The sequence below is a fragment of the Nycticebus coucang genome, chromosome 20, assembly GCF_027406575.1.
Source record: "Nycticebus coucang isolate mNycCou1 chromosome 20, mNycCou1.pri, whole genome shotgun sequence".
NCBI lineage: Eukaryota > Metazoa > Chordata > Mammalia > Primates > Lorisidae > Nycticebus > Nycticebus coucang.
The window spans coordinates 31,927,908-32,072,086 of record NC_069799.1 but is presented as its reverse complement, the minus strand read 5'-3'; the positions used below and the strand labels follow the sequence as shown (position 1 = coordinate 32,072,086).

At 40.7% G+C, this 144,179-nt stretch overlaps 2 protein-coding genes and 1 non-coding gene across 3 annotated transcripts; 2 read left to right on the top strand and 1 right to left on the bottom strand.

Moving 5' to 3' along the window:
• Window positions 1–37,548: 37,548 nt before the first annotated feature.
• On the bottom strand, window positions 37,549–100,213 carry LOC128572352 (zinc finger protein 724-like). The gene is made up of 6 exons (XM_053572208.1): window positions 99,984–100,213; window positions 78,643–78,788; window positions 75,272–75,324; window positions 68,423–68,549; window positions 66,783–66,878; window positions 37,549–40,881 (listed from the first exon to the last, which is right to left on the bottom strand). The coding sequence occupies exons 2-6, from the start codon at window positions 78,749–78,751 to the stop codon at window positions 39,122–39,124; spliced, it is 2,145 nt and encodes a 714-aa protein (XP_053428183.1). The 5' UTR covers window positions 78,752–78,788; window positions 99,984–100,213; the 3' UTR covers window positions 37,549–39,121.
• LOC128573256 (U1 spliceosomal RNA) lies at window positions 78,635–78,791 on the top strand. The gene has a single exon (XR_008376406.1). It is a non-coding gene; the product is annotated as a U1 spliceosomal RNA (small nuclear RNA).
• A 15,267-nt stretch (window positions 100,214–115,480) lies between the features above and the next one.
• LOC128572348 (zinc finger protein 724-like) lies at window positions 115,481–139,173 on the top strand. The gene is made up of 4 exons (XM_053572202.1): window positions 115,481–115,603; window positions 123,360–123,486; window positions 124,809–124,904; window positions 135,304–139,173. Exons 1-4 carry the CDS (start codon window positions 115,601–115,603, stop codon window positions 137,523–137,525), a joined length of 2,448 nt encoding a protein of 815 aa, XP_053428177.1. The 5' UTR covers window positions 115,481–115,600; the 3' UTR covers window positions 137,526–139,173.
• Window positions 139,174–144,179: the final 5,006 nt, after the last annotated feature.

Below are 144,179 nucleotides of genomic sequence, written 5' to 3'. Positions count from 1 at the left end.
TCTGTTAATCAATTAATTGGATCAGGTGAAGTAGAAGCAGTGCGGGCTCAATTAGGACTGCCACAAGATATATTAATCCAAGTTAAAGATGTATGAACTGGGGCAAGGCAAAGATTAGAAGATAACGAGGGAGTTCACCAGTTTTACAAAAAAATAATGCAGAGCAATAATGAGCCTTATGCAGAATTTGTAACTTGCTTACAAACTGCCATAGAACACTCAGTCCCAGGAGCAGAGGCTTACCAAATGCTTTTACTACCATTGGCATTTGAAAACACCAACATTGACTGTAAGCAGGCATTGGTGGGACTTAAAAATCAGGAGAATGTAACTATTGAAACAGTAGTTGGGAGCTTGTAGAGAAGTTGGCTCAGGGACATTTCAAGCCAACTTACAGGCTACAGCCATTTCTTCTGCTCTGCAAATGAGCAGAGACAAACTCAAATCTTTTAATTGCGGAAAACCTGGCCACACAAGAAAAAATGTAGAAAAGGAAAGAAGAAAGAAAGTAAACCTTCAGGCTTATCTCACCGGTCCAGTAAATGAAGGCAATGGACTAATGAATGTCGGTCAGTTAGAGACAAATATGGTAATCTTTTAAAACCAAATTAAACTACAGAGTCTGAACAGAACCAGGGAAATTTCCATCTGGGCTCAGCTCAGGGCTCAGAATCAAACAACACGAGCTCCCCCTCCAACTCAGTTCCCTGTGAGCAATGGACTTGCTCATGCTCAGATGAACCAACAGCAAACTCAATTAAAAAAATGCGGGTACAGGATTTATTTCATGCAACACAGAAAAGTGCTGCTTTAGATTTATCTACTTTATCAGAGGTTAACATCAGTCCTGCAGACTCTCCTAAGAAACTGCCTACAGGCATTTATAGCCCTATTCCATTAGGTACTGTAGGTCTAATTTTAGGAAGAAGTAGCCTTACTATGGAAGGACTCAGTGTTCATTTAGGAGTAATTGATGCAGATTATACAGGAGAAATTTCAATTATGGCTTCAGGTAACAAGCCTATCCAGCTGTCTGCAGCATGGCTCAAATTCTCATAATACCATATTATAAAGGAAAAGCCACTCCCATAACCAGGGAAGGAGGCTTTGGTAGTACAGGAAAACAGGTCTTTTGGCATACTTTCTTAAATGATTCACGTCCTCTATGCACTGTGTACTTTAAGGATAATGTGCAAATAAAAGATCTTGTAGATACTGGAGCAGACATCTCAATCATTGCCTCTTACATGTGGCCAGAAAATTGGGCAAAAACCAAGGTAAAAGCAACTTTTATTGGCTTAGGAACAATGACAGACATAGAACAACGTTCTGTTCAATTAAAATGCAAAGGCCCTGATGGTGAGGCATACAGTTTGCATCCATACATAGCCCCACTTGCTATCTCCTTATGGGAAAGAGACTTGTTACAACAGTGGGGTACTGTGTTAACTATTCCTACCATTTCAAATGTAGCTAAGAATATTATGCTTAATATGGGTTATAACCCCACACTCCCTACCCCCGTAAGAGAGCCAGAAGTTATCAGACTAGGAAAAGACAAAACTGTACTTGGTTTACCTATACCTCCAGAGGATTTTCCCTAGGGGTTTCTGTGCAGCACTTCACCCTGCCACTACAGTGGAAGTCGGATAAACCCATCTGGGTTGAACAGTGGCTCCTTCCTTTGGGAATATTAGAGGTGCTACATCAATTAGTTGAAGAACAAATCCAAGCAGGCATATACAATCAACCACAATTGCTTGGAATAATCCTGTTTTTGTCATTAAAAAAAAGTCTGAAAAATGGAGAATGTTAACTGATTATAGAAAAGTCAATGCAATTATCCAGCCCATGGGTACTCTTCAGCCAGGTATTCCCAACCCCACCTTAATCCCAAAACATTATTCTATTATTATTGTTGATCTACAAGACTGTTTCTTCACAATTCTGTTGCAACCTCAGGATGCTGAGTGGTTCTCTTTTACTGTCCCAGCTTTAAAGTCAGAAAAGCCAGCCAAGAGATTTAATTGGAAAGTTCTCCCACAAGGGATAATTAATAGCTTCACCTTGTGTCAATTATATGTAGACCAACCTTTAGAAGTCAACAGAAAAAATTTTCCAAAAGGAATATGCTTACATTATATGGATGATACTTTATTTGCTCACTCTGATTCACAAATATTACAAAAAATGTTTCAAATTGCTTTAAAGAAATTTAAGGAATATGATTTACAAATATCAAAGGATAAAATTCAAACTCAGGAACCATGGGACTATCTAGGATATAGAATTACAGCCCAAAATATAATTCCTTAGAGAGTTCAAATTTGGGGCAGTGCCTGTGGCTCAGTCGGTAAGGCGCCGGCCCCATATACCGAGGGTGGCGGGTTCAAACCCGGCCCCGGCCAAACTACAACCAAAAAATAGCCGGGCGTTGTGGCGGGCGCCTGTAGTCCCAGCTACTCGGGAGGCTGAGGCAAGGGAATTGCTTAAGCCCAGGAGTTGGAGGTTGCTGTGAGCTGTGTGAGGCCACAGCACTCTACTGAGGGCCATAGAGTGAGACTCTGTCTCTACAAAAAAAAAAAAAAAAAAAGAGAGTTCAAATTTGTAGAGACTCTTTAAAGTCTCTATATTTTTGTGTTTCCAATTACAAGGAAGAGACCCAGATAAAATAGTGGTACCACTAACCAACAATCAAATTAATGATTTATTAATGCTTAATACTGAATGGCAGATTGCTTTGTCAAATTATGTAGGTATGATTGATAATCATTATCCCCAAGATAAGAGAATTCAATTTCTTAAAAATACTTCTTGGATTTCGCCAAAAATTGTTAAATTAGAACCCATACCAGATGCACAAACTTTTTATACCTATGCTAACAAATTAGGAATTTCTGGATATATAGGACCTAGCACTCAAAAGGTATAGCAATCTCCTTATATATCTGTACAAAAGGCAGAGTTATATACCATTATTATGTTATTAACTGATTATGCTGATCAGCCTTTAAAATTGATAAGTGACTCCGTATATTCTGTCCAAGTTGTTCAAAAAAATTGAAACAGATACTTTGCCTACTTATTCAGAGGAGCTTCATATGTTGTTCCTTTCATTACAACAATTAATTAGAGATCACAAATTTCCTTTATATATTATGCATGTTTGAGCTCATTCTAATTTACCAGGACCCAAAGCGGAAGGAAATCAAGCAGTAGATCAATTAATTAAATCTATAATTACATCTCAAGAAGAACATGATTTATATCATAGTAATGCTAAGGCATTAAAAAGAAGACATGCTATTTCATGGCAATCATCAAGGGCGATTATTCGATCATGTCCTACTTGTCAACCTTTAACCGCTCTTCACTCGACAATAGGAGTAAATCCTACAGGCTTACAATCTAACCAATTATGGCAAATGGATGTAACTCAGTTTCAGAATTTGGAAAAATGAAATATATTCATCATTCTGTAGAAACTTATTCTCATTTATCTTGAGTGTCTGCATTAACATCAGAAAAAGCTGATGCCACTATAACTCATCTCCTAGAAGCATTTGCAGTTATGAGAATGCCATCAACAATAAAAACAGATAATGGATCTGCTTACATATCTAAAAAATGTCAGAGCTTTTTTTAAATTACAGAACATAAAACGTATTACTGGCATTTCTGGTAACAGCGCAGGTCAAGCTATTATTGAAAGACAAAATAGAACATTAAAAGAAATGTTACTTAAGCAAAAGAAAGGGGGAGAGGGTTGTACTATATCCCCCCAAAATAGAATATCCTCAGCTCTTTTTACTTTAAATTTTTTAAATTTAAATGAAGAAGATGAAACACCTGCTTTTAAGCATTGGATAACTGTAACATCACCACCCCTAAATCAACCAGTTTACTCTAAGGACCTGTTAAAAAATGCATGACTCCCAGCTAATGTCATGTGACAGGGGAGAGGTTATGCTTATATTTCTACAGGAAATACTATACTCTGGGTTCCAGATAGGAATTTGAAGCTACATCAAGCTCCAGTCAATAATGGGGAAAGACAAGAATTGCCGGAGGGAGACAATGTCCCGGTTTCAAAGAATGTCTCTGACCAAGAAAATCAAAAGTTAGAGATGATGAGGAATCAACCACAGGAAGAATCCGAAACTGGCAACAATGGAGCAACTACAACATCTGGGTAATGAAGCTAAATGGGTAGTTATGCAAACCCAGCAAGAATTTACACCTGCCAATCTCTTTTTGGCCATGTTAGCCATTATCTTTGCTCTGGCTTCCGGACAAAAGTTCGAATATTGGACTTATGTCCCCAATCTTCCATTATTAAGAGGAGTTAGTTGCCTGGAACCTACTGTGCCTGTGTATGTTAATGACTCAGCATGGCTTCCCAGACCTTATGACACCAGGGGTCCATTTAAACCTGAGGAAGAGGGCACCATAATAGCTAATTATATCACTGGTGTGACTGGCCCTCCTATTTGTTTGGAAATCAGCCACATTGTTTAACTATGACTGTACAACCTTGGGTTAGTGTGCCTCAAGAACATCTCAAAGAGCCTAATGTTTTAAAAGAAGTGTATATGTTGAGCATTAATTTTTTAGCTAAATTTCAACATCATGATGTTTTATCTAATCTTGAACTTCCACCTTGTGGAATGCATTATTTCTTAGATGTAAAAGATTGGATACATTGGACAAAGTGTAACGGACAAATTCCTTATACATTGGTTAATACTAGTTAAGGTGAAGTTATTGATTAGCCACCAATTGCCAAACTTATATCATCTCACAGTGCTACCTTGACTGTAAATTTAACTGGTAATAATAATACAGTTGTGCTATTAAGTAATTATCCTATGGATTGAAATTCAGGAGGGTTTTCACCTTCCTCCCCAGGAATTGCTGCATATCTTAAACAAATGCATCTTTGGAAAGCTGCTGCAGCTTTACAGCCTTTAAAAGCTTGGATAGGAAGTTTGTCTAAAAATAAAATAATATATGAAATGAAATTTGAACTAAAGGATATAAAATATGTTCAGGCTTGTTTACCTTTACCTTATGTTTGGTTAAAAGGAAATGTCACGTGGAATAAAGCCACAGGAGAAATATTTTGTCCCAAATGTCAACTGTTTACTTGCTTAAATAATTCTATCAGTTTTAAGTTTTCCAAAGAGCACTTGTTTTCACTCCATGCCCGTACAGGCGTATGGTTGCCCATCAATTTAGCAAGGCTGTGGCAGGAATCGCCAGCCCTATCAGTTCTGCAACTGCTGGCCAGTTGAATCCTGAAAAGAAGTAGGCCTTTTATTTGTCTTCTCATTGCTGACATCTTGGGGATTATCGCAGTAACTGCAACAGCTGCCACAGAGGGTATTTCCCTAATGCAAGAAATAAAAACTCAGAACCTAGGGCGGCACCTGTGGCTCAGTGAGTAGGGCGCCAGCCCCATATGCCGAGGGTGGCGGGTTCAAACCCAGCCCCAGCCAAACTGCAACAAAAAGAAAAAAAAAAATAGCCGGTCATTGTGGCGGGCACCTGTAGTCCCAGCTGCTCGGGAGGCTGAGTCAAGAGAATCATGCAAGCCCAAGAGTTAGAGGTTGCTGTGAGCCGTGTGATGCCATGGCACTCTACCCGAGGGCGGTACAGTGAGACTCTGTCTCTACAAAAAAAAAAAAAAAAAAAAAACTCAGAACTTTGTGGCCGATTGGCATAAGAACTCTGAACAATTATTGACTGCTCAAAAACAGATAGACACAGAATTGTATAATGAGATACCAGATCTTGAACAAACTGTTGTAATGCTTAGAGATGAATTGGTTAGTTTAAAGAAACAAGTCAGACTTAAATGTGATTGGAATAAGACAACATTTTGTAAAACTCCTGTCATGTATAACACAACTAAGTTTCCTTGGGAGAAAGTTAAAAAGCATTTGTTAAATCATTAGAATTTGACTGATGAAATTGTAGAATTGCAACATGCAGTGTATTCTACTTTCCAAAATAAGTTACAAAAGATAGATGGTGATCAAATTTTACAGGGTATTGCTGATGGTATTGAACAAATGAATCCCATGCCTAAAATACATGGGCTTCTTGGGAGTTCTATAGGTTTATTTGCTTTATTATTAATTTTAGGTTTCATTTTATATATTATTTGTAGAAGAGTTAATGAGAATAGGAAAGATAATGAAAGACATGAAGCTATTTTTGCTTTGATGAAGACCGATTTAAATGCCACTCATCAAAAGAAGAAAGGGGAGATATAGGCTAAAAGCCTATTTGCTCTGTGCCCAAGCGGTTTGAGAAAAGCAGTTTCGAATTCTCACTGACCAAGGTTTTCATTGCAGGCCTGGCTGCCTCGGTAAACAGAGTTGCTAGCTTGAAGCTTGGAGGTAGAAGCCCAACCTCAGTGACACAACTATGTGGCTGTTAAGCCTGGGGGCATTGGAGCACAAAACTCCACTCCCAGAGATTCAGCCCAGAGGCTGATGCATGCAAGTCATGTAATCAATGGGCTGAATGGCCTCCAAACCATGGTTAAGCGAGATACTAAGTTTCTGCTCCTCAGGTTGTTATGGGTTTCCAGAGATTTTAAGGAACAATCTACTCTTTCTTTATCGTGGTCTTGTGACTTATAGGCTCATGAGCAAAACAGCTAACGTATGACTCATGTGATAGTTGTTTTGGGTTAGAAAAGTTTATATCAGTTTATCAGCAGGCACCAAGAAAAAGTTAATCGGATTTTACTATATGTTTTGTAAAGCTATTGTGTGATTATAGATCAACAGTGTATACGTGACTAGCTGGCTATTTAAGCTGGCTGGAAATAAAGAATATCGCTACTTGCCATCATGGACTTGTAGCCGTTTCTTACTTTCATACCATTTCAGGAGTTTGCTTTACACCTGTGACGTAAGCCACTCCATGATCCCTCATGAAACAGTTGTCACTTTAATGGACACTAAAGGACAGGTTTGGCTCTCTAATGTAAGAACACTCTGAACCAAGCCACGTTCCTTCCAGTCAGTGTAAGAGAGACTGAGCATGAACGTACAGAAGTTACAGATAATGTGTATTCTAGCAGACCTGATTTGTGTGACCAGCCTTTTACAGTTGCAAACTGGGACTTGTATGTAGACTGAAGCAGTTACATGATGGTGCAAGGTGAGTGGCAGGCTGGGTATGCAGTGGTTACCTTAACAGATACTGTAGAGGCTAAGCCCCTACCCCAAGGAACATTGGCTCAGAAGGCTGAGTTAATTGCCTTGACTGGAGCCTTAGAACTAAATCAAGGGAAAAATTTGAATGCTTTTCTGACTCTCGAAGTACACAAGGCATTGTACAAGGAGAAAGAACTATTAAATTCTGGGGAAAAGATCATTAAGCATCAGCAGGAGACACTTTGGTTGCTAGAGGCAGTATGAAAACCCCAGAAGGTGGCAGTGATGCACTGTCGTGGACATCAAGGAAATGCTTCCACCATCACTAAAGGGAACACTAGGGTCGGTACTGAGGTAAAAAGGGCTGCATCCAAACCATACCAGGTGTCACGAGTGGCTCCCCACATCCTGTGGGTTCTGGAGCTCTCACCTATTTTCTCCCAGGAAAAGAAGTAACAGTTGGCCGTGGAGAGGAGCCAGGAAATGGAGGGAGGATGGATAAAGATGCCAGACAGAGGAATAGCAGTCCCCCAGGTTCTGGGAGCCACTGTGGTGATAGGAGTATTTGATGAAGTTGCTGGGCCAGTACCTCTACATCTCCCACCTGGCAGCCCTGGCCAAAACTGTCAGTCTACAGTGTGTCTCACCTGCAGCCAGTTCAATTCACACCAAGGACTGACAGTACCCCCAGGAATCCAGTCATATAGAGCACTCCCCTTCAAGGACTTCCAGGTAGACTTTACTGAAATGCCCAGGTTTACCAGGAACAAGTAGTTGCTGGTGATGGTCTATCAGACTTGGAATAGGTAAAAGCCTTCCGCACTGGGATAAAAAGGACTCTGGAAGTAGTAAAAGTATTGCCCAGAGACATAGTCCCCTGGTTTAGATTGCCACTCTGGTTTAAATTTGACAATGGGCTAGCCTTCATAACAGAACTAGTGCAAATAATAAGCTAAAGCTTTGAATAACTCATAAGCCTCAAAGATTAAACAGGGTACAGGGCATGAACAGGACCATAAGAACAGAAATTAGTCAACCCCGCCAGGAAGCAAAGCTTAATTGAATACGAGCCCTGCCACTGGTGTTGTTCAAAAAAGCCTCTGTCGATCCTCTGCAATTTAGCAGGAACTCCTGAAGGAACTGGGAAAGACTGAACTGAATAGACAAAAACCCTAGAAAGAGTAGCAAGGAAAATCTCCACTGGGGTAATTAAATGTGTTCTGTTTAGTCTTTTGTGTCTATACATCCTTTCTCTCTGGAGGATCAAGGGGACCAAATCTAGGTCTAGAATCAGAAACTGGTCTCCATGAAACCAAGGTAGAAAGGAATTTACACCATCATCCTGACTACACGCACAGCAGTGAAGGTAAAAGGAATTCTCACCTGGAGTCATCACAGCTGGCTGAATAGGACTTCATTGCCCCTTGGAAAGTAAAGGTAACTTTTAAGACAGTCAACTTGCCCTGCTCCAGGCACATACTGGGAGCTGGCTGGTCAACTTACGGCTGAAGCCTGAGGAAACTCCTCGAGGGACTTGTCTTAATTGGACTTTGGACTTTGGGGAAAAGGGGTGGGGAATGTCACAGGGAAAAGTAAAGATTCATCTGTATATTAGCCCACCACCACGGTACTATTAAGACCTGAGTAGAGAATCCAAGAAAAGTAACAGTCCCTAAGACCTCCGTGCTAAAAAAGTAATTAATATCGGCACCTGCAGAAACAAGCTGAAATTGAGACCCCAAATTAAAATTTATTGGAGTCTCAAAAGGGGGAATGAGAGAGGATATCAAGAATGTTGAGGTCTAGGAGAACAGGTCTTCTCAAGGAGACCACAAGCATACACCTGCAGGGTCCTCTCCATGGTGACTCAGCTCTTGGGAATTTGTAAACTTAACTTCCTGGAAATTGCAAATTTCCAAGTTATGTGAAATCCTGTGGTTCTGTATGGGCTGAAATAGCATCTCCACTTAATTCAAACTGGCCACTGAGAAGGGTACCTGTGGAGTATAACTTTTTGACTGTCAATAAAAAGGGAAAGACCAAACCAGTCGGAGAGTGTGGCCATTTGGAATTCTTCTATGCCCTAAGCTGCCGACTGGTGAATAAAGCCTTTCCTCTTATAAATGTGGTGTTTGAGTGTTCTTTCTCTTTGTTGGGCCTCATCTTCCTGCAACATTATAAATGGCTCTGGATACCTGGGCCTGGGATCTGCATGATAGGCTGGGGCTAGGAAAGGGACAGCCACATTGAAGATGGGGATATTATGGTACAGGTTTCTGGGTGTCCAGGAAGTGAGAAGGCTAGGGCTGGCCTGTAGAATCTTTAGCGTTAGGCCCTAGTTGATATGACCACCACAGGTGAATACAACAGTGCACAGGGGCCCAGGGGGCTACCCCTGGGCAGATGAACTGAGGGTTGATGGTTGTCTCTCAGGAGACAGCCACAGTCCAGTCAAAGGAGTGGTGGCTTTGGGACTATAAAGTGGGAGCTGGCAGCTTCTTTGGAGTTGGATGGACTGTGGGTGTGAGACAGCAGTTGGGGACAATGCATAGGGGTTTGGCCTGGGACAATGACGGGTGAACTTTGCCTAGTCATGAAGGGCCCTCTCAGGAAGGTAGGGGTAATGGTTTTAGAGGAGCTGAGGGGTATGCACATCCACATGAAGGAACATCAAGAAATATATAGGGGTACAGTTAGAACTTTGGAGAATGATGTGCAGACTGAGCCCTTGTGCCCTCTGGGGTGAGCAGGCAAGGAGATGGGAGGAACCAGCCAGGAAGATTGAGCAGAGGTGGGGGGCAACCCAGGGTAGCAGATCCCAGGACAGAATGAGAACGTTCTGCTCAGCTGCCTCCTTTGTCCCTGCCTCCCATCACACTCAGGTCTTTCCCCACTAAGTCCCTGATTGTCTCTGCCTTCCTGGCTATCTCCCACAAGTGTTGGATGCTCCTCAGCTGTGTGGATTCAGGGTGTGAGGGTCACTGGAGGAACCACCTTTTAGAAGATACCATCTGGCAGTGGGCAGTGGTGAGTCCTTGAGTCCTGTGGGTAAGTAGTCCCTGTAACAGCCTGATAAGTTCCCTTTTTCTGTGTATATCATGAATTCTAAACAATTCCTCAAACCTGAAAGCAGCTGTTGAAGTTAGAAACCCATTCTGTTCCATGAGACTTCCACTCAGTTGCCATATTGTACTTATTAATTATAGATCTCAATTGTGTTTTACTCATTCCCATGTTTCTCTTGCACCTTCTTCCTCTAGTGATAAAATGTCATTATACTCAGGTCTTAGTTTGAAGAAACAGTTTCTGAAAGAGCCCTTCCTTATATCTGTAGCTACGTGTCTCTCAATAGTTACCCTCTTTGATAGACACCTGTACCAATCTTTAGTTGTTCAACTTTTACTGCCAACTTTTTTCATGCTCGTGGAATGTGTATACTTTTTTACTACTGTGTCTTCATTATATAGGACAGAACTTGTCACTTCTTAAGTGTTCAATAAATATTTGTACTGAATAAAGGATCATTATGTTATTCCCAGAATTTTCTCAAAGATTACACCACCAGACAAGTCAAATTTAAAGAGGAGTCCTTTTATTGAACAGCCAGCCAGTGACTGCCTCAGTTTCCGAACATGGGGTTTCTGAGAGCAGCCCCGAGTTCTCAGTGGCTCTGGATTTTATAGGGCAAAACTTTTCCAGGGACTGAGGAGGCCAAGCAAGTGTTATTACAGAAGTGAAAATGGCAGTTATAGGGGTCTGCGAGTCATTTTACACAATGCTATGATCATGAGAGAGATTAGTGATTTTTCTTCCTTACAAAATAGGTACAAACCACAATGTCCTTGGGGGGAATGCAGGGAGGAGAACTTACAGGTAAAGGTCATAAAGGACATGATTATAGAAAGCTGTAATTGGGCGGTGCCTGTGGCTCAGTGAGTAGGGTGCCAGCCCCATATACCGAGGGTGGCAGGTTCAAACTCAGCCCTGGCCAAACTTCAACAAAAAAATAGCCAGGCCTTGTGGTGGGCGCCTGTAGTCCCAGCTACTCCGGAGGCTGAGGCAAGATAATCACCTAAGCCCAGGAGTTGGAGGTTGCTGTGAGCTGTGTGATGCCACAGCACTCTACTGAGGGCAGTAAGGTGAGAATGGGAGGTCAAAGAAGAAGAACTAGTTTTGAAAGTAAAAGGGAATAAACAGTAAAATGGAGTCAAGCTTGTTCTTTTAACATTTCAATATCATATATGGATGGTAGGAAGACCACCTTAACAGAATCGCCAGGGTTGTTGTCACGAGGGTAGTTAGTGACTTTCCACACAATACTAATAATTCTAACAGTTCTAACCAGGTCCACTTAAAATACCATGCAATGGGTGGGGAGGCAAGTGGAACTGTTTTTTGTTTGTTTGTTTGTTTTAAGCAATAAAATGTAACCAAACAACAGAATGGAGTCAGGCCTGCTTTGCCTCCCCCACTGATTCTTAGGAATAAGAGGTAGAACAAAATGGTGTTAGGCCTGCTTTTGTTTCACCCTAACAATTAAACACTGAATCACAACTTGAATCAGAGTCAAACCAGGAATAAGAATTTTCTTTTTTTATTTGAGACAGAGTCCCACTATGTTGCCATTGGTAGAGTGCTGTTGACATCACAGCTCACAGCAACCTCAAACTCTTGGGCTACAGGCACCCACCACAATGCCTGTTTTTGTTGTTGTTGTTGTTGCAGTTGTTTAGCTGGCCTGCACCAGGTTTGAACCTGCCAGCCTCAGTGTATGTGGCCAGTGCCTTACCTACTGACTCTTTTCCTTAGATGTTAGAATTAATGCAGAATATTTTGGTTTTTGGAATAATTAATTTTAGTTTTTAAAATTTTTTTATTGAGACAGAGTCTCGCTTTGTCACCCTCAGTAGAGTGCTGTGTTGTCACAGCTCACAGCAACCTCAAACAGTTGGGCTCAGGCAATTCTTTTGCCTCAGCCTCCAAAGTAGCTGATACTACAGGCACTTGCCATAATGCCCAGCTGTTTTTTTTTTTTATTTTTTAGCAGGCCTGGGCCAGGTTTGAACCCACCAGCCCTGGAACCTGTGGCCAGCACCCTAAGCACTGGGCTATGGGCACCCCTATCTTTTTATTAATAATGGAGATTGTACACACAGTGAATGCATCCACATGTTTTCCTACCTTTTTTATTGTGATACAATTAACATACAAACAATTGTACACATTGGAAATACATAAATTGATAAGTTAGAAGCAATTTGTTATGTAGATATGTGTGAAAACATAATCATAATCCATCACTACCCAAAGTCTATTTTTTTTTTTTGAGACAGAGTCTCATTTTGATGCCCTGACTACAGTCCCTGGGGATCAGCCTGGCTCACAGCAACCTCATAATTCTGGGTTCAAGTGATCCTCCCATCTCACGTATCTGGGATATCAGGTGCCCACCACAATGCCTGGCTGATTATTTTCTATGCTTTTATTAGGTCTCTTGCTCAGGCTGGTCTTAAACATGTGAGCTCAAGTGATCCTATGCCTTAGACTCCCAGAGTGTTAGGATTACAGGCATGAGCCACCATGTTTGACCATTTTCTCATTGCCTCTATCTGCACATGCCCATGTATGTGTATCTTAGTCTTCTGAATTTTCTTTGTATGTGTTTTCTTCCTCTTCTTTTTTTTGGGGGGGAGGGGCACAGTCTCAATCTGTCACCCTGTATAAATTTCCATGGTGTCATTGTAGCTCACAGTAACCTCAGATTCACTGGGTAAAGCAATAATCTTGCCTCAGGTTCCCAAACACCTGGGATTATAGACACTTGCTACCATGCCCAGCTACTTGTTATATTTTTAGTAAAGACAGAGTCTCACTCTTCTTTATATTGACCTAGAATTGCCATGTTCAAGCAATCCTCCTACCTTGGCCTCCTGGAGGACTCAGATTACAGGCGTGAGCCACCATATCACACCAAGCTCTCCTTCTTACAACCACTGATCCTATTGGACTAAGGTATTATTATTATAATAAACCCATTTAACTTGAATTACATCTTCTAAATATTGGAACTTCCAACTCAACTTTCTTTTCTTTTATCATGTACAATCTGATAAGAAAAGTTTTTTTAGGCTTGGTGCCTGTAGCACAGTGGTTATGGCACCAGCCACATACACCAAGGCTGGTGAGTTCAAACCTGGCCCGGGCCAGCCAAACAATAACAAATGCAACAAAAAATAGCTGGGCGTTGTGGTGGATGCCTGTAGTCCCAGCAACTTGAAAGACTGAGCCAAGAGAATCCTTTAAGCCCAAGAGTTGGATGTTGCTATGAGCTGTGACACCTTGGCACTCTACCCAGGGCAACATAGTGAAACTCTATCCCCCCAAAAAGAAAACTGGAAATCTTCCAATCTCTCTAATAAAGACAAATCTTAACATTATGGTAAATGAAAAAAATGCAGTTTCTCCAAAAGACTGATACCTTTGAATCCCCTTATATAATCTAAAATAGTTACATTTGTAGAAAATAAAGAAAAATAGAGTAGTGTTAATAAAGGGAATTTGAGAGTAGTTTCATGTATATTGAGATTCGGTTTTGCAAGATGAAAACATTCTAGAGATATTTATTGCATAAAAATGTCAGTATACTTAACAGAACTAATCTGTATAATTAAATATTAAAAACTCACTTTTACATGTATTTTTTTACAGAAAAACAACAGTACAAAAAATACAGTTACCTAGAATTACATGGCTTTTCAATCAACATCTTCATTACACAAATATTTAACACAAAATAATATATATTCACGAATACACATACACAGAGGCTGGTAGGTTTGAGCCTGGCCAAGGCCTGCTGAAGAACAATGACAACTGCAATCAAAAATTAATTCAATAAATAAATAGCCAGGCATTGTAGCAGGCTCCTATAGTCCCAGATACTTGGAAGGCTAAGGCAAGAGAATAGCTTAAGCCCAAGAGTTTGAGGTTGCTGTGAGCTGTGATGCCATGGCACTTTACCGAGGGTGGCATAGTGAGAGTCTGTAGCAAAAAAAATTTTAAAGTGTCCTAAAAGTACACATACATAGGAAACACACATTTGTATTGTAATGTCTTGATATCAACACATAGAGAAATATTTTATAAAATTATGTAATGAATGTTTTGTAAATAATGGTACATTTAGGTGTTCAGAAAGAAAATGTCTAAACAATTTATGTAAAAGAAACTAAGTAGTCAAAGCAATTAGCTACAACAATTCATAAAACTGACATGAAAGCAGCAAGAGAAGAAATGAGAGATAACATACCTGGAAGAAATAAGATAATATTAGTAACTTAATTACATTAAATATAAATGAGTTAAATTTCCCAATCAAAAAAGATAATATGGCTGAATAGAATTAGAACAAGTTTTTTTTTTTTTCAACAATATTAGGTCTACAGAAAACTCCTTATAGCTTTGAGGGCTTAAATAGGCTAAGAGTAAAAAGACAAAAAATCTATATGCCATGCGAAAAGTAACTAAAAGTGAGTACACTAGCTATAATATTACACAAAATACACATTTTGTGTATTATTACACAAATAACAGGTCAAAATAGTCAGAACAAAAAGATTGAAATCATATAATGATAAAATGGGTGCATCTACCCAGGAACTACAATATCTACATATACTCACAAACACAGGATATATGTATTTTATATACTGAAAATTATATAGGTTATATACAGAATCATATATTACATACCAATATATGTTGAAAACAGAGTATAAATGGCCAATGAACTTTTTTTTTTTTTTATTGAGACAGAGTCTCACTATGTTACCCTTGATAGAGTGTCACAGCTCACAAACTCAAACGATTGGGCTTAAGCGATTCTCTTGCCTCAGCCTCTCAAGTAGCTGGGACTACAGGCACCTGTGACAATAACTGGCGATTTTTTGTTACAGTTGTCATTGTTTTTCAGCTGGCCCTTTGTGTATGTGGCTGGCACTATAACCACAGTGCTATGGGCACCAAGCTGGCCAATGAACTCTTGAAGAACAATTAAGAAATAAACAGCAGCACCTATGGCTTGGTGGATAGGGATCCAGTGGCGGGTACAAAATGGGCCCTGACCAAACTGCAACAAAAAATGGCCACACATTGTGGTGGGCGCCTGTAGTCCCAGCTACTCAGGAGGCTGAGGCAAGAGAATTGCCTAAGCCCAGGAGTTGGAGGTTGCTATAAGCTGTGATTCCACAGCACTCTACTGAGGGAGACAAAGTGAGACTCTGCCTCAGAAAAAAAAAAAAGAAATATGCAGCAAGACTTGCATGTTTTTGTGGATAGGATTCTACCTTTTATTTTTTTTTTTATTTTTATTTTTTGAATTTTCTTTTTTTTTTTTATTAAATCATAACTGTATACATTGATATAATCATGGGGCATCATACACTCGCTTCATAAACCATTTGACACATTTTTATCACAGTGGTTAACATAGCTTTTCTGGCCTTATCTCAGTTACTGTGCCAAAACATTTACATTCTACATTTACCAAGTTTCGCAAATACCCCTGTAAGATGCACCACAGGTGTGATCCCACCAATCCCCCTCCCTCTACCCACCCCCCCTTCCCCCTTCCCCCTATTGTTAAGTTGTAGCTGGGTTATAGCTTTCATGTGAGAGTCCCAAATTAGTTTCATAGTAGGGCTGTGTACATTGGGTGCTTTTTCTTCCATTCTTGGGATACTTTACTAAGAAGAATATGTTCCAGCTCCATCCATGTAAACATGAAAGAGGTAAAGTCTCCATCTTTCCTTAAGGCTGCATAGTATTCCATGGTATACATATACCACAATTTATTAATCCATTCGTGGATCGATGGGCACTTGGGCTTTTTCCATGACTTAGCTATTATGAATTGGGCTGCAATAAACATTCTGGTACAAATATCTTTGTTATGTTGTGATTTTTGGTCTTCTGGGTATGTGCCCAGCAGAGGAATTACAGGATTGAATGGCAGATCTATTTTTAGATCTCTGAGTATTCTCCATATATCTTTCCAAAAGGAATGTATTAATTTGCATTCCCACCAGCAGTGCAGAAGTGTTCCCTTTTCTCCACATCCACGCCAACATCTCTGGTCTTGAGATTTTGTGATATAGGCTAGTCTCATTGGAGTTAGATGATATCTCAAAGTAGTTTTGATTTGCATTTCTCTGATGATTAAAGATGATGAGCATTTTTTCATATGTCTGAAGGCCTTGCGCCTGTCTTCTTCAGAGAAGTTTCTCTTCAAATCCCTTGCCCAGCCTGCGATGGGATCCCTTGTTTTTTTCTTGCTGATGCGTTTGAGTTCTCTGTGGATTCTTGTTATTAAACCTTTGTCAGAGATATACCCTGCAAATATCTTCTCCCATTCTGAGGGCTGTCTGCTTGCTCTGCTTACTGTGTTCTTAGCTGTGCAGAAGCTTTTTAGTTTGATCAAGTCCCAGTAGTGTATTTTTGAAGCTGCTTCAATTGCCCGGGGGGTTCTCCTCATGAAATACTCACCCAGACCAATTTCTTCAGGGGTTTTCCCTGCATTCTCCTCTAGTATTTTTATAGTTTCATGTTTTAAGTTTAAATCTTTGATCCAATGAGAGTCTATCTTAGTTAATGGTGAAAGGTGTGGGTACAAGTTCAGTCTTCTGCAGGTTGCCAGCCAGTTCACCCAGCACCATTTGTTAAATAGGGAATCTTTTCCCCACTGAATGTTTTTAATTGGCTTGTCAAAAATCAAATAGCGGTAAGTAGCTGGATTCATCTCTTGGTTCTCTATTCTGTTCCAGATATCTACTTCTCTGTTTTTGTGCCAATACCATGCTGTTTTGATCACTATCGATTTGTAGTAAAGTCTGAGGTCTGGTAGTGTGATTCCTCCTGTTTTGTTTTTATTTCTGAGTAAGGTCTTGGCTATTCGAGGTTTTTTCTGATTCCATATAAAACGAAGTAATGTTTTTTCAAGATCTTTAAAATATGACAGTGGAGCTTTAATAGGGAGTGCGTTGAAATTATATATTGCTTTGGGTAGTATGGACATTTTGATAATGTTAATTCTTCCCAGCCATGAGCATGGTATGTTTTTCCATTTGTTAACATTTTCAGCTATTTCTTTTCTTAGAGTTTCATAGTTCTCTTTACAGAGATCTTTCACGTCTTTTGTTAGGTAAATTCCCAAATATTTCATCTTCTTTGGCACTACTGTGAATGGGATAGAGTCCTTAACTGCTTTTTCAATTTGACTGTTGTTGGTGTATATAAATGCTACCGATTTATGAATGTTGATTTTGTAACCTGAGACGCTGCTGTATTCCTTGATCACTTCTAGGAGTTTTGTAGTAGAGTCCCTAGTGTTTTCTAGATACACAATCATATCATCTGCGAAGAGCAAGAGTTTGATTTCTTCTGACCCTATATGGATACCCTTGATCGCCTTTTCTTCCCTAATTGCGGTGGCTAAAACTTCCATTACAATGTTGAAAAGCAATGGAGACAATGGGCAGCCTTGTCTGGTTCCTGATCTGAGTGGAAATGATTCCAATTTAACTCCATTCAATATGATATTGGCTGTGGGTTTGCTGTAGATGGCCTCTATCAGTTTAAGAAAAGTCCCTTCTAGACCAATTTTCTTGAGTGTTCTGATCATGAAGGGATGCTGGATATTATCAAAAGCTTTTTCTGCATCAATTGAGAGAATCACATGGTCTTTGTTTTTTAATTTGTTTATATGCTGAATTACATTCATAGATTTACATATATTGAACCAGCCTTGAGACCCTGATATAAAACCAACTTGGTCATGATGTATAATTTGTTTGATGTGTTGCTGGATTCTGTTTGTTAGGATCTTGTTGAATATTTCTGCATCTATATTCATTAGTGATATTGGTCTATAATTTTCTTTTCTTGTTGGGTCTTTTCCTGGTTTGGGGATCAGGGTGATGTTTGCTTCATAGAACGTGTTGGGTAGTCTTCCTTCTTTTTCTACCTTTTGGTACAGGTTGAGTAATATAGGTACTAATTCCTCTTTAAAGGTTTGGTAGAATTCTGACGTGAAACCATCTGGTCCCGGGCTTTTCTTTTTGGGGAGGTTTTGTATAGTTGATGCTATTTCTGAACTTGATATGGGTCTGTTCAACATTTCCACTTGATTCTGGTTAAGTCTTGGAAGGTGGCGTGCTTCCAAGTATAAGTCTATTTCCTTCAGATTTTCATATTTCTGAGAATAAAGTTTCTTGTAATATTCATTAAGGATTTTTTGGATTTCTGATGAGTCTGTGGTTATTTCGCCTTTGTTGTTTATGATTGATGATATTAGAGATTTTACTCTTTTTTCCTGATTAGGTTGGCCAGAGGTTTATCTATTTTATTGACCTTTTCAAAAAACCAGCTTTTTGATTTATTGATCTGTTGTATTATTCTTTTGTTTTCAATTTCATTTAATTCTGCTCTAATTTTGGTTATTTCTTTTCTTCTACTGGGTTTGGGGTTGGAATGTTCTTCCTTTTCCAGTTGCGTGAGATGTTCCATTAAGTCGTTAACTTCCTCTCTTTCCGTTCTCTTGAGGAAGTCTTGCAGTGCTATACATTTCCCTCTTAGAACTGCTTTTCCAGTGTCCCAGAGTTCTGATAGTTTGTGTGTTCATTGTCGTTTTGTTCCAAAAAATTGGCGATTTCTTTCTTAATCTCATCTCTGACCCAGCTATCATTCAGCATAAGGTTATTTAACTTCCATGTTTCTGTATGGGTATGCAGATTCCTGTTGTTACTCAATCCAAGTTTTATTCCATGATGGTCCGAGAAGATGCATGGAATAATTTCTATTCCTTTAAATTTACTGAGGTTAGACTTGTTACCTAAAATGTGGTCAATTTTGGAGTAAGTTCCGTGGGCTGATGAGAAGTATGTGTATTCAGTTTTGTTGGGATGAAATGTTCTGTAGATGTCTGCTAAATCTAAATATTGGATGGTTAGGTTTAAATCTAAGATTTCTTTGCTCAGCTTCTTTCTGGAGGATCGATCCAACACTGCCAAGGGAGTGTTGAAATCTCCGACGATTATGGAGCTGGAGGAAATCAAGTTACTCATGTCTGTTAGAGTTTCTCTTATAAATTGAGGTGCATTCTAGTTGGGTGCATAGATATTAATAATTGAGATCTCATCATATTGAGTATTACCCTTAACAAATATGAAGTGACCATTCTTCTCCTTCCTTACTTTTGATGGTTTAAAGCCTACTGTATCTGCAAATAAAATTGCAACACCTGCTTTTTTCTGATTACCATTTGCCTGAAATATGGATGACCATCATTTCACCCTGAGTCTGTATTTGTCTTTGAAGTTGAGATGTGACTCTTGTATGCAACAAATATCTGGCTTGAGTTTTTGTATCCAGTCAGCTAACCTATGTCTCTTTAGAGGACAGTTTAAGCCATTCATATTGAAGGAGAGTATTGATAAGTCTGGTGGAATTTTGGGTATCGAGTTTTTCAAAGGTCCAGTGGACATTTTTAATCCTTTCGCCAGTGTGGAAGTTGGAGTTTGATCCGAAGTTTCTGAGTGAGTTTACTTTTGTGGTATAGGATTGGGTTGGTCATTGTGGAGGATAGGTCTGAGAATATCCTGAAGAGCTGGTTTACTTATGGCAAATTTTTTCAACATATGAATGTCATTGAAGTATTTAATTTCTCCATCATAGATGAAACTCAGTTTAGCTGGATACAAGATCCTGGGTTGAAAGTTTTTTTGCTTTAGGAGATTAAAAATTGATGACCAGCCTCTTCTGGCTTGAAAAGTTTCAGCAGAGAGATCTGCAGTTATTCTAATATTCTTACCTTTGTACTTTATGGTTTTCTTTCGCCGGGCTGCTTTGAGAATCTTCTCTTTCATGTTAACTTTAGTGAAGCTAATTATGATATGTCTGGGGGATGACTTATTGGGGTTGAATCGTGCTGGGGTTCTGAAGCTGTCTGCTATCTGAATTTCAGATTCTCTAGGCACGTCTGGAAAATTTTCTTTCATAATTTCATGCAGAAGGGCCTCTGTGCCCTCGGAAGCGACTTCATCGTTCTCAGAAATTCCTATAATTCTTATGTTGCTTTTTTTCGAATTATCTGAGAGTTCTCTGAGTGAGTGATCCGTTTTTGCTCTCTATTTCTCTTCCTCTTTGAGAGATTGGGAGCGTTCGAAGACTTTATCTTCAATGTCAGAAATCCTTTCTTCTGCTTGCTCCATTCTGTTACTGAGGGATTCTACTGCATTTTTCATATCTTTGAGGGCTGTAAGTTCTTGCTTCAGTGTGTCTAAGTCTTTGGTGGTTTTGTCTTTAAATTCGTTAAATTCTTGAGACAATTTTTGAATTTCTCCTCGAATTCCTAATTCCATTTTATTAATCTTGTCTGCAATCCAAATTCTGAATTCGATTTCTGACATCTCAGCCAGTTGTTTATGAATGGGATCTTCAATCACATCTGCCGTATCTTTTCTTGGGGGGGTTTATCTATTCTGGTTATTCATGTTACCAGAGTTTTTCCGCTGATTCCGCCCCATGGTTATTTTACTCCCTTTGGTTTTTCCCCTGGGGTTTTATCGAGGGCCCGTACAGTGTTGTGGCCTGAGAAACTGGGGCCCTGTCTGGTGTGGTGGAGCAAAGTGGTTCTGTCTTGCTTTCAGCTGGTTTCTGTTCGATCCTATTGCAACTTCTACTCTGGCTTGAAGTCTCAGCTGTGTGGAAAAATCAGCAGTTAAGTCACCCCGCCTGCCCACCTCTGGCCCCAGTTGGAAAAGGAGAATCAAACCTTCCTACAATCGCACACCCAGGGCACCGCCTGAAAAGTCCTCAGTCTATTAGCCCAGTTCAAAAGGTCCAAATCAGCTGTCTCGATTGGCACTTGTCTTGGGTGGGATAGTTCAAGAGGTCTCTGGGAACTGGATCACAGGGGCCTGGTGACTCCTCTGACACGGCTCACCCCAGTGCAGCGTGGAGTCAGGAGGAGCCACCCAGCAAACAGAGCAGTCTAGGAAGGTTGACGTCTCCTTCCCCACTTTGCCCCTCTGTCGGACCCAGTCACTGGTATCTCTGCAGATGGCTAACCCAGTTGCCTGCAGTGAACAGACACTCCAGCTGTTTTGCACCTGCCTGACTCACAAGGAAGTCTGCCAGGCCCCCGCAGACTGCTGCTATCTAGCAGGAGGAGATGGGGCCTGACATCTTTGAGTGTTTGATGCAGGTGATGGGGAGGAGGTGTTCACTCAGGCTTAGCCCCGTCCCTGATGGATGCTGCTAACAGAACAGAACAGACAACTTTGCGGAGTTCTGTCTCTGTTCCTGTCGAAATCGCCTACAGAAGACGGGCTGTTTTGAGTTCAAACGTCTTTGCTGCTGGAGGAGATTTGCGTTCGAACACCTCACTGGGTTGGCCCCTCCCTGGAAGCTTCCCGGGTTTGTGAGCCGTGTCAGGAAATCCCCGGTTGCCCAGGGAGACAGGGGGTGTGGCCTCAGAATATCCAGAAGTGAGTGTTCTGCCGTTAAAGAAAAAACGGCTGTTGATCTACCTCCAGGGAACTGCTGCTCTGGTGTGGGCACTCAGGCGACCCTTTTCTCCTCTGTCCCGCACCCCAGATTCAGCACTGAGCAGCCGCAGTTTATGCTGGGTCCACACCCCTCATGAGATCCCCCAAGAATCAGAACTCTTGGGGGATGGGCCCCCTGACCCCGATTGGGAGTGGGGGGGGAAGCTAGAGTTTCATTCAGTTTTACGCAACACTACGGCCCGGGGAGGGCTCCTGCACTGCACCGCAGGGAAGTGCCACCAAGGCTTGATTTCCCCTCAGCAGAGTGCCCTCTCTTCGCTCATGTGTCCCAGAGTCAGCGCTGACCTGACGCAGCTCAGGCACTGTGCACTCCCCTTGAGAAATCACCCAAGGATCCGAACTCCTGGGGGATAGGCCCTCAGACCCCGAGTGAGAGTAGGGGCTCTCAGCTCTCAGCGGGAAAGCTAGAGTCTTATTCAGTCTTGTGCCTGCCCCGTAATGTTGCCCGGGGAGGGTTGCTGCACTGCACCGCAGGGAAGTGCCGCCAAGGCGTGACTCCCCTTCAGCCCGGTACCCTCTCCTCACTCGCGCGCCTCAGAGTCAATGCTGACCAGTCGCAACTCGGGGACTGTCCACTCCCCTTGAGAAATCACCCAAGGATCCGAATTCCTGGGGGACAGGCCTCCAGACCTCAGTGGGAGGGAGGGGAGCGCCGGGGATTCAGGGTTGCTGGCAAAGGATTCCCAAAGTTTTATTCAGTTTTATGCCTGGCAGGAGAACGCCACGGCACCCCAGTAGGGGAGGTAGGTCCAGTTTTTAGAAGGTCTCTCCCTGGAGTGTAGTGGGAGGGCCTTTAATTTCTGCCCGCTTGTTCAATTGTGGGGCTCTTGAGCCGGTCTCATGGGGGAGGGGGACTCCCGTCCGCTTGGTGGTGGAGTTTGTACCTTTTGTTTGCGTCCTTGTGATCACAGCTTGCCTCAGCGGTGTTGATGTGCGTTCTTCAACCTTCTCTCTTGGTGAGGCTCAAGTCCACCAGGATACTTACTAAATTCCTCCCTTAACTCTCCTTCTGGACGAGAGCCTCTGTTGAAAGCTGGCTTCAGTCCGCCATCTTGTCTCTGTCCAGGATTCTACCTTTTAAAAGGCATGTGATAAGGATGCTTGAACCCCAATGCCACACTGGCATGCTTTTGGTAGATATGTAAATAGCAGTAAAGAAGGATAAGGAGGTGAAGAAGACAGAGGGGAAGGGAAAATGGAAGGAGGGGAGGAGGGAGAAGGAGGAGGAAAAGGAAAATAAGCAGAGGAAGAGAAAGAGGCAGAAGGAAAAGGAGGAGGAGGAGAAAAAAATACATGTATGTATATGTGAAAAATCATATGGTCATCTTGAGCTTTTAAGATAATCCCACTTAAGAAGTTCTCAGAAATAAAACAAACCAGGGAATGCATAAAGATTAAATGAGTAAAGAACCAAGGGAAGAAGAGACATCCCTAGGGTCCATTTTTCTTCTGTTTTCTGATGCCACAATTGGGGTATCCTGGGAATCTTCTCCAGTAGGCTTTTTCTCTGCAGCTCTTTCAAAGTTCTATTTAATAAAGAACAATCTAGGCTAAATACTTAGAGTTCTCTCAACTTGCTGTTTCACTTGGGGTATGGCAAACAAGGACACAGACATTGTTTATATTTTATTTTATTTTACTTTATTTTATTTTATTTTATTTCATTTTATTTTAGACAGAGACTCAAGCTTTTCCCCTGGGTAGAGCATCATGGCATCATAGCTTACAGCAACCTCAAACTCTTAGGCTTAAGCAAGTCTCTTGCCTCAGCCTCCCAAGTAACTGGGACTACAGGCACCCACCACAATGTCTGCTGTTTTTTGGTTGTAGTTGTCATTGTTGTTTGGCAGACCTGGGCTGGATTCAAACCCTCCAGCTTTGGTGTATATGGCAAAATTCTACTTCTGTACAATGCTTGCTTGCTACCCTACCCAGATGCACCTGGGCAGTCTGTGCATCAACCAGGATGCAGACCAAGTCTTAAAATCCTGATCCCTTAAGCACTCAGGACTCCTCTCAGAAACCCTTTATTGGGACACTGAGACAGTCCCTGGCTAGCTCTTCAATAAAGGACTCCTTTGCAAATTCAGCTTGTCTAGCTGTATGGTCTCTGAGGAACTACTGGGCATAACATTTGGAGGCCCCATTAAGATCCTCTAGACTCCAGCCTCACTGATCCTCAGACGGCCTCCAAGTGAGGGAGAGCCCAGGGCTCCTCTGATGAGAGGTGCCACCTGAGATGGTCCAGGGCCCCCAGAGGATCTGGAGCCCTGAGAAGACTGACCCCCGACCAACCTAAATTAGAAAGGTGAGTCCATCTGGTCACCTCCAGAGGTAAGCCATTGTATGGTTTCTGCTTCTGTTCAGGGTCCATGGACATGGAGTGGCTCTAAGAGAAAGTTGGAGGTGACATAATTCCCTGGTCCTGGGACCCCCATAGGTCTGGTGGTCCCTGTGCTCTGAGTCCCTGGTCTGGGTCCCTGTGGTCTGGGTCCCTGGTCTGGATCTTTCTGGTTTGAGTCCCTCTGGTCTGGGTTACTGGACTGGATCCCTCTGGCCTGGGTCCCTCTGGTCTGGATCCCTCTGGTCTGAGTCTCTGGTCTGGGTCTTTCTAGTCTGGATCCCTCTGGTGTGGGTCCCTCTGGTCTGGATCCCTGGTCTAGATCCCTCTGGTCTGCGTACCTGGTCTGGGTCCTTCTGGTCTGGGTCCCTCTGGTCCGAGTCTTTCTGGTCTGGGTCCCTGGTCTGGATCCCTCTGGTCTGGGTGCCTGGTCTGGATCCCTGTGGTCTGAGTCCTTCTGGTCTGGGTCCCTGGACTGGATTCCTCTGGTCTTGATCCTTCTGGTGTGGGTCCCTCTAGTCTGGGTCCCTCTGGTTAATCTGGTTAATTTCTCTGGTTGTCAGTTTGGTTTTTGTTAGTGCACTGTAATGTTATCAGGGTGCCTTTTTGTGCCTCTCTATGCTTCACAGATGCTTTTGTCCTTTTAAAATGGGTTCCTCCTCTTCTAAGGCAGATATCCCACTAGGTTGTTTATTAATGTACTTTAAAGATGTTTTCTCTACAGATAAGAGTGATGAATATGGAATCAAGTTTTCTGGGAGACGTCTCCAGACCCTCTGTGAGCCCAAATGGCCAACCTTCAGTGTGGAATGACCCCCCTAATTGCTCCTTTGATGCCTTCCATTGTCATCAGGTCTGGCGAGTAGTGACAGGAAAACCAGGTCACCTGGATCAGTTCTCCTGTATTAATGTTTGTACTGAATAAGTTAATAATCCCCCAACCTGACTCCATACTTGCTCCATCCACCTAGGGACCACGGTCCTTATAACAAAAGCAAGTCTGAGGACCTGCCCGGTTCTTCCAGATCCAGAGGGAGCAGAGGACCCCTTACTTGGCCATCCACCCTACCTCTCTCCCACCCAGGTCCCTCACCCCCACCTACAACTTCTCCCCCCACACAAACACACACACTCAAGCAGGCTCCTCTTAATGGCAGAGGGCACCCTCTCCTGACTCCACCATATCTCCACCTATAATTCTTCAGTTGCCAGACTCCAGGAAGAAGGGGAGTTGTTTATGTCCCTTTTACCATGAGTGACCTATGTAACTAAAGACTACAAAACTCTCCATTTTCAGAGAAACCTCAGGCCCTTATTTCCCTTCTAGAATCTGTCCTTTTCACTCATCATCCCACTTGAGATGATTGCCAGCGACTGTTGCAGACTCTCTTCACTTCAGAAGACAGAGAGCACATCCTCACTGACGCCCAAAAACCTATCCTGGGCCCGGGAGGGATGAACTCCCCCACCAACAGGAATGACTTGCACTTATTTTCCCTTCCAACTGCCCTGACTGGGATCCAAATACTGACTAAGGTAAGCAGTTAGCTAACTAACTGCAAAATTCTACTTCTGTAGAATGCTTGCTTGCTACCCTACCTGGATGCACCTGGGCAGTCTGCGCACCAACCAGGATGCAGACCAAGCCTTAAAAATCTGACCACTTAACCACTCAGGGCTGCTCTCCGAAACCCCTCATTGAAACAGGGAGGCGGTCACTGACCGGCTCTTTGATAAAGAACTCCTTTGCAAATTCAGCTTGTCTGGTTGTGTGGTATCTGGGGAACTACTGAACATAACATATTGGTCTTTTCTAAGCATTTGAAAATTATAACATTAATATAGATAATTTTAACACTAAATACTGTCTTCACGCGCAACGTAATACACGTGTCAATCAGCTGCTTCATTCTGAATCTTGAAATTTGGGCAAGGTCTTAAATATTTCTATCAGAGAATTGAGTCAGGAATCCCATGGGAAGGAAATCATTGCATTTTTTCCCTTTTGTTGCATGTCTTTCATGCCCTGCTTCATAACACAGTAACAAGACTCAGTTTGTAGGTCCCCAGGGCAATCACCACCTTAGCCTTTCTTACTTAAGTCATGATGAGTAGCAGAAAGGAAAAATGTCTTCAGTATACCTGCTTATAAAAGACCACTCCAGCAGGGCCACACACACTCTGAATCTGGACGTGTAAGGGAGGGGACTTTTCTCCTGAGCTTCAACATGAAATTGGGGGCGGCGCCTGTGGCTCAAAAGAGTAGGGAGCCTGCCTCATATACCAGAGGTGGCGAGTTCAACCAAGCCCTGCCCCCCCCAAAAAAAATGAAATTGGGAGGTGAAGACCCAGATATCTTCTGCCTCTGTATGCAATTCCCCACTGACCTGCCCCCTTTACGACAGACCTCAGTGGGTAGGGCACCAGTCCCATATGCCAAGGGTGATAAAGTGAGACTCTGTCTCTACAAAAAAAAAAAAAAAAAAACAGACCTGCTTTACAGAAAAAGGCCAGATAAACACAATTGACCATATGAAGGAATCAGTAAGACACTATTATTATCCCAGGAAGAACCACATCCAAAGGAAGGTGCGGCCTTGGACTCTTCATATGGAGGTTGAAAGGAGGGTGAGAGTCAGGATCCTGAGTGTGTGTCTTTGGTAGTCTTTCATTCTGAGATTGGAAATAGGAAATGGCTTATAGGAGCTTTGAGAAATGCAGCAGTGATCCCCTGGATGAGACTTTTTCCTATTTACTTTGATACAACTGAACAGATTCAGTTGAAAAACTAACCCACAAACATCCTCCAGAGATAGACTATGAGCGCTGGGCTTCATGACAAAGGAGTCTTCTAATCTTTTTTTTTTTTTCTTTTGAGACAGAGTCTCAAAAAGTCTCACATCCTTGGCAGTGTGCCATGGCATCACGGTTCACAACCTTAAATTCCTGGGCTTAAGCGATTCTCTTGCCTCAGCCTCCCAAATGAGGAGTGGACTACAGGTGCTGCCACAAGAACTGGCTGGATTTTTTTGTTTGTTTGTTTTTGTTTTCTGCAGCTGTCATTGTATTTACCTGGTCAGAGCTGGGTACAAACCCGCCACCTTCAGTGTATGTGACTAGTGCTGCAACCACTGTGCTACGGGCACTGAGCATTCTTTTTTTTTTAGATAGAGTCTCACTTTGTTACACTTGGTAGAGTGCTGTGGCATCACAGCCCACAGCAACCTCCAGCTCTTGGGCTTAGGCAATTCTCTTGCCTCAGCCTACTGAGTAGCTGGGGCTACAGGTGCCCACCACAATGCCTGGCTATTTTTGTTGTTGTTGTTGTTGTTGTTGTAGCAGTTTGGCTGGGGCTGGATTCAAACCTGCCACCCTTGGTATATGGGGCCAGTGCCCTACTCACTGAGCCACAGGCACCGCCTGGCTGCTGAGCATTCTAATCTTACTTTTTTTTTTTTTGCAGTTTTTGGCCGGGGCTGGGTTTGAACCAGCCACCTCCAGCATATGGGGCTGGTGCCCTACTCCTTTGAGCCACAGGCGCTGCCCTCTAATCTTACTTTTGCACCAGAAATAGAGCTCACTAAAGAGAATTCCAAATATCAAAGCTCAAAGCCAAAAACAATTCTGCTAGACCAGATAAGATTTGATTCTTCCATGTGAGAGGTGACAGGGGAAGGATTGACACAGTATTCCCTGGCAAGGAAACTGGGAGCTCTTTGACACACAGGACTCTGGAAAAGGAAGAATCAATTTTGGGCGACATCTTCAGCTCCTGATTATCCAGCAGAGACTAGGGCTTCTAAGGTGTTCACTTGCAGGGGTTCACTCAAACACTCATTTCATTCACAGAATCTGATTTTAGCTCAGACGGGGGAATTCCTGGAAAAAGGAAAATTATTTCCACGAGCAGCTTCCAAGATAAAGCTGCAGGTAGAATTTTGCTTGTTTGGTGAAAGAAACAGACTAACAGGTAACTTACACAGGGCTTTAGCAGCAAGTGGGTGTCTCACTGGTAAGAAGGTTATAGCATCCTGCATTCAGAGAACATTGGGGGCTCAGCCTTGGGGAGGAGGAGGAGGAGAGACAAGTGAGGTTCACCTGGAATTCATGGGAAGGTTCCAGAATGAGCATACTTGGATTCACTGTTTTGATGAATCTCTCACTCACATGATTCCTGCACAGAGTACTGTCTACGAGAGGAGCACAGCTTGACTTTGGAAAAGAAACCAATAGTGTCTGACATTGTATAGAGTTGACATGAAGAAGGACTGTGATGTCTGTGGCAGGGGTCCCCTAAGGGCACACTGGGTATAGCAAGTGGACCTGATTATAGTTCCAAATCATCCAGATTGAAGTTCCCAAAAAATCACCTGCTGTGTTGCCAAAAGAATGGTGACCTCCTTCAATACTGTCTGAGGCTGTTTATCAAGACATAGCCTGTGTGAGGTCATTAGCAGATACATTTTCTGCTAATCTGGGAGCAGCTCTCTTAGCTCACCTGGTGCAGGAGCCCGTGATCTCAGCAGTGCAGAGCTATGCCATGGCCACCCAGGTGGGCTTTGTCTTTTCTGCTGAGGGCTGTTTCCCTACACTCCCTGCTCCTAAGGATCCAGCCCTGGGTGAAGAAACACACAGCTCCTCCTAGGAAAGACATGGGCACACCCCATCCCTGGACAGGAGGTCACAGGCTGTCAGTTGATCACATGAGACTTGAGCTGCAGGATTCCTGACCCTCTTCAGCACAGGATAAAGCTCTGTGTGCAAGGACAAAGTCATCTTCTTCTCATATTTTTCCAGATGATGAGCTTCACAATTTTGTACACACACTAAAAAAAAAAGACAGGAGTAGTCGAGGTCTTAATATAAGAATTTAAACAATATAATCAGAAACTTGAACTGTGAGTTTCCTTGAGGGCTATGATGATTGACAAATTTTATAATCATGTAACACGGTTTATATTTTTGGATGTTTTATGACAGTCATGCCATTCTTTACAATTAAAAACATATGAGGGTTTCATTATTCATTTGTCTCTGTATATTAGAAGCAGCAAAGTGAATATATATTGTTATCCTCTTTTTTTGATTCAGAAAATGGATCACTCCATTCAGAAAATGGTTCACTCTTCTAGTCTCAGTACATGGAGGACTGCAATCCACTAAACTTTTATAGCACTTTGTAGTGAGAAATCTTTTATTTTTTTCTATCTTGAGAGATCATCTTGTTATTGTCATTTACTTTAGATTTGCTTTAAATAAAATTGCAGAAAAGGTATATTAAATGCTTATTGATAATACATATTCCCGCTATACATTTTTTATTTTTTTGAGACAGAGTCTCACTTTCTTGCCATCGGTAGAGTGTTATGGCATCACAGCTCACAGCAATCTCAAACTCTTGGGCTAAGTGATTCCCTTGCCTTAGCCTCCCATATAGCTGGGACGACAGGTGCCTGCCATAATGCCCAGCTACTCTGGGGTTGTAATTGTCATTGTTCTTTGACAGGACTGGGCTGGGTTCAAAATCACCAGCTGCGGTGTAGGTGGCTGGCACCCTAGCAGCTGAGCTATAGGCCCCGATCCTCCTCTATACTTTTAATATTGGTCACTCAAAAAAAGAAAAAAAATTCTCTATCTGGTTAATATTATTTGCCTAAATTTCAACTTCTGTTTATTTTGATGGATCTTATTTTATTATACAATGTTAAATCTAACATACATATTGACCTTTGTGTGACATTTGTTGCATTTTTGTTTTTAGATAGACTCTCACTCTGTCACCCTGGCTAGAGTGCCATGGCATCATAGTTCAGCCTCAAATAGTTGACATAGAGCAATCCTCTTTCCTCAGCCTCCTGAGGAGCTGGGACTACAGGTGTGTACCACCACCCTTGGTAGTTTTTCTATTTTTTGGAGACAGTGTCTCACTATGTCACCCTTGGTAGAGTGCTTTGCCATCACAGCTCACAGCCACCTCCAACTCTCTTGGGCTTCAGCAATTCTCCTGCCTCAGCGTCCCATGTACCTGGGATTACAGGTGCCCACCACAGTACCCAGCTATTTTCTTTTCTTTTTTTATTTTTGAGACAGAGCCTCAAGCTGTCACCCTGGATAGAGTGCGGTGGCATCACAGTTCACAACAACCTCCAACTCATAGGCTCAAGCAATTCTCCTGCCTCCACCTCCCAAGTAGCTGGGATTACAGGCATCCACCACAATGCCTGGCTATTTTTTGGTTGCTGCTGTCATTGTTGTTTGGCGGACCTGGGCTGGATTCGAACCCACCAGCTCAGGTGTATGTGGCTGGTGCCTTAGCCGCTTTAGCCACAGGTACTGAACTCCAGCTGTTTTCTTCTTGCAGTTGCAAATGTTGTTTAGCTGGCCTTGGTCAGGGCTCGAACCCACCAGCCTCAGTGCATGTGGCTGATGCCATAACCACTGTGCTATGGGCAATGAGGCTAGTTTTTCTATTTATAATAGAGACTGGGTCTCATTCTTGCTCTGAGTGGTCTGGAACTCCTGAGCTCAAGAAATCTTTCTGCCATAGCCTCCTAAAGAACTGGGATTACAGATGAGAGCTACCTGCCTGGCCACTTTTGCTGTATTTCATTGGCATTTTACACTGAGATGATGAAATATTTTATCATATAAATGTACTAAACTTCCATATTATACAGCATAAGAAAACGTTAATGGTTTTGAGTATTTTTAATTTTAGATAATTTTGCATTTTATCCAATAAAACTCATTTTAACTGCATGTGTGAATCGCAGGTCAGATTTGTCTTTAATTTTTCATCCCAACCTTGAGCTTCCCAAACCCAGTTCTCATTGTAGTTGTAAAATAGCATTTTATTATTCCAGTAAATGAAACCAATTTAATCATGATAAACTAGACTTTAAAACCAGAACATGTCTTCAAAGACAAGTACCTACATGTGCACTAAAATTTTTAGTTTACATATTTCAGTTGTGTTGGGACCTGAATTTTAACAGTAAGAGTTTTTGACCTACAATAGACACTAGTCCTGAGAATTTATGAAATAGGCCTCAGAACTGATCTCAGACTGATATAAACACATGTCACTTAACCATAGCTAGGAAAACAGTAAATAAAAGAACAATGAAGAATGATATAATTTATTCTTTAAAAAGTGTGTATTTATAAACTCATAGGAAATATCCAGAAGAATAAACACTGTTAATAGTTTCTTCTATGACTCACTGGAGGAAAGTAAAGATTTTCTCCTCATGTACTTCGATATAACTTGACATTTTTATTGTATCAGGACTCTGCTGCATACCTCATTCCTGAATATCATTATTGTGACATTCAAAGTAATCAACTTGGAAAGCTATGTACTGAAGCCGGTGCCTAATCTACCCTTCAAAGTAATTTTGTAAGTCTTTAGTTTTCTCTGAATGTCCATCATGGCTGCTTTTGAATTACTCTTGACATTCAGCATGTAAGTAAAATATCTTTTTAAAAAAATATTTCTGGTCAGGTGGTGCCACCAGCTCAGTGGGTAGGGTACCAGTCACATACACCAAGGCTAGCAAGTTGGAACCTGGCCCGGGCCAGCTAAAACAATGACAACTGCAACAACAACAGCAGAAAATAGCAGGGCATTGTGACTAGAGCCTGTAGTCTCAGCTACATGGGAAGCTGAGGCAATAGAATCGCTTGAACCCAAGAGTTTGAGGTTGCTGTGAGCTGTGATACCAGGCACTGTACCCAAGGTGACAGCTTGCGCCTCTGTCTCAAAAAAAAAAAAAAAAAAAAATATATATATATATATATAGTCTGGCTCATGCCTGTAATCCCAGGACTCTGGGAGGGTGAGGCAGGTGGATTGCCTGAGTTCCCGGGTTCGAGACCAACCTAAGCAACAGCAAAACTCTGACTTGAAAAATAGCCAGGCATTGATGTGGGGGCCAGTAGTCCCAGCTACTTGGGGCTGAGGCAAGAGAATCGCTAGACAGCCCCAAGATATTGATGTTGCTGTGAGCTGTGAGGCCATAGCACCCTACTGAGGGTGACATAGTAAGACACTATCTCACAACAAAAAAAAAAAAGAAGAAGAAAATTCCAAAAGTTTGTTCATTGCTCTGAGTCAAGCTCTGACATTCTCCCAAGAACACACAAAAATCAAAATAAACTAAACGCAGCAAGATACCAACACAAGTCAATGAGAACACAACTGTGAGACCCTGATATACCAAGATTATGAAACCTTGCTGAGTGGTTTGTACAGGGTTGCCACTGTAAGCGCACAGTGGCAAGTTCACAAACGTAATTCTCAGATCTCAAATAAATTTCCTTATAATTAGAAAAAGATTACAAATTAAGGAAATCACATTTTGAAGACACACCCTCGCCAACATGGCAGTGCCCAGTTGGGGTTGGTTCATCCACTGCGTGTTCTGGCTGGGGCTGGCCTTAGCCAGGTATTTAGTTGTACAATGTTTGGGGATCTATTTGGAGAGGATTATTGTAGTGTGAAAAATAATCAGTATGGATAAGGGAAAATATTAAGGATTAACGTTTTGGAACCACCTGCTCCTAGGGAATTCACTAATTTAAGCAGAATCAGAAATCAGGGTGGATCCTGTCATCTCCATTCCCTTCTTCGGACACTTCATTTCACACCTGAATTCAGAAAAGCATTATTTTCTCTTGGTCCAGAAGAGCTTGGTTTTTTCAAAGATAAGGATAATCCTGATACAAAGGTTTGAGTCATACCTTTGCAGTGACAGTGCTTCTTTGCTCAGCTTCTGGTCCTGGACCAGGAAGCTGCGTCCACACATCTCACTGATGGCTGCGGGGAGTCCAGCAGTGATGTGAGGCAACATGAGGGTCTGGCCACGACCTCATCAATCGTCTGCAGCATGGAACCATCATTAAACATGACAGGGAGAAGCAGGTGAATATGCCAGAGTCTTTTAGTCATAAGTTATATACTAAATTACAATTCCTGTAATTAAACCTGTGTGCTATACCACATGAGAGTAAAGCGTTTATTACTAGAAATATTTTATTGCATCTTTACTCTTACTGTACACCTAAGTCATGAAGTGTATAATCCAGAGTTCTCCTGAACTGAAGGAAGCAAATATCTTGAAACTTAATCTTTGTTTCAGTATTTCCATACTTAGAAAATGGATTTGGAGGATTTTACAAATAGAAGACTGTAACCTCAGGAGAGAAGCCAACGTCTTCATAGTTGGAATATTGTCATGAAAGATAATTAGGGAACTAATAAAAATAAAAAATATTGAGGACTCTTCAAATTAACACAGATATATAACTAAATTTTAGATTCAGTTGATTACTTTCATTTAGAAAGGTCATTCATATGGGTATGCTTAGGTATATTCATTATATCTAAATCGTATATATTATACACAAAGTTATTATAAACGTATTTTAATTAGTATCACCTTCAGTTTTTCCTAATGACTACCCATTTAATTTAACTAGAAATTAGAAATTGGAATCAGATATTAGAAATTTGCTCATGTAAATATAATAATCTCTGCTTGCTCTACAAATTTTATACAGTCAGTGGTTTCATCAGTGAACAGTAATTCCTTAGTAAAAATTGTCTATTCTGACAATAGTTAAAGAATGTTTCTGTATTTGACTCTGAGAGTAGAAAATTAAATGGTATTTTCTGAACATGTTAATTGATGTTTTAGAATTATGTATTTTTGCTTTTTTTATTTTCCAAGAAAGCATTGGGGACAAAAAAGACTTTTGTCCCCATAGGCTTTGCAAATAGAATCTTTTTTGGTCATCTCAGTTTGGAAATATATAGTAATTAAGACGTTGTGTCTGTCTTTGAGTTACTGTATGACTGACTTAGCTATAATATAATAATTCACAAAATGATTTCAAAACGATGTATATAAGGCACATTATAAATTAAAGAAATAAACTTTAAACAAAAACAGATGGAAAAGTGTTACCATTTGCTATTTGGGTAACAGATTGACTTGCGTCTGTATTTGTAGCATGTTATTCCACAGCACAAACTTGTGAAATCCGTATCTCATTAATTTGTCATTCAAAGGGACTATGTCTACTAATGCTTCCCGTTTCAGAGGGTGTGAACATTTTTGGCATTAAGTGAACCTCTACTGTGGTTGGCCTGAGGTTTCCCCGGGGGAAGCTCTTCCCAGATAGAGAAATTTACCAGATGTTGATTTCTTCTGGCCATTTCTCATCCTCCAGACACTAGAGTAACACCTACCAGGTGTGTTCATGGAGTATCTCCACGGGAAGGCTATTGTTTCCTAGAGAATCAGTAATCTTGAGTATTTCATTCATACAATAATTCTCTCTGCTACAACAGAACAAGGAAATCAGGCATAGAAAGGAACTGATGAGTCAACTCTTTTTCTCCAATCTAGAATGTAGGAGGTTGAAGAAAGAATTTGTGTTCCAGCTATCCTGTCACTCCTGCTACAGAACCAGATGGTTTAGTCAGAGAGGAGTGTGAAGTATTAGGCAATGAATATGTAGCCCCAGTATTTATTAGAAAGCCTTGGTCCATGTCTTTCCATAGGTAAAGAGAGGGTAGACTACCCTTTGGGATGGGCATCCCTAGAGACACTGCACCAAATAGTTGAATGCCCATGAGGGCATCATTGTCATGGACCAAGTATTACCTGCGAACAATGTTGTGCCCATCTCAGGTTGCCAGAGTGGACTGACATCTGCATTTTCTCACCCGGAGTCCCAAGGTCCAATCCAACCCGGGCCAGCCTAACGATGACAACTATAACCAAAAAAAATCTGGTGTTGTGGTGGGCACCTTAGTCCCAGCTACTTGGGAGGCTGAGGCAAGAGGATTGCTTAAGGCCAAGAGTTTGAGGTTACTGTAATGACCTTAACAAGCATGCACCCACTTTCTACCCTCAATTCCTGAGTTTCAGACTTACCTCTGCCTGGTACCTCCTTTTAGACTTTGCCTAAGTCCTCTTGGTCACATGACCTCCCTGTCTGCCTGGAGTTTTACTACTGACCACAGTGAAAGAGCTGCCCATTGATTCAGCCTGAGAGAAATCTGGGGTGTCTTCCTGGATCTTTTCAGGGAGTCTGTGAGGAGATTTAACACAATCCATTTGCCTCCACTTGAGGGGTGGCAAACTAGAGTTTTCAGCCAAGAGCAGAGAAAGGCCACAGGTTTATAAAAGAGACACCATTTTTGCAGGAGGGGAAAAATCCATTTGAAACACCTTACTTAATTGAGAAAGTCACAACTCAAAAAGGGCAGCAAGGAGAGCATGTAGTCCCCAGTTTGTACCACAACCAGAAATGGTCTAGTTTGGCCATTTCTTGTCAAAGAAAAAATGTGTTGTTCAAGGGTGGCAGCAGTCACACATACATAGTCTGTCATCTTATCTTAGCAACAAAAAGCCAAGAGGTGTGCGGAGTGAATTAAAGACACAGAGGAACGAGTGAATATGTCAGGCAGTAAGAAAAAGAGGCTAGTGTTTTAAGGATAAAGTTGGCTTCTGTTTTTCTTTGCTTCATTTTCAAAGGAGTAACTCATAACCTTTAGTAGTGATCTCAAAACCCATAACTAAGGAAATACAGCTCAGGCAGGCAGAAGAAAATACAGAGCAGCAGATTTAACACTATTGTGGCAGACTGATGCTGAATAATTGATGTTTGTCACTTTCAGCAAATACACAGCAATCTGATGAGGCTTTAAACAAATTCTCAAAACAAAGCTAACACTTACTTGGAGATTCCCTTTTCAGTTAGGCCAACCTTGTTCACACACAAAATTATTCACAAATTTACCTTTGCAAATGTTGTTCCTTACAAGATCATTTTTGACATGCTGAAGCCCTGTTTGTCAGAAAATTTTCTTCTTGGATCAGCATGTATAGCTCAAGTGGCTAAGGTGCCAGCCACATACACCAGAGCTCGTGGATTCCAATCCAACCTGGGCCAGCCTAACGATGACAACTATAACCAAAAAAAATCTGGTGTTGTGGTGGGCACCTTAGTCCCAGCTACTTGGGAGGCTGAGGCAAGAGGATTGCTTAAGGCCAAGAGTTTGAGGTTGCTATAATCAGTGACATCACAGCATTCTACCCAGGGCCAAAGCTAGATTCTGTCTCCAAAAAATATATATATGTATTTTCTTCTTAAATCATCACTTATTTTAGGAGAAATGTTATTGGGTTTTGTTATTAGTGATTAATAACACTTTCCTTTTAGTATTCCTTGCCACCCATGTTTCCTCATATTCATGAGTTTCTTCTTGCTTTAAGTTTTTTTCCTATTTTGAATGGAAATGAGATCCCAGTTAAGTCTCTTCTATTTAAAGGCCTGGGAAGGCAGTTTTACAAGATTTCAGTCTCTAGCTTAAAGTTCAGACTTCATGAAACAATGGGGTAGGCCAGCTGGAAAGCACTAAAAAAAAAATAAACAAGGCATCATCAACCAGGGAGCAGAGGAACTTTAGAGTACACTGTAGGTTTGTATTTTACCATCCGTTTTTAAGAAAGACATAAGGAAACAAAGGCCCTGAATATTCGGGGAGAGCAGAGGGGTGGCTCTCATGTTATGAACATCAGTTTGTTTACTGTGACACAGAGAGACAGCTACCCAACAGCCAGCCTTCCCAGCATCTGAAAGTGGACCTTCTTCTGAAGCTGGAGTGTATCCACCAAACTAAAAGAGTTCCAGAGTCAGAGCTGGTTCAGAGATTTCACAGGGTCTGGAAGGCAAGTTTGATTCTCCATCTCCAGGAGAGGGAAATGTCACTTCCAGGACATCTCTCTAGTACTGAGGGGGTGGTCCCAGCACAGGCTGCTTCCTGAGCCATTCCTAAACCCATAGTCATGGTGCGGGAAGGGCTCTGGCCCTGGTGATTTCTTGCCTGACCCTAGAGTAACTCCCTGACAACCTTCTTCCCTAGTGGTAGCAAACATTTCAAAAGCTTCCTTCTGCTCTTGGGGACTGATGCTGGCTTGGCTTTCTCTTGCTGTCTCTTCATCACAATTCTCCTTATCAAGACCTTAAAAATCTGGCTTAATGTTCTGCTTGTATGCTTTTGAATATTAGGCCCAACTGGGGAATGATGTGCATGTGCAAAACAAAAAAAAGGAAATGGTGCAGGGGTAGTAAGGATCTACATTACCTGGAAAGCAAAGAGAGTGAGAGCTGTAAGTGTAATAACATGCATCAGGCAGCGGGAATCCAGATGTCTAATGTTCCATTACCTTATCTTGCTGAAAATGTACACTTTCTTCCCAGATTTTGGCACTAAAATGTCACATACGGGGAACAGATGTCAAGTGTGTGATCCCTGGTTTTTGGTTCCAGGTGACAAAGAATAGTTACTGGTATCAACACAGTGGAATAAATGAGCAGAACAAGTAGGTACAAGTGAGCAAAAGGTCAAAGTTTATTAAAGCACAGTACACTCCAAAGAAGGAAAACATTTACCTTATCAAGTGGAGAACACCCTGGGTTAGTGAGATTTTTTTCCCCTTCATTATAATTTTCCAAATCTATGTTAAGTGGTGGTGGGGGTAATATATTTACTATTTTTGTGAAAAAGGGGGAAAATTCCCGAATGGAGAGTCCTCCCATTTCTATCCCTGTAAAGCAATTTCCAGACTTTGTCATAGTATTTGTAAACTGTGATAAAAGTGGTGAAAATTTTACTGTTTATGAAAATAGGTCCCTTGAGGCTACTGTCACCTTACTTGTATGCATGCTGCAAAGACTCCTTTTTGTGGCCTTGGCCATATCTCCACACTGGGGCCTCTTTACCTCTGAGAGTCATTTTTGTAAAGCATACATCAGTTCAGTTTTTGAAAGCCTTCCTGAAATGCTTTTCTTTCTTGGCAGCCCACTCTGGTAATTTTGTTCCTTCTCATTATGGACAAGGATGCCCTAGAATCATCTGCCCCTGTCTCTCCCTAGCCCTACCAAACAGGAAAAACACAACTTTAAGAAATCATTGACATTTGTAGAGCATTTCTTCCGTATGAATTATGATTAGAAAAGTATGAGAAATATTTAAAGACACTGTCATATTCTTCACATATGTAGAATATCTCTATGAATACTGTTCTGCACTGAAATGTGTGAAACCTGGTTATAGGATTCGACACTGTCTTCATAGTTGTAGGGGTTTTCTCTGTCATAAATTTTATAGAGAAAGGTTTGAAGAGGAGTTAAACACTTGTCACCTTCTTCACGTTTATAGCCTTCCTGTTCAACATGAATACTACTGTGTACAGAAAACTGTGATTTGTGGCATAAAGCTTCCACACACCTTCATATTGTGATTTTTCTCTGACATTTTTCTTATGTTTACTAAGGGCCAAGAATCAGTTAAAACATTTGTCATATTATTCTCACTTGTAAGATTTCTCTCCAATATGAATTTTCTTTTTTTTTTTTCTGTAGAGACAGTCTCTCACTTTACTGCCCTCAGTAGAGTGCCGTGGCGTCACACGGCTCACAGCAACCTCCAGCTTTTGGGCTTACATGATTCTCTTGCCTCAGCCTCCGGAGTAGCTGGGACTACAGGTGCCCACCACAACACCTGGCTATTTTTTTGTTGCAGTTTGGCCGGGGCTGGGTTTGAACCCGCCACACTCGTCATATGGGGCTGGCGCCCTACTCACTGAGCCACAGGCGCCGCCCCAATATGAATTTTCTTACATGTAGTAAAGTTTGAGCTCTGGTTAAGTGCATTGCCACACTGTTCACAGTTGTAGGATTTCTCTCCAGTGTAAATTCCTATAAGCTTTGTAAGTTATGAACACCAAGTAAGGTACTGACACATTCTTCATATATCTAGGGTTTCAATGTTATCTCATTTTTTTTTTAATGTATAGGCTGGCTTGATTCTGAGTTAAAGGGTTAGCCCCACTATTCATATTTCTAACATTTCACTCCAGAATGAATTTTTTTATGTACAGAAAGGTGTGAGTACTGGTTAAAGAATTTCAGTAATGATAAAAGGCTTTTCCACATTCTAGATATTTATACGGTTTTTCCTCAGAATGAATTCTTTGGTGTGCAGAGAGGGTTGAGTAATGCCTAAAGGCTTTTCCACATTCTTCACATTTGTAGGGTTTCTCCCCAGAATGAATTCTTTTATGTACAGAAAAGTTTGAGTAACGGTTAAAGGCTTTTCCACATTCTTCACATTTGTAGGGTTTCTCTCCAGAATGAATTCTTTTATGCCTAGAAAGACATGAATATAGTTTAAAGGCTTTTCCACATTCTTCACATTTGTATAGTTTCTCCCCAGAATGAATTCTTTTATGTACAGAAAGGTGTGAGCGCTGGTTAAAGGCTTTGCCACATTCTTCACATTTGTAGGGTTTCTCCCCAGAATGAATCCTTTTATGTGCAGAAAGGTGTGAGTACCGGTTAAAGGCTTTTCCACATTCTTCACATTTGTAGGGTTTCTCTCCAGAATGAATTCTTTTATGTACAGAAAGGGTTGAGGACCAGTTAAAGGCTTTGCCACATTCTTCACATTTGTAAGGTTTCTCCCCAGAATGAATTCTTTTATGTCTAGAAAGACATGAATATAGCTTAAAGGCTTTTCCACATTTATCACATTTGTACAGTTTCTCCCCAGAATGAATTCTTTTATGTACAGAAAGGTGTGAGTACTGGTTAAAGGCTTTGCCACATTCTTCACATTTGTAGGGTTTCTCCCCAGAATGAATTCTTTTATGTACAGACAGGGTTGAGGAATGGTTAAAGACTTTTCCACATTCTTCACATTTGTAGGGTTTCTCTCCAGAATGAATTCTTTTATGTACAGAAAGGGTAAAGGAACGGTTAAAGGCTTTACCACATTGTTCACATTTGTAGGGTTTCTCCCCAGAATGAATTCTTTTATGTGCAGAAAGGTGTGCGCACTTGTTAAAAGCTTTTCCACATTCTTCACATTTGTAGGGTTTCTCTCCAGAATGAATTCTTTTATGTACAGAAAGGGTTGAGTACTGGTAAAAGGATTTGCCATATCCGTCACCTTTGTAGGGTTTCTCCCCGGAATGAATTATTTTATGTCTAGAAAGGGTTGAGTAATGGTTAAAGGCTTTACCACATTCTTCACATTTGTAGGGTTTCTCTCCAAAATGATTTTTTTTATGTAGAGAAAGGGTTGAGTAATGGTTAAAGGTTTTGTTACATTCTTTACATTTGTAGGGTTTCTCTCCATTATAAATTGTCTTATGGTTAGAATATTTTGAGCTGTGGCTAAGACACTTGTCATCATTTTCACAACAGTAGATTTTCTGTCCAGTATGAAGTCCCCTGTGCTTAAACAAGCTTGAGCAAGATTTAAAGACTTTGCAAAATTCTTTGCATTTGTACTGCTTTTCCACAAAATGAGTTTTCTTATGTTTTCCAAAGTTTGAGCATAGGTTTAAGGCTTTCCCATGTTTTTTACAGTCAAAAGTTTCCTCCCCAGTATATATTATCTTATGTCTATTTATACTTGATAATTTTCTCAAAACCTTGAAACCTTTACTGCATTGGTAGATTTTACCATGCAGAGCTGTCAAACATTCATCCAGACCATCATAACATACTTTCTGCTGCTTACACTCAGACACCCGATCCCAGTATTTTATTGAGTTTAAATTCTCAGGGCCATCATTTTGATATCTTCTCAGGATTATCCTTGGTAATAAAATGTTTGCGCCCAGCACTTGTGAACTGTCCCGGGTAGAATCATTAGACGTAACTGAAAGAAATGTAAAAAATATGAAGTTATGTCACTGAGTTTTCATCACAATTGAATAAATATATATTACAAGTTGTTTCTGTAAAATTATGCCAAGCACAGTAGCAAGAAGTCATAGTACAGCGCACATGTCCTAATAATTTTTGACATACATATATGCAAGAAATATATAGTGCATTTTGGGAATTATAAAATCCAACTACGAATTTTCAGCCCACAAGGTGAGCACAATGTGAAGAAGGCCGGGTATAGTGGTTCGTGTTTGTAAACCTAGCACTCTGGGAGTTTGAGTGGGTGGATCGCTCAAACATAGGCCTTGGACTACATTCTGAGGCACAGTGAAACTATGTCTGTACCAAAAATAGAAAACATTACTTGGGAATGTGGCAGACACCTGCAGTCCCAATAACTTGGGAAGGTGAGGCAACAGTATCTCTTGAACACAGGTAATTGAGCTGTAAACTATGATACCACAGCATTGTATCCAGGGTGACAGACTCTGTGTCTCAGAAATATATAACTATATAAAATAAAATAAGGAAAAAAATAATAAGGAGAGTTGGTTCTACATAAGGACCACAGACATTCCCCCATCTGAAAACAGCATGGTGCATATGAAAGTAAACTCTTTCCTCAAAAGAAAAATACCTCAAAAGTGACACCTGCATTAATTCTACTGGCTTTTCAGGGCTTTTCTAAAGATAGGTTATGTCTCCCATAGTGAGAGTGCTGAAGGGAATGGTACTATAGTTTATAAAACAGACTGTGGGTGCTGAAACAAAAAGTAAAATATAGTTATAGCACCAGAGACTTCAATACAACAGACAGATCCAGGTCTCGCAAGCGATTGCAAGCTCTTAAGGGGAAATGTGGGGAAAATACTTCAGCTAGAAAATATCCACACAATTCCACAGGTAAAACACTTCTAGAATGTATATGAAGTTCCTCAAGTCTTCAGTACAATTTGTGTCAGAATCCTGTAAGATAAAGCCATATCGTGGACTTTCTGAAAGATACCTTTTATGTTCCTTGAAAATCAGTGAAATATTACAACTTGTACAAAATATTAAGGTAACATAACCCAAAGAAACAAAATAAATAATATGGAATTAACCCTAAAAAACAGAGATGTCTAAATTACCTAAGAATTTTATCTTAAGGATGTCAAATGTGTGAAATGGGAAGAATACAAACAACTAAGTAAAATCACAAAAATGGAGATATCAACAAGAAATAAAAGTTTTAGGCTGGGTGTGGTGGCTCACTGTCTATAATCCTAGCACTCTGGGAGGCCAAGGCAGGTGTATTGTCCTGAGGCCAGAGGTTCAAGACTAATCTGAACCAGAGTGAGCCTCTTGTCTCTACAAAAAAAAAGCCAGGCATTGTGATGAGCACCTGTAGTCCCAGATACTTGGGAGGCTGAGACAAAAGAATAGCTTAAACCTAAGAGTTACATGTTGCTGTGAGCTATGATGACACAGCTCTCTACCCAGGGCCACAAAGTGAAACTCTGTCTCAATAAAAACACTAACAAATAAATAAATATATATATAAATAGAAAAAAAAGGAAAATTTAACAAAACTTCAAACTAAGAAAAATTAAAGAAAAAATAAAAATCAGTGAAATACTACAACATGCACAAAATATTAAGGTAACATAACCCAAAGAAACAAAATAAATAAGATGGAATCAACCCTAAAAAACAGAGATGTCTAAATTACCTCAGAATTTTATCTTAAGGATGGTAAATGTGTGAAATGGGAAGGAGAGAAACAACTAAGTAAAATCATGAAAATGGAGATATCAACAAGAAATAAAAGCTTTAGGCTGGGCGTGGTGATTCACCGCCTATAATCCTAACATTCTGGGAGACCAAAGCAGGTGAATTGCCCTGAGGTCAGGGGTTCAAGACCAGCCTGAACCAGAGTGAGCCTCTCGTCTCTACAAAAAAAAGCCGGGCATTGTGATGAGCACCTGTAGTCCCAGCTACTTGAGAGGCTGAGACAAAAGAATCGCTTAAACCTAAGAGTTGGATGTTGCTGTGAGCTATGATGACACAGCTTTCTACCCAGGGCCACAAAGTGAGACTCTGTCTCAATAAAAAAAATAACAAATAAATAAATAAATAAATATATAAATAAGGAAAATTTAGCAAAACTTCAAACTAAGACAACTGAAAGAAAAATTAAAGAAAAAATAAATAAAATCTTTAAAGAAACAAAAAATCTGAAATTGAAGAACAAAAAGACTGAGAAATTTTCAAAGTGAAGAAAAAGATACACACTATCAAGAACCTCACCACACTTCAGTTAGGAGAAACACAAAGAGACCCAGAAAAAGACACATGCAGATCAAAGATTCAAAGGACACACAAGAGAATTTTGAAAACTACAAAATAGATGTGTCATCTCTAAGCACGCTCTTCTGAGATTACTAGTGGATTTATTGACAAACACCTTCTGGATCAAAAAAGAGTTGGATGATATAGTCAAAGTGCTGAAAGAACAAAACTTTCAAAACACATATACTATATCCAGCCAAACTTTCCTTGAAAACGAAGAGAAAATAAACATTTATCAAGATAAATGAATAAAAACTGCCAAACAAGAAATGTCAAAGGAAGCCCCATTCATTGAAAATTTAATTATGCTAGAGAACAATGCTAAATTAGCTAAAAGTAAGTAAATCTGAACACAATAACTAAGTACACTGAAGTAAAATTCTGTCTTTTCATAATAATAGTGCAGTAAACATTTTTAACCGTGCTTTAAAATTTAAAGACAAGGGGGGCGGAGGCAAGATGGCCAACAGGAGCCAGCTTTTCACAGAGGCTCCCATGCAGAAGGAAAATTAAAGGATAGAAGTTTAGCAAAAAAGCTGATGGTTTGGATCTGAGCCAAGAGAGAAGGCTGAAGAACGCACATCAACCCTGCTGAGGCGAGCTGCAACCCCAAGGATACAAACAAAAGGTACAGAATCCATCGCCAAGCGGACGGGAGTCCCCTCCCCCATGAGAACGGCTCACAGTATACTCCATACAAACAAGCAAGCAGAGTTCAAACATCCTCCCATTTTATCCCACGGGAGAGACCCTCTAAAAACCAGACCCCCTTCCCCTACTAGGGTGCCATGGCACTCTTCTGCCAGACATAAAAGTATAAAACTGTATATATTCTCTACCTGCAATTCTGAACTCCCAGCACTCATCTCCACTCTCACCCTGAGGTCTGGAAGCCTATCGCCCATGGAGTCCATATTCTTGGGCATTTTCTCGAGGGGTGTGGACAGGGCATGGGCTATTGCTGATCTGTGCTGATTCTCCAGCATGGGAGAAAGGAGAGGACGGTCAACTGAAAGGGAGCTGTATAAGAGAGGCAATGTCCTGAGGCACAGAGCAGCAGCTGCAGCAGTGGGAACAATAGGGCTCACACCCCTGGGGATATTTTGAAAGGACACTCCCAGTCTCACTGGGCAACCAGAAGAAGCCGGGGATCTTCTCTGGTGGGAGCCACTGACAGAACAGATCTGGGACAGAAACACAGGCCCCATGAGTAAAGGGTATCTCTGAGGCTGTACAGGCACAGGCAGAGTGCAGGGACTAAAATATGCGTTTTCAGAGACAGCAGACTCCCAGGGCGGGGCTGACTCAGAGGACTGCTTCACTGAGCCTCAGATCCACCTGGCCCTCAGGGGATCATAGCTGAGACAAAGGCGGGCAGGCAGAGGCTAGAACTGACAGCTAAGGGTGAGTCCTGATGGTATCCGCCCTAGCACAAACTGTATTAGAGACTGGGCAGCAGCACAGACAGGGCTGAGGTGCTCAAACAGTGTCTGATCTGCAAGGGAATGTAGCTGGGACAGAAACAAATTCTGCAAAGTTGTTCTGTTCTGTTAGCGACAATCAAGGGCAGGGCTGGAACTGAGTGAACCATCCCAGCCCGCATTAAGCACCTGAGGTTGTCAGGCCTCACCTCCCCCTGCCAGATAGTGGCAGAGAGTGGCGGCCTGGCTGAGGAGACATAGATCTCCCTGTGCCTCAGGCAGGCAGAATCCCCTGGAGCATCTGCTCATTGGAGGGAACTGGGTCACAGCCCGGCGGGGTTACTAGTGACTGGGTGTGACAGAGGTGCAAGGTGGGGAAGGAGGCATCAACCTTCCCAGACTAGTTTATTTGCTGGGTGAGTCCTTCTGACCTCACGAAGCACTGGAGTGAGTCATACTTGAGCTGCCAGCACACTCTGCTATCTAGTTGCCAGAGACATTTTGAACTCTCCCACCTGAGATCAGTGCTGACTGGGACAATTGATTTGGACCTCTTGAGCTGGGCCAATTACCCGAATACTATCCAAAGTGGTACCCTGGGTGTGTGGTGGTGGGGAAGTTTGATTTTCCTTTTCCATTTGTTGTCTGTCGGGGGCAGGGTAACTTAATTGCTGGTATTTCTCCACAGCTGAGACTTCAACCCTGAGTAATTGATTCACTAGGGTAAGACAGAGACCAGCTGAAAATAAAACAGCACCACTTAGCCCCACCACACCAAGCAAGTCCCCAGTTTCTCATGCTGTAGTACTGTACAGGTAGGTCCCTGGCAAAGCTCTAGGAAAAAAAGGTACAGACACCAGTCCCAGCTTTTGGGCAAAGGACTGGCCAATCACTACTCCTGGAGCCCCCAACTCAACTTTTCCTTATCTGCTCATCTAGCCAAATGTGTAAAATAATCATGGGGCAGAATTAGCGGAAAAACTCCAGTAACATGAATACCTAGAGTAGATCAATCCCCCCCAAGGAACAATTTGGTGGACACAACTGAAGATCCCATTCATAAATAGATGGCTGAGATGTCAGAAACCGAATTCAGAATTTGGATTACAAATAAGATCAATAGAATAGAGGTATATTTGGAATTAGAAATTCAAAGAGCATTTCAAAAGTTGTCTCAAGAATTCAACAAATTCAAAGACAAAAATCACCAAAGATTTTGACACAGTGAGACAAGAATTTGCAGTCCTTAAAGATGTGAGAAACACAGTACAATCCCTCAGTAAAAGAATGGAGCAAGCAGAAGAAAGGATTTCTGACACTGAAGACAAAGCTTTCAAATGCTCCCAAACTCTCAAAGAGGAAGGAAATAGAGAGTAAAAACAGATCATTCTCTCAGAGAACTCTGGGATAATTCAAAGAAAACCATATTCGCCTCATAGGGATACCTGAAGGCAACAAAGTGGCTTCGAAAGGCACAGAGGCTCTTCTTCATGAGATTATGAAAGAGAACTTTCCAGACATGCCAAGAGTTTCTGAAATACAGATACCAGACAGTTTCACAACCCCAGTATGACTCAACCCGAATAAGATATCCCCCAGGCACATCATAATTAACTTCACTAAAGTTAATATGAAGAAGAAAATTCTGAAAGCAGCCAGACGTAAGAAAACCATAACCTACAAGAGGAAAAATATTAGAATAACTTCAGATCTCTGCTGAAAACTTTCAAGCTAGAAGAGGAGGGTCATCGACTTTTAACCTCCTAAAACAAAATAACTTTCAACCTGGGATCCTGTATCCAGCTAAACTGAGTTTCATTTATGCTGGAGAAATTAAATATTTTAATGACATTCACATGTTGAAGAAATTTGCCATAACTAAACCAGCTTTCCAGGATATTCTTAGACTTATCCTGCTTAATGACCAGCGCAATCCTCTACCATAAAAGTAAACTCACTCAGGAACTTTGATCAAATTCCAACTTCCACAGTGGCGAAAGGATTAAAAACATCCATAGGATTTTCAAAAAACTGGAGACCCAAAATTCTACCAGGCTTATGAATACTCTCAATTAATATGAATGACTTCAATTGTCCTCTAAAGAGGCACAGATTGGCTGACTGGATACAATAACCCAGGCCAGATATCTGCTGCATACAAGAATCTCATCTTACCTTTAAAGATAAATATAGACTCAAGGTGAAGGGATGGTCATCTATATTCCAGGCAAATGGAAAGCAGAAAAAAGCAGGCATTGCAATCCTATTCACTGATACAATAGGCTTTAAAACAACCAAAATAAGGAAGGACAAAGATGGACACTTCATATTTGTTAAAGGTAATACTCAATATGATGAGATTTCTATTATTAGTATTTATGCACCCAACCAGAATGCGCCTCAATTTTTTTTTTTTTTTTTGTAGAGACAGAGTCTCACTGTACCGCCCTTGGGTAGAGTGCCGTGGCGTCACACGGCTCACAGCAACCTCTAACTCTTGGGCTTATGCGATTCTCTTGCCTCAGCCTCCTGAGCAGCTGGGACTACAGGCGCCCGCCACAACGCCCGGCTATTTTTTTGTTGCAGTTTGGCCGGGGCTGGGGTTTGAACCCGCCACCCTCGGCATATGGGGCCGGCGCCCTACTCACTGAGCCACAGGCGCCGCCCAAAATGCGCCTCAATTTATAAGAGAAACTCTAACAGACATGAACAACTTGATTTCCTCTAGCCCCATAGTAGTTGGAGATTTTAACACTCCATTAGCAGTGTTGGATAGATCCTCCAATAAGAAGCTAAGCAAAGAAAATTTAGATTTAAACTTAACCATTCAACTTTTGGATTTAACAGACATCTATACAACATTTCATCCTAAAAATTCTGAATACACATTCTTGTCATTGTTGTACTCATTTGCCACCTGGAAGAAAAACTCGGACCCCACTTCAGGTATAAATTAAATGGTGATTTATTATACCTGCACAGGCAGGTTGCCGCCCTGAAGGGCAAACGACCCCTAAGTGAGGGGCAGGCGGACTTTCATACCACTTTTGTTGCCATGCAAGCAAGCAGAAACAAAAGCAGAATGTAGCCGGTTAGCTAAAGGCGGAGTTACAGTCAGGAGGGCTATAGCATGGTGACTGCGTGGAGTACATCGTGACAGTTGGCATGGAGACAGCTTGGGAGATACAGTAGCCTGGGAACTTTGTGTAGGTAATTTTTTCCACCACTGTTTACCCATTGCTAGGGGGTTGGGGTAAGTTTTCCCATTGTCACCTGTTGCTAGGAGTTCTTGGGAATTCAGAGAACTTCCTTGTTCTATTCTGAAACCTGTTAGAGAAATTAACCCGGGGAGGGGCGGGGGTTGAGACATGCGGGAACTCAGGCTGAGACAGTTAGGTGCCTTTTAGGGGTCCTTTTGCTGGGTACGACATTCCCCACTAGTCTTATGGGGAATCAAATCCTTGATTCATTTGCATTGCTGGAAGGGGCTGATAATACATCAGATTCTCATCTTTAGGCATAAACTTTCTGAGCCTCAGTAAGGTTATGAACAAGGCAGTTTTAAACATTTTGGATGGCTCTACGCTAAGAAGTACAAACCCTAATCCCTTCCCTAGATAAAAATTGCAGCAAAGACTTAATAGCCAGGGGACAAAGTTGGAGCAGGGAAGAAGGGCACACTTACACATTTGTTTCACAACGTGAATGGGGTGGGAGGCGAAGCACATGTAATCAGGGCGGCCTCGATTTTTTATTTTTAGAGTTTTTTTAATTACACTATACCTATATACTCTTATACACTTTTTAACAGACCTGCCGGTGATCTAATGTCTAAGGAGTTGATTTAGGGTCTTAATATTGGAGGTCTTAGGGACTGTGACTCTTCTCGGGTTCTCTACTCAGGCCTTAATAGTATCATGGTGGTGGGCTAATATACTTTCCCCTGTGACATTTCCCCCTTTTTCCCAAAGTCCAAAAGTCGAATTAAGATAAGTCCCTCGAGGAGTTTCCTCAGGCTTCAGCCATGCATTGATCAGCCAGCTCTCAGTATGTGGCCAGAGCAGGGCATGTTGACTGTCTCTAGATGTCATCTTTTAAGTCCAGGCAAGTGGGCCACTTGGCTTCTGCTAGTAGTAAACTCAGCAGAGCATATGGATTAGGCACAGTAGGATACAATATTACAGTTATACCATTTACTGGGAAATTAATATTGGAAACTGCACAAATGCTCTAGTGTAGCTAACAGGTGATCTTAGTTGAGTCTTAAGGTCTTAGAGTAAATATAACTACTGTGTAAAATTCTATACTCTTTGACTAGTCTCTTAGTTCTATTTAATAGATTGGTTTAGGAAACAGTTATGTCTCATTTTATGAGTTGACATTTTAGACAAGGCTGGGATTTAATACAGGTGGGTACAGCCTTTTTTCTTTGAATCACTTTTTTTCCTTTATTTATTTTTTTTTTTTAACTAAAGACAAAATATAAAAATTAACTTAGTTGCCAAAATAAATCGTACTTTCAGTATACTGGGTTTGATTATTTGCATAGAGTGCAGTAAGAATAATTATTAGTCATTTAGGCTCTGTTTTAAAGTTGGCTTTGTTGGAATCTTTTATAAGGCATTTCAGGCTGGACTTTCTTGAAAGCTTTTCATGAGCCCAGGTTTCATCTGTGCCATTTGATACCTGTATGCATTGGGTACATTTCTCCTTCCTTGGGGTCCCAAAGCATATTTTGATTCCCAGACCCGTCAGCAAGTGACCTTCATTACTCATTACAGATCAGGAAATGTTACTGACGAGTATTTGGCCAGTCTTTTTTTGTGTGTGTGTGGTTTTTGGCCGGGGTTAGGTTTGAACCTGCCACCTCTGGCATATGGGACCAGCGCCCTACTCCTTGAGCCACAGGCGCTGCCCTGGCCAGTCTTTTAAAGGGCTTTTTATTGGCTTTATAAAGTCAATCTTAATTCTTCAGTGCAGTCTGGACACTTCTGGAAATGTTATTCGGACAAAGCCTTGATAAATTAACCAGTGTTTTCATTATTCTACAGAATAAAACAGATTCTTATTGAACTTATGCAAATAACTGTACTGTCAGGAATTAAAAATGAGAGGCAAGGAAGTTGTGGAATACACAGGGGGTTGTATTTTACTTCTTACTTCAGAGACAGAGTTAACAAAAGTAAGTTCATTGTCAGAGCCTGCTCTTCCCCTGCATGTTTATTCCTCTATTGGTGGGCTGCTATCACAGAAGACTACCATGAGACCTTCCTGGTGGGGCCCTCCTCTCCGTGTAATTAGTACAAGAGGGCTCCTAGGGAATGGCGTCAGTCTGGGTGCTGGGGAACACTCTCATAAGGGAACCAGAATGTTGCAAGAAAATAGTGAATTAAAACAGATAAACATTTATACTAATAATATAGAGGGAAAAAAAGACTCCAATTGCTGGCAAGAATTAGAACTCAGGTGTCTCGATGCATAGAATGCTAAGTTCTGGGAATCTTTTTAAACATTTTTATACTTGTTTTCTTTTTCTATTTAGTTTAATACAAGACTGTTTCAGGCCGAGACTAATCTTTTAATAAACACTGAACAAATGACATAAAATGATTTAGCAGACATGGGCCTGACATGAACAATGTTTAAAAGTTTACATTTACTCTTACACTTTCATATTTTCAAAACCAGAATCAGAATATTTTCTCATATAGTTTTTAACTGGCCTGTGGGTGATCTAACACCCCGGGGGCTGACTGGATGGCCACTTTTATTTTAATGGTGTTTTTGGTGACGGTGTAAACACACATTTCTGGGAGCCTCTGACTGACCAGTAGGGTTGAGGCTTCTCATGCTTCTAAAAACTTCTGACAGGCTAATAGCCCGGTAACCTGAGGTCCTGGTTTCTTTGGCCTTCCCTCAGAGGTTCTACACAAATTACAACTGAATTTAACAAACAGTTACATATTTTTTTGACAATCACAACAAATAAGCACAGCAAAAATATCATGAATAATTATGTTAATGTCTGCTGACATTAGCCAAAATTAGATGTTAAAGTGGCTTACCTCCGGAAGAGGACTTACAGGTGAATTTAGGAGTGATCGTCAGCCAGTCTCCTGAGGGGCTCCAGGTTCTCTGGGGACCCTGGGATGTTTCCAGGAGGAGGCGCCTCCCCTCAGAGGACACAGCCTGCCCCCTCCTGGAGGTTGCCTGAGGATCAGGAGAATAATGCCAAGCGGCTGCTGCTTTTTTTTTTTTTTAAATAAAGAGGACCATGTTTTTCCTTTAGTTTCAAATGAGTAATTGACCTTGGGTCTTTTGCTCAATGCCAGCACCTTATCTTAAGACTATTTGTAACATAAGCCCAGGAGTCGGAGGTTGCTGTGAGCTGTGTGTGAGCTGTGTGATGCCATGGCACTCTACCGAGGGCCATAAAGTGAGACTCTGTCTCTACAAAAAAAAAAAAAAAGACTATTTGTAACATAGCAACCACAGGTTTTAGCAGTCAAAGGGAGGAAGAGTTTTACTAAATCTTGTAGTAACTCTTTAATTGCCAGAAAGAGAGGGTTTTAACGGCAAGTGGACTATTTTCAACTCCCACCCGGAAAGCGATGTCAAGGGCAGTGGGAGACACAGGGGATATAAGAGAGAGAGAAGGCGAACAGGATAGTTGGCAGGGTGAGGCAGAAGGACAGAGTCGGTTTTTCACCACAGGCTGAGAAATTCTCAGCAGCTGCCCCCTGGGTGAAAATCGGCTCTTGTGCCCCAGCCACAACCATTAAGCCGTAACCTGGCTTAAAACAAATTGTACATTGACACGTTGACAGACAACAAGAAAACAGAGATGTTGACACTCAAACTCAGAATTGACCAATCTTTGAAAGGAATTCTGACAAACCATTGGAAACAGCAAACACAAATTTGACAAACAACTCACACACACCAGTGCTGACATAAACTTGGATTTTACTAGTGACTTTACCTCTGAGACCCTAAAGAAGAAAACCTGACATTTTACCAGGAACTCACCCTCTGTGAGCCCAAAGAAGAGAAAAACCAGACAACATGAAGACCCACTTTCTGTGAGTCCAAAAGGAAAAGCTGACAGATCAACAGACCCACACTCTGTGAGTCCAAAAAGAGAAACCAACGGACTGGGCATGAAAAGACTAACAAATTTCACACAATTTGACTGACATGAGAGGGAACTACTGAGAGACAGAAAGGCAGAAATAAAGACACACCCAGGACTCCCGTTGAGTCTGACCTAATACCCAGGACTCCCCTTGAGTCCGACCTGACACCTAGGACTCCCCTTGAGTCCAACCTGACACCCAGGACTCACCCCTTGAGTCCGAACTGATACCCAGGACTCGCCTTGAGGCTAACCTGACACCCAGGACTCCCCTTGAGTCCGACCTGACACCCAGGACTCACCCCTTGAGTCCAACCTGACACCCAGGAATCCCCTTGACTCCAACCTGACACCTAGGATTCACCCCTTGAGTACAACCTGGCAGACCAGAGACCCACCACAGCTTCCTGTAAGGGCCTGGGAGAGGAAGTTAATGTCACATCTGACCTTCCCTCATCCCCCAGATACCAGATGACTGCAGTCCCCAGAGAGAAGAATAGAGCTGGCATCTTCTTACCTCCGGAGATCAAAAGACTTAACAGGGCTGATGGTCCCTCCCCCAAATCTCTAGAGAACAGACAGATTGAACAAACTCACACAGGGGTTACTGATTAATCACCAATTCAGAAGTTTTGGAACGCTATGCCCTGGCTCCACACTCTGAGGACTCCAGGGCGGAGGAATGTCTCTCTGAGGCCCTCCCCTGGAGCTGTCGGGCGGCGGTGGGCCTAGGTGGGGGTCCAGGGGTGGCATCTCGCTGGGGCCTCCAAAAATGTTGTACTCATTTGCCACCTGGAAGAAAAACTCGGACCCCATTTCAGGTATAAATTAGATGGTGATTTATTACACCTGTGCAGGGAGGTCACCGCCCCGAAGGGCAAACGGCCCAGAAGTGAGGGGCAGGTGGACTTTTATACCATTTTTGTTGCCATGCAAGCAAGCAGAAACAAAAGCAGAACATAACGGTTAGCTAAAGGTGGAGTTACAGTCATGGGGCTACAGCATGGTGACTGCATGGTGTACATCGTGACGGTTGGCAGGGAGACAACTTGGGAGATACAGTAACCAGGCAACTTTGTGTAGGTAATTTTTTCCACCATTGTTTACCCATTGCTAGGGAATTGGAATAAATTTTCCCATTATCACCTGTTGGTAGGAGTTCTTGGGAACTCAGGGAACTTCTTTGTTCTATTCTAAAACCTGTTTGAGGAATTAACCCAAGGGGGGGAGGGGTTTAAGACATGCGGGGACTCAGGCTAAGACAGTTAGGGGCCTTTTGGGGGTCCTTTTGCTGGGTACGACAGTCATCAGCCCACGGAACATACTCCAAAATCGATCACATCTTAGGTCATAAGTCTACCCTCAGCAAATTTAAAAGAATATAAATTATTTGTTGCATCTTCTCTGACCATCATGGGATAAAAGTTGAACTTGGTAACAACAGGAATCTGCATACTCATATAAAAACATGGAAGCTAAATAACCTTATGCTGCATAATAGCTGGGTCATAGATGAGAGTAAGAAATAAATTACCAAAGTTTTGGAATAAAATGACAATGAAGACACAAATTATCAGAACCTCTGGGATAAGGCAGTCCTAAGAGGGAAACTTTTAGCACTGCAAGCCTTCCTCAAAAGAACAGAAAGAGAGAACATGAACAACTTAATGAGACATCTCTAGCAACTGGAAAAAGAATATTCCAATCCCAAACTCAGCAGAAGAAAAGAAATAACCAAAATTGGAGCAGAATTAAATGAAATTGAAAACAAAAGAATTATACAACAGACAAATAAATCAAAAAGTTGTTTTTTTGAAAAGATCAATAAAATAGATAAACCTCTGGCTAACCTAACCAGGAAAAAAAGAGTAAAATCTCTAATTTCATCAATCAGAAATGGCAAAGATGAAATAACAACAGACTCCTCAGAAATTAAAAAAATCTTTAATGAATATTACAAGAAACTTTAATCTCAGAAATATGAAAATCTGAAGGAAGTTGACCAATGCTTGAAAGCACTCACCTTCCAAGAATTAGCCAGAATCAAGTGGAAATGTTGAATAGGTCTATATACCTGGAAAACACCAAGGATTCTAGTACAAAACTCTTAGAAGTGATCAATATATGTAAATCTATAAATGTAATTCAGCACATAAACAAATTAAAAAACAATGACCATATGATTCTCTCACATGATGCAGAAAAAGCTTTTGATAATATCCTGCATTCCTTCATGATCAGAACACTTAAGAAAACTGGTACAAAAGCAAACCCACAGACAATATCATATTGAATGGAGTTAAATTGAAATCATTTCCATTCAGATCAGGAACCAGGGAAGGTTGCCCATTGTCTCCACTGCTCTTTAACGTTGTAATGGAAGTTTTAGCCACTGCAATTAAGGAAGAAAAGGTGATCAAGGGTATCCATACAGAGTCAGAAGAGATCAAACTTTCACTCCTTGCAGATGATATGATTGTATACCTGGAAAACACCAAGGATTCTAGTACAAAACTCTTAGAAGTGATCAAGGAATACATCACTGTCTCAGGTTGTAGCCTTTATATATACCAACAACAGCCAAGCTGAAAAACCAGTAGTGACAAAGAAGATGAAATATTTGGGAGTTTACCTAACAAAGCACATGAAAGATCTCTATAAAGAGAACTATGAAACTCTAAGAAAAGAAATAGCTGAATATGTTAACAAATGGAAAAACATACCATGCTCATGGCTGGGAAGAATCAACATTGTTAAAATGTCCATACTACCCAAAACAATATACAATTTTAATGCAATCCCTATTAAAGCTCCACTGTCATAATTTAAAGATCTCAAAAAAACAACTTCGTTTTATATGTAATCTAAAAAACCCTCAAATAGCCAAGACATTACTCAGAAATAAAAACAAAGCAGGAGGAATCACACTACCAGACCTCAGCCTATACTATAAATTGATAGTGATCAAAACAGCATGGTACTGGCACAAAAACAGAGAGGTAGATGTAAGGAACAGAATAGAGAACCAAGAGATGAACCCCCCCCACCTACGATTATTTGATCTTTGATAAGCCAATTAAAAACATTCAGTGGAGAAAAGATTCCCTGTTTAACAAATGGTGCTGGGTGAACTGGCTGGTGACCTGCAGAAGACTGAAACTGGACCCATACCTTTCACCATTAACTAAGATAGACTCTCACTGGATTAAAGATTTAAACTTAAGACATGAAACTATAAAAAATACTAGAAGAAAATGAAGGGAAAACTCTTGAAGGAATTGGCCTGGGCAAATATTTTATGAGGAGGACTCCCCAGGCAATTGAAGCAGCATCAAAAATACACTACTGGGACCTGATCAAACTAAAAAGGTTCTGCACAGCCAAGAACACAGGAAGTAAAGCAAGCAGACAGCCCTCAGAATGGGAGAAGATATTTGCAGGTTATGCCTCCAACAAAGGTTTAATAACTAGAATCCACAGAGAACTCAAATGTATTAGTAAGAAAAGAACAAGTGATCCCATCTCAGGGTGGGCAAGGGATTTGAAGAGAAACTTCTCTGAAGAAGACAGGTGCACAGCCTACAGACATATGAAAAAATGCTCATCATCCTTAAGCATCAGAGAAATGCAAATCAAAACTACTTTGAGATATCATCTAACTCCAGTTAGATTAGCCCACATCACAAAATCCCCAAACCAGAAATGTTGGCGTGGATGTGGAGAAAAGGGAACACTTCTACATTGCTGGTGGGAATGCACACTAATATGTACCTTTTGGAAAGAAGTTTGGAGAATACTTAGAGATCTAAAAATAGACCTGCCGTTCGATCCTATAATTCCTCTACTAGGTATATACCCAGAAGACCAAAAATCACATTATAACAAAGATATTTGTACCAGAATGTTTACTGCAGCCCAATTCATAATTGCTAAGTCATGGAAGAAGCCCAAATGCCCATCGACCCACAAATGGATTAATAAATTTGGTACATGTACACCACAGAATATTATGCAGCCTTAAAGAAAGATGAAGACTTTACCTCTTTCATGTTTACATGGATGGAGCTGGAACATATTCTTAGTAAGGTATCTCAAGAATGGAAGAAAAAGTATCCAATGTACTCAGCCCTACTATGAAACTAATTTATAGCTTTCATATGAAGGCTATAACCCAATTATAGCATGAGAATATGGGGAAAGGAGGAGAAGAGGTGGGGAGGTAGGTAATTGGTGGGACCACACCTACAGTGCTTCTTAGAAGGGTACAGGTGAAACTTACTAAATGCAGAATATAAAGATCTTAACACAATAACTAAGAAAATGCCATGAAGGCTATGTTAACCAGTTTGATGAAAATATTTCAGATTGGGCAGCGCCTGTGGCTCAGTCGGTAAGGCGCCGGCCCCATATACCGAGGGTGATGGGTTCAAACCCAGCCCCGGCCAAACTGCAACCAAAAAATAGCCGGGCGTTGTGGCGGGCGCCTATAGTCCCAGCTACTCGGGAGGCTGAGGCAAGAGAATCGCTTAAGCCCAGGAGTTGGAGGTTGCTGTGAGCTGTGTGAGGCCACGGCACTCTACCGAGGGCCATGAAGTGAGACCCTGTCTCTACAAAAAAAAAAAAAAAAAAAGAAAATATTTCAGATTATACTATGGAATACTATTCAGCCACTAAAAAAAAAGGGGAGACTTTACAGCCTTTGTATTAACCTGGATGGAAGTGGAACACACTCTTAATAAAGCATCACAAGAATGGAGAAGCATGAATATTTTCTGAAAGAAAATATTTCAGATTGTATATGAAACCAGCACAGCGTACCCCATGATTGCATTAATGCACAGAGCTATGATTTAATAAAAAAAAAATTTTTTTAAAGACAAAAACAGAATCTTTGTTATTTTTTTGGAGAGTTTCACTATGTCACCCTGGGTAGAGTGCAGTGGCATTAAAGCTCATAGCAACCTCCAAAACTCTTGGGCTTAAGTGATTCTCTTTCCTCAGCCTCCCAAGTAGCTGGGACTATAGGCGCCTGCCACAACGCCCTTTTTCAGTTGTAGTTGTCATTGTTGTTTTTAGCAAGCGCAGGCTGGGTTAGAACTTGCCAGCTCCAATGTATCTGGCCAGTACCCAAACCACTGAGCTATGGGCGCCGAAACCAAAGACAGAATCTTTTTTTTTTTTTTGAGACAGAGTCTCAAGCTGTCGCACTGGGTAGAGTGCCCTGGTGTCAGAGCTCACAGCAACCTCCAACTCTTGGGCTTAAGCGATTCTCTTGCCAAAGTCTCCCAAGTAGCTGGAACCACAGGTGCCCTCCACAAGACCCCACTATTTTTTGGTTGTAGTTGTCATTGTTGTTGGCAGGCCCGGCTGGATTCGAACCTGCCAGCTCCAGTGTATGTGGCTGGCACCGTAGCTGCTTGAGCTATAGGAGCCAAGCCCCCAAACAGAATCTTAACAGGAAACCTCTGTTAATGGGTACAGGTGTTCAATGTAACCATATGAAATTGGTGACATCAATAAGTTGAAAGAAGAATTTTGAAAAAAAAAAATTAGTTGTTGCCAGTTTGCAATATATTAAAAAATGTGTAATTGCCTTGTTAACTACCATAAAAATAGCTATAGACACACACTCAAATAATAAGAATCACAGCATGTTACTACATAAAACAATGAGACATAAAAAAGTCAGATGGGCTCAGGGCCCATAGCATAGTGGTCGCAGCACTAGCCCATGTACACTGAGTCTGGTGGGTTCAAATCGGGTCCGGGCCAGTTAACAAAAATGACAACTAAAACAAAAAACAGCCGACTGGTGTGGCAGGAACCTGTAGTCCCAACTACTGGGAGGCTGAGGCAAGAAAATCACTTAATCCCAGGAGTTTGATGTGTCTGTGAGCTGTGACACCATGGTACTCTACCAAGGGTGATATACTGAGACTCTGTCTTTCGAAAAAAAAAAAAAAAGTCAAATGGCTCAGCCCAGCCCAGCAACCAAGAGAAAATATACTATTTATAAACCAAATATGAGTAACGTATAGGGAAACAAACACAAAGAAAACGTAATTACCAATAGGCATAGAGTTGAGTTACATTTAATTTTTCTTCTCAATGTTTTCAAGTATACAGAGCTGAATATCGTCATACAACATGTAGAAAGTGTCCCAAAAGGACACAGATAAGAAACTCATATATTAAACTTTTAATACTTGTATATAAACACTTAGAGAAATATTTTGTAAAATTATGTAATGAATATTTTGTAAATAATGGTACATTTCATTACAATTTCCCATTTTCCCTACATGCCTATATATGGCAAATTTTGAAACATGCTGTATAGCTAAAACCTAAAAGAAGTTGACTGAGGTGAGGTGATGTATTTTAAAAAAGTAAAAAGAACTATATAAAATACAAAACAAAATTAAAAGAAAATTTAACCCACTAAATTCTAAAAACGCATTCTATATTACTAGAGTAATGTAAATAGCAGTAATTTTTTCTTCTGAGACAGTCTCATTCTGTTGCCCAAGGCTAGAGTGCTATACTATCACAGTTCACAGTAACTTCAAACTCCTGAGCCTAAGAGATCCTTTTGCCCCAGAATCCCCATTAACTCAGACTACTGGCACCCACCCCATTTTTCTATTCTGTTAGCAGGGATGAGGTCTCACTCTTGTTTAGGCTGGTCTAGAATTTCTGAACTCATGTGATCCACACACCTCCACTCCCAGAGTGTTAGGATTACAGTCACAAGCCACCACATCCAGCCCATAACTGCCATTTACAAGAATAACTGTACATCCATGAGAAGCATAAATTCTGAACCTTTAGTATACGGTTAGGGTAATAACATTTTAAACACGTGAAAATCATTGATAAAAAGCTTTGATAAGAAAATATTAAGTATTGGGGCTTAACACTAGAAAAACATCATTTTAATGTAATTGATATATTGGTGCTCTCCTTACACAAAAGAGAAAGGCTGTAATTCAGCTTTCAGAAGCAAAGAAAAGCCTTACATTCTGCAAAGTTTGGCAAATAAAGCAAAATGTGTTGGGCTGTGCCTGTGGCTCAGCGAGTAAGGTGCCTGACCCATATACCGAACGTAGCGAACTACAAAACAAAAAAATAGTAGGGCATTGTGGTGGGCACGGGTAGTCCCAGCTACTCAGGAGGCTGAGGCAAGAGAATCGCCTAAGCCAAGGAGTTGGAGGTTGCTGTGAGCTGTGTGACTGCACAGCACTCTACTGAGGGCGATAAAGTGAGACTCTGTCTCTACAAAAAAATAAAAAAATAAAAATAAAGCAAGACATGGATATTGTAATAAATGGTGTGAAATTGGTGTATTAAATGAATAATTAGGTATAAATGGTAATGTTATTCAGTTAAAAGTTGGTAACAGAAGATGAAAAAGCTACTATTTGATGCAATAAACTAAATCATAAAAAACCAATTGTTATAAAAAATATGGGCTGCATACAAATTATCTAATTAAGCTTTTATAAATCATGTACCTTCAAGCATGTTATTTCAGAACTACTGAAATGTCCCTATTAACACATGAACAATATAAAATGATATAATTTGTTACATCTATAACAAAGTAAAGGCTGGATATGGCGGATAATGCCTGTAGTCAAAGCACTCTGGGAGGCTGAAGAGGGTAGAATGCTTGAACTCAGAAGTTCAAGACCAGCCTGAGAAAAGTGACACCCCCATCTCTGCTAAAAACAGGGCTGGGCGAGGTGGCTCATGCCTGTAATCCTAGCAATCTTAAAGGCTGAAGCTTGTGGATGGCCTGAGCTCAGAAGCTGGAGACCAGCCTGAGCCAGACGGACACCCTGTCTCTAAAAATAGCTGGGCATTGTGGCAGGCGCTTATAGTCCTAGCTACCTGGGAGGCTGAGGCAAGAGAATCGCTTGAGCCCAAGAGTTGGAAGTGGCTGTGAGTTATGATGCCATCACACTGTACCAAGGGTGACAAAAGTGAGACTCTGCCTCAAAAAAAATGAAACAAAAGTTCAGGAGCTAGGGCACCAGCCACATACACCGAAGCTGGTGGGTTCAAACCCAGCCCAGGCCTGCCAAACAACAATGACAACTACAACCAAAAAATAGCCAGGTGTTGTGACAGGCTCCTGTGGTCCCAGGTACTTGGGAGGCTGAAGCAAGAGAATCGCTTAAGCCTAAGAGTAGGAGGTTGCTGTGAGCTTTGATGCCACAGCACTCTACTGAAGGTGATATACTGAGACTCTGTCTCAATAAACAAAACAAAACAAACATAAAAACGAGGCAGGCATTGTGGTGGGTGGGTGGGTGCTTGTACTTCCATCTATTTGAGAGGCTGAAGCAGGAGGATCTCTTGAGTGCAATACTTTGAGGTTCCTGAGAGCTATGATGATGCCACAGCACTCAAGGACACAGAGTGAGACTCTGTGACAGAAAATAAATAAATAAATATATATATATGTACATAGAATAATAAACTAAAGAATATAAAGAGAGGGTGGTGCCTGTGGCTCAAGGAGTAGGGCACCTGTCCCATAAGCCAGAGGTGGCGGGTTCAAACCCAGCCCCGGCCAAAACACACACACACACACACAAAAAAAAAAGAATATAAAGAGTTATAATTTTTGTATTCAATTGAAGTTAGCTTGATATGAGACAGAATTATATTCTTATGTCTTTAAGAACTTTTTATAATTTCCATTCTTCAAGGTGTTCAGAAAGAAAATATCTATAGAATTCATGCAAAGTAAACTAAGAAGGAAATCAGACTAATTACAAAAATAAAACAGAAATGAAGGTAGCAAGAAAAGAAATGAGGATAACATATCTAGAAGAAATAAAGTAATAGTAACTTTAACTCATTTATATTTAATGTAATTAACTCATTAATCTAAAAAAGACGATTATGGCAGAATAGACTTACATAAAGGAGTTTCTATTAGTTCTGGGGAAGACTCCTTATAGATTTCAGGACTAAAATAGGCAAAAAGTAAAAAGACAAAAAACCCATACGCCAGTAAACAGTAACTGAAAGATGGTGGAGTAGCTATAATTCTTTGAGACAATATACACTTGTGGCCTAAACAGCCAGGAGAAAAATGTAGTAATAAAGCAGGCCCCTTTACCCAGAATCCTCAATATTTATTTATACTCACAAACCTCATTTAAGTAGATGATATTATACATCTTATAAAAGTGAGACCCCCATCTCATTTAGGTGTATTATATTATATATCTTGAGAAAAGTGCTAATAGGTGAAAAAGCTACAATTTGATGCAATAAACTAAAACATATATATAACATCATTACTTCCAAATATATGAAATAAATCATGACAGAAGTAAAAGAATAAACAGCAACATGGTATAATTTAATACCCCACTTTTTTTCCCTTTTTTGAAATTTCAGATTAATAAGAGGGTACAAACAATTAGGTTACAATGTTTGCATCTGTTAGGTAAAATTGCGCTTGTAGTTGTGTTCCACACTCAGGAGGTGTGCCATATACCCTTACCTAAGATACCATCTTCAGTAATCAATCAAAAGATTAGAAAAAGATTAATAGGCTCCTGTGGCTCAGTTAGCAAGGTACAGGCCGCATAGACTGAGGGTGGTGTGTTGGAACCCAGTCCCTGCCAAACAGCAACAAAAAAATAGCTGGGTGTTGTGGCAGGTGCCTGTTGTCCCATCTATTGGGGAGGCTGAGGCAAGAGAATCACCTAATAGCTCCACGCCTATAGCTCAAATGGCTAAGGTGCCAGCCATATACACCAGAGCTGATGGGCTCGAATCCAGCCCAGGTCTGCCAAACAACAATGACGACTGCAACCAAAAAATAACCAGGCCTTGTGGCAGGTGCCTGTAGTCCCAGCTACTTGGGAGGCTGAGGCAAGAGAATTGCTTAAGCCCAGGAGTTGGAGGTTGCTGTGAGATGTGACACCACGGCACTCTACCCAGCGAGACAGCTTGAGGCTCGGTCTCAAAAAAGAGAATCACCTAAGCCCAAGAGCTAGAGGTTGCTGTGATCCGTGATGCCATGGCACTCTACTGAGGGCAATAAAGTGAGACTCTGTCTCCAAAAGAAAAAAAAAGAAGAAAAAGATTAATAAGAAAAAAAGACAACTTGAACACTGTGTGTTACTTAGACATAACAAACATGACAGAACTCTCTAGTCAAAAGTAGCAAAATATGGCTGACCACAGTGGCTCAAGGCTATAATCCTACTACTCTTCGAGGATGAAGCCAGTGGCTTGCTTGAGCTCAGGAGAGTTTGAGATGAGCCTGAGCAAGAGTGCGATCTCCTCTCTAAAAAATAGCTGGGCTTTGTGGTGGGCGTCTGTAGTGCCAGCTACTTGGGAGGCTGAGGCAAGAGAATCACTTGACCCCAACAGTCTGAGGTTGCTGTGAGCCAGAGCACACTAAGGAGGTCAACCAAGTGAGACTCTGTCTCAAGAAAAGCAAAAATAAATAGACAGTCATGTAATTATTAAACAAATATAAAAAGAAACACAACATATGTCAGAATTTTAAAATATATTGCAGAGTTACAAAAATAAAACCAATGTGGTACGGGCACAAAGATAGGTAAGTACATGATGGAAAATGATAGGGTGACCACAGATAAATTCTCATGTATCTTTCATAGGTGGTCATGAACACACAATGGAGAAGAGTTTCTTCAAGGAACAATGTGAGGGCAAGTACGGTGGCTCACGCCTGTAATCCTAGCACTTTGGGAGGCTGAGGGAGGAAGACTGCCTCAGCTCACAGGTTCCAGACCAGCCCGAGCTAGAGCGAGATCCCATCACTAAAAATAGCCAGAGGTCCTGCTGGGTGCCTGTATTGCCAGATACTTGGGAGGCTGAGGCAATTGACTCGCCCAAGAGTATGACGTTGCTGTGAGCAAGGGCACTTGACTAAGGCTGACAAAGTGAGAATTTGCCTCAAAAAAGAAACAGAAGAGAAGAGAAGGTGGAAAACTGCATATAACAAAAGAGACTTCAACTCGTATCTTGCATTACTTATAAAAAATTTTTAAATAGATTAAATATGTATAACAAGAAATACAACTACTAAAACCGTTAGAGGGACAAACAGGAAACTAGATCATGACATTCATCTTGGAACAATTTTTTTTGATATGACAATGCATAAGCAACAAAAAACAGAACAGTCTTGGTGCCTGTATCTCAGTGGCTAGAGCGCCAGCCACATACACTGGCTGGCACGTTCAAATCTGGCCTGGGCCTGCCAAACAACAATAACAACTACACAAAAAAACAGCTGGGCATTGGGGCAGGCGCCTGTAGTCCCAGCTACTTGGGAGGCTAAGGCAAGAGAATCACTTAAGCCCAAGAGTTTTATGTTGCTCTGAGCTATAACACACCAGCATTCTACTGAGGTGACATAGTGAGACTCTTTCTCAAAAAGGAACAAAAACCAAAATACAGAACAGTGAGATTTCATCAAATTCTAGCATTTCCACATATCAAAGAAAAAATTCACTAGAGTCAAAAGCTCACCTTAGAAATAAGTGAAAATATTTGTAAATCAGATGTGTAATAGGAGATAATACTCTGAATACAACTATATAAGTAAAATATGTATATAAACAACTCCTAAAACACAACAGCAAATAATGAATACCTTAATTTAAAAATTGACAAAGGAAGGTCAGGCATGTTGACTAATGCCTGTAATCCCAGCACTGTGAGAGGGTGATGCGGGTGAACTGCCTGAACTCACAGGTTCCAGAGCAGCATGAACAAGAGCCAGACCCGGTCTGTAAAAATAGCTGGATGAGCAGGACGCTATGGTGGGTGCCTATAGCCCCAGTTACTCAGGAAGCTGCAGCAAGAGAATTGCTTGAGCCCAGAAATTTGAGGTTGCTGTGAGTTATGATGCCAAGGAGCTCTACTGAGGGTAACAAAACGAGATTCTGCCTCAAAAAAAAAAAATTTGAGGACTGAACTGACATTTTTCAAAGAACATATATAAATGGCCAAAAAGCATTTGAATGGGTGGTCAAAATTACTAATTCTTGAAGAAATGCAAACCAAAATCACAATGAAATATTGCATCATACTCAGAATGAACACTAAAAATACATTTGTCCCACTGAGAATTCTGAAGTGATTATGAGGGCATCGCCAACTTCTCCCAGCCATGATCTGGGAGGACTCCTACCCATCCAGAGACCCGGAGGGAGATGCACACTCATCACCATGGAGACAGGCCTGTAGACCCTGGCACTTTTGTGTGTCTGTATATATGTTTACCTATCTATTTGTGTGTATGTATACGTATATACACACACTAGAACCTCCATATTGACCACCTGTTCATGTTGACCTAATGTACACAGACCACGTGTACATATCAGTACACTAGGCCAAGGTCCTTATGCTAACCACCTACGTGTGTTGACAAGATTTTTATAAGCTGAGTGGTCAACTTATAAAAGTTCTTCTCTGTGTGTGTGTGTGTGTGTGTATGAATAATACAGTCCTGATAAGCATATCCTAAGCAAGAGAAAATTATAAAATAAGAGTTATTTATGATAGGCATGGTGGCTCACCTGAGCTCAAGCAGCCTGAGAAAGAATAAGACCCCTTCTCTACAAAAAATAGGAACACTACCCAGGCACTACCAGGTGCCTATAGTCCCACCTACTGGGAAGGCTGAAAAGAGAGGATCATTTGTACCCAAGAGTTTGAGGGTGCTGTGATCTACAATGCCACTCAACTCAACTCCAGGGTAATAGAGAGAGACACTGTCTCAAAAATGTTTATCAGAGTGCTTTCCTAACAAGAGAGAGTTTAATATATGCTCAGGAATACTGTAACTCCGCAACAACATAGTATACGTAATAAATGTACAAAGTAGATACCTTTAACTATAATAAAAATGAGAAATTAGAGCATATAGAAATGAAACTATTTATCACAGCTCATATAAAAACAAAATGTTGAAGTTAAATTGAGATTTTCTTATATTGGGGGAGATTCTTTTTTTTTTTGTAGAGACAGAGTCTCACTTTATAGCCCTCGGTAGAGTGCCGTGGCATCACACAGCTCACAGCAACCTCCAACTCCTGGGCTTCAGCAATTCTCTTGCCTCAGCCTCCTGAGTAGCTGGGACTACAGGCGCCCACCACAATGCCCGGCTATTTTTTGGTTGCAGTTCAGCGGGGGCCGGGTTTGAACCCTCCACCCTCGGTATATGGGGCTGGCGCCTTACCGACTGAGCCACAGGCGCCACCCTCGGGGGAGATTCTTAAGTGTTCTGATAAAATTTGCTGACTATACTTACTACAGTATCTTATTTGAAACATTCATTGAATCAAAAACCACAAAGCAGAAGACATATGCCATCTATTTGAGGTGTCCTGAGATTCCTGAACCAAATATTAATGTCAACTGCTCACTCTCACATTTTGAATAGAAAGTTGAAGACAAAAAATTGTTTTGAGGCACAGTTTCATTCTATTGCCAAGGCCAAAGTGCCATCACCATCAACCTAACTCACACCAAACTTAATTCCTAGGTTCAAGTAATCCTCTTGACTCAGCACCCCAAGTAGCTGCAACTACAGGCAACCACCACAATGCTTAGTCATTATTAGCTTTTTTCAGTAGTGAAAGGATTCCACTCTTGTTCACACTTGTCTTAGATTCCTGCACTCAAATGATCGTCGCACCTCATCCTCCAAAAGTGCTAGGACTGTAGAAGTGAGCCAACACTCCTAGATACAAGAAAACTAAAAAAAAAAAAAAATTTCAGAGATCCTTAAAAATACACAAATCTTTTAGGTCCTCAAATGCAACCAAAGACCAGTCAGATTTCGCAGTCTTGTGTAAGCCATAAAGTTCTTTGTTCTCACTATAAACTAGAGACAATATGACTAAAAACTAAACCCCTTCTAAAAATTAAAAAGAGGCTTGGTATCCATTGCTCAGTGCTTAGGACGTTGGCCACATACACCAGGGGCTGGTGGGTTTACACCCAGCCTGGGCCTGCCAAACAACAGTGACAACTACAACAACAACAAAAAATAGCCGGACATTGTCGTGGGTGCCTGTAGTCCCAGCTACTTTGGAGGCTGAGGCAAAAGAATCACTTGAACCCAAGAGTTTGAGGTTGCTGTGAGCTGTGACACCACAGCACACTACTGAGGGTGACAAAGTGAGCCTCTATCTCCAAAAAATATATAAAATTAAAAAGAAAAGGTCAGACACCTGTAATCCTAGCACTCTGGAAGGGCAAGGCAGGTGGACTGCTTGAGCTCACCAGTAGCAGTCTAATCTGAGCAAGAGGAAACTAGGTCTCTTTAAAAAAAAAAAATAGTCGATCATTGTGGCAGGAATCAGTAGTCCTAGCTACTTGGGAGGCTGAGGCAAGAGGATTGCTTGAGCCCATGAGTTCGAGGTTGCTACGAGCTAAGACACAATGTCAGTCTACCCAGGGTGAGAAAGTGAAACTCTGTCAAAAAGAAAAAACATAAATTAAAAAATTTAAAAAGGAGAATAGGGCCAGGCATTGTGGCTAGCATGTAAACCTAGCACTCTGACAAGCCAAGGTGTTGAGTTTGGGAGTTTGAAACAAGCCTGAACAAGAGACTCTGATTCTACTAAAAAAACCAGTAAAAACATTAGTCAGGCATTGTGGAGAAACCTGTATTCTCATCTACTTGTGAGGCAGAGATCGAAAAATCACTTGAACCACAATGGTTAACATTGCTCTGTGCTAGGCTGATGCCATGGCACATGAGTCTGAAGGCAACACAGTGAGACTTTGTCTCAATGAGAAAATAAACATAAAAAATGAAAAGCAGAACAGAGGTGCCCTTAGGTAAAAACAAGAGAAATAAACCCAGGCTTCTCAGAAATCATTTCCAATGAAGCTGAGACTCCTTAATCACATCGTATTGTTTGCTTTTCTTATTGAACTTTGGATGTTTCACCAGTGTTATCTGCTCCATTCACTCCAACCTACCTGGGTGCTTGACTACTGTCTGGTGTGTCTTCACCTTCCAGGGTTCTTTGCTTTGCTCCAGATAGGTGATGAGGTCTGGCTTAGAGACAGCAAGCCCTGTTTTATTAGAAAAAATGACATGACTCTTGTTAGGCTTCTCCAATTACCAATCTAGTACCTTCCTAAAGAAGAGGACACAACATTTTAGAGATCCTAAAAGAACGATCTAAAAGTAGAGGTTTTGGCAGCACCTGTAACTCAGTGGGGAGGGCACCAGCCACATACACTGAGGCAGGTGGGTTTGAACCCGCCCTGGCCCTGCTAAATAACAATGGCAACTGCAACAGAAAAATAGCTGGGAATGGGGGGCGGGGAAGCCAGTAGTCCCAGCTACTCTAGAGGCTGAGGCAAGAGAATTGCTTAAGCCCAAGAGTTTTATGTTGCTCTGAGCAGGATCGCACCAGCATTCTATTCAGGGTGACATAGTGAGACTCTGTCTGAAAAAAAAAAAAAAAAATAGAGGTTTCTAACAGAAACTTTAGAATATTTAGAAAGCATTGAAAGGGGGATGCCTGTAGCTCAGTGGGTAGGGTGCCAGCCACATACACCAGGTTCAAACCTGGCCCAAGCCAGCTAAAACAACAATGTGACAACTGCAACAAAAAACCAGCCAGGCATTGTGGCAGGCGCCTGTAGTCCTAGCTACTTGGGAGGCGTAGGTAAGAGGATCACTTAAGCCCAAGAGTTTGAGGTTGCTGTGAGCTGTGACACCATGACACTCTGCTGAGGGCGATATGGTGAGACTTTGTCTCAAAAAAAAAAAAAAAAAAATCATATAAAATGCTCCACTACCCAGTACTACTGAAATGGAAGGTGGTGCTAGAAACTAGACTTAAAGGTATGGGCAACAATTCTAAGCCTCTAAATTTTTGAAGTTACCATCACTGCAGTGAAGGACATATATCAGCTCAAGAAAGGCTAAGATTAGTGCCAAGATAAACATCTGAAGTCTTTTCATTTCTATACCAAGAACTTAATTTTTCCTTAGAAACAACAATCTGAAACTAATAGTCTGTAATACTCAGCAAAAGGACCCTTAAAGGCCCCTAACTGTCTCAGCCTGAGTCCCCGCACGTCTCAAACCCCCCCTTGGGTTAATTCTGAGAGCAGGTTTCAGAACAAGGAAGTTCCCTGAGTTCCCAAAAAACTCCTAGCCACAGGTAAAACAATGGTGAAAGCTTACTCAAGCTTAGTTTCCCAAGCTAAGTTTGTCCCGGTGCCAACTGCCACGCTGTAGCCCCCCTGAACCAACTCTGTAACCCCGCCACTGAGCAAACCAGCCACGTTCTGCTTCTATGCTCGCCAACTTGCCTGCCAGCACAGCACAAAAATGGTATAAAAGACAGCCTGTGTTTCTCTACGGTGCCATATGCCCTTTAGGGCAGCGACCTGCCTGCACTGGTGTAATAAATCACCATGGTCCCCTGCGTAGGTCTAATAAATCACCATCTGATTTATATCTGAAGTGGGGTCCCAGTTTTTCTTCCAGGTGGCACATGAGTACAACAAGTCAAAGAAGAAATTCCACAAAACTCATCTACAAAGAAGCAATATGAAATGCTTAGTGCACAGTAGGAACTGTGTATGTAAGTTATCCTCACCAAGGAAGACCAGGTGTCTGTAGTTCTCCAACATGACATCCCGATACAAATTCTGCTGAGCAGGGTCCAGGCAGGCCCACTCGTCCATAGAGAATTCTACAGACACATCTCTGAATGTCAACAGTTCCTTAAAAAGAAAATGAAAAAGATTTAATTTCATTTTTACATACATGAGAGGGTGAGAAATTTTTGGACTTACATGACTGAATGATACTATGTAATAAGTACAGCAGAGAGAGATTCCCTCATGTGCTAACGCTGAGGAAAGAGGATGGGATAACATCCACAACCCCAGTGTAGACACTGTGCTTTTTTTAGGTTACAGTGCAAAAATAAAGCCACCAATATAGGCATGTGCATTTCTGTGCCTTACTTACATCATACACTATAAGCTGTGCATATTTCTTTTTTTCTTTTTTGAGACAGAATCTCACTATGTTACCCTTGATAGAGTACCATGGCGTCACAGCTCACAACAACCTCACATTCTTGGACTCAAGACATTCTCTTGACTCAGCCTCCCTTGTAGCTGAGACGACAGATGCCCCCCACAATGCCCACCTATTTTTGTTGTTGTTTGTTTAGCAGGCTCAGACTGGGTTGCAACCCACCAGCTACAGGGCATGTGGCCGGTGCCCTAACCACTGAACAACTATTCTAGGTAGTTAATCCCATCTTCTGTAAAAGTGCATGCACTTCATCTTTGCTTCCTTTTTCTTGAGACAGTCTCACTTTGTCACCCTATGTAGAGTGCCATGTTGTCATACCTCACAATAACCTCACATTCTTGGGATCAAGAGATTCTCTTGCCTCGGCCTCCCCAGTAGCTGGGACTACAGGCACCTGCGACAACACCTGATTATAGATGGGTCTTGCTGTTGCTCAGACTGGACTCGAACTCCTGATCTCAGGCAATCCACCTGCCGTGGCCTCCCAGAGTGCTAGGATTACAGGTGTAAACCACTACTCCTATCCCCATGTACTTCACCTTATTCTACATAGAACTGATGGAGCTTCCACATGAAACCTAAACAGCACGTATTCTCCTTCTTTGCTAAAATCTAATGCAGATTTATCCACAATGGCAATCATAGGTATCCACATTTTAAATAGGCACAAGGAAAACATTTTCAGTATTATAATACATTATATGTGTGTGTGTGTGTATGTGTGTCTATTATATTTTTCTTTTTCTTGTGGTAGAACATAAATTTACAGTTAAAATATTTCAGGGGACATGAGAAGCCTGGATGGAGAGAATGGAAATAAAACTATGCTATATAGGTAAGGGAGGAGAAGTTTTCAGAGCCTCTTGAGTATTGTAAGAATAGGGCAAAAGAGCATTTGAAACAAACTCATTAGGCAAGAACATCACAAGTAGAGAAGCAAAGATTTGTAAGTTCTAAATACATGACTGCAGGAGAAGAAGTGGGCACAGCCTTGGACCTGGGACACATTTTCCTGAGAAGCAATCATTTCTTTCTCTTTTCCTCTTTTTCATTTCCTTCTCAGGTGAGTTATCTGGATACATTACACCTGCACCTGTACAGTATGCCTTTAAAAACATCAGTTTGACGCCTTCGCCTGCTACCACAATATCCACAGGAAGAAGGATGATGAAGTACAGAAAAATCGACCCTCTCCTGTTTTTTATCAATGGAGACAGTCAGGAACAAGGAGGTTCTGAATATAGTGCAAAGTGTGGATTTCTTATTTCTTGACCTTGGGTTCCCTACCCTACCAGCAATTTCTACTATGGCAATGGGAATATGGGTTATGCTGTCTTATCCATATTAAACCCAAGATGAGCAGGCCCTGTGACCTCCTTCTGGAAAAAAGACTAAACTCAATTTTCATAAATACATCTGGATGGCTTGGCACCCGTAGCCATGTTATGGTGCCGGCCATATACACCAAGGGTGCAGGATCGAACCCGGCGGGGCCTGCTAAACAACAATGACAACTGCAACAAAAAAAAATAGCCAGACATTGTGGTGGGTATCTGAAGTCCCAACTACTTGGGAGGCTAGGCAAGAGAATCACTTAAGCCCAGAGTTTGAGGTTGCTGTGAGCTATGATGCCACGACACTCTAGGAAGGTGACATAGTAAGACTCTGTCTCAAAAAATAAAGAAAGAAATGAATGAATAAATAAATAAATGTATCTGGAAGCCCTCATGCTTGACACGAGCCTCACCTAAGCATCACATGGAGACACTTAATTAAAACCACACAGATTACACAACAGAGACTATTACAATCTTTGGGAAGGCAGAATCACTGTAGACGGGACTTCATCAACCTGGCCGAGGAACCCTAACAGGAAGACTGAGCAGAGTACCACTTAGCTAAGCACTGCCTCCCAGGCTTTAATATGCACACAAGCCATTGGGTATTCTTGGCCACTCTAAGTATGTGATCCTGCAAGACCACAAGTTACTCTGTCTTGAAGCCAGTAACCATTTTTTTTATTATAATGGCTATGTATGTCCTTGCTTATGAATTTCTGTACATTGAGTACACCTGAGGATCTCTACTTTGCCATTTTTCTTTTTGGGCCATTAACTATAGAACTAAGATTGCAGAACTCTCCATGAAGGAAGATGCTGAGCAGTTAGCCATTTCTGTCGTGGTGTAGCTGATGTCAGTCAGCCAGACTGCCAGATGGCAAAAAACCACTGCAACAAGACAGGGTGACATACACATAGAAAGTCCCTACACACAGTTCTCCCAAGCTCCTTTCCCCTTTCATCACCTTTTGCTCAGCTAAGGAACACAAGGTAGTCCTTGCAACTCATTAGTCTGACATCTCCTCATGTTGCTATTGTTTTGTTTGTTTTTTGAGACAGAGTCTCAACTATGTTGCCCTCAGTAGAGTGCTGTAGCGTCACAGCTCACAGCAACCTCAAACTCTTGGGCTTATGAAATTCTCTTGCCTCAGCCTCTCAAGTAGCTGGGACTACAGGCACCCACGACATCTCCAGGCTATTTTTCTTTGTTGTTGTTGCAATTGTCATTGTTGTTTAGCTGGCCCAGGCTGGCCTGAAACCCACCAGCCTTGGTGTATGTGGCCAGCGCCAGACTCACTGAGCTGTGGGCAGTGCTGATTTCACAGGTTTTAAGTGGGTCTACGAAATGGCTTAACAATTTCATGTATTACTTGAAGTTGGTGTTACTCCTCCTAGACTATAGAAGCACTCAGCTGGAGAAAGCAAACAGCACAGAGTCCCTTCTGTTCAACACTTTTTAACCACAAAAATACCTTTGGTTCAAGGAAGACCAAAAATCACAATCTTTAAACTTGGCATTGTCTCCTGGCCCCTCACAGTTTGTAGAGGCTACAGAAGGCAGCAGTGTCTAAGGCAAAACCTGGATTCAGAATTTGGAACTTCTTGGAAACATGGTTATGTGCCCTCTGCACATTCATGGGAATTAGAGAAAAAGAAAAATGAGAAAGTAGAAATTCTCAGGTGTACTCAATGTACTTCTGTGATTCAAGTTGAGTTTTGGGGCCCCACAATCTCTGGGTCACTTTTAGATCTAAAGATATAAGGATAACTGCAAGACAGAAATAAAACGGCTGATTGTGCCCCTACAAAGATATTTGTGTAGAAATCCACAAGTTGTCCTCAAAGTCATCCCTACAGTCACCATACACAGGGACTATGGGAAAAGGAAGCTAAATGGACCTTTAGAAAATATTCATTGCAAACTTTTTTTTTTTTTTTTTTTGTGAGCCAGAGTCTCACTATGTTGTCCTCGGTAGAGTGCCGTGGTGTCACAGCTCACAGCAACCTCAAACTCTTGGGCTTAAGCGATTGATTCTCTTGCCTCAGCCTCCCAAGTAGCTGGGACTACAGGTGCCTGGCAGAAAGCACAGCTATTTTGTTGTTGTTGTTGCTGTTGTCACTGTTGTTTAGCAGGCCCCGGCCAGGCTCAAACCTGCCAGCCTCACTGTAGCCCTACTTACTGAGCTATGGGTGCTAAGCCCTGACAGCACCATTTCTCATATATAGTTCACCCTAAATTCACCCTGTAATTGGAAAGCACATTTGTGTTGGCTAGTTGATGATATTCAGAAGAAGAAAGGAAGTTTATATCTCCATGATGGAAGATTTGGAGCCAGGTGCCTTTTAAATGCAGGTCCTACACCACATCGGAAAATTTGGCAAAGGTTGCTATCTTTTCAACTATTTATAATTCAAAATCATAACACCTGGGTCTTAGAGAAACATAGTCCAGAATTTTAAAAAAGACAAAAGTCTATTTTTCTGGTAAAATTATTTACAAATATTTCAAAGAGTCAGAGAAAGCATTTACACACAAAATATTCTAAAAGGGGAAAGATTTATGCGATCTAAAGAGAAACAAGAGTATACACAAAATATTTTAAATTAAAATCTTTAAGCAAAAGGAAGAGAGCAAAATCTTTTTCTTCATATTCAACATGGAATATTCAGTCTGGTATTTCTATTTTGCAAAAAATAGGTGTAGGGCCACTTTCTTGAACTCACGGCATAATTCCAGGAGGCAAGAGTTAAGTTACCAGAGAAGTAACCTAAGCCACACTGTGTACCCAAAAGCAGGTTTATGGGGAAGAAAATAATCAGAAGACAGGTGAGCTTGTGGAAATACTGGGTGAGGCTGTAAAAGAAACTAAGAACCTAAGGAACAACTCCTTAAGCAAAAGCAAAGGTGAAACCCAGAGGCTGAGTCATTCAAGACTCACTTCCAAATGAATAGTTGTTACTAACAATATCATCCTCCTGGAAAGATAAAAATTCTCAGGATTCTAAAAGCGCTATCATCAAAGATTATTCACAAAGCCATTCCTTGCTGGGGTCCCCTAAGCAAAAACACAAATATGTACCTCTGTGTCTGCAGGCTAAGTCTAGCTCCTAAAACTAAAATCTGCTTCATTACATACTAATAATGTTTACCACAACTTTATCTTCCCAGGTATAGAAGAATGACAAGATCAATTCTTCTTCTACATACCCAGGGACAGCTACTTAATTGATTGTTCCTTCACTCTCTTTTTTTGTTCAGACATTCACATAATCCTATGCAAAATGTAGATTTCCTAAGCTTCTAAAGAAGGTAACCATTTTACCTCAGTCCCCATGGCTCTAGTTCCTTTTCCTTACGTATGCCTTGTCATGTTTAAGTACCAAAGTTCCCAAATGCCCCTTCTGAACAATCAAAGATACATTTGTGATTTGTGGGGTTTTTTTTCCAGGAATGTCTACAAACCTTGTCTTAATAAACTTCCACTGATTTATATGTATCTTTCCTTCACTCACTTGTTTTGGAGTGCCAGTGCTAGACATACCAGTCCAGGCTGGGATATGCTCACGCTTATTTCTGTTCCATGGAGACAGGTGAGATTATCACTGGGTAAAACAAAAGCCTGGGTAATGAAGGGCCGGGTTATTGCTACACATACAGGATCTTGGGGTGGGGAAAAACCAGGAGTTCTCTGGGCACTGGTGTGGGTTTTTGCTGGGACACTCTAAGAGTAAAGGAGCTGTGAGCTGGATTCCAGATGGTGGAGCATTGCCTGGATGGGCTGTGACTACATCACTGTCCAGTGTTATCATCACATGGTGGCAGCAGAATGTGGAGAAGAAATCTGACCTCAGAGCTTCTGCCCTCCAAAACCTCAGTCCCCTCTCAACCCAGGAGGTGATGTGGAATCACTGCACAGTTTGTGCTATGACAGCATATGTGCAGGAGAACACATCCTTCCTTTCTGGGACAGTTAGAATCTCCCTCTAGCCCAGGACTCTACCATGTTTTTCTTCGACAACACTTCTCATACCAAATACATACAGTGTGCAGAACAACATTCCACCAATATTCCAATACAAACTCCATCCACAAAATTGAATTTTGACACCACCCAGAGTTAACACAGATCTCACAAGTACAAGGCTCAGTCCCACCACACTGCTCTCACTGCAGATGCCAGGGACAAGCCCCACAGGCCCTTTGATGATTTTGAGCAATTGTTTATAAAGTAGGAGCTCAAATAAATCCCTCCACAAGTATAATCATTTAATACACCTACTCACAGAACTCAGCAAAACACATTACTTACAGTCAGCAATTTCATATAAAGTAGACCAAAGTCATGTATAGGGCAAGGGAAAGTGGTGGGACATGAGTGGGCATATAACTCATTCTGGTAAGTAGATGTGATTAAAAAATTCCCCACCCTTTGTGTTCTCAAGAACAACACACTGCAAGAAACAACCCTTCCCATTGGGATTTAGGTAATACTCCCTGTTTCTCCTATGACAACGGCAGGCACAGGCTCTGCAAATTCCCATTTATTGTTCATAAACAATCAGCTGAACAGTTCTTTCTTCAGGAGTCACAACAAAATGCTTCTTCATGAAATATTTCTAAAGTTTCTTTCTCCCAGGATCCCCAACTTTGGCCAATTCTGACTTAAACGTGTTACCCCTCTTTACGCCCCTCCTAAGAACAGGCTGACTTCAAGTTGAAACATTTTCTGCTATAGCAGATTATTTGTCCACCCTCCATTCTGCTCTCATCTCCCACTTTTTTTTCAAAACTTGTTTGCTCCTCCCTATGAAATAAAGCCCTCGTTTGTGATGCTTGCAGATTTCATACTTGGTGTTTTTACAAAGCAATATTTCCTTACAATAAAGAAGAGCCTACCGAAACCCAACCTTTACCCGGAGGAGTCTGAGCACCAAGGGGTGCCAGTGACAAACTCTGGTCTTTAGACTCCCCAGCTAAAGCGGAATAGTGCGGTCCCACTACAGCCACTTCCTTCTCCAACCACAGCCCTCCCCCATTACACCCGATCCCATATACTCACCATTTCCCAGCTTCCGGGGTGTCCCGGTGTCCTCTCTACAAATGTCCCAGTACCTGCAAGTCACAGGAGGGCAGAGGCTGAAGCAGAGACACCAAAGGCCTCCTGAAGATGCAACAGTGAAAAGCGAACTAAATCACTTCCCAGCACAAGAGACCAAAGCGACGCCAGTTCCGGAAGCTGCCGCCTTCTTTCTGGCTGTGCATTTTGGTTGGACGGTTTCTACTGGAGCATCCCTGATTGGATAGGACCTCGGGGCACCACCCCTCTCGTCCTGATTGACAGGGAATACGACCAGATAAGAGGCTGAATGAGGCCAGAACGCTAACAGTTTCTAGGCTGGATCTCTGCGCAAACAGGGCTTTATACCTGCCCTGGGACTCTGTACTCCTTGGGAACATTTGTATTTAACATGGAATATAAATTATATCCTTTACATTTTACTTATGTAGACATACATATACATACATATGTTACTCTCATACACGCGCACACACACTGCAAATATGTTTTTCACAAATGAAAACAACATATTAACAATTATTTTAAAGGTTGATTTTTTTTAATTTTCTTGTAATCTTGTCTTTTCAGAAGGCAGCTTGAGCTTTGAAAAGGGATGCAGTCTTCTAAGAAAGCAATGTCCAATAAAAATAAAATTTGAACCACTTCTGTCATTTCAAATTTTAAAGTAGCCACGAAAAAGAAAAGCAGGTAAAATTAACTCTACTCACTGGGTAGAGTGCCGTGGCGTTACAGCTCACAGCAACCTCAGACCCTTAGGCTTAAGCAAGTCTCTTGCCTCAGCCTTCCTAGTAGCTGGGACTATAGGCACCTGCCACAGGGCCCGCTAATTTTTTTTTGTAGTTGTCATTGTTGTTTAGCAGGCCCCACCGGGTTCGAACCGCCAGCCCCAGTGTATGTGGCTGGCCCCCTAACCGCGAGCTACAAGCGCTGACCTATGCAATTATTTATTTAATCCAATCTATCCAAAATACTATTGTTTTGGTATTTGATGAATACAAAGATATTATTGAATTACATTTTAGGTTACGTGTTTTGAGGAATTGACGGCCAATGTACTCTTACCACCTAACAAAGAACACTTAGCTTGATGAAAAAGAGAAGACAATATCTAATACAGGACAGGAAGGAAACAAAATGTTGGGGAAATGGTGGCATTTCAATTTAAATCAGATCTCACAGGAGAATGTACAATGTTTCATAACTATTTTGACCAAATCTTCAGGTGATGGTTGCCAATCCTGCTACACCAAATTCCTAAAACTGTGGGAATGAAGCTGTGTACATTGGTCACTTTGGGTAAGCTGGTCTACACATGACTATGTTTTTTGTTTGTTTGTTTGTTTGTTTGTTTTTGAGATAGAGTTTCAGTATGTCACCCTCTAATAGAGTGTTACGGCATCACAGCTCACAGCAACCTCCAACTCTTGGGCTTAAGTGATTCTCTTGCCTCAGCCTCTCAAGTACCTGGGACTATAGGTGCCCACCACAACTCCTGGCTATTTTTCGGTTGTAGTTGTCGTTGTTTGGCAGGCACAAGCTGGATTCGAACCCACCAGCTCTGGTGTATGTGACTGACACATTAGCCCCTGAGCTACAGGTGCTGAGCCACACATGACTATGTATTAATAATTATGTTTTTCCCCTCTCAAAAGATGTAGAGTTATGATCACTCCCTCTCTGTCTCCTACTGTTGGGATACCTTGTTAACTCATTATAATTACGAACATGTTCTCTCTTTTCTATCTTTTTCTCTTCTTTTTTTTTTTTTTCTTTGTTTTGTTTTGTTTTCTTTGAGACAGAATCTCACTGTATTAGTCTGGATAGAGTGCCAAGGCATCACGATAGTTATCATACATTTTAATAGTGTATGCAATGTTTTTCCTCATCAACATTCCAAAAAGGTTCCAATTTCTCTATGTCCTTAATAGACACTTTTAGTGTTCATTATGAGTACGTTGTAACAGTTCATTGTGATTTTTCTTGGCATTTCTCCATAATTAGTACTGTAAGCATTGCTTCAAATGACCATTGGCCATGTATATGTCTTCTTTGAAAAGTGTCAGTGTACTTTTTTGTCAATTTTTAAATAAAGATACTTGGGTTTTGCTGTTGAGTTTTGGGAATTATTTATTTATATACATTATTTATACACATATATATTCTGAGTATTAATTCCTACCACACATCTAATTTACACATATTTCCAGCGATTTATAAGATGGCAATTTTACTCTATTTAATGTTTTCTTGGATGGGTGAGAATGCCGAAATTTGGTTGCCCTCATTATTGTTGGTTAGCTGGCCTGACTGGTTTGGAACCCACCAACTTAGGTATATGTGGCTGGCACTGTAACCACTGTGCTATGGGCACCCAGCATAAATCTGTGTCTTCTGAAATTAAGGCTATGAGTTCAAGAACGTGGCCCTAGACCTGTCTTTAGTAAGAGAAAATACAAATTAGAAATACCAGAGTGGGGGGCAGTGCCTGTGGCTCAAAGTAGAGTAGGGCACCGGCCCCATATACTGGAGGTCAATTATTCAAATCAGGCACCGGACAAGAACTGCAAAAATAAAAAGAAATACCAGAATGAACCCTCCAATTTGAATATAAAGAAAGATTTTGCTCTTTTTTTTCTTAAAGATTTTAATTTAGGAAATTTTGTGTGTAAGGCCAAATGGATTGCCTCTCACCTATACTTTAGCACTCTAGGAGGCCACGGTGGGTGATTTGCTGGAGCTCAGCAGTTTGAGATTGGCATGAGCGAACAAAACTGTTTCTCTACTAAAAACAATTTATAAAACTAGTTGGGTGTTATGGCAGACATCTAGATGTTTCTAGCTACTTGGGAGGCTGAGGTAAAAATAACTTTTTTTACGGGTAGCACCTGTGGCTCAAAGGAGTAGGGCACTGGGCCCATATATCAGAGGTGGTGAGTTCAACCCCATCCCCTGGCCTCAGCCAAAAACTGCAAAAAAAAAAAGAACTCTTGTGCCCTAGAATTTATGCCCTAGGTTTTATGCAAGCTATGATGTCATGGTTTTTGTGAACTATGATGTAATGATGTCATGACTCTGTCTCCCAAAGAAAAAAGAAGTATAAATTTTATCTCTGTCTTTTTGAAATATGTGTACATAATTTTACCAGGTAAATATGCTGTTTGTCCTTTTTTTAAAATTCAGTTTTGTCTTTCTCTACGACCAAGGAAACTTTGCTTTAAAATATACATAGTTAGGCCAAGAGTGGTGGCTCATGCCTGTAATCCTAACCCTCTGGGAGGCCAAGATGAAAGGCTTGCTGGAGCTCAGGAGTAGAGACCAGCCTGAACAAAAGTGAGACCATGTATACTTACCTGACAGGGAAGACACCATGATCACAAAGGTAGCTTTCCCAAGGTGAGATTTATCCATTGCACTCCAAATGTGCTGTGATTTCCCCAAATGTGGGAAACTGGACTGCATAATTTGTGGTAATGGGGGACTGCCTTCATACTTTCCCCTGAAAGAAAAAGAAAACAAGTGAGACCTTGTCTCTACTAAAAATAGAAAAATTATCTAGGCATTGTGGTGGTTGCCTGTAGTCCCAGCTACTTGGGAGGCTGATGCAGGAGGATTGCTTGAAACCAGGAGTTTGAGGTAGCCGTGAGTTAGGTTAATACTATGGCACTCTATCCTGAACAATAGAATGAGACAGCGTCTAAAATTTTTTTTTTCTTTAGCATCATGTCCAAGTTATGTGAGAGAGGTGGTGATATTAGCACTTGGTTCAGAAATTCCAAGAACACCACAAATACATGTTGTCTGTTGTGTGATTCGTAGCTTTTATTCCGTGAAAGTTTCAAATAAGATTCTGCAGAAAGTATAGTCAGTAATTTTAGCAGAACACTAAGAATCTCCATAAATGTAAGAATATCTATTGTTATTTAACTTCAAAATTTTGTTTTTATATGAACCATGATAATTGTTATATGCTCTAATTTCCCATTTTTACATAGTTAAAGATACCTATTCCATAAATTTTTTTTCTCTCATTCTATTGCTCTAGGTAGAGTGCCATGGTGTCATAACTCACAGCAACCTCAAATTCATGGGTTCAAGAGATGGTCTTTCCTCAGCATCCTGAGTAGTTGGGACTACAGGTATCCTCCAGGATACTTGGGAAGTTTTTCAATTTTTTTTTTTTTTTTTTTTTTAGACAGAGTCTCAAGCTGCCACCCTGGGAAGAGAGCTGTGGCGTCACAGCTCACAGCAACCTCAAACTCTTGGGTTTAAATGAGTCTCTTGCCTCAGCCTCCCAAGTAGCTGGTGCTACAGGTGCCCATCTCAACACCTGGCTATTTTTGTTGTTGTTGTTGTTATTGCAGTTGTCATTGTTGTTTTATTAGCTGGCCCAGGCAGGGTTAATACCTGCCAGCTTCAATGTATGTAGCCAGCACCCTACCCACTGAGCTATGGGCGCTGCCAAGTTTTTTGATTTTTAGTAGGAACAAAGTCTTGCTCTTGTTTAGGCTGGTCTTGAACTCCTGGGCTGAGCCTCTTCGACTTTCCAGAGTGCTAGCATTACAGGCATAAGCTACCACACCTGGCAGCCACATTACTTAAATATATTATATCTTAGGAGTTTATAGAGTATTCTTGAGGATATATTAATATCTCTCTGATTATAAAATAACTGTTGTTTTATAAATATCTCTGGCTTAGGATATGTATATCAACACTGTTATTCACATATGTATATATATATATATATATATATATATATGGATACACCCACACTCACACATACACACATACATATACAGCAAAACTTTCCTAAATTCCCTTAAGGGACTGTAATAAATTTGACAATATACAGAGATGGTTAGCATAAGCAACTAGGCTTACTGTACTTACACAAACGTGCTGTATGTGTGGTCTCTGAATATTACCCACCTTGAAAAGGTGGTCAGTGTAGGGATGTGGTCAACTGTGCATGTCCTTCTGTGTGTATGTATGTATATAAACACACAAATACATACATAAGCAAACACACACTCACAAATGTGCCAAGGTCTCCATGAGTGAGGACCTCCCTCTAGGTCTGTGCTTGGCTAGGACCACTCCCACATCATGGCTAAAAGGAGTTGGAGAGGCCCACATAATAACTTTAGATTTCTCAATGGGAGAAAGTTGAGCAGGCCATTCTCCAGTCTGTAACCAAGGCTAGAGGTCCTCTAGTTTGCCAAGTGAATGATGGTCTGCCTTCTCTAAATGTCCCTTCATTTATCTATTTATTTATTTATTTATTTATTTATTTGAGACAGTCTCAAGCTGTCACCCTGGGTAGAATGCCATAGTGTCACAGCTCACAGCAACCTCAAACTCTTGGGCTTAAGCGATTCTCTTGCCTCTGCCTCCCAAGAAGCTGAGACTACAGGTGCCCGCCACAACACCCGGCTATTTTTTGGTTGTAGCTGTCATTATTGCTTGACAAGCCCAGGCTGGATTCAAACCCAACAGCTCCGGTGCATGTGGCTGGCGACCTAGCTGCTTGAGCTACAGGCGCCGAGCCTAAATGTTCCTTTGTAAGGGAATTAGAAGGATTTCACAGTCTGCACTCTGGGTCCCAAAGCTCTCATAAAATTTTTTTCTTTTTGAGACAGAGTCTCACTATGCCACCCTCAGTACAGTGCAGTGGTGTCACAGCTCACAGCAACCTCAAACTCTTGGACTTGCCTCAGCCTCCCTAGTAGCTGGAACTATAGGCGCCCACCACAACACCTGGCTAAAAATCACATTTTTTGAGACGGGACCTCACTATTGCTTAGATTGATGTCAAATTGCTGGACTGAAGTGATTCCCTCACCTAAGCCTCTAAGTAGGTGAGATTACAGCTGTGTTCCACTGTGCTGGACTGTTATTAAAGAATTTCTTCCCACAGATGGCTCTCAAATTTTTGATGCCATGTGAGGGCTACATGAACATGGGACTTCTAGTCTGCCATCTTGCTGATTTTACTCTCTCTATAAGTTTTCACTGTCTATTTTGTTATGTATTAAATGTTATGTAATTTTAGATTTAAATATTCAGAACTATGTGTTGGAATTTCAACTTACGTAAGAAGCGAATTAGATAATTTGTAGGCACTCCATATTTACTAAAAGACTCACTTTGAAATTGTAATTTACTATGGGCAAAAAGAAATCAGTAGGATTGTCATCAATTTTCTCAACCCACATCTAAATTATATTTTAATTTTTCCCACATGCTTATTTTCATATTGTGACTTATCATATTTTACAAAGTTCAGCCTCTTACTTTATATATAAAAGTAAGGCTTTTGGTTTCTCCTAAATAGTGAAATACAGCCATTTCAGTTTTTATAAAAATATCAATATATTAATAATATAATACAAATTATCTTTACTGTTTTCAAATATTTATTCATTAAAATTTTCTGTCTCAGCTCCCGTAGCATAGTGGTTAGGGCACCAGCCACATACACTGGGGCTGGTGATTTTGAAACCGGCCTGGGCCTGCTAAACAGCAATGACAACTACAACAAATAAAATAGCTGGGCACTGTGGTAGGCGCCTGTAGTCCCAGCTACTTGGGAAGCTGAGGCAAGAGAATCACTTAAACCCAAGAGTTAGAGGTTGCTGTGAGCTGTGACTCCACGACACTCTACCCAGAGGGATATAGTGAGACTCTTGTCTCAAAAAAAAAAAAATTTCTGGTAAGTACCTCATATTAATAAATTGTACATTTCTATAAAATTTTATTGCCGTGCGCTACATAAAATATTCAAAATACCTGCTATCATTCAATAAAATGTTAACTACTATTAAGAGAAACGCCTGTTTTGCATAGGTTCACAGTCACAGTTTAATATTATAGTTATCCAGGAAAAAAATTGTTTTGAGATGGAGTCTCAGTCTGTTACTCAGGCTGGAATGTTATAGCATCAGCATAACTGAAAAGAACTTAAAAATAACTGGTTTTAAGCAATCCTCTTGCTTCAGCCTCTCAAATAACTGGAACTACAGGTGCCAAACACTACTCCTGGCTATATTTTCCTTCTTTTACAAGAGGGGTTTGGCTGTTATTTCGGCTGATCTCAAACTTCTTCCTTTTTATTAAGACAGAGTCTCACATTCTTGCTCTTAGTGGAGTGCCATGGCGTCATAGCTCACAGTAACCTCAAATTCCTGGGGTCAAGCAATCCTCTTGTCTCAGCCTCCCAAGTAGTAGAGGTGGGGTCTCACTTTTGGTCAGGCTGGTCTTAAATTCCTGAGCTCAAGCAATCCACCCAACTCAGCCTCCCCATGTGCTAGGATTATAGGCAGAAGCCACTGTGCCTGGCTAATGATCCCAAACTTCTGAGCACAAGCAGTCCTCCCACCTTGACCTACTAAAGTGCTAGAACCTGACCTACAGGTTGAGCCAACCGAGGTGACTTAGAAAAGCTCTTAAATGCTACAGCAATGTTGTATACAGAATTTCATGTCTACTTCTTTTATTCTTGTTTTGCAATTTCTTATTAGTGTGTATCTTATTCAGGGTAGGATTTTCAACCTCAATTTATTGTGTGTTTGGTTTGGTTTCACCTATGTATTATAATATTAGATGTATTTCACCTACGTATTATAATGTTAGAACTCATACATAACTTCAATATGTGCTTCGATTAAAATATGAATTTGCTATATGCCTACTATTAATTATAACTGTGTTTTTTTCCTATAAATATTACACAAAATTTGTTGATGAGGTTTTTTGTTTGTTTGTTTGTTTTGAGATAGTCTCACTTTGTTGCCCCCAGTACAGTACCCTGGTGTCAAAGCTCACAGCAACCTCTAACTCTTGGGCTCAAGCAATTCGCTTGCCTCAGCCTCCTGAGTAGTTGGGACTACAGGCACCAGCCACAAAATCTGGCTATTTCTAGAGATGGTGTCTCGCTCTAGCTAAGGCTGGTCTTGAACCTGTGAGGTCAGGCAATCGGCCCACCTCGGCCTCCCAAAGTGCTGGGATTACAGGCGTGAGCCCCTGCACCTGGCCTATGTGTTATCTTGTATATTTTTTTTCCCTTGGTGGTTTTCAATGATTATTATGCCCCATTTAGGTAAATAACCATGATAATAGTCTTAGTCTTACCATGTGTTTATTTACAAATCTGTTTTTTCTTTTTTATTTGAGACAGAGTCTCACTTTGTCACCCTAGGTAGAGTGCCATGGCACATAGCTCACAGCAACCTCCAATTCCTGGGCTCAAGTGATCTTCTTGCCTCAGACTCCCAAGTAACTGTGACTACAGGCACCTGCCACAACACCTGGCTATTTTTAGAGATGAGGTCTCACTCTGGCTTATGCTGGTCTCAAACTCATGAGTTCAAGCAATCCACCCACCTCAGCTTCCCAAAATGCTGGGATTACAGCTGTGAGCTACTGAGCCTGGCCATACTGATGAATCTATATTCTCTTTTTGAGAGGAAAAACATTTTGCAATTTGCAGGTAAGTTGGGGGAAACTTTGTAACTATTTTAGTTATCTCATTAAATTTTTTAATTTTGACAAACACAAAATTTGCCACCTTCAGTCTTTCTAAATGTACTTTCTAAGTTAACATAATAGCCTTAAGGTTTGTCCTTATCTTTGGATATGGCAAGATGTTCTCTTTTAATACTGGATAATCAGCTTGGTGCCTGTAGCACAGTGGTTACAGTGCCAGCCACATACGTCAAGTGTGGCAGGCTGAAACCCAGCCCAGGCCTGCTAAACAACAATGACAATTGCACCAAAAAAATAGCCAGGCTTTGTGGTATGCACCTGTAGTCCCAGGTACTTAGGAGGCAGAGGCAAGAGAATCACTTAAACCTAAGAGTTAGAGGTTGCTGTGAGCTGTGACTCCACACCACTCTACCCAGGGAGACATAGTGAGACTCTGTCTCATCAAAAAAAAAAAAAAAAAAAAAAGATAATCCTCCATTGTTTCTATATTGGAGCAGACATTAATGTCCGCGTTGCTTATACCTCTTGGCTTCTGTGAATAATGCTGCAATGACTGCGAGTGAGGACATGAATCTTCCACATTCTGCAATGAGTATTTGGATATACATTTAGTTAGGAGAATGCTGGATTAAATAATAACTTTTAAGTTTAGTTTTCTGAGAAAATTTCATACATTTTATTTTATTTTATTTTTTGTTTTAGAGACAGACTTTCACTTTGCTGCCCTCGGTAGAGCGCCATGGTGTTACACAGCCCACAGCAACCTCCAACCCTTGAGCTTAGGTGATTCTCTTGCCTCCCGAGTAGCTAGGGACTACAGGCGCCTGTCACAATGCCTGGCTATATTTTTGAGGCAGTTTGGCCTGGGCCGGGTTTGAATCTGCCACCCTCGGTATATGGGGCTGGCGCCCTACCCACCGAGCCACAGGCGCCACCTGCTTTTCATTTCTTATGTTTATTTTCTCATTGAGACAAAGTCTCACTGTGTTGCCTTCAGACTCAGGTGCCATGGCATCAGCCTAGCACAGAGCAATGTTAACCATCTTTGTTGAAGTGATTTTTTGGTCTCTACCTCTCAGAGAGCTGAGACTACAGGTTTCTCCACAACGCTTGTCTAGTGTTTTTACTGTTTTTTAGTAGAATCAGAGTCTTTCTCTTGTTCAGGCTTATTTCAAACTCCCAAACTCAAGCACCTTGGCCTCTCAGAGTGCTGGGTTTACATGTGTTAGCCACCATGCCTGGCCCTATTCTTGTTTTAATTTTTTTTTTTTTTTGAGACAGAGTTTCATTTTCTCACCCTGGGTAGGGTTACATTGTGTCTTAGTTCATAGCAACCTGGAACTCATGGGTTCAAGCAATCCACTTGCCTCAGCCTCCCAAGTAGCTGGGACTATTGATTTCTGCCACAATGACTATTTTTTTTTTTTTTTTTTTTTGTAGAGACAGAGTCTCACTTTATGGCCCTCGGTAGAGTGCCATGGCATCAGAGACCTGGTTTTGCTCTTGCTCAGATTAGACTCCTACTGGTGAGCTCAAGCAATCCACCTGCCTTGCCTTCTCAGAGTGCTAGGATTATAGGTGCCTGACCTTTTCTTTTTAATTTTATATATATTTTTGACATAGAGTCTCACTTTGTCACCCTCAGTAGAGTGCTGTGCTGTCACAGCTCACAGCAAACTCAAACTCTTGGGCTCAGGCGATTCTTTTGCCTCAGCCTCCAAAGTAGCTGGGACTACAGGCACTCACCACAATGTCCTGCTGTTTTTGTTTTGTTTGTTGTAGTTGTCACTGTTGTTTGGCAGGCCCGGGCTGGGTTCAAACCCACCAGCCCCTGATCTATGTGGCCAAAGCCCTAAGCACTGAGCAATGGGCGTAAAACCTCTTTTTCATTTTTAGAAGGAGTTTAGTTTTAATGATATTCTCTCTAGTTTACAGTGAAAACAAAGAACTTTATGGCTTACACAAGACTGCAAAATCTGACTGGTCTTTGATTGCTTTTGAGGACCTAAAAATATCTGTGTAGTTTTGAGGATCTCTCAAAATTTTTTGTTTAATTTTCTTGAATCTAGGGCATGGTGGCTCACTTCTACAGTCCTAGCACTCTTGGAGGATGAGGTGGGATGATCATTTGAGTTCAGGAATATAAGACAAGCCTGAACAAGAGTGGAATCCTTTCACTACTAAAAAAAGTTAATAATGACTAAGCATTGTGGTGGTTGCCTATAGTCACAGCTACTTAGGGTGCTGAGGGAAGAGGATTATTTGAACCTAGGAATTAAGTTTGGTGTGAGTTAAGCTAATGGTGATGGCACTCTAGCCTCGGCAATAGAATGAAACTGTGCCTCAAAACAATTTTTTGTCTTCAACGTTCTATTCAAAATGTGATAGTGAGCAGTTGATATTAATACTTGTTTCAGGAATCTCAAGACACCTCAAATAGATGGCATATGTCTTCTGCTTTATAGTTTTTGATTCAATGAATGTTTCAAATAAGACACTGCAGTAAGTATACACAGTAAATTTTATCAGAACACTTTAGAATCTCCCCCAATATAAGAAAATCTCACGTTATTTAACTTCAACATTTTGTTTTTATATGAACTGTGATAAATAGTTTCATTTCTATATTCTCTAATTTCTCATCTTTAAGATAATTAAAGGTATCTACTCTGTACATTTATTACCTATCCTATGTTGTTGTGGAGTTACAGTATTCCTGAGCATATATTAAACTCTCTCTTGCTAGGAAAGCACTCTGATAAACTTTTTTGAGACAGTCTCTCTCTATTACCCTGGAATTGAGTTAAGTGGTATTGTAGAACACAGCAACCTCAAACTCTTGGGTACAAGTGATCCTCTCTTCTCAGCCTCCCCAGTAGGTGGGACAACAGGTACCTCCTGCAGTGCCTGGCTAGTTTTCCTATTTTTAGTAGAGAAGGGGTCTTGTTCTTTATCAGGCTGGTGTCAAATGCTTGAGCTCAGGTGATCCACCTGCCCTGGCCTCCTAAAGTGCTAACATTACAGGTGCGAGCCACTATGCCTATCATAATTAACTCTTATTTTATAATTATCTCTTGCTTAGGATAGCTTATCAGGACTGTATTATTCACACACACACACACACACAAACACAGAAGAACTTTTATAAGTTGACCACTCAAGGGATTGTAAAAATCTTGTCAGCATACATAGGTGATTAGCATAAGGACCTTGGCCTAGTGTACTGATACATACATGTGGTCCATGCACACTCTATGTACATTAGGTCAACGTGAAGAGGTGGTCAATGTAGGGAGGTGGTCAATATGGAGATTCTAGTGTCTGTATATATCCGTATACATACAAGCAAATAGATATGTAAACATATACACACACACACAAAAGTGCCAAGGTCTACAGGCCTGTCTCCATGGTCATGAGTGTGTATCTCCCTCCAGGTCTCTGGATGGGTAGGACTCCTCCCAGATCAAGGCTGGGAGAAGTTGGCGATGCCCTTATAATCACTTCAGAATTCTCAGTGGGACAAATTTATTTTTAGTATTTATTCTGAGTATGATGTAATATTTCAATGTGATTTTACTTTGCATTTTTTCAATAATTAAGTAATTTTGAGTACCCTTTCAAATGCTTTTTGGCCATTTATATATGTTCTTTGAAAAATGTCAGTTCAATCCTTTGTCAATTTTTTTTTTTTTTTTTTTTTTGAGACACAGTCTCCATTTGTCACCCTTAGTAGAGCTCCATGGCATCATAGCTCACAGCAACCTCAAACTTCTGGGCTCAAACAGTTGTCTTCCTGCAGTCTCCTGAGTAGCTGGGACTACAGACACCCACCACAGCATTCTGCTAGTCCAGCTATTTATAGAGAAGGGTTCTTGCTCTTGCTCAGGCTGGTCTCAAACCAGTGAGCTCAGGCATCCACCTGCCTTGGCCTCCCACAGTGCTGGGATTACAGGCATTAGTCACCATGCCTGACCTTCCTTTGTCAATTTTTAAATCAAGTATTCATTATTTGCTGTTGTGTTTTAGGAGTTGTTTACGTACATATATTACTTATATACAGTTGTATTATGAGTATTATCTCCTATTATACATCTGATTTACAAATATTTTCACTTATTTCTAAGGTGAGCTTTTGAGTCTAGTAAAGTTTTTCTTTGATATGTTGAAATGCTGGAATTTGATGAAATCTCACTTTTCTGTTTTTTGGGGTTTTTTTGAGAAAGACTCTCACTATGTGCTGTGGGGTTATAGCTCAGAGCAACTGAAAACTCTTGGGCTTAAGTGATTGTCTTGCCTCAGCCTCCCAACTATCTGGGACAACAGGCACCTGCCACAATGCCCAGCTATTTTTTTGTTGTAGTTGTCATTGTTGTTTGGCAGGCCCAGGCCGGATTCAAATGTGTCAGTCTGGTATGGGTGGTGTCCTAGCTGCTGAGCTACAGGCACTAAGCCTGTTCTGTTTTTTGTTGTTTATGCATTTATCATCATATCAAAAAAAATTGTTCCAAGATGAATGTCATGATCTAGTTGCCTATTTGTCCCTCTAGATATTAGTTCAAGTCTCTTTCGTTATGTAAATATGCAGTTTTCCACATTGTTTCTTTTCTTTTCCTTTTTATTTTATTTTATTTTTTTTTTAGGTAGAGTCTTATTTTGTCACCCCCAGTCCAGTGCCCTGGCTCACAGCAACATCATACCCTTGGGCAAGTCAATTGCCTCAGCCTCCCAAGTAGCTGGCAATACAGGCACCGGCCATGACCCCTGGCTATTTTTAGAGATGGGATCTTGCTCTACCTTGGACTGGTCTAGAACCTGTAAGCTGAGGCAATCTTCACCCCTCAACCTCCCGAAGTGCTGGGATTACAGGCTTGAGCCACCGTACCTGCCCTCACATTGTTCCTTGAAGAAACTTCTCCATTGTGTGTTCATGACCACCTTATCAAAGACCTTATAACCATATACATAAGAAATTGTTTGTGCTCACCCTATCATTTTCCATCATGTACTTACCTGTCATTGTGCCAGTACCACATTGGTTTTATTTTTGTAGCTTTGTAATATATTTTGAAATCCTGACATGTTGTTTGTTTTTATATTTGTTTAATAATTATATGACTGTCTATTTATTTTTGCTTTTCTTGAGACAGAGTCTCACTTGGTTGACCTCCTTACTGTGCTCTGGCTCATAGCAACCTCAGACTCTTGGGCTCAAGTGATTCTCTTGCCTCAGCCTCCCAGGTAGCTGGGACTACAGGTGCCCATCGCAATGCCTGGCTTTTTTTTTATACAGAAGGGAGACTCACTCTGGATCAGCCTGGTCTTGAACCTCTGAGCTCAGAGCAATCCACCCGCCTTGGCCTCCCAGAGTGCTAGGATATAGGTGGTGAACCACCATACCTGGCCTAAAGCTTTTGTTTCTTCTTGATATCTCCATTTTTGAGATTTTACTTAGTTGTTTGTATCCTTCCCATTTCTCACACATTTACCATCTTTAAGATAAAATTATTAGGTAATTTAGATATCTCTATTTTTTATGGTTGATTCCACATTATTTATTTTGTTTCTTTGGGTTATGTTACCTTCATATTTTGTAAATGTTGTAATTTTCACTGATTTTTAAGGATCATAAAATATACCTTTCAGAAAATCCATGATATGGCTTTATCTTACAGGATTCTGACACAAATTGTAGTGAAGACTTGAGGAACTTCATATACATTCTGAGCATGTTTGCCTGTGGAATTCTGTGGCTATTTTCTAGCTGAAGCATTTTCACCACGTTTTCCTCCTAAGAGCTTGTCATCGCTTGCTAGACCTTAATCTGTCTGTTGTATAGGAGTCTCTCTGGTACTGTAACAATATTTTACCTTTTGTTTCAGCACCTATAGTCTGTTTTATAAACTATAGTACCATTCCCTGCAGAGCTCTCACTCATGGGAGACATAACCTATCTTTAGAAAAGCCCCAAAAAGCCAGTAGAATTAATGCAGGTGTCACTATTTTTCTTTTGAGGAAAAAGTTTACTTTCATATACACCATGCTGTTTTGAGATGAGGGAATGTCTGTGGTTCTTAAGTAGAATAAACTTTTCTTATTATATTTTTCCTTATTTTATACATTTATATATATATATTTTTACAAATAAATTTATTTTTAATTGTGGTAAAAATGTAGAACATAAAATTCATCATTCTAACCATTTTCAGTGTACAATTTAGTGACATTAAACATGTTCATAATGTAGTCCAACCACACTCAGTGTTTTTTTGTTTGATTTTGTTTTACTTTTTCTTTTGAGACAGAGTCTCACTCTGTTGCCCAGGTTAGAGTACCAGGGTGTCAGCATCACTCACAGTGATCTCAAACTCCTAGGTTAAGAGATCTTCCTGCCTTAGCCTCCTGAGTAGCTGGGACAATAGGAACCATGGCTAATTTTTTCTATTTTATTTATTTCTGTATTTATTTTTTATTAAATCATAGCTGTGAACATTAATGCAATCATGGGGCACCATACACTGGTTTTATATACCATTTGACATATTTTCATTACACTGGTTAACATAGCCTTCCTGGCATTTTCTTAGTTATTGTGTTAAGACATTTATATTCTACATTTTCTAAATTTCACATGTACCCTTGTAAGATGCATAGTGGGTGTAATTCCACCAATTACCCTTCCTCCACCAATCCTCCCGTCTCCCTCACCTCCCTCTCCTCTTTCCCCATATTCTTAGGTTATAACTGGGTTATAGCTTTCATATGAAAGCCATAAATTAGTTTCATAGTAGGGCTGAGTACATTGGATACTTTTTCTTCCATTCTTGAGATACTTTACTAAGAAGAGTATGTTCCAACTCCATCCATGTGAACATGAAAGAGGTAAAGTCTCCATCTTTCTTTAAAGCTGCATAATATTCCATGGTGTACATATCCCACAATTTATTAATCCATTCGTGGATCAATGGGCACTTGGGCTTTTTCCATGACTTAGCAGTTATGAATTGGGCTGCAATAAACATTCTGGTACAAATATCTTTGTTATAACGTGATTTTTGGTCTTCTGGGTATATACCTAGTAGAGGAATTATAGGATCGAATGGCAGATCTATTTTTAGATCTCTAACTTTCCAAAAGGAATGTATTAATTTGCATTCCCACCAGCAGTGTAGAAGTGTTCCCTTTTCTCCACATCCACACCAACATTTCTGGTCTCGGGATTTTGTGATATAGGCTAATCTTACTGGAGTTAGATGATATCTCAAAGTAGTTTTGATTTGCATTTCTCTGATGATTAAAGATGATGAGCATTTTTTCATATGTCTGTAGGCCGTGTGCCTGTCTTCTTCAGAGAAGTTTCTCTTCAAGTCCCTTGCCCACCCTGAGATGGGATCACTTGTTCTTTTCTTGCTTATACATTTGAGTTCTCTGTGGATTTTGGTTCTTGAACCTTTGTCAGAGACATAACCTGAAAATGTCTTCTCCCATTCTGAGGGCTGTCTGCTTGCTTTACTTCCTGTGTTCTTGGCTGTGCAGAAGCTTTTTAGTTTGATCAGATCCCAGTAGTGTATTTTTGAAGCTGCTTCAGTTGCCCAGGGGGTCCTCCTCATAAAATACTCACCAAGACTGATTTCTTCAAAGGTTTTCCCTGAACTCTCTTCTAGTATTTTTATAGTTTCATGTCTTAATCTTAAATCTTTAATCCAGTGAGAGTCTATCTTGGTTAATGGTAAAAGGTGTGAGTCCAGTTTCAGTCTTCTACAGGTTGCCAGCCAGTTCACCCAGCACCATTTGTTAAATAGGGAATCATTTCTCCACTGAATGTTTTTAATTGGCTTGTCAAAGATCAAATAATGGTAAGTAGCTGGGTTTATCTCTTGGTTCTCTATTCTGTTCCGTACATCTACCCCTCTGTTTTTGTGCCAGTACCATGCTGTTTTGATCACTATTGATTTATAGTATAGTCTGAGGTCTGGTAGTGTGATTGCTCCTGCTTTGTTTTTATTTCTGAGTAATGTCTTGGCTGTTTGAGGTTTTTTTTCTGATTCCATATAAAACGAAGTGTTATTTTTTTCAAGATCTTTAAAGGATGACAGTGGAGCTTTAATAGGGATTGCATTAAAATTGTATATTGTTTTGGGGAATATGGACATTTTAACAATGTTGATTTTTCCCAGCGATGACCATGGTATGTTTTTCCATTGGTTACATTTTCAGCTATTTATTTTCTTAGAGTTTCATAGTTCTCTTTATAGAGATTTTTCACATCCTTTGTTAGATAAACTCCCAAATATTTCATCTTCTTGGGCACTACTGTGAATGAAATAGAGTCCTTAACTATTTTTTCAGCTTGACTGTTGTCGGTATATACAAAGGCTACCAATTTATAACCTAAGATGCTGCTGTATTCCTTCATCACTTCTAACAGTTTTGTAGTAGAAGCCCTGGTGTTTTCAAGATATACAATCATATCCTCTTCAAAGAGCAAAAGTTTGATCTCTTCTGACCTTATATGGATACCCTTGATCACCTTTTCTTCCCTAATTGTGATGGTTAAAACTTCCATTACAACGTTAAAGAGCAATGGAGACAATGGGCAACCTTGTCTGGTTTCTAATCTGAGTGGAAATTATTTCAATTTAACTCCATGCAATAGGATATTGGCTGTGGGTTTGCTGTAGATGGCCTCTATCAGTTTAAGAAATGTCCCTTCTGTACCAATTTTCTTAAGTGTTCTGATCATGAAGAAATGCTGGATATTATCAAAAGCTTTTTCTGCATCATTTGAGAGAAACATATGGTCGTTATTTTTTAATTTGTTTATGTACTGAATTATATTTCTAGATTAACATATATTGAACAAGCCACGAGACCCTGGGATAAAACCGACTTGGTCATGATGTATAATTTGTTTGATGTGTTGCTGGATTCTATTTGTTAGGATCTTGTTGAATATTTTTGTGTCCATATTCATTAGTGATATTGGTCTATAATATTCTTTTCTTGTTGGATCTTTCCCTGGTTTAGTGATCAAGGTGATGTTTACTTCATAGAATGTGTTGGGTAGTATTCCTTCTTTTTCTATACTTTGGAAAACGTTGAGTAATATAGGTACTAGTTTCTCTTTAAAGGTTTGGTAGAATTCTGACATGAAGCCATATGGTCCTGGGCTTTTCTTTTTAGGGAGATTTTGTATGGTTGATGCTATTTCAGAACTTAATATAGGCCTGTTCAACATTTCCACTTGAGTCTGGCTAAGTCTTGGAAGGTGAAATGCTTCCAAGTATTGGTCAATTTCCTTCAAATTTTCATATTTCTGAGAATAAAGTTTCTTGTAATATTCATTAAGCATTTTTGAATTTCTGAGAAGTCTATTGTTATTTCGTCTTTGTCATTTCTGATTGATGAAATTAGAGATTTTACTCTTTTTTTCCTGGTTAGGTTAGCCAAATGTTTATCTATTTTATTGACCTTTTCAAAAAAACAACTTTTTGATTTATTGATCTGTTGTATAATTCTTTTGTTTTCAATTTCATTTACTTCTGCTCTAAATTTGGTTATTTCTTTTCTTCTACAGGGTTTGGGGCTGGAATGTTCTTCCTTTTCCTGTTGCTTGAGATGTCCCGTTAAGTAATTAACTTCCTCTCTTTCCGTTCTCTTGAGGAAGGCTTGCAGTGCTATAAATTTCCCTCTTAGGACTGCCTTTGCGGTAGTCCAGAGGTTCTGATAATTTGTGTCTTCATTGTTGTTTTGTTCCAAAAATTTGGTAATTTCCTTCTTAATCTAATCTATGACCCAGCTATTATTCAGCATAAGGTTATTTATCTTCCGTGTTTTTGTATGAGTATGCAGATTCCTGTTGTTACTGAGTTCAACTTTTATTCCATGGTGGTCTGAGAAGATGCAAGGAATAATTTTTGTTCATTTAAAAACAAGGGATACCATCGCAGGCTGGGCAAGAGACTTGAAAAGAAACTTCTCTGAAGAAGACAGGCGTGCGGCCTTCAGACATATGAAAAAATGCTCATCATCTTTAATCATCAGAGAAATGCAAATCAAAACTACTTTGAGATATCATCTAACTCCAGTGAGACTAGCCTATATCACAAAATCTCAAGCCCAGAGATCTTGGCATGGATGTGGAGAAAAGGGAACACTTCTACACTGCTGGTGGGAATGCAAATTAATGCATTACTTTTGGAAAGATATATGGAGAACACTTAGAGATCTAAAAATAGATCTGCCATTCAATCCTGTAATCCCTCTGCTGGGCATATACCCAGAAGACCAAAAATCACATCATAACAAAGATATTTGTACCAGAATGTTTATTGCAGCCCTATTCATAATTACTAAGTCATGGAAAAAACCCAAGTGCCCATTGATCCACGAATGGATTAATAAATTGTGGTATATGTACACCATGGAATACTATGCAGCCTTGAAGAAGGATGGAGACTTTACTTCTTTCATGTTTACATTGATGGAGCTGGAACATATTCTTCTCAGTAAAATGTCTTGAGAATGGAAGAAAAAGTATCCAATGTACTCACCCCTACTATGAAACTAATTTAGGACCTTCACATGAAAGCTATAACCCAGTTACAACCTAAGAATAGGGGGAAGGGGGAAGGTAGGGAGGGAGGGGGAGGTGGGTAGAGGGAGGCGGATTGAAAGGATCACACCTGTGGTGCATCTTACAAGGGTGTATGTGAGGCTTGGTAAATGTGGAATGTAAATGTCTTAGCAAAGTAACTAAGAAAATGCCAGGAGGGCTATGTCAACTAATGTGATGAAAATGTGTCAAATGGTCTATGAACCAAGTGTATGATGTCCCATGATCATATTGATGTACACAGCTATGATTTAATACAAAAAATAATAAAATAAAATAAATTTACTGAGGTTAGATGTGTGACCTAAGATGTGACCAATTTTGGAGTATGTTTCAATAGCTGATGAGAAGTATGTGTATTCAGTTTAATTGGGATAAAATGGTCTGTAGATGTCTGCTAAATCCAAGTGTTGGATGGTTAGGTTTGAATCTAAAGTTTCTTTGCTCAGCTTCTTATTGGAGGATCTATCCAACACTGCCAAAGGAGTGTTGAAATCTCTGACTATTATGGAGCTGGAGGAAATCAAGTTGCTCATGTCTGTTAGAGTTTCTCTTATAAATTGAGGCACATTCTGGTTGGGTGCATAAATATTAATAATTGAAATCTCATTATATTGAGTATTACCCTTAACAAATAAAGTGACCATTCTTATCCTTCCTTACTTTTGTTGGTTTAAAACCTATTGTATCTGGAATAGAATTGCAACACCTGCTTTTTTCTGATTTCCATTTGCCTGAAATATGGATGACCATCCTTTCACCCTGAGTCTATATTTATTTAAGGTAAGATGAGATTCTTGTATGCAGCAAGTATCTGGCCTGAGTTTCTGTATGCAGTCAGCCAACCTGTGCCTCTTTAGAGGACAGCTTAAGCCATTCACATTAATGTACAATACTGATAAGTGTGATAACATTTGGGGTATTGAGTTTTTTGAAAGTCCAGTGGGCATTTTTAATCCTTTCACCACTGTGGAAGTTGGAGTTTGATCAAAAGTTTCTGAGTGAGTTTACTTTTGTGGTAGAGGGTTGGGCTGGTCATTATGGAAGATAGGTTTGAGAATATCCTGAATAGCTGGTTTGGTTATGGCAAATTTCTTCAACATGTGAATGTTGTTAAAGCATTTCATTTCTCCATCATAAATGAAACTCAGTTTAGCTGTATACATGATCCGGGGTTGAAAGTTATTTTGTTTTAGGAGATTAAAAGTCGATGACCACCCTCTTCTGGCTTGAAAGTTTTCAGTAGAGAGATTTGCAGTCATTCTAATATTCTTCCCCTTGTAGGTTATGGTTTTCCTATGTCTGGCTGCTTTCAGAATTTTTCCTTCATATTAACTTTAGTGAAGTTAATTATGATGTGCCTGGCGGGTGTCTTATTTGGGTTGAGTCGTGCTAGGGTTCTGAAACTGACTGCTATCTGAATTTCAGAATCTCTTGGCATGTCTGGAAAATTCTCATTCATAATTTCATGGAGAAGAGCCTCCGTGCCTTGCGAAGCCACTTCATCGCTTTCAGGAATTCTAATGAGGCAGATATTAGCCTTCTTTGAATTATCCCAGAGCTCTCTGACAGAATGATTTACTTTTGCTCTCCATTTCTCTTCCTCTTTGAGAGTTTGAGAGCATTCAAAAGCTTTGTCTTCAATGTCAGAAATCCTTTCTTATGCTTGCTTCACTCTGTTACTGACGGATTCTACTGTATTTTTCAGATCTTTTAGGGCTGCAAATTCTTGCTTCAATGTGTCAAAATCTTTGCTGGTTTTGTCTTTAAACTTGTTGAATTCTTGGGACAACTTTGGAATTGCTGCTGAAATTTCTAATTCCAACTTTTCCTCCATTTTATTAATCTTGTTTGCAATCCAATTTCTGGATTCAATTTCTGACATCTTGGCCATCCATATATGAATGGGATCTTCAGTTACATCTACCATATCTTTCCTTGGGGGGGTTGATCTCCTCTGGTTATTCATATTACCAGAGTTTTTCCGCTGATTCCATCCCATGATTATTTTACACCATTTGATTAAATGAGTGGATAAAGAAAAGTTGGGTTCAGGGCCCCAGGAGTAGTGATTAACCAGCCCTTTGCTGCTGGAGCTTTGCTGAGGACCTGTACAGTGCTACAGCCTGAGAAACTGGGGTTCAGCTTGGTGTGGTGGGGCTAAGTGGCTCTGTCTTGTTTTTAGCTGGTTTCTGTCTGACTCTGTTGAAACAGTTACTCTGGGTTGAAGTCTCAGCTGTGGAGAAATACCAGCAATTAAGTCACCCCACACCCCATAGGCAACAATTGGAAAAGGAAAATCAAACCTTCCTACAACCACACACCCAGGGCACCACTTGGATAGTCCTTGGGTGATTGGCTCAGTTCAAAAGGTCCAAATCAATTGTCTCAGTCAGCACCCATCTCAGGTGGGAGAGTTTAAAAGATCTCTGGCAACTAGATCACAGGGGTGTGCTGACAACTCAAATATGACTTGCTCCAGTGCTCCAGGAGGTCAGGAGGACCCACCCAGCAAATACATTAGTCTGGGAAGGTTGATGCCTCCTTCCCCACCTTGTACCTCTGTCACACCCAGTCACTGATAAACCCGCAGGGCTGTGACCCAGTTGCCTCCAATGAGCAGATACTCCAGGGGTTTGCACCTGCCTGAATCACAAGGAAATCTATGTCTCCTCAACCAGGCTGCTGTTCTCTGCCACTGTCCATCAGGGGGAGGTGAGGTTCTGACAAGCTTGGGCGCTTGATGGAGGCTGGGCTGTTCACTCAGTTGCAGCCCCTCCCCTGATTGATGTTACTGACAGAACAGAACAAGTTTGCAGAATTTGTTTCTGTCCCAGCTAAATTTCCCTGAAGAAGAGAAGCTGTTTTGAGTTCACAGAACCTCAGGCCCTGTCTTTGCTGCTCCATGTTTGTATTCGCAGCATGGTTAGCTATCAGTTCTAGCCTCCTACCCTCCTTTGTCTAGGCTGATGATCCTCTGAGGGCCAGGTGCATCTTAGGCTCAGTAAAGCATTATTCTGGGTCTGCCCTACCCTGGGATTCTGCCGGCACTGCGCGTGCGTTTTCTAGTCCCCGAGCTCCACCCAGGCCGGTACTGCCTCAAGCAAACCCTTTACTCATGGGGCCTGCGTTTCCATTCCAGATCTGTTCTGCCAGTGGTTGCCACCTGAGAAGGTGCCTGGCCTCTTCTGGTTGCCCAGAGAGACAGGGGGTGTGACTCCAGAATATCCAGGGGTGAGCCCTATTATTGCCAAAAACAGCTGCTGCTCTGTGCCTCGGGGCACCACCACTCTGGTGTGGTTCCCTCTAAGCCAACCGTCCTCTCCTCACTCCTGTGTGGCAGAATCAGCACTGGCCAGCAGTAGTCCATCCCCTGTTCACACCTCTTGAGAAAATACCCAAGAATCTAGACTCCTGGGGGACAGGCATCCAGACCTCAGAGTGAGAGTGAAGGGGAGTGCTGGGAACTCAGAATTGCAGGTAGAGAATATATACAATTTTACACAGTTTTATGCTTGTCAGGAGAGCGCCATGGCACCCTAGTAGGGGAAGTAGGTCCAGTGTTTAGAGGGTCTCACCCGTGGAGTATAATGGGAGGACTTTTGAACTCTGCTTATTTGTTTATGGGGTACTCTGAGCCGTTCTCATGGGGGAGGGGACTCCCATCTTCTTGGTGATGGATTTTGTACTTTTTGTTTGTATCCTTGGGGTCGCAGCTTGCCTCAGCAGTGTTGATATGCGTTCTTCAACCTTCTCCCTTTGCCCAGCTCTAATCTGCCTGGTTACTTGCTAAATTTCTGTCCTTTAACTTTCCTTCTGGATGGGAGCCTCTGTGGAAAGCTGGCTTCAGTCAGCCATCTTATCTCTGCCCCCCATTTTTTTCTACTTTTAACAGAAAATGATACATGACTACAGTTTATACATTCCCATCCTCACAACACTGTCAGCCAGAAAGGGCAGTGTTCCATGTTGAGCAGCTATATGCAAACCTACCCCCACACACCGAAAGAGCTAAGACGCTGAAGAAAGAGGCCAACAAATCTAATTTCTTGGACAGATACATTTACTAGGAATATATGAAAGAAGTAATATCTTGGGCAGCTGCGAGATGGTAGCTCCCCACACCTGCCCTCCAGAAAGCATGTGCTCTTTTTGTAGCAAACTGTTAGGGTAAAACATGCAGCAGGTCGTGCTCAGACATTTTGATAAAACTTGTGACCACTGTGAGGTTAGATAAGTATCTTTATGGGGGGGGTGTTTATATGTGCTATAGGCATTGTTTAAAGACTTCACTGCAGAAAACCTTGGTATGTAGGGGTCAAACTTCTTGTCATCATGGTGATTTCACTTCAAGATGGTGTCACTCTTGCCATGCCACAGGCTGTTTTCCTGTAGGCCATGTTCCCATTCTCCAGGCCTACTGGCTTAGTGATGAACTGACTTAACCCACTGTACATAGCCAGTAATGAGACTGCTGGGTGGTCTGCAACTCAGAATTTCTAAACTCTGCCTTTTTCTTTTTTTTGGGTACAATGTTCTGTTTGTATATACAATTTGAAATATTTTCATCAAACTGGTTAACATAGCAATTGTGGCATTTTCTTAGTTATTGTGTTAAGATATTTATATTCTACATTTAGTAAATTTCACCTGTACACTTGTAAGATGCACTGTAGGTGTGGTCCCACCAATTACCCTCCCTCCACCCATCCTCCCCCCTTGCCTCCTCTCCCTTTCCCCTTTCTCCATATTCTTGGGCTATAATTGGCTTATAGCTTTCATATGAAAGTTTCATAGTAGGGCTGAGTACATTGGATACTTTTTCTTGAGATACTTTGCTAAGAAGAATATGTTCCAGCTCCAGAAACTCTGCCTATAAAAAATGTCTTCCCCTGTGATCCTTTTCTTTTCTTTTCTTTTTTCTTTCTTTCTTTCTTTTTTTTTGAGAAAGAGTCTCACTATGTCACCCTCAGAGGAGTGCTATGGCATCACAGCTCACAGCAAACTCAAATTCTTGGGCTTAAGCGATTCTCTCTCGCTCTCTCTTTTTATTTTTATTAAATCATAGCTGTGTACATTAATGCAATCATGGGGCACCATACGCTGGTTTTATATACCATTTGACATATTTTCATCACACTGGTTAACATAGCCTTCCTGGCATTTTTTTAGTTATTGCGTTAAGACATTTATGTTCTACATTTACTAAGTTTCACATGTACCCTTGTAAGATGCACTATAGGTGTAATCCCACCAATGACCCTCCCTCCCCTTCCCCATATTCTTAGGTTATAACTGGGTTATAGCTTTCATATGAAAGCCATAAATTAGTTTCATAGTAGTGCTGAGTACATTGGATACTTTTTCTTCCATTCTTGAGATACTTTACTACAGGGGTCCTCAAACTTTTTAAACAGGGGGCCAGTTAAGTGTCCCTCAGATCTTTGGAGAGCCGGACTATAGTTTAAAAAACAAACTATGAACAAATTCCTATGCACACTGCACATATCTTATTGTGAAGTAAAAAAACAAAACGAGAACAAATACAATATTTAAAATGAAGAACAAGTAAAGTTAAATCAACAAACTTACCAGTATTTCAATGGGAACTATGGGCCTGCTTTTCGCTAATGAGATGGTCAATGTCTGGTTCCATATTTGTCACTGCTGGTCGTAGCAAGTGATGCAAGTGTGTATCAGTTAGTCTAGATCTGGTTGGAGATTTCAGATGTTTCATTCTGGAAAAAGTCTGTTCACAGATGTAAGTGCTGCCAAAGATGGTTGCCATTTTGAGTGCATGGTTCCTGAGATTAGAATATGTCTCAGAGGGAAGAGATGCATAGAAATTAGGAAGGCTGCTTGACTTGAATGCGTCTTTCAGAGAGTCACAATTCTGCAGTTCAGCCAGTTCCATTTGGTAAATTGTATCCACATATTCAATGTCAATAGAAAATGGGTTACAGAAAAGCTGTATGCCCTGTTCAAAGAGATGAAGCTCTTTAAATCTAAATTGGAACTCCTTTTGCAACTTTTCCAGTGAATCCATACATGTTTTGTTTGGGAATGCAACCAGTGGTTTTTCCGCTAACAGATTTTGAGTTGTGGGAAGATTGCAGAAATTTTCCTCCTTCACTTGTTTGATGAGGAGGCCTAATTTACTTTAAGTGCTTTCACATGTGATTGCATAGCACAGATGAGCTCTCCCTTTCCTTGAAGTTTCACATTGAAACTGTTGAGTAGCTCTATTACATCTGTCAGAAAGGCAAAGTGCCATTTCCATTCTGCATCACTGAGCTCTGGTACTTCTTTGTTTTTTGAAAGCAGAAAAGCTGTAATCTGTGGAAGTAAGTCATAGAAATGCTTCAAAACTCTCCTTCGACTCAGCCAATGGACTTGCGTGTGGTACAGAACATCTTCATAGGCAACATTTAGCTCAGACAGAAATTCCTGAAATTGTCTGTGGTTTAGTGCCTCAGCTCTAATGAAGTTAACACAAGATACCACAGTTTTCATAAAGGAGTCCCACTTCAGTGATTTCCTACACAGCACTTGTTGGCGGATGAGGCAGTGTATGGCTATACAAGCTTATGGCTGAACTCGCACTGCTCAGAGATTGCAACAGTGTGAACCGGGGCTTACACAGCACACAACATACAAAATCATACACAACTGAATAGCAATCAGAATATAAATATACTTATTGTCAATTAAATTGGGTTTCCTACTCCTCAGCTGTCTGCAGAGCCGGATTAAGTTACCATGGGGCCCTAGGCAGATTACCAGTTTCGGGCCCCTCATGTGATAACACTGAGCACTGACCATTTGCATTAACACTGACTGCTGACCATTTGCGATAACACTAAGCACTGACCATTTGCTTTAACACTGACCACTGACCATTTGCGATAACACTGACTGCTGACAATCTGCATTAACACTGAGCACTTACAATTATCATTGTCCCTGAGCACTGACTATTTGCATTACCTCTGAGCTCTGACCATTTGCATTACCTCTGAGCACTGACAATTTGCATTAGCACTGAGTGCTGACTATTTGCGTTATCACTGTGATGCAACACCCCTAGAAACCACTCCCAACCAACTAACCAACTTAAAAAAAAAAAGGCTCTCCTAACTTCAAAAAAAGGCTCTTCTAACTTCAAAAAAGGCAACCCCTATCTGCAAAAAAAAAAAAAAAAACCTCCTAACTTCAGAAAAAAAAAAAATGCCACCCTTAGCCACAAAAAAAAAAAAAAAAAAAAAATCCTAAATTGTTCTTACCTCAGTCCTTAGGCAGCAGCAGGCTCTGCACAGGCAATCTGGTGACTCTTCCAATTACACCCGAGACTGAAAGGAGGAGTCGAGAGACAGAGAGAAGGAGGGGAGTTGGAGAGTAGGAGGGGAGTCGGGGCCCCTGTGGGGCACATTCCACACATGTGCACTGCAGGCTGGGACCAGTGGGCTGCTAAGCAGGACAGGAAGCTGTGGTAAAAACACCTGGTGGGCTGGATAAATGTCCTCTGCTGGCCGCATGTGGCCCACGGGCCATAGTTTGAGGACCCCTGGTTTAGAAGAATGAGTATCATTTGATCAGTAGATTAGCAGACTCCAGGTAAAGGTTAATTTGTTTTTACAATATACCTATGAAGTGATTGTGTGATTATTGATTAACAGTGTACGTGCAGAACTGGCTATATAAGTCAGGTAGAAATAAAGAAGTTTGCTACTTGCCACCATAAGAGCTTGTAGCCCCCTTTATTCTATACTATTTCAATAAGCAGGTCTATACTCTGTGTCATTGACCACCTGAAAGAACCTCACACAACACCTGTGCAATATGCTATCTTTAATACCATTTTGTTGGCAATCACATAAACTAACCAATGTAACCAAAATAAGCAAAATGCCTGTTAGCACAGCTTTTATGGAAATGGTCCTTCAGAATAAAAATTCTATGATTATGAAAAGATACTGGCTGAAAACTGCAAAGGTTTGGATGTAGATGTGAGGCAGGACAATTTCCACCTCATAGTTGGCCTTTACAGAGTTGCCCCAATTCACGCATTTATTCAAGTGCAGATAACTCCTATAGCTTCCTACTAAAACTGATTTAATGCCCTTACAAAATTTAACTTGGTTTTTCATATTGCATAACTAGATACTATTAATGTGAAAACAACATCAGGTACATTTCAGCGCATTTCAAGTTTATTGGATCAGGCAGTGTCTGTGTGTACATTTCAGCCTTTTTTAGGCTCCCACTGTTTGCACAGGCACCACAGCTATAGAAACAGAGACTCACCAGACACAGACTATTCCCTGACTCTTTTCCACTGCAGACATAGTGGCAAAACTTGACATTTTCTCTTTGGTTGGTTTGCTGAAAAGATCAACTCACAGTAATGATAGATTAATAAGAGAAAGGTTTATTTTCACTTGGCAGGAATCACAAGAACAATTTCCCAAAGTCTCAGTGATGGTCAGCAACCTTTCTACCCACCCCCCCCCCAGTCCACCTCTATGGTCAGTGACTTTTGAACATGTCTTTTATTTATTTATTTATTTTGAGACAAAGTCTCAAGCTGTCGCCCTGGGTAGAGTGCCGTGGTGTCACAGCTCACAGCAACCTCCAACGCCTGGGCTTAAGCGATTCTCTTGCCTCAGCCTCCCAAGTAGCTGGAACTACAGGCACCTGCCACAGTGGTTGGCTATTTTTTGGTTGTAGTTGTCATCGTTGTTTGTCTGGTCCAGAATGGATTCAAACCCACCAGCTCTGGTCTATGTGGTTGGCACCCTAGTCGCTTGAGCTACATGTGCCAAACCTGAGATGTCTTTTAGAAGGGACAGGGAAGAGTGTGGAAAGTGTAAGTGCAGCAAGTGGTTGCTGGGGGAGAGAGGATGTGCATAGATGGGTGGAAACAGATTGATTTGTAGATTAACTGGAGAGACAGGTCTGTGCTTCAAATGACCTTAGGGCCAGGTCTATTAGTATGCAATAAGGAAGTCAGCAGCCCCCTTCTGATTCTATATCAGGTTACTCAGGTTTTAAGTAGACAGACATGCTTTCAGATCATGAATGAGCTTTAATACAAAATATTTTTTATACCAAAATATTCTTTATCCAGTGGTTCTCAACCTTCCTAATGCCAGTGTTGTTACCAATTGAACAAAGGGGTCGCAACCCACAGGTTGAGAACCACTGCATACCTTATTCTGGGGTGAATTCCCTTAGCTCCTTCACCACCTCAGGGCCTCAGTTCATCGGTCAACCAAGTCAGGTCACAGTGGAGGCTGTGTGCTTTCTAGCATAAAGCATTTCAATCCTGAGCACTCTTCTCAGAAGAGGAAGAAACCAGAAAGTCCTCATAGGGGACACTTACTGGGACATGGGCTGAGTCCCCTGAGGTGTGAGGGCTCTGAGTAGCAGCCACAGATTTTACAGGAGGGAGAGACTTGGCAGCTGTTCTGAATCTGGGGCTTGACCACCCCTTGTTTTATCTCCTCAAGAAAATTCTGAGGAGATAAAAGCTGTTGTGGAACTTGTCTGGATGGTAGAAGTGGCTGGAAAGTGTGGGCTATGATGGGATTCAGGTTAAGCTTGTCATGAGTGGAAGGAAAACAATGCTCAGCATCAGGTCCAGTGTCACTGTGGTGGCCTGTGCTGCCTGCACATGTTCAACTCCATTTTTACTAGAAAGCAGGCTGGGGAGTCTGAATAGTTTCCAGATCTTGTAACCGATTCTCCTCTAGGGCTGAGGTCTTGAAGGGGTTGAGTCTCTGAGTCTTGTGAAAATTTATAAATGTCTGACTGGGAACCTGAGAATATGTTTTGCTGGTGCCTGAATGTTTGCTTTGGAGACCTGACCACACATATGCTCAGCAGACATATAGATGGGATTGCATTCACATTGGCACAACTGAGGAAATGGCCTGGACACTATCTTGATGGCATTGGGAGAACATTGTAAGAGCAAACATCAGTCCTATTACTGTCATCTCTGCAATGAGTGTGTAATCCTATGTAAGCCCTTCTAAGCAGCATGGGGCCAATGGGAAAATCCACCTCCCATACTTTATGTGTCCTTGAGAGGAGAGGGAGCTCAGTTCTTATCATGGTGGTAGGCTCTGGGAGGTGCCTGCATCCCATATGAGATTTTTTTTATAGTTGGCTAATTTATGAAATCAGATGCAGGACAGAGCTATTCTTGAATGTGTGAACAGGCACCAGCTTGCTGGCATGATGTGAGAGAGACACCATTCAAATAAAGTATGTTAGGAACTCCTGACAATGCATAGCCAAAACACAAAGAGTAAAAATGATGTAGGAATGATGAAAACATTTCATAGTTAAAAAAAGGATGAATGGTTATTTACCCCATAAATGAAGTCTACCATGTCCACATACATAATTTATGGGGAAACATTAACATTTGCATATTAATCACTGGTTCCTAGCAAATTAAATAGACATTTACCATCGAGACATTCCCACCTGTCTGAAAAGCTGATGAAATATTTCAAATGACTTGCATTTAGTAATATTAAAAAAGCAAATAAATGGACCAAATATTCAATGAAATCAACTAAAGTACAGGAATGCAGGTACCCAGTTGCAGAAACTGTAGTCAAAAAAATGAAATTTCAAACTATTGCAGAATCCGTTATTTTACTAGCCTGCTCTACAATTGTTAAAACAATAGAGTATATGAAAAGGAAATTTTAAAAATTCTGCTTTCACATATTACAATTTCTCAGCACATTAAGAATTGATCTCAAAATATACAATTTCAAGTATTATGTCACTACAAATAAGTGCGTGTTTTCAATCCCATTAGATGAACCTACAGATGTCAGTGGTAAACCCCAACTTTTACCATTCATTAGATGTTTCTCTAAAGAAGAAATCATAGAACAGTTTTTATTTTGTCAGACACTCCAGACAAGAACAAAGGGACAAGGTATTTTTGATGCCATTGACAGTTACTTTAATTCTAGTAACTTATCTTGGGATTTCTGAATAAGTATTTGTATAGAAGGAATGCTGTCTATGTTCAGAGGTGAAAAGGGATTTGTTACACTTCCACACAAAAAAATCCAAAAATCATATTTACACAGTTTTCTACTCAGAGAAGTGCTAGCATCAAAATCATTAGTGCCCAAATTTAAAAAGGTCATAGGAGATACTATTGAGATTTTTTTTTTTTTTTTTTTGGAACCTTAAAGCTTTTCCTTCCCAGGAACTCCAGAGTCAGGTATGTGTTCCCTGGTTTTTGGTAGCAAGGGTCAAGGAATGGTTACTAATACCAATGGAACAAATGAGCAGACAAAGAAGATATGGATATGTAAAAGGCCAAAGTTTATTAAGGCATAGTACACTCCAGAAAAAGAACACATCTACCTTCTCGAGTGGAGAAGACCCTGAGTTTAATAAGATTTTTTCCCCTTTATGTTGATTTCCCAATTCTATGTTAAGTGAGGGAATGTAAAATATACCTGATTTTTTTCTTTTTTTTTTTTTTTGTAAAGGGTGAACATTTCTAGAATGGGGAGTCCTCCCATTTTCTATCCCTGTAAGGCAATTTCCAGAAGATGTCATGGTAGTTGTAAAGTGTCACAGAATTGGTGTGTGTAAGTTTTACTGTATTAACAAAGGTGGGTCACTGAAACTACTGTCACCTAACTTGTATGCATGCTCCAGAGACCCCTTTATGGCCTTGGCCATGTATTTACTTTGTGGATGCTCTACCTTGGAAACTCATTTTTGTAGATCAAACATCTTCTCAGCCTTTGGAAGCCTTCTTGAAATGATATCTTTTTCTTCTTGGAAGCCCCTTCTGGCCAATTTGTTCCTCCTATTACATACAAAGGTCTCCTAGTACCATGTGCTTCTATCTCTTCTTGGCCCTGCCTAACAATATGAACACAATTTAAAGGCTTTGAGACATGATTAACATTTGTAGAGTATTTCTCCTGTAGGAATTATGATTATAAAAGCATGATAAATATTTAAAGATATTGTCGCACTCTTCACATTTATAGAATTCTTTTATGTTCTGAAAGGTGTGAGTACTGGTTAAAGGATTTGCCAGTTTTTTTACATTTGTTTGGGTTTTCTCTGGTATAAATTTTTTATGTATGGAAAGATTTGAGCACATGTTTAAAGCCTCTCACATCCTTCATATTTGTAGTGTTTCTCTTCGACACGAACTCTATTAAGCACAGAAAACTGTGACTCTGACATAAGGCTTTGCCAAATTCTTTACACCATGAGAATTTTACTCTGGGATGATTTCTTCTGTGATTAGTAAGGGCTGAGGACCAGTTAAAAACTTTGCCACAGGCTCAGCACATGTGGCTCAAGCGGCTAAGGCACCAGCCACATACACCTGAGCTGGCAGGCTCGAATCCAGCCCAGGTCCACCAAATAACAATGATGGCTGCAACCAAAAAATAGCTGAGTGTTGTGGCAGGCCCCTGTGGTCCCAGCTACTTGGCCAGGAGGCAGAGGCAGGAGAATCACTTGAGCCCAGGAGTTGGAGGTTGCTGTGAGCTGCGATGCTACAGCACTCTACCCAGGGCGACAGTTGGAGGCTCTGTCTCAAAAAAAGAAAAATACTTTGCCACATTAATTACATTTGTAAGATTTCTCTCCAATATGATTTTTCTTGTGTGAAATAAGGTTTGAGCTCTGGTTAAAGGCTTCGCCACGTTCATTCTTCTCATTTGTAAGATCGCTAGTAGATTAATCAACACAAACCTTCCATAACAAAACAAACAAAAAAAAGAGTTGGGTAATATAATCAAAATGCTCAAAGAACAAAAATGTCAAAGCATGTATACTATGTCCAGCAAACTGTCTTTCTAAATGAAGAAAGATGCATCTGTTTGGGGGAGGTTTTTTAGAGACAGAGTCTCACTATGTTTCCCTCAGTAGAGTACAGTGGCATCACAGCTCACAGCAACCTCCAGCTCTTGGGCTTAAGTGATTCTCTTGCCTCAGCCTCCCAAGTAGCTGGGACTACAGGCACCGGCCACAACATCTGGTTATTTTTTGGTTGTAGTTGTCATTGTTGTTTGGCAGGCCCAGACTGGGTTCGAACCTGTCAGCTCCAATGTATGTGGCTGGCACCGAGCCGAAAGATGCATCTTTCAATGATCAATTGAAAAATTTAATAAAAAATGAATAAGAAAATAGAAAATTTGAACATATGGGGCGGTGCCTGTGGCTCAGTCGGTAAGGCACCGGCCCCATATACCGAGGGTGGCGGGTTCAAACCCGACCCCGGCTGAACTGCAGCCAAAAAATAGCCCGGCGTTGGCGGGCACCTGTAGTCCCAGCTGCTCGGGAGACTGAGGCAAGAGAATCGCTTAAGCCCAGGAGTTGGAGGTTGCTGTAAGCTGTGTGATGCCACAGCACTCTACCCAGGGCTATAAAGTGAGACTCTGTCTCTACAAAAAAAAAAAAAAAAAAGGAAAAGAAAAGAAAATTTGAACTTGAACATACAAATTAGATCTAACAAACTCTCTAGCCAAAAGCCGCAAAATATAGTTTTTCCAGTTGCACAGGGGTCTTCTGTTAGGACACATAACAAATCTAATAAAATTTAAGATGACTAAAATCATGTGCTATATCTCTTCTGACCAAAATGAAATACATCCAGAAATAAAAAGCAGAAAAATAACGGGAAATGGAAAAAAGGTGGAAAATAAACACACTCTTAAAAAAAGGTCAAAGCTTAGATAATTTGATGTTGTTAAGGTATTAATACTACCCACAACGATGAACAAATTCAGCGCAACCACTATCAAAATCCCAAAAGTACATGTTCTGCAAGTTATTAAAAGTTCCTATAATTTGTTTAGAAACTATGACCAGTCAAATATTATTGAAAAAGAACAAAGAACTGGGGACAGGGGTGGCTCACACCTGTAATCACAGCACTCTGGGAGAATTACTTGATGTCAGAAGTTCAAAACAAGCCTGAGCAAGAGCAAGATTCCATCTCTACAAAAATATACAAACAACTACAGACATGGTGGTGCATTCCTGTGGTCACAGCTACTCTGTAGGCTGAGACAGGAGAATTGCTTTATCCCATGAGTTTGATGTTGCAGTGGGATATGATGATGCCACCGCACTCTAGTTGGTGACAGAGCAAGAAAAGAAAAAGACACAACTTACTTCCTGATGTCAAATGTATCACAAAGGTACAACAAAGAAACACCAAATCACAAAGACAGATAGGTAGGTGATGCAACAGAATAGGGAGACCACAAATAAATTCCTATGTGTATGATCACATAATCTTCCATCAGAGGACCACGAACACACACACAAAAGGGAGTATCGTCAATAAACAGTGTGGAAACTGCATATCTACATGAAAAATAAAGTTGGACCGATTTCTTGCACCAAATACAAAAAATATTTTAAACAGATTAAATATGTACAACATAAGAAATATAACTAATAAAACTCCTAAAAGAACAAATAGGAGAATAGATCATGACATTCATCTTGGCACTGTCTTCTTTGATATGACATCACATGCATAAGCAACAACAACAACAGCAAAAACACCTACAGCACATCAAATTTCAGCATCCTCACTTATCCAAGAAAACATTAACTAGAGTAAAGATGCCACCTTAGAAATGGCTGGAAATATTTGTAAGTTAGATGTGTGATAGGAGTTAATACTCAAACAACTCCCAAAACACAACAGCAAAACCCAAATATCTTTACTTAAAAATTGAGAGAAAAGTGCATTGACATTTTTCAGTGAAAATATATAAATGGCCAGTGATCAATTGAAAGAATGCTTAAGGTACTAATTATTGAGAAATGCCAAGAAAAATCACAATGAACTATTATATCATACTCACAATGAACACTAAAAGTGTCTTTTAAGGATATAGAGAAATTGGAACCTTTTTGAAATGTAGATGAGGACAAATGTTGCAGACACTATTAAAATGTATGAGATTTTCTCAGAAAACTAAAATTAAAAGTTATTATTTAATCTAGCAATGTCATATCTGGAGATATATCCAAATACTGGAAGAATGTGGAAGATACATATCCTCACTCACATTCATTGCAGCATTATTCACAAAAGCCAAGACGTATAAGCAACACAAACGTCAATGTCTGCTCCAATATAGAGACAATGGAGGATTATCCAGTATGTTTTGTTTTTTTTTTTTAACGAGACGGTTTCACTATCTCACCCTGGGTAGAATGCTGTGGAGTCACAGCTCACAGCAACCTCTAACTCCTGGGTTTAAGTGATCTTCTTGCCTCAGCCTCCCAAGTAGCTAGGAGTACAGGCGCCTACCACAAAGCCTGGCTATTTTTTTGTTGCAATTGTCATTGTTGTTTAATAATCCTGGGCCGTAACCACTGTGCTATAGGAACCGAGCCGTTTATCCATTATTAAAACAGAACATCTCGCCATATCCAATGATAAGGACAAACCTTAAGGCTATTATGTTAACTTAGAAAGTACCTTTAGAAATACTGAAGGTGGTAAATTCTGTGTTGGTCAAAATTAAAAAATATAATGAGATAAAATAGTTACAGGGCAGCGCCTGTGGCTGAAAGGAGTAGGGCCCCGGCCCCATATGCTGCAGGTGGCGGGTTCAAACCTAGCCCCGGCCAAAAACTGCAAAAAAAAAAAAAAAAAAAAAATTATATATATATATATAATTACATATATATGTATTATAATATGTATATATAATAGTTACAAAGTTTCCCCCAAATTACCTGCAAATTACAAAACATTTTTCCTCTCAAAAAGAGAATATAGATTCATCAATATGGCCAGGCTCGGTAGCTCACACCTGTAATCCCAGCACTTTGGGAAGCTGAGGTGGGTGAATTGCTTGAACTCATGAGTTTGAGACCAGCTTGAGCCAGAGTGAGAACCTGTCTCTAAAAATAGCCAGGCATTGTGGCAGGTGCCCGTAGTCCCAGCTACTTGGGAGTCTGAGGCAAGAAGATCACTTAAGTCCAGGAATTGGAGGTTGCTGTGAGCTATGATGCCATGGCACTCTACCCAGGGTGACAAAGTGAGACTTTGTCTCAAATAAAAAAAAAACGAAACAAAACAGATTTATAAATAAACACATGGTAAGGTTAAGACTGTTATCATGGTTATTTACCTCCATGGGACGTAATAATCATTGAAAACCACCAAGGGAAAAAAAATATACAAGATAACACATAGGCCAGGCGCAGTGGCTTACGCCTGTAATCTCAGCACTTTGGGAGGTCGAGGTGGGCCGATCACCTGACCTCACAGGTTGGAGACAAGCCTTAGCCAGAGAGAGACACCATCTCTAGAAATAGCCGGATGTTGTGGCCAGGTCCTGTAGTCCCAGCTACTCAGGAGGCTGAGGCAAGTGAATTGCTTGAGTCCAAGAGTTAGAGGTTGCCGTGAGCTTTGACACTAGGGTACTGTACTGGGGGCAACAAAGTGATACTCTGTCTCGAAACAAACAAATGAACAAAACAAACAAACAAACAAACAAAACCTCTCATAAACAAATTTTGTGTAATATTTATAGGAAAAAACACGGCTATAATTAATAGTAGGAATATAGCAAATTCATATTTTAATTGAACCACATATTGAAGTATATATGAGTTGTGATTTCATCTAATATTATAATACATAGGTGAAACCAAACCAAACACACAATAAATTAGGTTGAAAACCTACCCTGAATAAGATACACACTAATATGAAATTGCAAAACAAGAATAAAAGAAGTGATATGAAATTCTGTATACAACATTGCTGTAGCATTTAAAAGCTTTTCTAAGTCACCTCGGTTGGCTCAACCTGTCATTCTAGCACTTTAGTAGGTGAAGGTGGGAGGACTGCTTGTGCTCAGAGATTTGGGATCATTAGCCAGGCACAGTGGCTTCTGCCTATAATCTTAGCACATGGGGAGGCTGAGTTGGGTGGATTGCTTGAGCTCAGGAATTCAAGACCAGCCTGACCAAAAGTGAGACCCCACCTCTACTACTTGAGAGGCTGAGACAAGAAGATTGCTTGAACCCAGGAATTGGAGGTTACTGTGAGCTATGACACCATGGCACTCCACCAAGGGCAAGAATGTGAGACTCTGTCTTAATAAAAAGGAAGAAGTTTGAGATCAGCCAAAATAACAGCCAAACCCCCTCTCGTAAAAGAAGGAAAATATAGCCAGGAGTAGTGTTTGGCACCTGTAGTTCCAGTTATTTGAGAGGCTGAAGCAAGAGAATCACTTAAAACCAGTTATTTTAAGTTCTTTTCAGTTATGCTGATGCTATAACATTCTAGCCTGAGTGACAGAGTAAGATTCCATCTCAAAACTATCTTTTTCCTAGATAACTACAGTATTCCACTGTGACTGTGAACCTATGCAAAGCAGGCGTTTCTCTTAATAGTAGTTAATATTTTATTGAATGATAGCAGGTATTTTGAATATTTTATGTAGCGTATGGCAATAAATTTATAGAAAATGTACAATTTATTAATATGAGGTTCTTATCAGAAATTTTTTTTTTTGAGACAGAGTCTCACTATGTCGCCCTGGGTAGAGTGTCATGGAGGCACAGCTCACAGCAACCTCTAACTCTTGGGTTTAAGTGATTCTCTTGCCTCAGCCTCCCAAGTAGCTGGGACTACAGGTGTCTGCCACAGTGCCCAGCTATTTTATTTTATTTATTTAGTTGTCATTGCTGTTTAGCAGGCCCAGGCCGGTTTCAAAATCACCAGCCCCGGTGTATGTGGCTGGTGCCCTAACCACTGTGCTCCGGGAGCCAAGACAGAAAATTTTAATGAATAAATATTTGAAAACAGTAAAGATAATTTGTATTATATTATTAACATATTGATATTTTTATAAAAACTGAAATGGCTATATTTCACTCTTTAGAGAAACCAAAAACCTTACTTTTATATATAAAGTAAGAGGCTGAAGTCACAATATGAAAATAAGCATGTGGGAAAAATTAAAATATAATTTAGATGTAGGTTGAAGAAAATGACAATACTACTGATTTCTTTTTGCCCATAGTAGATTAGAATTTCAAAGTGAGGCTTTTGAATTATCTAATTCACTTCTGACATAAGTTGACATTCCAACACAAGAGTTCTGAATATTTAAATCTAAAATTACAGAACATTTAATACATTACAAAATAGACAGTGAAAACTTATAGAGATAGTAAAATCAGCAAGATGGCAGACTAGAAGTCCCATGTTCATGTATCCCTCACATGGCATCAAATATTTGAGAGCCATCTATGGGAAGAAATGCTTTAATGACAGTCCAGCACAGTGGAGCACAGCTGTCATCTCACCTACTTAAGGCTTAGGTAAGAGGATCACCTCAGTCCAGCAATTTGACACCAGTCTAAGCAATATAGTGAGGCCCCGTCTCAAAAAATGTGATTTTTAGCCGGGTGTTGTGGTGGGCACCTATAGTCCCAGCTACTAGGGAGGCTGAGGCAGGAGAATCGCTTAAGGCCAAGAGTTTGAGGTTGCTGTGAGCTGTGACACCACAGCACTGTACTGAGTTTGAGGTTGCTGTGAGCTGTGACACCACAGCACTGTGAGACAGAGTCTCACTATAAAAAAAAAAAAAAAAGGTCTATGAGAGCTTTGGTACCCAGAGTGCAGACTGTGAAATCCTTCTAATGCCCTTAAGAAGGAACATTTAGGCTCGGCGCCTGTAGCTCAAGCAGCTAGGGTGCCAGCCACATACACTGGAGCTGGCAGGTGCTAATCCAGCCCAGGCTTGCTAAGCAACAATGACAACTACAAACAAAAAATAGCCAGGTGTTGTGGCCGGCACCTGTAGTCCCAGCTACTTGGAAGGCAGAGGCAAGAGAATCGCTTAAGCCCAAGAATTTGAGGTTGCTGTGAGCTGTGATGCTATGGCACTCTATCCATGGTGACAGTTTGAGACTCTGTCTCAATAAATAAATAAAAGAAGGGACATTTAGAGAAGGCAGACCGTCATTCACTTGGCAAATTAGAGGACCTCTAATCTTGGTTACAGACTGGGCAATGGCCTGCTCAACTTTCTCCCATTGAGAAAGCTAAAGTTATTTTTCAAAGAAGATATATACATGGCCAATGGTCATTTGAAGCAATGCTTACAGTACTAATTATGGAGAAATGCCAAGAAAAATCATAATGAACTATTGCATCATACTCATAATGAACACTAAAAGTGTTTGTTAAGGATATAGAGAAATTGGAACCTTCTTGAAATGTTGATGAGGAAAAACGTTACACACACTATTAAAATGTATGAAAACTATCATGATGCTTTGGCACTCTATCCAGACTAACACAGTGAAAGTCTGTCCCCAAAAAGACAAGACAAAACAAAGAAAAAAAAAACAAGAAGAGAAAAAGATAGAAAAGAGAGAACATGTTCGTAATTATAATGTGTTAACAAGGTATCCTAACAGTGGGAGACAGAAAGGGAGTGATCAGAACTCTACATCTTTTGAGAGGGGAAAAACATAGTTATTAATACATAGTCATGTGTGGCTCGGCGCCTGTAGCTCAGCAGCTAGGGTGCCAACCACATACACTACAGCTGGTGGGTTTGAACCCAGCCCCGGCTTTCCAAACAAAAATGACAACCCCATTGCAAAAAAATAGCAGGGAGTTGTGGGGGTGCCTGTAGTTCCAGGTATTTGAGAGGCTGAGGCAAGAGAATCGCTTAAGCCCAAGAGTTGGAGGTTGCTGTGAGCTGGGATGCCACAGCATCCTACTGACTGTGACATACTGAAACTCTGTCTCAAAAAAACAAAGCAAAACAAAACAAAACAAAACATAGTCATGTGTAGACCAGCTTACCCAAAGTGACCAAAATAGTTTCATTCCCACAGTTCCAGGAAATTGGTGTAGCAGGATTGGCCACCATCACCTGAAGTATTGATACCTTATCAAAATAGTTATTAAACATTGTTCGTATATTCTCCTATGAGATCTGATTTAAATGAAATGTCACCTTTTCCCCAACATTGTTTCCTTCCTGTCCTATTGTCTTTTCTTTTTCATCAAGCTAAGTGTTCTTTGTTAGGTGGTAAGAGTACATTGGCCATAAATTCCTCAAAACACATAACCAAAAAAGTAATTCAATAATATCTTTTTATTCATCAAATACCAAAACAATAGTATTTTGGATATATTGGATTAAATAAATTATTACATAGGTCAGTGCCGGTAGCTCAGTGATTAGAACTCCAGCCACGTACACCGGGGCTGGTGAGTTCCAGCTCGGGTGGGGCCTGCTAAACAACAATAACAACTGCAACAAAAAATTAGCGGGCATTGTGGCAGGTGCCTATAGTCCCAGGTACTAGGAAGGCTGAGGCGAGAGAATCGCTTAAACCCAAGGGTCTGAGGTTGCTGTCAGCTGTGACACCACAGCTTTCTACCCAGGGCAACAGAGTGTGAGACTCTGTCTCAAAAAAAAAAATTTTTTTTTTCAACTAATTTTACCTACTTCTTTTCTTTTCTGTGGCTACTTTAAAATTTGAAATGACACAGGTGGTTCACATTTTATTTCTACTGGACATTACTTTCTTAGAAAACTGCATCCCCTTTAAAAACTCTTGTCTTCTGAAAAGACAAGATTACAAGAAAATTAAAAAAAAAATCAACCTTTAAAATAATTGTTAATGTTGTTTTCATTTGTGAAAAACATATTTGCAGTGTGTGTGCGCGTGTATGAGAGTACACATATGTATGTATATGTATGCCTACATAAGTAAAATGTATAGAAAGGATATAATTTATATTCCATGTTAAATACAAATGTTGCCCAGGAAGTACAGAGTCCCAGAGCAGGTATAAAGCCCTGTCTGCCTAGAAACTGTTAGCATTCTGGCCTCATTCAGCCTCTTGTCTCGTCGTATTCCCTGTCAATCAGGACCAGAGGGGTGGGGCCCTGAGGCCCTATCCAATCAGGGATGCTCCAGTAGAAACCGTCCAACCAAAATGCACAGCCAGAAAGAAGGCGGCAGCTTCCGGAACTGGCGTCGCTTTGGTCTCCTGTGCTGGGAAGAGAGCTGAGTTCGGTTTTCATTGTTGCATCTCTAGGCGTCTCTGCTGCAGCCTCTGCCCTCCTGTGACTTGCAGGTACTGGGACATTTGTAGAGAGGACACGGGACACCCCGGAAACTGGGAAATGGTGAGTATATGGGATCGGGTGTAATGAGGGGGGAGGGCTGTGGTTGGAGAGGGAAGTAGCTGTGGCGGGACCGCACTATTCCGCTTTAGTTGGGGAGTCTAAAGACCAGAGTTTGTCACTGGCACCCCTTGGTGCTCAGACTCCTCTGGGCAAAGGTTGGGTTTCGGTAGACTCTTCTTTATTGTAAGGAAATATTGCTTTGTAAAAACACCAAGTATAATATCTGCAAGCATCACAAACGAGGGCTTTCTTTCATAGGGAGGAGCAAACAAGTTTTGAAAAAAAAGTGGGAGATGAGGGCAGAATGGAGGGTGGACAAATAATCTGCTGTAGCAGAAAATGTTTCACCCTGAAGTCAGCCTGTTCTTAGGAGGAACATAAAGAGGGGTAACACGTTTAAGTCAGAATTGGCCAAAGTTGAGAATCCTGGGAAAAAGAAACTTTAGAAATATTTCATGAAGAAGCATTTTGTTGTGACTCCTGAAGAAAGAACTGTTCAGCTGATTGTTTATGAGCAATAAATGGGAATTTGCAGAGCCTGTGCCTGCCCTTGTCATAGGAGAAACAGGGAGTATCACCTAACTCCCAATGGAAAAGGTTGTTTCTTGCAGTGTGTTACTCTTGAGAACACAGAGGGTGGGGAATTTCTTTAATCACATCTACTAACCAGGATGAGTTACATGCCCTTTGATCTCTCACCACTTTCCCTTGCCCTATACATGACTTTGGTCTACTTTATATGAAATTACTGAATGTAAGTAATGTGGTTTGCTGAGTTCTGTGAGTAGGTGTATTAAATGATTATACTTATGGAGGGATTTATTTGAGCACCTGCTTTATAGGCAATTGCTCAAAATCATCGAAGGGCCTGTGGGGCTTGCCCCTGGCATCTGCAGTGAGAGCAGTGTGGTGGGACTGAGCCTTGAACTTGTGAGATTTATGTTAACTCTGGGTGGTGTCAAAATTCAATTTTGCAAATGGAGTTTGTATTGAAATATTGGTGGAATACTGTTCTGCAAACTGCATGTATTTGGTATGAGAAGTGTTGTCAGAGAAAAACATGGTAGAGTCCTGGGCTAGAGGGAGATTCTAACTGTCCCAGAAAGGAAGGATGTGTTCTCCTGCACATATGCTGTCACAGCACAAACTGCAGTGATTCCACATCACCTCCTGGGTTGAGAGGGGACTGAGGTTTTGGAGGGCAGAAGCTCTGAGGTCAGATTTCTTCCCCACATTCTGCTGCCACTGTGTGATGATATCCAACATTTTAAGCACATGCACACTGGACAGTGATGTAGTCACAGCCCATCTATGCAATGCTCCACCATCTGGAATCCAGCTCACAGCTCCTTTACTCTTACGGTGTCCCAGCAAAAACCCACACCAGTGCCCAGAAGACTCCTGGTTTCTCCCCACCCCAAGATCCTGTATGTTTAGCAACAATGCGGCCCTTCATTACCCAGGCTTTTGTTTCACCCAATGATAATCTCACCTGTCTCCATGGAACGGAAATAAATGTGAGCATATCCCAACCTGGGCTGTTAAGTCTAGCACTGGCACTCAAAAACAAGTGACTGAAGCAAAGATATATATAAATCAGTGGAAGTTTATTAAGACAAAGTTTGTAGACATTCCTGGAAAAAAAAAAAAACTCACAAATCACAAATGTATCTTTGATTGTTCAGAAGGGGCATTTGGGAACTTTGGTACTTAAACATGACAAGGCATACAGAAGGAAAAAGAACTAGAGCCATGGGGACTGAGGTAAAGTGATTTCTTTCAAAGCTTAGAAAATTTACATTTTGCATAGGATTATGTGAATGTCTGAGGTCAGATTTCTTCCCCACAATGTCTGAACAAAAAAAGAGAGTGAAGGAAGAATCAATTAAGTAGATGTTCCTGGGTATCTATAAGAATTGATCTTGTCTTTCTTCTATGCCTGGGAAGATAAAGTTGTGGTAAACATTATTAGTATGTAATGAAGCAGATTTTAGTTTTAGGAGCTAGACTTAGCCTGTAGACACAGAGATACATATTTGTGTTTTTGCTTATGGGACCCCAGCAAGGAATGCCTTTATGAATGATCTTTGATGATAGCGCTTTTAGAACCCTGAGAACTTTTACGTTTCCATGAGGGGCTGGATGATACATATTGTTAGTAACAACTATTCATTTGGAAGTGGGTCTTGAATGACTCAGCCTCTGGACTTCACCTTTGCTTTTGCATAAGGAGTTGTTCCTTAGATTCTTAGTTTTTTTTTACAGCCTCACGCGATATTTCCACAAGCTCTACAGTTTGTCCACCTATGGGTCCATGTTAGCACCTGTCTTTTGCTTATTTTCTTCCCCATAAACCTGCTTTTGAGTACACAGTGTGTCTTAGGTTACTTCTCTGGTAACTTAAATCTTGACTCCTGAAATTATGGCATGAGTTCAAAAAGTGGCCCTACACCTGTCAGTTGCAAGTAAATACAAAATAGAAATACCAGACTGAATACTCCAAGTTGAATACGAAGAGAATGATTTTGCTCTCTTTCTTTTGCTTAAAGATTTTAATTTAGAACATTTTGTGTGTAAATGTTTTCTCTGCCTCTTTGAAATATATATAAATAATTTTACCAGATAAATAGACTTTTGTCTTTTTTTAAATTCAGGACTGTGTTTCTCTAGGACCCAGGTGTTACGATTTTGAATTATAAGCAGTTGAAAAGATAGCAACCTTTGCCAAAGTTTCTGATGTGGTGTAGGACCTGCATTTAGAAGGCACCTGGCTCCAAATCTTCCATCATGGAGACATAAACTTCCTTTCTTCTTCTGAATATCATCAACTAGCAAACACAAATGTGTTTTCCAGTTACAGGGTGAATTTAGGGTGAACTATATATGAGAAATGGTGCTGTCAGGGCTTGGCACCCATTGCTCAGTGAGCAGGGCTATACTGAGGCTGGCAGGTTTGAGCCTGGCCCGGGCCAGCTAAACAACAATGACAACAGCAACAAAATAGCCGTGCTTTCTGGCAGGCCCCTGTAGTCCCAGCTACTTGGGAGGCTGAGGCAAGAGAATCAATCGCTTAAGCCAAAGAGTTTGACATTGCTGTGAGCTGTGACGTCACGGCAATCTATGGAGGATGACATAGGGTCTTCTGTCTCAAAAAAAAATAAAAAAATTTTTTTTGTAATGAATATTTTGTAAAGGTCCATTTACCTTCCTTTTCCCATATTCCCTATGTATGGTAACTTTAGGGATGACTTTGAGGACAACTTGTGGATTTCTACAGAAATATGTTTGTAGGGCCACAATCAGCCATTTTATCTCTCTCTTTCAATTATTCTAATATCTTTAGACCTAAAACTGACTGAGAGACTATGAGGCCCAGAAACTCAACTTGAATCACAGATGTACATTGAATACACCTGAGAATTTCCACTTTCTCATTTTTCTTTTTCCCTAATTCCCATGAATCTACAGAGAGCACATAACGATGTTTCCAAGAAGTTCCAAATTCTGAATCCAGGTCCTGCCTCAGACACTGCTGCCTTCTCTAGCCTCTGGAAACTTTGAGGGGCCAGCAGACAATGCCAAGTTTAAAGATTGTGATTTTTGGTTTTCCTGGAACCAAAAGTATTTGTGTTGTTGAAAAAGTGTTGATTAGGCTCGGCGTCTGTGGCTCAAGCGGCTAAGGTGCCAGTCACATACACCTGAGCTGGCGGGTTTGAATTTAGCCTGGCCTGCCAAACAACAGTGACAGCTGCAACCAAAAAATAGCCAGGCATGTGGCAGGTGCCGGTAATCCCAGCCACTTGGGAGGTGGAGGCAGGAGAATCGCTTGAGTCCAGGAGTTGGAGGTTTCTGCGAGCTGTGATGCCACGGCACTCTACCCAGGGCGACAGCTTGAGGCTCTGTCTCAAAAAAAAAAAAAAAAGTGTTGAGCAGAAGGGACTCTGTGCTATGTTTGCTTTCTCCAGCTGAGCGCTGCTCTAGTCTAGGAGGAGTAATACATGAAATTGTTTAGCCCCTTCTTAGACCCACTAAAACCTGTGAAATTGGCAGTGCCCTGTAGCTCAGTGAGTCTGGTCCCGGCCACATGCACGAAAGCTGGTGGATTTGAACCTGGCCTGGGCCAGCTAAACAACAACAATGACAACTGCAGCAACAACAACAGAAAAATATAGCCCGGAGTTGTGGCGGGTGCCTGTAGTCCCAGCTACTTAGGAGGCTGAGGCAAGAAAATTGCCTAAGGTCAAGGGTTTGAGGTTGCTCCGAGCCGTGAGGCTACAGCACTCTATTGAGGGCAACATAGTGAGACTCTGTCTCAAAAAAACAAACAAACAAAAAAACCCAGTAACATGAGATGGCAGTCTAATGTGTTGCAAGGACTACCTCATGTTCCTTAGCTGAGCAAAAGGTGATGAAAGGGGAAAGGAGCTTGGGAGAACTATGTGTAGGGGCTTTCTATGTGTAGGTCACCCTGTCTTGTTGCAGTGGTTTCTTGCCATTTGGCAGTCTGGCTGACATCAGCTAGACCACAACAGAAATGGTCACTAACTGCTCAGCATTTTCCTTCGTGGGGAATTCTGCAATCTTTGTTCTATAGTTAATGGCCCAAAAAGAAAAATGAGAAAGTAGAGATTCTCAGGTGTACTTAATGTACAGAAATTCATAAGCAAGGACATACATAGCCATTGTAATAAAAAAATGGTTACTGGCTTCAAGACAGAGTAACTTCTGGTCTTGCAGGATCACATACTTAGAGTGGTCAAGAATTCCCAATGGCTTTTGTGCATATTAAATCCTGGAAGGCAATGTTTAGCTAACTGGTTCTCTGCTCAGGCTTCCTGTTAGGGTTCCACGGCCAGGTTGATGAAGTCCCATCAACAGTGATTCTGCCTTCACAAAGATTGTAATAATCTCCGTTGTGTAATCTATGTGGTTTTAATTGTCTCCATGTGATGCTTAGGTTAGGCTAGTGTCAACCATGAGGGCTTCCAGATACCTTTATTTATTCATTCATTCATTCATTTCTTTCTTTCTTTATTTTTTGAGACAGAGTCTTACTATATCACCCTTGGTAGAGTGTCGTGGCACTTCTAAACACTGTCACAGCTCACAGCAACCTCAAACTCTGGGCTTAAGCGATTCTCCTGCCTCAACTTTCCAAGTAGCTGGGACTTCAGGCACCCACCACAATGCCCGGCTTTTTTTTTTGGTTGCAGTTGTCATTGTTTAGCAGGCATGGGCCGGGTTCAATCCTGCCACCCTTGGTGTATGTGGCTGGTACCATAACATGGCTACAGGTGCCAAGCCACCCAGATGTATTTATGAAAGGTGAGTTTAGTCTTTTTTCCAGAAGGAGGTCACAGGGCCTGCTCATCTTGGGTTTAATATGGATAAGACAGCATGACCCATATTCCCATTACCATAGTAGAAATTACTGGCAGGGTAGGGAACCCAAGGTCAAGAAATAAGAAACTCACACTTTGCACTATATTTAGAACCTCCTTGTTCCTGACTGTCTCCCCTACCAAAAAGCAGGAAAGGGTCAATTTTTCTGTATTTCATCATCCTTCTGCTTGTGGATACTGTGGTAGCAGGCAAAGGCGTCAAACTGATGTTTTTAAAGGCATACTGCTGTTACAAGTGCAGGTATAATATATCCAGATAATCTCACCTGAGAAGGAAATGAAAAAGAGGAAAAGAGAAAGAAATGATTGCTTCTCAGGTAAATGTGTCCGGTCCAGGACTGTGCCCGCTTCTTCTCCTGCAATGTCATGTATTTAGAACTTGCAAACCTTTGCTTCTCTACTTGTGATGTTCTTGCCTAATGAGTTTGTTTCTGTTGCGTGACCGGAGACATGAGCGAACAGCAGCTTTGCCGTGAGTGTAAACTCGCTCCTGTAATTATTACATCAAGAAACAGGCTACACCCTATGGCATGTAGCAAAAGTCTTTATTCCAAGTTTTGAATTTATACTCTTCTAGTCACGTAAACACTTAATCTATTATCTGTTATTTTTACCATTACCTCAATATACCTATCTGAGATCAACTAAAAAGGAAATGTCCTGTTACCACATCAACACAATCACTTTTGCAGTAAACATCTTCTTCTAAACACTGACTAATCTTTGGGCAGGTGGATAAACAAAATCATAAAGAAGAAAGTAAACAAGGGGAACAGAGTTAATGGAAAAATATTTTCAAGCATTCACTCAATTTACTCAGTATGAAGTAATCACTGTGTCTTCTCAGGGCAGAGCACCTATAGACCTCTGACAATATGTTGTAAACATAAGTCAACCCTCTGGCCCGTATCTCTGAGGAAGGGCGCCTTTGATCTCAGGCTTCAGGGGTTGTACAGCTTTAGAGAAAAGGCCTAAGGAATTTACAACTCCCTAACTCTGCGTGTAACTCGGTGGGGGAGGGGGGGCGGGGTTCCAAGTTTCTTAAGCCTCTGGAAGAAAAGCAAGTCATTTAAAACTCACACTGAATTCACTTTGTGTGCTTGATGTAGGATATGTTTATTTCTGAATATTATCCTACAGTTTCAAATACTGTTTTGCCCTATTCTTACAATAATCAAGAGGCTCTGAAAACTCCTCCTCCCTAACGTACATAGCATAGTTTTATTTCCATTCTCTCCATCCAGGCTTCTCATGTCCCCTGAAAAATTTTAACTGTAAATTTATATTCTACCCCCCAAAAATGTATATATATATTATATTATATAGTACAATACTGAAAATGTTTTCTTCGTGCTTATTTAAAATGGGAAAATGTGGATACCTAAGATTGCCATTGTGGATAAGTCTGGATTAGATTTTAGCAAAGAAGGGGAATACGTGCTGTTTAGTTTCTATCTGGAAACTCCATCAGTTCTATGTAGAATAAGATGAAGTACCTGGGGATAGGAGTAGTGGTTTACACTTGTAATCCTAGCACTCTGGGAGGCCACGGCAGGTGGATTGCTTGAGATCAGGAGTTTGAGTCCAGTCTGAGCAGCAGCAAAACCCGTCTATAAATAATCGTTGGGTGTTCTGGCAGCTACTGGGGAGGCTGAGTCAAGAGAATCTCTTGATCCCAAGAATGTGAGGTTATTGTGAGGTATAACAGCAGGACACTCTACATAGGGTGACAAAATGAGACTGTCTTAAGAAAAAAGAAGCAAAGATGAAGTGCATGCACTTTTACAGAAGATGGGATTAACTACCTAGAGTAGTTGTTCAGTGGTTAGGGCACCGGCCACATGCCCTGTGGCTGGTGGGTTGCAACCCAGTCTGAGCCTGCTAAACAAACAACAGCAAAAATTATGGAGGACACCTGTCGTCCCAGCTACAAAGGAGACTGAGGCAAGAGAATGTCTTGAGTCCAAGAGTGTGAGGTTGTGAGCTGTGATGCCACAGCACTTTATCAAAGGTAACATAGTGAGATTCTGTCTCAAAAAAAAAAAAAAAGAACGAAAGAAAGAAAGAAATATGCACAGCTTAAAGTGTATGATGTAAGTAAGGCACAGAAATGCACATGCCTATATTGGTAGCTTTATTTTTGCACTGTAACCTAAAAAGCACAGCATCTACACTGGGGTTGTGGATGTTATCCCATCCTCTTTCCTCAGGGTTAGAGAGCACATGAGGTAATCTCTCTCTGCTGTACTTATTACATAATACCATTCAGTCAGGTAAGTCAAAAGAACTTCTCAACCACTCATTTATGTAAAAATGAAATTCAATCTTTTTCGTTTTTTTTTTTTTTTTTCCAGGAACTGTTGACCTTCAGAGATGTGTCTATAGAGTTCTCTATGGATGAGTGGGACTGCCTGGACCCTGCTCAGCAGAATTTGTATCGGGATGTCATGTTAGAGACCTACAGAAACCTGGTCTTCCTTGGTGAGGATAACTTATATACACAGTTCCTACTGTGCACTAAGCATTTCATATTGCTTCTTTGTAGATGAGTTTTGTGGAATTTCTTCTTTGACTGTGTTAGTTTTAGATTGTTGTTTCTAAGGAAAACTTAAGTTCTTGGTATAGAAATGAAAATACTTCAGGGCGGCACCTGTGGCTCAGTGAGTAGGGCGCCAGCCCCATACACCGAGGGTGGCGGGTTCAAACCCAGCCCCAGCCAAACTGCAAAAAAAAAATTAGCCAGGCATTGTGGCGGGTGCCTTTAGTCCCAGCTGCTTGGGAGGCTGAGGCAAGAGAATCGCCCAAGCCCAAAAGCTGGAGGTTGCTGTGAGCTGTGATGCTAAGGCCCTCTACCGAGGGCAACAAAGTGAAAGTCTGCCTCAAAAAAAAAAAAGAAATGAAAATGCTTCAGTTGTTTATCTTTGCACTAATATTAGCCTTTCTTGAGCTGATATATATCCTTCACTTCATTGATGGTAATTTCAAAAATGTAGAGGCTTAGAATTGTTGCCCATAAATTTAAGTCTAGTTTCTAGCACCAAGTTCTATTTCAGTAGTACTGGGTAGTGGAGCATTTTAAATGATTTTTTTTTTTTTTTTTTTGAGACAAAAGTCTCACCATGTCACCCTTAGCAGAGTGTGGTGGCATCACAGCTCACAGCAACTTCAAACTCTTGAGCTTAAGCAATCCTCTTGCCTCAACCTCCCAAGTAGCTGGGACTACAGGCGCCCGCCACAATGCCTGGCTGTTTTTTTGTTGTAGTTGTCATTGTTTTAGCTGGATTGCGCCAGATTTCAACCTGCCAGCCTTGGTGTATGTGGCTGGCGCCCTACCCACTGAACTACAGGGGCATTGCCCCTTTCAATGCTTTCTAAATATTATAAAGTTTCTGTTAGAAACCCCTATTTTTTTTTTTTTGAGACAGGTTCACTATGTCGCTCTAGGCAGAGTATTATGATGTCACAGCTCACAGCAACTTCAAATTCTTGGGCTTAAGTGATTCTCTTGCCTTCGCCTCTCAAGTAGCTGGGACTACAGGCGCCCCTGCCCTGCCTCATGCCCAGCTATTTTTCTGTTGCAGTTGCCATTGTTGTTTAGCAGGGCCAGGCCCAGGTTCAAACCCGCCTGCCTTAGTGTATGTGGCCTGTGCTCTCCCCACTGAGTTACTGGTGCTGCCCAAACCTCTACTTTTAGATTATTCTTTTAGGATCTGTAAAATGTTGTGTTCTCTACTTTAGGAAGGTACTAGATTGGTAATTGGAGAAGCCCAACAAGAGTCGTATCATTTTTTCTAATAAAACAGGGCTTGCTGTCTCTAAGCCAGACCTCATCACCTATCTGGAGCAAAGCAAAGAACCCTGGAAGGTGAAGACACACCAGACAGTAGTCAAGCACCCAGGTAAGTTGGAGTGAATGGAGCAGATAACACTGGTGAAATGTTCAAATTTCAAGGAGAAAAGCAAACGATACAATGTGATTAAGGAATCTCAGCTTCATTGGAAATGATTTCTGAGAAGCCTGAGTTTATTTCTCTTGTTCTTACATAAGGGCACCCCTGTTCTGCTGTTCATTTCTTATGTTTATTTTCTCATTGAGACAAAGTCTTACTGTGTTGCCTTCAGACTTACGTGCCATGGCATCAGCCTGGCATAGAGCAATGTTAACCATCGTGGTTCAAGTGATTTTTCGATATCTGCCTCACAAGTAGCTGAGAATACAGGTTTCTCCACAAAGCCTGACTAATGTTTTTACTGTTCTTTAGTAGAATCAGTCTTTCTCTTGTTCAGGCTTGTTTCAAACTCCCAAACTCAAGTACCTTGGCCTCTCAGAGTGCTAGGTTTACCTGTGTTATCCACGAAGCCTGGCCCTATTCTTCTTTTTAAATTTTTTAATTTGTTTTTTTTTTGTTTTTGAGACAGATTTTCACTTTCTCACCCTGGGTAGAGTTACATTGTGTCTTAGCTCATAGCAACTTCGAACTCATGGGCTCAAGCAATCCTCTTGCTTCAGCCTCCCAAGTTGCTGGGACTAGTGATTCCTACCACAATGATCAACTATTTTTTTTTTTAAGAGACTTGGTTTTTAACACGTAAGCCAATGTAACTTTAGATTGTGGCTAGTAAACTTCAAGTGCTTTTATATTTGAGGTTGACTTTAAAAAGACAGTGGGCAGTCCTTAAAGATTATGGACTCTCAAGGGACTGATGGAATAGCATTCTATTGTGGAGTCTAGAATGAAAGCACCTTTAATTGTCTGCTTCTAAGGTGTCCTGTTGTTCTTAATTTAAAGCATATAGAGCAACATTTTATCTTATATTAATAAAAGTCAAACTTTCCATTCGTTGTTGTACTACCTGTTTCATGAGGAATGTTTAACATTACCCTCTAAGTCAGTTTTATGCATAACCATTCACCAAATACTGCTGCTGTGGTTTCTTAGAGGAAACATACTGTGTTGTGCTATGATGCATTGTCATCTTGCTGCTCGACAATAAGTTTATAAGGAATTAGAATGATGTATTTTAATAGTATCTTTCTTTGTATAACAAGATATAAAATTAGATGAGGAATGTGTGTAAATGATGATTTGCTGTTTTTGTTTTACAACTGTTCAATACTATATCTAAAGCTTCTGTGGTTTATATGTTTTAGCTTCCACTTTAAATTGCACAGAATAAAATGAAAAAGGAAAAAAAAAACAGAGACCTAGTTTTGCTCTTACTCAGATTAGACTCCTACTGGTGGCTCAAACAGTACACCTGCCTTGCCCTCCCACAGTGCTGAGATTATAAGTGCCTGACCTTTTCTTTTTAATTTGTATATTTGTTGGAGATAGAGTCTCACTTTGTCACTCTCACAGCAACCTCAGACTCTTGGGCTCAAGTGATTCTTTTACCTCAGCCTCCAAAGTAGCTGGGACTATAGGCACCCACGACAATCCCCAGCTATTTTTTTCTTGTGGTGGTTGTCACTGTTGTTTGGCAGGCCCAGACCGGGTTCAAACCCACCAGCCCCTGGTGTATGTGACCAATGTCCTAATCACTGAGCAATGGGCAGCAAGCCTCTTTTTAATTTTTAAAAGGAATTTAGTTTTTAGTGATGTTCTCTCTAGTTTACAGTGAGAACAAAGAACACAGAACTGCAAAATATGACTGGTGTTTGATTGCTTTTGAGGACCTAAAAGATTTGTGTATTTTTGAGGATCTCTGAAAAAAAATTTTTTTTTAATTTTCTTGAATTTAGGCGTGGTGGCTCACTTCTACAGTCCTAGCACTCTTGGAGGATGAGGTGGGATGATCATTTAAGTTCAGGAGTATAAGACAAGCCTGAACAATAGTGGAATCCTTTCACTACTAAAAATAAAAGACAATAGCTAGGCAGTGTGGTGGTTGCCTATAGTCCCAGCTATTTGGGGGACTGAGGGAGAAGGATTACTTCAACTTGGGAGTTTGAGGTTGTTGTGAGTTAAGCTGATGCTATGGCACTTTAACCTGGGCAACAGAATGAAAGTGTGCCTCAAAACAATTGTTTTTGTCTTTAGCACAGTGGTTCTCAACCTTCCTTATGCCGAGATGTATTTTCATCGTTAAAAAGGGTTCGCAACCCACAGGTTGAAAACTGCTGCCTTAGCATCCTGTTCAAAATGTGAGAGTAAGCAGTTAAAACTAGTATTTGGGTCAGACATCTCAGGACACTTAAAATAGATGGCATATGTCTTCTGCTTTATAGTTTTTGATTCAATGAAGGTTTCAAATAAGATTGTGCAGAAAGTATTGTTAGTGAATTTTATCAGAACACTTAAGAATCTCCCCCAAATATAAAAAAAAAAGCTCATGTACATTTAACTTCAACATTTTCTTTATATGAACTGTGATAAATAGTTTAGTTTGTGTATGCTGTAATTTCTCAACTTTATTTTATTTTATTTTTTTGAGACAGAGTCTCAAGCTGTTGTCCTCGGTAGCATGCGGTGGCATCATACCTCACAGCAACCTCAATCTCTTGGGCTTAAGTGATTTTCTTGCCTTAGCCCCCCAATATCTGGGACTACAGGCAATCGCCACATCACCGGGCTATTTTTTTTCGTAGTTGTCGTTGTTTGGCAGGCCTGGGCTGGAGTTGGACCTGCCAGCTCTGGTATATGTGGCTGGTGCCTTAGCAACTTGAGCTATAGGCGCTGAGCCCCAATATCTCAACTTTAATATAGTTAAAGGTATCTACTCCGTACATTTCTTACGTATACTGTGTCATCGGGGAATTACAGTATTCCCGAGCATATATTAAATTCTCTCTTGTTACAAAATCACTCTTATAAACTTTTCTGAGACACTTTCTCACTCTTATCACCCTGGGGTTGAGTTCAGAGGCATTGTAGATCCAGCAGCGTCAAACTCTTGGGTACCAGTGATCCTCTCTTTTAAGCCTCCCCAGTAGACGAAACTAGAGGCATCTGCCACAGCGCCTGGGTAGTTTTTCTATTTTAGTAGAGAAGGGGTCTTGATCTTAGGCTGGTCTCGAACGCCTGAGCTCAGGTGATCCATCTGCCTTGGCCTCCTAAAGTGATTAAGATTACAGATATTGGCCACCATGCCTGTCATAATAACCCTTATTTTATGACTATCTTTTTTTTTTGTTGTTGGGGATTCATTGAGCGTACAATAAGCCAGGTTGCACTGATTGCATTTGTTAGGTAAAGTCTCTCTTGCAATCGTGTCTTGCCCCCAGAAGGTGTTCCACACACCAAGGCCCCACCCTCTCCCTCCTTCTTTCTCTCTCTGCTCTCCCCTTCCTTCACCCCCACCATGACCTTACTTGTCATTAATTGTCCTCATATCAAAATTGAGTACATAGGATTCATGCTTCTCCATTCTTGTGATGCTTTACTAAGAATAATGTCTTCCACTTCCATCCAGGTTAATACGAAGTATCTCTTGCTTAGGTTATGCTTATCAGGACTGTATTATGCACACACACAGAAACACAGTAGACTTTTGTTAAGTTGACCACTCAAGGGATCATAAAAATCTTGTCAACACACATAAGTGGTTAGCATAATTAACTTGGCCTAGTGTACTGATACGTACTTGTGGTGCATGCCCAGTCTATGTACATTAGGGGAGGTGTTCCATGTAGGGAGGTGGTCAATTGGAGTTTCTAGTGTCTGTATATATGTACATATACACACAAATAGATATATAAACATATATACACATACATAAAAAGTACCAAGGTCTTCAGGCCTGTCTCCTTTGTCATGAGTAAGTATCTCCCTTCAGATCTCTGGTTAGGTGGGACCAGCCCCTTATCATGGCTCGGAGAAGTTGGAGATGCCCACATAATCACTTCAGAATTCTCAGTGGGGCTTGGCGCTTGTAGCACAGTGGTTATGGCACTGGTCACATACTCCAAGGCTGGCAGGTTCGAACCCAGCCCAGGCCAGCTAAACAACAATAACTGAAACAAAAAAATAGCCAGGTGTTGTGGGGGGTGCCTGTTGTCCCAGCTCCTTGGGAGGCTGAGGCAAGAGAATCACTGAAGCCCAAGAGTTGGAGGTTGCTGTGAGCCATGATGCCATCGTACTCTACCTAGCACAACATAGTGAGACTCTGTCCCCTGCCCCCCAAAAACCAAACAAAATTCTCAGCGGGAGAATTTTATTTTAGTGTTCATCCTGAGTATGATATATGATATTTCATTGTGATTTTGCTTTGCATTTCTTCAGTAGTTACTAATTTTGAGCACCCTTTCTAATGCTTGTTGGCTATTTATATATCTTCTTTGAAAAATGTTAGTTTAATCCTTTGTCACTTTTTCATTTTTTTTTTTTTTTTTTAAGAGACAGAGTCTCACTTTGTCACCGTTGGTAGAGTGCTATGGTGTCACAGCTCACAGCAACCTCTAGCTCTTGGGCTTAGGTGATTCTCTTGCCTCAGCCTCCTGAGTAGCAGGAACTATAGACACCTGCACAAAGCCCGGCTATTTTTGTTGTTATTGTTGTTGTTCTTGTTATTGTTGCAGTTTAGCCGAGGCCAGGTTTGAACCCGCCACCCTTGGTATATGGGGCCGGCGCCACCCTTTCTTTTTTTTTTTAATTGAGATAGAGTCTCACCGTTGCCCTTGGTAGAGTGCTGTGTCATCATAGTTCACAGCAACCTCAAACTCCTGGGATAAAGCAAATATCTTGCCTCAGCCTCCCAAGTACCTGGGAGAGTACAAGCGCCTGCCACAATGTCCAGGTATTTTTTAGTGAGATCTCACTGTTGCTCAGGCTCTTCACAAACTCTCCTGGCCTCAAGCAGTCCTCCAGCCTCATCCTTCAAGAGTGCTAAGATTACAGCCCTGAGACACCGTGGCCAGCCTAATTTTGCTACTTTTGACTAGAGAGTTCTGTCATGTTTGTTAGTTCTAAGTAACATGTTCAAGTTGTCTGTTATCTTATTAATCTTTTTTCTAATCTTTCCATTGATTATTAAAAAGGGTGTCTTATGTAAGGGTATATTGCACACCTCCTGGGTGAGGGACACAACTATAAGTGGGACTTTACCTAACAAATGCAAACATTGTACCCTAATTTTTTAATTTTTTTCTGAGGCCCAGAGTCTCAAGCTGTTGACCTGGGTAGAGTGCTGTAGTGTCTTAGCTCACAGCAACCTCCAACTCTTGGGCTCAAATGATTCTTTTGCTCCAGTTATTCTATTTTTTTTTTCTTTTTTTTGAGACAGAGCCTCAGGTTGTTGTCCTGGGTAGAGTGCTTTGACATCACAGCTCACAGCAACCTCCAACTCTTAGGCTCGAGTGGTTCTCCTGCCTTCACCTCCCAAGTAGCTAGGAGAACAGGCGTCTGCCACAATGCCCAGCTATTTTTTGATTGCAGCCATCATTGTTATTTGGCCATCCAGGCTAGATTCAAACTCGCCAACTCAGGTATATGTGGCTGGTGCCTTAGCCGCTTGAGCTATAGGCGCCAAGCCCAGTTATTCTATTTTTAGTAGAGATGGGGTCTCGTTCTGCTCAGGCTGGTCTGGAACACATGAGCTCAAGCTATCCACCCTCCCAGAGTAGTATGATTATAGGCGTGAGCCACTGTGCCTGGCATGTGATCTAATTGTTTGTACCCTCATATTAATCTGAAATTTTAAAAAACAGAAAAAAAAAAACAAGGGTCTAAAATTAAAAATGACCATGTGGCTGTTTCTTCTTTGCTTTTTCCATGATTTATTTCTTATGTTTGGAATCAATGATGTTATACATACTTGTTTATATTATACAAGATATGTAATATATCTAAATGAAGTTTGTGAGTATATGTAATAGATAGTGAGAATTCTTTGTAAAGGGGCCTTTTCTATTACTATTACATTTTTCTCTTGGCTGTTTAGGCCACAAGTGTATATTGTCCAATGTAATTATAGCTACTTCACCCACTTTGAGTTACTATTTGCTTGGCATTCAGATTTTTTGTCTTTTTACTTTTAGCCTATTTGAGTCCATAAAGCTACAAGGAGTTTTCTCTAGACCTAATACTGTAGAAACTCATTTATCATAATTCTATTCAGGCATATCATCTTTTTAGATTATTGAGTTAATTACATTTAATATAAATGAGTTAAAGTTACTATTTCTTTATTTCTTCAAGATATTTTGTCCTCATTTCTTCTCTTGCTACCTTCATTTCTGTTTTATTGATTTTTGTAATAAGTCTGATTGCTTTCTTAGTTTACTTCACACGAATTCTATAGATATTTTCTTTCTGAACACCTTGAAGAATGGAAATTATAAAAAATTCTTAAAGATATAACAATATTATTATTCAGACTCATATCAAGCTGACTTCAATAGAATGCAAAAATTATAACTCATTATATTCCTTATTTTGTTATTCTATGGTTTTTGTTTTGTTTTTGTTTTTTTTTTTTTGTCATTGTCTCATTCTTTGTCCCTGAGTAGAGTGCTGTGGCATTGTCATAGCTCACAGCAACCTCAAACTATGGGATTGAAGAGATCGTCTTGCTTCTGTCTCTCCAATAGCTGAAGTACAGGTGCCTGCTCCAATGCCTTGCTAGTTTTTTTGTTTTGTTTTGTTTTTTGAGACATAGTCTCACTTTTCTCACCCTTATTAGAGTGTCTGGCGTCATAGCTCACAGCAACCTACAACTCTTGGGCTGAAGCGATTCTCTTGCTTCAGATTCCCTAGTAGCTGGGACTATAGGTGCTAGCCACAGCGCCCGGCTATTTTAGAGATGAGGCTCAGGCTGGTGTGGAACCTGTGAGCTCAGAAAGTCCACCTGCCTTGACATCCCAAGTGGTAGGATTATAGGCATGAGCCACCTCGCCCAGCCTTTCTTTCAACTTACTGATGTCACCAGTTTCATCTTGTTACATTGAACATGTATACCCTTAACAGAAGTTTCATATTAATTTTCTGTTTTTATCTTTGAATTTTAAAGCATAATTAAAAGAGCTCTCTGGGCTCTGCGCCTATAACTCAGAGGCTAGGGCATCAGCCACATACACCGGAGCTGGTGTGTTTGAATTCAGCCCCGACCTGCCAAACAACGACAACTACAACCAAAAAATAGCCTGGTGTTGTGGCGGGTCCCAGCTACTTGGGAAGCTGAGGCAGGAGAATCGCTTAAGCCTAAGAGTTTGAGGTCACTGTGAGCTGTGATGCCATGGCACTCTACCCAGGGGGACAGCTAAAGACTCTGTCTCAAAAAACAAAAAATAGGGTGGCACCTGTGGCTCAGTGGGTAGGGCGCTGGCCCCATATACCGAGGGTGGTGGGTTCAAACCCGGCCCTGGCTGATGTGCAACAAAAAAATAGCTGAGCATTGTGGTGGGTGCCTGTAGTCCCAGCTACTTGGGAAACCGAGGCAAAGAGAATCGCCTAAGCCCAGGAGTTGGAGGTTGCTATGAGCTGTGTGACACTACCCCACTGTACCAAGGGCAGTAAAGTGAGACTGTCACTACAAAAAAAATAGATAAATTAAAATTAAAGTGCTTACCACCCTGTCATTATAATAATACAAAATTTTACTTAAATGTACTAAGTTTTTTTTTTCAGATTTACTTATTTTTACCTAATTTAGCTTTGTTCTCAAGCATAATTTCATAATGTCAATGAAAGAGGCTTCCTTTGACATTTTTTCTTTGGCAGTTTTTAGCATTCATTTATCTTGATAAATGTTTACTTTTTTCTTTATCTTGAAGGGGTGTTTTGCTGGATTACAGTATGTGTGTTTTGAAATTTTTGTTCTTTCAGCACTTTGACTATATCATCCAGTCTTTTTTGATATACAAGGTGTGTGTTGAAAAATCCACTAGTGATCTCAGAAAAGCGTGCTTAGAGATGACACATCTGTTTCCTTTCGTGGTTTTCAAATCTTTGATCTTCATGTGTCTTTTTATGGATCTCTTTGTGTTTCTACTAGCTGGAGTGTGGTGAGCTTGATATTCTGTATTTTTTTTCTCTGAAAATTTCTCAGCCTTTTACACTGTGTTCTTCAATTTAGAAATTTCTCTTTTTTTAAAGCTTTTCTTTTTTGTTGATACCTCCATTTTTATGATTTTGCTTAGTTGTTTGTATCATTCCCATTTCACCTACCATCATTAAGATAAAACTCTTAGGTAATTTAGACATCTCTTTTATGGTTGATTCTACATTATTTATTTTGTTTCTTCGTGTTATGTCACCTTATTATTTTTTACATGTTCTAATCTTTCATTGATTTTTGAGGATCACAAAACGCACCTTTCATTTTTTTTTGAGACAGAGTCTCACTTTGTTACCCTTGGTAGAATGCCACAGTGTCACAGCTCACAGTAACCTCAAACTCTTGGGCTTAAGGGATTCTCTCGCCTTAGCCTTCCAGGTAGCTGGGACTACAGATACCCACCACAGTGCCTGGCTATTTTTTTTTTTTTTTAATTTATTGTTGGGGATTCATTGTGGGTACCAGAAAGCAGGTTACACTGATTGCATTTGTTAGATAAAGACCCTCTTACGATTGTGTCTTGCCCCCAAAAGGTGCGGCACACACTAAGACCCCACCCCCTCGTTCCTTCCCTCTCTCTGCTCTGCCTTTCCCCACCCCTCCCTCCTTCTTTCTCTCTCTGTTCTCCCCTTCCCCTACCCCCACCATGTCATTAATTGTCCTCATATCAAAATTGAATTCATAGGATTCATGTTTCTCCATTGTTGTGATGCTTTACTAAGAATAATGTGTTCCACTTCCATCCAGGTTAATACAAAGAATGTAAAGTCTCCATCTTTTTTTTTTTTTTCAGAGACAGAGTCTCACTTTATCACCCTCCTCGGTAGATTGCCGTGGCGTCACAGCTCACAGCAACCTCCAACTCCTGGGCTTAGGCGGTTCTCTTGCCTCAGCCTCCTGAGTAGGTGGGACTACAGGCACCCACCACGTCTCCATCTTTTTTAATGGCTGAATAGTATTCCATAGTGTACATATACCACAGCTTATTGATCCATTCCTGGGTTAGTGGGCATTTAGGCTGTTTCCACATTTTTGCCCAGCTATTTTTTTGTTGCAGTTGTCATTGTTGTTTAGCTGGCCCAGGCTGGGTTTGAACCCTTGGTGCCTTGGTGTCTGTGGCTGGCACCATAACCACTGTGCTATGGGTGCCGAGCTACGTTAAGGTACCTTTCACAAAATCCATGATGTGGCTTTACCTTGCAGGACTCTGACACAAATTATACTAAAGACTTGGGGCAGTTCAGTAGACATTCTGAAAGTGTTTTGCCTGTGGAATTGTGTGGCTATTTTCTAGCTGAAGAATTTTCCCCACATTTCCTCCTAAGAGCTTGCAATCACTTGCTAGACCTGAATCTGTCTGTTGTGTTGGAGTCTCTCTGATGCTGTAACAATATTTTACCTTTGGTTTCAGCTCCCCCAGTCAGTTTTATAAAAACTACACCATTCTCGGGCGGCGCCTTGGCTTAAAGGCGTAGAGCGCTGGCCCCATATGCCGGAGGTAGCGGGTTCAAACCCAGCTCATGCCAAAAACTGCACCATTCCCTTCAGCACTCTCCCTCATGGGAGACATAACCTATCTTTAGAAAAGCCCCGAAAAGCCATTAGAGTTCATGCAGGTCTCTATTTTTCTTTTGAGTAAAAAGTTTACTTTCACATGGACAATGCTGTTTTCAGACGGGGGAATGTCTGTGGTCTATAAGTAGAACAAACTTTTCTTCCCATATTTTGCACCTTTTATCATTATCATTTTTTTCTTATTTGATTTTATATAGTTATGTATTTTTGAGACAGAGTGTCTTTCACCACGGATAGAGTGCTGTGGTATTATAGTTAACAGCAATCTCAACCTCCTGGGCTCAAGAGATACTCTCGCCTCAGCTTCCTGAGTTGCTGGGGTGACAGGTGTCTGCCACTCGCCCCACTAATTTTTTCTATTTTTGGTATAAACAGGGCTTCACTCTGGCTCAGACTGCTCTTAAATGCCTATGTTGAAGCAATCCACACTCTCACTCTCTCACAGTGCTAGGTTTATAAACATGAACCACTGCACCTGGCCTGTATATGCCACTTCACATTGTGCTCACCTGGTGGGCTGAAAATTCTCACTTTGTTTTTATAATCGCTAAAATGCAATATATATTTCTTTACCTACATGTATCTCAAAAATTATTAGGGCATTTGTGCTATACTATGCCATCTTGCTACTGTGCTGGGCATAATTTTACAGACAAAATTTGTAATGTATATTTATTCAATTGTGATGAAACTCAATGGCATAATTTTGTATTTTTAAATTTCTTTCAGTTGTATCTAATGATTCTACCCAGAGCAATTCACAAGTGCTGGGCGTGAACATTTTATTACCAGAGATAATCCTGAGAAGATATGAAAATGATAGCCCTGAGAATTTAAACTCAGTAAAAGACTGGGATAGGGTGTGTGAGTATAAGCAGCAGAAAGTATGTTACAGTGGATTAGATGAAAGTTTAACCGCTATGCATGAGTATAAAAAATACGGAAAAGCCTTAAACCTATGCTCAAACGTTGGTAAACATAAGATAACCCATTTTGTGGAAAAGCAGTACAAATGTAAAGAATGTCACAAAGTCTTTAAATCTCGATCAAGACTGTCTAAGCACAGGGGACTTCATACTGCAGAGAAAATCTCCCATTGTGAGAATGATGACAAGTATCCTAGCCACAGCTCAAAATCTTCTAACTGTAAGACACTTTATAGCATAGAGAAACCCTACAAATGTAAAGAATGTGGCAAAGCCTTTAACAATTACTCAAACCTTTCTGTACATCAAAGAATTCATTCTGGGGAGAAACCCTATAAATGTCAAGAATGTGGAAAAGCCTTTAATCATTACTCAAATCTCTCTGAACATAAAAGAATTCATTCTGGAGAGAAACCCTATAAATGTCAAGAATGTGGAAAAGCCTTTAACTGGTCCTCACACCTTTCTGTACATAAAAGAATTCATTCTGGAGAGAAACCCTACAAATGTCAAGAATGTGGAAAATCCTTTATCAATTACTCAAATCTCTCTGTACATAAAAGAATTCATTCTGGAGAAAAACCCTACAAATGTCATGAATGTGGAAAAGCCTTTAGTCATTACTCAAATCTCTCTGTACATAAAAGAATTCATTCTGGGGAGAAACCCTATAAATGTCAAGAATGTGGAAAAGCCTTTAATCGTTACTCACATCTTTCTGAACATAAAAGAATTCATTCTAGAGAGAAACCTTTCAAATGTGAAGAGTGTGGCAAATCCTTTAATCATTACTATACCCTTTCTGTACATAAAAGAATTCATTCTAGAGAGAAACCCTACAAATGTCAAGAATGTGGAAAAGCCTTTAATCATTACTCAAATCTCTCTGTACATAAGAGAATTCATTCTGGGGAGAAACCTTATAAATGTGAAGAATGTGGAAAAGCCTTTAATAATTACTCACATCTTTCTGTACATAAAAGAATTCATTCTGGAGAGAAACGTTTCAAATGTGAAGAATGTGGCAAAGCCTTTAACTGGTCCTCACACCTTTCTGTGCATAAAAGAATTCATTCTGGAGAGAAACCCTTCAAATGTCAAGAATGTGGCAAATCCTTTAACCATTACTATACCCTTTCTGTACATAAAAGAATTCATTCTGGGGAAAAACCCTACAAATGTCAAGAATGTGGCAAATCCTTTAACCATTACTATACCCTTTCTGTACATAAAAGAATTCATTCTGGGGAAAAACCCTACAAATGTGAAGAATGTGGAAAAGCCTTTAAGCATTATTCAACCCTTTCTGTGCATAAAAGAATTCATTCTGGAGAGAAACCATACAAATGTGAAGAATGTGGCAAATCCTTTAACCGTTACTCACACCTTTCTGTACATAAAAGAATTCATTCTGGGGAAAAACCCTACAAATGTGAAGAATGTGGAAAAGCCTTCAACTATTCCTCATATCTCTCTGTACATAAAAGAATTCATTCTGAGGAAAAACCCTACAAATGTCAAGAATGTGGCAAATCGTTTAAACATTACGTAGCCCTTTCTGTACATAAAAGAATTCATTCTGGGGAGAAACCCTATAAATGTGAAGAATGTGGCAAAGACTTCAACCGGTACTCAAGCCTTTCTGTACACAAAAGAATTCATTCTGGAGAGAAACCATACAAATGTGAAGAATGTGGCAAAGCCTTTAAGCAGTACTCACACCTTTCTGTACATAAAAAAATTCATTCTGGAGAGAAACCCTACAAATGTGAAGAATGTGGCAAAGCCTTTAATGGGTACTCAAACCTTTCTGTACATAAAAGAGTTCATTCTGGGGAGAAACCCTACAAATGTGAAGAATGTGGCAAAGCCTTTAACCGGTACTCAACCATTTCTGTACATAAACGAATTCATTCTGGGGAGAAACCCTACAAATGTGAAGAATGTGGCAAAGCCTTTAAGCAGTACTCACACCTTTCTGTACATAAAAAAATTCATTCTGGAGAGAAACCCTATAAATGTTAAGAATGTGGAAAAGCCTTTAATCATTACTTAAATCTTTCTAAACATAATAGAATTCATTCTGGGTAGAAACCCTATGAATGTCCACAATGTGGCAAATTCTTTAATCAGTACTCAAAATCTTTCTATACATAAAAAATTTCATCCTGGAGAGAAACATTACAAATATGAATAGTGTAGCAAACCCTTTAACTCAGGGTCTAACCAGCGTGTTTAAAAAACAAAACACACAGAATCCCTAGAAATATGAAGAATGTGGCAGTACCTTACTTGGTGTTCATAACTTAACTAAGCTTATAGGAATTTACACTGGAGAGAAATCCTAAAACTGTAAACAGTGTGGCGATGCACTTCGCCAGAGCTGAAACCTTACTATATGTAAGAAAATTCATATTGGAGAGAAATCTGACAAATGAGAATAATATGGCAAAGATTTTAACTGATTATTGTCCCTTAGTAAACATAAGAGACTTCATGCCAGAGAAAAATCAATATGAAGGTGTGTGGAAGCTTTATGCCAGAAATCACAGTTTTCTATACACAGTAGAATTCATTTTGAACAGAAATGCCATAAATGTGAAGAAGGTGACAAGTGTTTAACTTCTGCTCAAACCATTCTCTATATGAAATTTATGACAGAGAAAACCCCGACAACTGTGAAGACAGTGTTGAATCTTATTCATAGAGATATTCTATATATATGAGGAATGTTACAGTGTCTTTACTTATTTCTCATGCTTTTCTAGTCATAATTCATATGGAAGAAATTCTCTACAAATGTCAATGATGTCTTAAAGTTGTGTTTCTCCTATTCGGCAGGGCTAGGGAGAGACAGGGGCAGATGATTCTAGGAGATCCCTTGTCCATAATAAGAGGAACAAAATTACCAGAGTGGGCTGCCAAGAAAGAAAAGCCTTTCAAGAAGGTTTTCAAGTACTGTACTGATGTTTGCTCTACAAAAATGACTCTCAGAGGTAGAGATGCCACAGTATGGAGATATGGCCAAGACCATGAAAAGGGGTCTTTGCAGCATGCATACAAGTAAGATGACAGCCTCAAGGGACCCCTTTTCACAAACACAGTAAAATTTTCACCACTTCTATCACAGTTTACAAATACTATAACAGCTACTGGAAGTTGTCTTAAAGGGATAGAAATGGGAGTATTCTCCATTCGGGAATTTTTCCCTCTTTCCAGTAAAAATAGTAAATATATTACTTCCTCACCACTTAACATAGATTTGGGAAATCAGCATGAAGGGGAAAAAAATCTCACTAACCCAGGGTGTTCTCCACTTGATAAGGTAGATGTCTCCCTTCTCTGGAGTGTACTGTGCTTTAATAAACTTTGACCTTTTGCTCACTTGTACCTACTTGTTCTGCTCATTTGTTCCACTGTCTTGGTACCAGTAACTATGCCTTGTCACTTGGAACCAAAAACCAGGGAACATACACTTGACATCTGTTCCCCATATGTGACATTTTAGTGCCAAAATCTGGGAGGAAAGTGTACATTTTCAGCAAGATAAGGTAATGGAACATTAGACCTTCTGAATTCACGCTGCCTGATGCACAGTACTTATCACACTTACAGCTTTCACTCTCTTTGCTTTCTAGGTAATGTAGCTCCTTACCTACCCCTGCTCCATTTTCTTCTTTTTTTTCTTTTTTTTTCATCTCCACAATGCACATCATCCCCCAGTTCATCCTGATATTCAAAAGCATACAAAGGGAACTCTGGCTGTAGAAGCAGAACATTTAAGCCAGATTTTTAAGGTCTTGATAAGGAGAATTGGGATGAAGAGACAGCAAGAGAAAGCCGGGCCAGCATCAGTGCCCAAGAGCTGAAGGAAGCTTTTGAAATGCTTGCTATCACTAGGGAAGAAGGTTGTCAGGGAGAGAGTTACTCTAGGGTCAGGCAAGAAGCCATCAGGCCAGAGCCCTTCCTGCAACATGACTATGGGGTTCCTAGAGTCAGGAATGGCTCAGGAAGCAGCCTGTGCTGGGATCATCCCCTCACTACTCAAGAGATGCCCTGGAAGTGACATTTCCCTCTCCTGGAGATGGGAGATAAACTTGCCTTCTAGACCCTGTGAAATCCCTGAACCAGCTCTGACTCTCCGGAACTGTCTTAGTTTGGTGGACACACTCCAGCTTCAGAACAAGGTCCACTTTCAGATGCTGGGAAAGCTGGTTGTTGGGTAGCTGTCTCTCTGTGTCACAGTAAACAAACTGATGTTCATAACATTAGAGCCACCCCTCTGTTCTCTTGAATATTCAGGGCCTCTGTTTCCCTTACAGAGGGAAAGATGTTTCTCTTACATCTTTCTTAAAAATGGAAGGTAAAATACAAACCTACAGGGTACTCTAAAGTCCCTTTGCTCCCTGGTTGATGATGCCTTGTTTATTTTTTGTAGTACTTTCCAGCTGGCCTACCCCATTGTTTGATGAAGTCTGAGCTTTAAATCCTTTAAAACCACAGGCCTCCTTCCCAGGCCTTTAAATAGAAAAGACTTAACTGGGATCGCATTTCCATTCAAAATAGGAAAAAAAACTTAAAGCAAGAAGGAACCGGTATGTAGTAGAGAGATGTGAAGAAACTCATGAATATGAAGAAACATTGGTGGCAAGGAACACTAAAAGGAAAGAGAATGATTTTGTGTATGACAAACCCGAATAACAATATTTCTCCTAAAATAAGTGATGATTTAAGAAGAAAATATTCTTTTTTTTGTTTTGTTTTGAGACAAAGTCTCAAGCTGTTGCCCTGGGTAGAGTGCCTTGACGTCACTGCTCACAGCAACCTCAAAGTCTTGCAAGCAATCCTCTTGCCTCAGCCTCCCAAGTAGTTGAGACTACAGGCGCCCACCACAATATCCGGATTTTTTTTTGGTTATAGGCAGGCCCGGGTTGGATTCGAACCCACCAGTGCTGGTGTATGTGGCGGCGCCTTACCTACTTTAGCTACAGGCAGCGATCCAAGAAGAAAATTTTCTGACAAACATGTCTTCAGCATGTCAAAAATGGTCTCTGTAAGGGATAATATTTGCAAGGTAAATTTATGAAAAATATTGTATGTGAACAGATTGGCCTAACTGAAAAGGGAATCTCCAAGTAAGTTTTAGTTTTGTTTTGAGACTTTGTTTAAAACCTCATCAGATTGCTGTGTATTTGCTGAAAGTGACAAACATCAATTATTCGGCATCAGTCTGCCACTATAGTGTTAAATCTGCTGCTCTGTATTTTCTTCTGCCTGCCTGAAGCTGTATTTCCTTAGTGATGGGTTTTGAGATCACTATTAAAGGTTATGAGTTACTCCTTTGAAAATGAAGCAAAGAAAAACAGGAGCGAACTTTATCCTTTAAAACACTAGACTCTTTTTCTCACTGCCTGACATTTTCACTCCTTCCTCTGTGTCTTTAATTCACTCCGCACACCTCTTGGCTATTTGTTGCTAAGAGGTGGCCAAACTGGACCATTTCTGGTTGTGGTACAAACTGGGGACTACCTGCTCTCCTTGCTACCCTTTTTGAGTTGTGACTTTCTCAATCAAATAAGGTGTTTCAAATGGATTTTTCCCCTGCTGCATCAGTGGTATCTCTTTTACAAACCTGTGGCCTTGCTTTGCTCTTGGCTTAAAGCTCTAGTTTACTACCCCTCAAGTGGAGGCAAATGGTCCATGTTAAAGCTCCTTACAGACTCCCTGAAAAGATCCAGGAAGACACCCCAGACTCTTCTCAGGCTGAATCAAAAGGGCAGCTCTTTCACTGTGGTCAGTAGTAAAACTCAGGGAAGACAGGGAGGTCATGTGACCAACAGGACTTGGTGAGTCAAAGGCTAAAAAGAGGTACCCAGGCGGAGGTAAGTCGGAAACTCTGGAATTGAGGGTAGAAAGTGGGTGCATGCTTGTTAAAGGATGCCACCTGCCACTGGAATCTGACCTTGGGACTTTGGGTAAGAAAATGCAGATCTCAGCCCACTCTGGCAACCTGAGATGGGCACAACATTGTCCACAGGTAATACTTGGTCCATGACAATGATGCCTTCATGGGCAGCCAACTATTTGGTACAGTGCCTCTAAGGATGCCCAGAGCAAAGGGTAGTCTACCCTCTCTATACCTATGGAAAGCTGTGGGCCACAGGCTTTCTAATAAATACTGGGGATACATGTTCATTGCCTAATACTTCACTCTCCCCTCTGACTAAACAATCTGGTTCTGTAGCAGGAGTGACAGGACAGCTGGAACACAAATTCTTTCTTCAACCTCTTACATGCTAGATTGGAGAAAAAGAATTCACTTATAAGTTCCTTTTGATGCCTGATTTTCTTGTTCTGATGTTGCGGAGAGAATTATTGTGTAGATGAAATACTCGAGATTACTGATTCTCTAGGAAACAATAGCCTTCCCATGAAGGTACCCCATGAACACACCTGGTAAGTGTTTCTCTAGTGTCTGGAGGATGAGGAGAAATGGCCAGAAGACATCAACATCCAGGTAAATTTCTCTATCTGGGAAGAGCTTTCCTCTGGGAAACCTCAGGACTACCTCAGTAGAGATTCACTTAATACCAAAAATGTTTGCAACCTGTCAAACAGGAAGCATTAATAGACATATCCCTTTGATTGACAAATTTGTGAGATACAGATTACACAAGTTTGTGCTGTGGAATAACATGCTACAAATACAGATGAAAGTCAATCTGTTACCCAAATAGCAAATGGTAACAACACTTTTTAATCTTTTTTTGTTTGTTTGTTTAAAGTTAATTAATTTATAATGTGCCTTATATACATTGTTTTGAAATTCTTTGGTGAATTATTATAGCTAAGTCAGTCATACAGTACCTCAAAGACAGAGACAACATCTTAATTACTATGTATTTCCAAACTGAGCTGACCAAAAAAGCTGCTATTTGCACAGCCTATGGGGCCAAAAAGTATTTTTTGTCCCCAATGCTTTCTTGGAAAATGAAAAAGTAAAAATACATAATTCCAAAACATCAATTAACACGTTCAGAAAATACCATTTAATTTTCTACTCATGGAGTCAAACACAGAAACTTTCCTTAACTATTGCCAGAATAGACAATTTTTACTAAAGGATTACTGTTCAGTGGTGAAACCACTGGCTGTATAAGGTTTGTAGGGCAAGCAGAGATTATTATATTTACATGAGCAAATTTCTAATATCTAATTCCAATTTCTAATTTCTAGTTAGATTAAAGGGGTAGTCATTAGAAAAAACTGAAGGTGATACTAATTAAAATACGTTTATAATAACTGTATAATACATACGATTTAGATATAATGAAGATACCTAAGCATAGACATATATATGACCTTTCTAAATGAAAGTAATAAACTAAATCTAAAATTTAATTATATATCTGTGTTAATTTGAAGATTCCTCAATATTTTTTGTTTTTATTAGTTCCCTAATTAACCTTCATGACAATATACCAACTGTGAAGACATTGGCTTCTCTCCTGAGCCTACAGTCTTCTATTTGTAAAATCCTCCAAATCCATTTTCCAAGTATGAAAGTACTGAATCAGAGATTAAGTTTCAAGATATCTGCTTCCTTTAGTTCACAAGGAGAACTCCAGACTATACACTTCACGACTTAGGTGTACAGTAAGAGTAAAAATGCAGTAAAATATTTCTAGTAATAAACACTTTAATCTCATGTGGTATAGCACACAGGTTTAATTACAAGCATTGTAATTTATGATATAACGTATGACTAGAAGACTCTGACATATTCACCTGCTTCTCACTGCCATTCTTGTGCTATTTACAAACAGTCTGTTTAATGATGGTTCCGTGCTGCAGACGATTGATGAAGTCATGGCCAGAACCTCATGTTGCCTCACATCACTGCTGATCTCCCTGCAGCCATCAGTGAGGTGTGTGGACGCAGCTTCCTGGTCCATGACCAGAAGCTGAGCAAATAAGCGCTGTCACTGCAAAGGTATAACTCAAACCTTTGCATCAGGATTATCCTTATCTTTGAACAAACCATGGTTTGTTGGTTTATTTTATTTTTATTAGTTCCAAAATAAATCTCTGAATTTAGGTGTGAAATGAAGTGTCCGAAGAAGGGAATGGAGATTACAGGATCCACCCTGATTTCCGATTCTGCTTAAATTGGTGAATTCTCTAGGAGCAGGTGGCTCCAAAACTTTAGTGTTTAATTTTTTCCCTTGTCCATACTGATTATTTGTCACACTGGAATAATCCTCTCCAAAAAATCCCCGTTGTACAACTAAATACTACCTGGCTAAGGCACAACCACAGCCCCAGCCAGAACACGCAGTGGATGAACCGATTCCAACTGGGCGCTGCCATTTTGGCGAGGGTGTGTCTTTCAAATGTGATTTTCTTAATTTTTAATCTTTTTCTAAAGAAATTTCTAAAGAAATTTATTTGAGATCTGAGAATTATGTTTGTGAACTGGCCACTGTGCGCTTACAGTGGCAACCCTGTACAAACTACTCAGTAAGATTCCATAATCTTGGTATGTCAGTTGTGTTCTCATTGACGTGTTGGTGTCTTGCTGGGTGATGTTTATTTTTGTTCTTGTGTGTTTTTGTGAGAATGTCAGAGCTTGATTCAGAGAAATGAACAAACTTTTGAAAATTTTTTCTTAAACTTGGA

Coding starts and splice junctions, on each gene's coding strand:
- LOC128572352 (XM_053572208.1), bottom strand. CDS start 78,751: ATGCAGTCCAGTTTCCCACATTTGGGGAAATCACAGCACATTTGGAGT. Junction 75,325..78,642: donor CATGGTGTCTTCCCTGTCAG/GTAAGTATACAT, acceptor TGTGACTTGCAG/GTACTGGGACATTTGTAGAG. Junction 66,879..68,422: donor CAGACACCTGGTCTTCCTTG/GTGAGGATAACT, acceptor CTAATAAAACAG/GGCTTGCTGTCTCTAAGCCA.
- LOC128572348 (XM_053572202.1), top strand. Junction 123,487..124,808: donor CAGAAACCTGGTCTTCCTTG/GTGAGGATAACT, acceptor CTAATAAAACAG/GGCTTGCTGTCTCTAAGCCA. Junction 124,905..135,303: donor GACAGTAGTCAAGCACCCAG/GTAAGTTGGAGT, acceptor AATTTCTTTCAG/TTGTATCTAATGATTCTACC.